Below are 121,299 nucleotides of genomic sequence, written 5' to 3' on the forward strand. Positions count from 1 at the left end.
ACCTAAGTATCTGCCGAGATAGGTATACTATATCTGTCCTACCGAGGGTTAAAATTCTTGAGCACGTTTATGATCGATACGGCAGTGGTAGGTAATTGTTTTTTGTAATGAAACTTTAAATTTTGTATCGAGACAACCATAATTGACCGAATTGTCCATTTATCATATTATTATGTTAGCGAAATTTACATGGGTTTGACGCAGCGCTCGAAATGGAAAATTTTACGAACCGGAGCGCTCGATAATTTTACGAAAATATCTACTACATTAATTGTAAATGTGATTTATATAAATAAGTGTGTTATTTTTTTAATTATATGAAATATCTAGTTTAGACGGTCAAATTAATATTTCCACGAGACGGAGCGATAATTGTATGGATTTTATGAACCGGAACGGCGCTCCGGTGCGTTCCGGTCCATTTCGAGCCCTGGTTTGACGCGTTCATAGTTTTTGTATTTCATAATGCAATTGGGGTCGTTCATTGGTCGTTTATCAATATTAAGTTGTATGCAGCCAATGATAAGCGTTTTCATCAGAGGAAGCGACAAAATTAGACTCCTTATTTTTCCAAATTTAATCATTTTAAGTTGTGTTTTTTTGGTTTCCCATTACCTAACCCCCATGCTTTGCTGCTCTACACTTATTTATTTTTTTATATTTCTTACATTATTGATGAATTGATGAAGTTCGGCGGAAATACTTTGCAATGAAAAACTAAGTAGGTACCCAGAGAGATGGAATTAAATAAGGGAGGCTTTCATCCAGCACTGGATCGACCAAGGTTGATGGGTTGGGTTCTAAATAATTATTATTGCATACATGAAAAAACCTAACTATTGCAGCTGCTTTGCTAAATTTTTAAATTTCCGAAAAACTTGTGCTCTGACATCGTTTAAAAACTCCTTGTAGGTACTTAATAGCTTAAATTGTTGTTTAATAATTTCTAAGGGGGTCAAATATTTCATATTAAATAGTAAATACAGTCATGCTTTTCCCTGTGGCCAGAAAATACGTATTTGCTGTTTTAGCTACCTACTCAACGTTACGGAATCGCCAGATAATAATTATTTATCCTAATCTATTATAATATTTTACATTGAGTGACAAAAAAAAAATCATTTCCTCATATATTTTTATTGTTTTAATTTTATATGGATATTTTTCGGGTTGAATGAACTGTGTTTTTGATACTTAATTTAATAACTTAAATCAAATAATTCCATAATAAATATAGATACATATTCGTGAACATCGTATGCATGTTAAAATTTTTTGTATTGTTTAAGGTACAATACGAAATAAAAATATTTAAATAAATCAATCAGAATCCAATCGGATAAATATATGAAAAATTTCCCTGCATATAACAATTTCTATAACATTGGAAACCTATTAGAATAAAGTATCCTACATATTGTCCACATGATGTAAATATTTTTTTTTTATAATATGTACCTACACTTCTGAGGTTGTTTAAAATGATTCATATTTAATAAAGAATGCTACATTTGTAAATCTTGCGTATTACATATTTTTTTAATTAATTTATTAAAAACCATGCCCTTGCTTTTTCGTATTCGATGGATTTTAATTTGATTAAAAAATAGTTTACCATAATCAAAATATTTCGAATTTACGAAAAATCAGAGCTAAAGCGGCATGTATTTTGTTTAAACCGAAGTATCTTCACTCATATTTCTATCCACTCTTAGTTGCATATTTTTATTCAAACTGCTAACGAAACCAATGGGAATTTGTTATTAGTTTGTCTATTATTTCATGTATTTTAATAATGTTTCCCACTCCAATTAGATTCATAGACGTTTAGTTATTTATATTTCTGTATAATTATTATTAATGTATTTTTTAGAAAACGATTTCGTAAACTAAAATGACTCTATATTTGTATGTTACCACTAATTGTTATAGCCGATAGCGTATTGGGCGAAGATGATGATTAAAAAAGTACATCATGTAAAACTAAAAGATATTTTTATGTTACAGATATTATTATATCTAATATCACACATTTTTGGAAAATTGTCGAGCGTTCCTGTTCGTGAAATTTTCCATTTCGAGCACTGGAATATATCAGAACACGATTCCAATGCATTCTTTTAATACTTTTAGCCTTCTTTAAGTAGAATTGAATTCATTTTCAGTTAATTCTGTTTTATATGAAAAGTTATTTCGGAAGAAATCCGTAATCCAATTCACTATTATTGGTTGCTAAGTGGGTGGTCCTAGCAACTAAATTTATAATATATACGTGCGTTACTATGGAAATCAAAATGACATTCCAGTATTCTATATTTGTTTGTTTGTTGCAAAATAGCAAAAAAATGATTTGTTGACAATTGCCTTATTTGTCCTAAATTACTAATACATAGAATTGTCAAGTGTATATGATTCAACAGAAAATTTAAAAATGTGGTATATAAAAAGTTCTTTTTATCTTGTAATTATTTTTCTAATTAGAGGAATAAGTTGACAATCTAATTATTATTGTCATATTGTTGTATAACTTGAAATCCTTTTTATTTATATCAATTTTTTTTATAAATTTATTTAGTTTATCTTTGACTTAAAATAAAAAATATTTTTCTTTTTTATGTTTTCAGATACATATTTGTCAATTAACACAGTTAAAATTGTAAATTATCAAAAAAATGTCTCAAATTGCAAGCTTCGTATTTTTCCGCTAGGCGCCTCCGGTAGGTAAAGACATCGCCTCAAGTTGAAACACAAAACTATAATTTTACTTGTCGTAACTGAATAGTTATAAAATACGAAACTATAATATGAGCCAAGGAGAAGTCGAGTGAGCCAACCGACATTTTTAAAAAAAATGAGTTAGGTGCGTTATGGTATTCTGCATGTCATAAACTATCATAAAAGTGAAGTGAGCTAAGTAAATATATACTGAAACAGTGTTTTAGTGTTAAAATAAAAATATTCATTAAGCTATCGTTGTTATGTTTTCGGCAACGGAAATCCTTACCAACGGGCTCCGATCCTTCTCGTGATCCAGTGGAAGGTTCATGTCAGTAATAAGACTCGATGGATGTTAATCTTCAGAGATGTTTATTCGTCAATACTCAATTTACAATTACATGGTGTATAAATGAAAGGGAAACAACTTGGTGAGCAGATCTGAATTATGTTTGAACAAGTTGAACGGTCCGAGTTGAATGAATCCAAGGATCATTTACAATAGTATTAATATGAAATAGTAAGTAAGTAATATTAGTGATGCTTAGTTCATGTACAAGGGTTTATATGTGTGTAGTAACACAGCTAGATAGGGTGGATAAATTGGGGTTGATCAATAATATAATATTGAGTAGGTACATCGTAATAGTCGAAATCACACCGATCGAATATTCTTAACAATAGTACATTATTAGTAACTTAGGGTGTCGATGAATTAAACAAAAGACAATTTATTGTCATTGGGGAGATATTATACAGAGGGGAGTTACAGATCCATAACATCGTATTATATTGTCAAATGGTGAAGTGAGCCAAGTCATTAGCTCGCTTCACCATTCTCACACACTGGTTAACGTGTTGTTATCCTATAGAACTGAACACGGCTAACACGCATGTTGCTATGGTAACATGCTCGTTAGTTTTGTTCACTTCTATGCATTCATGCAAGTTTCCACGTAATGGTTGTTATTTGAGGATTTTTGAATATATAAAGTGTATGTTAAAATTGCAATGAATTGTAATTTAGTTAAAACGAAATGCCAACTAGTTTATCGATAGAACATGAAATAAATAGTACTTTTTAATCTCAAATCGTATAGACTCGGCTTTCAGTGAACTTGAATCTTCTGCAAAGAATGCCTCATTCTGTAATTGACTTTAATAAATGCCCATTGTAACCTCGATTGTTATAGAAAAATATTATATTTGGGCGGCTTTAGAAAGTGTATACCTATTTTACAAATAGAAATAAACAATGAAATAAAATACAGCATAGGTTTGTTAAAAATGTGGTTGTTTAATAATACAACACAACTACAACATTTAAACTTTACAAATGGTACAAAAATGAAAATTAATGCAACGATGAAATAATATGTTTAATTGGCACGGTGTCACTCTGAGTCTAATAGTCTAATTGTTACTTAACTTTAATGTGGGTTGAATTCTGCATACTCTCAGCTTAGCTGAAAATTCTGATTTGCTAAACTTATCCCTTGTCCGAAAGGGATTCGTCAAAATGGCGTAGAACCTTAGATTAAAGATACATCTAGACGCCACCCATTGCATTGCTAAATGAAGCTGCGTGCCGTGCGTTTGGTTTATGGGCGAGCGAACGCATTCGTCTACAAATGTTCGAGACCATAGACCATTTCGCTAGTGCTCGCACTAGACGCTCAGAATTAAAGTATATTTTCCTATTTTTTTACGTTATATAGAATTTTTAAGCGGTCAAAATGCAACCATTAGGTAAAAATATCCATAATTTAAGTTATTTTAAAGAAACACGGTCACTTGATATTAAAATATATAATAATATACAAATAAATTATCACGAACATGTATCAACTTACCTATGAAACGTATTACCATATTCTTGCTTATCAGTACGGCTACCATATTTTAAGAGAACACACAGAACCATCTTTTCGACTTAATTAACTAAAAATCTTTACCACTGACTTTATGTTTAACACAAAAAATAGCAATTTTAGCAACACGAGCTCACAGGTTATAGACGCTGAATTAAGCAACAAGCCAAGATTTTCCGGCGACACCTTAGGAAACTGACTAACACATCTGTAGACCTTTTATCTTACTCTAGCGCGTGTCGCAGGGATTATAAAGGTGCCGAATACTTTCTCACTCGCACTTATGCATCGTTTTTGTTCAGGCCTGGCGTAGAACTGTTATTTACAATTATCCGGGAGACATCCGATCTGCTTCGATACTAATTACGGAGTGACATATTTCGTGGGCGGAAACAGTAGCTTGGTCCTGACCCTCTCCTCGTATAGATTATTTCATCATCCACTACAATCGGGAAGATTTCTCATTAGTTTATTTCTTATAACGGTTATTGTTTATGCACTGACTTATGACACTCATTATCAACAAGGATGGGTCGAATAATAATTATTATTATTAGTTTATTAATTAACGGTATTTATTAAAAAGTTGCGTTGAAGAAGATGTAGACATGTCACAATGAAATATAACATGACTAACTTATCTAAAAGTGAGCCAAGTACTATTATTATGTAGAGGTGAGCACGACTAATATAGGCTAAAGTGAGCCAAGTGACATTAATAAGTAAAGGTGAAGTAAATTCACCCCTTTTATTATCTTATTACAATCAATATTATCCATAAATACTTTTTTCTATTTGTTTTTATATCATCATCATCATCAGCCGGGCTCAATCCACTGCTGGATGAAGGCGTCCCCAAGCTTCTTCCAACTTTCTCGGTCCTGTGTCGTTCGCTGCCACGTATTTCCGCCGAACTTTACCAGTTCGTCAATCCAGCGGCTTTTAGGGCGACTCTGTAGCCATTTCGTGCCCCTTGGGTACCACTGGATGACGGCATTTGTCCAGCGTCCGTCCTTTCGGCGAGCAATGTGCCCCGCCCATCTCCATTTCAGCTGTTTGGCAACGTCTATTACATCGCGTACTCCTGTCTGCTTCCTAACCCATTCGTTTCTCTTAAGGTCCTTTCGCGTGATGCTCAACATTCACCTCTCCATGCCTCGCATTATGTATATATATTATGTAATAAACTTCCATTTAATATAAAAAAATGAATACAGCTACATACAAAAAATTATGTAAAAAGTTCATTAAACTAAAACCTTCAATAGGAAAGTTTCACCATTTTGTCACTTGGCCTACTTCACTTCTTGGGGGCTCATATTATCGTCCTGACAACAAACACTATATTAAATAGTTAGAAGTTCTCTTATATTTAATTGCTTGGCAAGTTAATTTCCCGTTAAATATAATATCTACCATTTACGATTTTATGGGTCGTCAGTTTTCCGCAGGTTGGCAGCACTGAAATTCCTGCCCTTAAAGCCGACACATTTTGGCGGGAGCGCTGAAAACATATTGCCAATTTTAATAGCAACTAGCTGGGCTACACATTGTTTGAATTTATGACGTGAGAAACAATTTAACCCTTGCTGTCTGCGCGGGTTTGTTTTTCTCGTTTTGGCGGTATTTTATATTTAAATTTGCGCTTGGTCGAATAAAAACTTCATAATATTTATCATTTTTGAAAACTTTTAATTTTCATATTACTTTATTTTGTGAAATTGAGGCGTATATCAGAAAGAAACTATTATATATAATATATATATATACTAATATTACTGTAGGTGACTAACATGTTTTAATTAGAGTACCACTTTCAAAGCATTTTTACAACGTTTTTATTAGGTCGTATTCTTATTTGTCCGGTGGTTGTTTATCCAGTACAAATCTTGCAATCGATTTTTAACTATTTTTCCAACTAGATAGACATATTTTGAAGCTTTTAGAATATATCAGAACACGATGCCAATGCATTCTTTTAATACCTTTAGCCATCTTTAAGTAGAATTGAATTCATTTTCAGTTAATTCTGTTTTGTATACAACGTTAGTTTTAGTTTAAGTTATTTCAGAAGAAATCCGTAATTCAATCCACTATTATTGGTTGCTAGGGGTCTGGGGTTCTAGCAACTAAATTATTAATATATACGTATGGAAATCAATATGAAATGTCATAATGACATTTCAGTATTATTTCTATCAAATACAATTTTTTTTGATCGTTTATGCTAGTCAAGTTAAGTTTATATGATTTAACAGAAAATTTAAAAACGTTGTATATAAAAAGTTATTTTTATAATTGTATTTATCATTTAACTTTTAATTTTCAAATTACTTTATTTTATGAATATTGGGACGTATATCAGAAAGAAGCTAATATATTACTGTAGGTGACTAAAATGTTTTAATTAGATAGCCACTTTCAAAGCATTTTTATATATTTTTAACAACTTTTAAAGCATTTCTTTTTACTTCTTCGTGGGTTCATTTACAATCCGTATATACTAGCAATATTAATTTTCATGTTCCCACCAATATCACTCGTAACTCTACGGTCTTCGTGATACCCCGTCGCAGGACGGATGTGATGTTTCATGATGCTGTGTATCGTGCGATTAACTTATTAGATGGCACCATAAAGGTTGATTTATTTTTTATTAACTATATCATGTTTGCAGACGTGTTAAATAGGTTAAATTTATAATTGTATTTATCATTTTACTTTAATATCTACATAAGCACATACATTTTGTTATATTGGTTGTTATTTGTAATTGAGTCATTTTTGTAATTTGTATTTATTATGTATTATGGCGCATTGGCCAATCGCTATAATGTCATAATACGGTTTTCTAAATAAATAAATAAATAAATAATGTTGCGAAAATAATGTCTTTACGCAAAATTATAACCGCTTTTTGCACTCTCCGAGATAATAGATAATCTGTACGGTTTTAGTCAATAGAACATGCATGCATGACTATCAATACGCTGAACACGACGTCCTCTTGGACTGCCTGCTGATGGGATCCGAACAAGTGGAACTGTTTACCAGGGTCCGTCCACACACAGGCCCAATTGATATCAACCGTGGCCAACTTTGAGGCATTTTAAAAGTTTCCTGCGTTGTATGGATGACGGAATAATTATTGCTATCTCTCGTTAGATTCATCATTTTCATCTCTTGACTCCTCTTTTTGAGCAGAGTTTCAGTACACATGTACAGAGGACGTTTCATATCACTAAAGATAAATGATGCCAGAGCAAGTCAAAATTATTTGTGTATTTTCTAAACTCTTTCTTTAAACACCAAGGTGCATGGTTGCTACATCAGTATCGTCCAGCTTCGTTTCGGGACAAGGAAGTATGGCATTAAAATCTTTTCAGTCTGACACATTTATATCGTCATGGAAGGAGACCGTGCACAAATTGCGACCGCATATACATGGCGGTTGGAAATGGGGTAACACAAATCATTGATTAAAATTTTATATTTTCTAAAATTCAGAGTTATTCATTACATAATTATTTACCAAAAAATGTTACTAAATATATACAATTATAATTCAATTAAACCCTGCAAAACCAAGCCATAATAAATAATATTCAAAAAATTCTCGTCTATCTATAAATATCTAAAATTATACAATTAAATCATGCATAACTTTGGATATTTTATAGATAGAAAAATATTTGTTATCTATTATAATTTGGTTTAGGCAGGGCTTAATGAATTGAAAAAACCAACAATACGCGTAATATGTATTCTTAATCCAACGAAAACAAATAAGTATGACTGAAAAAGTATGCACAATTTTGTCGTATCGCCCAAAGTATACCAAAACTATTATGGTTTTAATTTTAATAACTAACCAACATCCTCTGTAAATTGTAGTCTTATTTTAATAAAAACAAATACGTATGATTAGAAAAGTTTAATGTGCACTTTTTATGGTGGATCTTTACAGCCTACCTCCACCCTACGCTACTGCGATATCGTATCCATGTGGAAACGACCAAGAAGAAGAAGAGAAAGAAGATATAGTTTGGTGTATACTGGGTATAATTAATTAATTAACCTATGTTTAAGATTGTCGATCTGTTATGTCCCTCAGGAAGGAAGGCAAAGGAAACAGGTAGCTTGGGTTGACTGGAACCTGATGTGGTTTGATGGTGTTATCCATTATTCGTGTTTTTACCAAAGACTGGACTTCTGCGCAACTCCTGAGTAGTATTTACAGCAGCTGTTACGTTTAAAGACCGTCGTCTTGAAGGTAATTGTCAGGTGATTTACCTTTAAGGATGTATTTAGACTAGATGGCGATAAGATGATTGGGAAACAATAAGCTTTCACGAAAGTTAAAACATTAAAGTTTATTCAACGGAAATGCGAGTGCATAATATACAGCAGACAAGATTTAAAGATACAAATATTTAAAAATAATAGACGAAAGGCGCGAGGTGCGTGTCTCTTTTTATACATTTTTGGTGATATCATTCTAATTCTATCGTAGTATATTTTTGGGTTTTCAACGTGTGTCCTTCTTCTTTCTTTACTCGATAATGCCCTCTGCAACGAGCCTGAAACGTCGAGTAAAGAAGGAAGAAGGACACACGGTGAAAACACAAAAATCTACTACGATAAAAAACAACCGAGAAAGCCTCAATCATTTTATTTCGTTTATTGACGTCTTGTGTGCGATATTGTGCATAGCTCCATAGTCCAATGACCGTATGATGCCCCACACGTCTTGTCTTTATCAAGTTAGAATATTCTGTAGGTACTGCATCATATGATAATATGGCTATTGTTTATTAACCTTTATAAACTTGCAAAAGTTGATAGGTATAACATGCTCTGAAACTTGGGAGGTTGTATAACAGTTTAATGAGCCTATGTGTTGGCGAGACTCGTCGTGTAATCTGGTCAACATAAGGCAACTCCCTAAAATAAGGAGTTGTTGTGTATCTTTCTTTCTTTCTTTCGACCATGTCCGATCCAAATAGGATCATATGGGCCTCCACAGAGTGGAGGTTTTTATTGACAGATTTTGTTTTTACGAGAAATGGATGTCAGCCACTTGCTCAACCTATTAGGTCCATACTCTGTCTCATACACAAATTGAAAAATAATATGTGTACTTGTCAGACCCAGGATTCGAACCTGGGACCCTCAACGCAATAGGCCAACGCTTTAGCCGCGCGACCATCGTGGGTGTCGTGGGTTGTTTTGTATACTACGCTTTATTAAATGTTGTCTATTTTTTTAGTATATACAGACCTACAAACTTATCTGAACAATTGATGGAGGAGCCACTAGTGTGTAATCTCGTTTATCTTGGTATGCTATCAGACTGATGCTCCCATCCCGTAGCATATTTTAAACCTTTAAACGAATATCAGTTAGAAAAATCTGCCGAAACCACCAGAACATAATTACAAGATGAAAAGAACTTTTTATATACAACGTTTTTAAATTTTCTGTTGAATTATTATGCTCAATATGCTCAAACTTGTCCTTGATATGAAGTAAATGAAAAACAAACAAACAAAAAAATATAGCATACTGAAATGTCATTTTGACATTTCATTTCGATTTCCATAGTAACGCACGTATATATTGATAATTTATTTGCTAAGACTACCCCCTTAGCAACCAATTTTATAGTCTTTTACTTTTTACGGATTTTTCTGAAATAACTTTCCATACAAAACAGAATTAACTGAAAATGAATTCAATTCTGCTTAAAGTTCTGATATATTCTAAAAGTTTCAAATATCTAGCTAGTCGGGAAGTTAGTTAAAAATCGATTGCAAGATTTGTACTGGACAAACAACCACCGGACAAACAAGAATACGAGCTAATAAAAACGTTGTAAAAAATGAGGTCTCCTCACGCGTACAAACCTACAAACTTATCTATAGACTGGATGGGGGAGCCACTGTAGAAAACTACCCAATCAAAACTCGCAACTGGACAGAATCTGATATTCGAATGACGTTTTCAAAATGGCGTCCATATGGTAGTTCGTAGTTCCATTTTTGACCGTTCTTTAGATAAGTTTGTAGGGCTGTACATCTGAATTAAAAGTTATATAAAAAGATTAGGTAGTTAAGTTTCCTTTTATAGTATTCAGCTGTCACTGAGGCTATTAATAATATACGATATATGGTAGGCTATGTGAAAATTGTCCATAAGATGTCGGCATAATTTACGATTCTCAAAAGCAATTTCAACATTTTTATTAGCTATTAAACGGCTGATAAAATCCGTGTCCTCTTCCATTTCATATTATTTATGACGAAGGTTTCCTTGCAAGAAAAAAAGTCGCCATCGGCTTGACACGGAGCCAACTAGGTTATTCGATAATAATAACATAATTGGATAATGGGAATATGTCGCGAAAAGTATTAAAAATGCTACTGAAATCGGCCGGAATGTTAACGACGTATGGCATGGGCGTTTAAACGCCCCGGTTGTACACATTGGTAAATCACTAATGCTGAAATATTAAGACAACCTGATATGTACGAGGGTGATTTGATAATAAATAATTACTAGATAAAAAAAAACCTTTTATGTAAAATGTTTTTAAATTTTCTGTTGAATTATTATGCTCAATATGCTCAAACTTGTACTTGATATGAAATAAATAAAAAAACAAACAAATATAGAATACTGAAATGTCATTTTGACATTTCATTTTGATTTCCATAGTGACGCACGTATATATTAATAATTTAGTTGCTAGAACCACCTCCTTAGCAACCAATAATAGTCATTATATAAAACGTGTATCGGCATAATTATATTGAGGATTGTGAGATACAATCAAATATATATTTTACATAATATTACGGTAGTTATATATAGAAAATTATAAGGTTATGGTGATAAGAATGGGTCTTATGAAGTGTAAATATAAAGTATTATATTATTTATATAAAGGAATGCAATCGTTATTGCTAATATTAAAATTACGCGACAATATTATGTGACGACCTTACTAAAACCTTATTAATCCATAGTTCACCGTTCTCATTTTAGTTGACAGAAAGCTTTTATTTCTTTGACCAATGAATAATAATTGTCGTAAAGATAATTTGACAAAAGTTTTTGGGTTTCTAAGCCAGAATTTAATGCTTATATATTATTGTAACTTAATAAGAGTGTGTAAAGTATACGTTTTATAACTTTGCACTTTTTTCATTTACTTTTTCGGATTCTTCTGAAATAACTTTCCATACAAAACAGAATTAACTGAAAATGAATTTAATTCTGCTCAAAGATGGCTAAAAGTATTAAAAGAATGCATTGGCATCGTGTGCCGATTTATTCTAAAAGTTTCAAATGTCTAAGTAGTCGGAAAGTTAGTTAAAAATCGATTGCAAGATTAGTACTGGACAAACAAGAATACGAGCTAATAAAAACGTTCTAATAATATAAAACATAATATGGTTTATATTATTACAATGTAACAATTACAATAAGTTAACCGTCTGCGGGTCTATTCTATACACAAGGCTGCTTTTGGTCCGCTACGGCAGCTAAATAGGGTAGAAAAGTATCCAATTATTAACACTTATTGTAACAATTACAATAATTTAGATATAATTGTTATAATAAGTGCTATGATTTTACAGCACTTCTCTTGGCTGTAATAAATTTTAGACCGATATAGACAGTTTTGACAGTTCCGACGGCTAACTTATTGTAATTGTTACAATAAGTGTTAATAATTTGACGAGGAATGAGCTTAAGTTAATACTGAGGCTAAGAACAGGGCACACAATGGGCAAAAGATTTGATGTCCTCATGGGAAGAAGCGAATCGCAACTCTGCGATGAATGTCATGTTTTAGAGGACATTGTACTACAATGCCCTAAATATGAACTTCACAGAGTACAGCTGCGAATTGTGGATATCTATGAGAATGTCGACGAATTCGTTGAACAGGGTGTCCTGGCGGTGGGTAAGACGGAAGAGCTAGACAAAATTGTAAAGTTATTTAACAGAATTGGAATGAAAACCTGATCGGCGGATCCCCTTCTAGAAGAGAAGAGGCGATATGACAGCGAGTCGCAGTCAAAGCCTCGGTAAAATCCCAAAAAAAAAATTCGATACTTCCCTACTCTAATTAGCTGCCGTAGCGGACCGAAAGCAGGCTTGGGTATAGAATAGACCCGCACAAACCATCAGTCTCTCCAGATTATCCGATCAGATCCGTTATTACTCAAAACCATGACCAATATAGTTGAAAATTTCTGGTAGCAAGATAAAACTTTTCGAAAATAACGACTTCCAACAACGCATCGTGCGTTATGAATAAATAATGTAGTAGTCAGATAGCAACGGTGGAATGGTGTGGTCAAAGTTACGAGTAGAGGAGCGCCCGCCCATATCCCACTAGAGTATATCCCATTGATTTGAAAAATAATAATAAAACGATGAATAATTATATTCAAATAAAATCAGTATATTTTTTTATTTTGCATTTTTTTTGCAAATAAGTTTCTGGCGTTCGCTAGTTTTAAGTTTTAGTTTGCGTACTTCAGTGAAACGGCAAATAATTTTCAACAGTAGGTGCGACGAAATTTCTCACTAGTCGCCAATCGGAGACTGACAGTCGAGGTGTCCGCAAGTCGATTTGTCATGGCGTCGGATGAAAATATTCTTAAATCGTGTAAAGATGACTAAAAAAACTTTACGTATGTACTTAAAAAAGAAAACATGTCAATGAATATACTATTATTATTAGTAATATAACAATAAACATAACATTAATTGGACGCATGTTGGATTTTTATGACAAATTATATTTCGTTCGGCATGCGTCATTTGCACAATCCACGCATCGCCTAGCCACGACCTTTTTAGACCATGCCTCAACAGAAGTATAGCATTAAATGAAAATGTTTCATTAGCTAATTCGCAACTCTAAATTTAACTTCCGAAAAACGTAAATTTTATATAGTTTTAAATGATTATTGAAAGTGAAAATAATCAATAAATAGTATTAAATTGCAGTTTTCAAATTTTCTCGTAGATGCATTAGAATCAACCTTAAAATAATATATCGGTGGTCTATGTTAATACCCCGTATCTGATCCATGGCCCCCACATCTTGAAGCGGGCCCCAAGGCTAGGATCTTTGTCAGCCCCCCCCCCCAATCTATCGTCAAGGTTAAAGGCAATCTGATGCTCTACAGTAGTGTTTTCCAAATGGTAACATTAAGGGTACCTAGTTAGTATATTCTTAATACTTAGGTACATCGACTTGAATTATGGAGATATCAAGTACCTAATGACACAATTAAAAATTACATCACACAATTACATATTTTAAAATATAACTGTTATTAAAGGAAAATAGCCCCGCAGGCGACTTTTTTACTATTAGAGCAAATTTGTGATGTGTGTTTATCTCACTTATTTGTCGACTCGCCACGCCAGGCCCCCCATAAGCTCGGGCCCCAGACTAGAGCCCAGTCAGCCCCCCTTTGTGGGGGCCATGATCTGACCTATATGACATTACTTCTTGATGTACTAAAAACAACAAAAATACTGCCCATATACTGCGAAATTCCTGTAAGTATCTGTAGTTTTTTAACAAAAATGATACAGCCATTTTAGTAATTTCCCGTATCTGCACATTGCAGGAATAAATCTGTAATAGCCCGTATCATGTCTCTAAGCTGTCAAGCGTGTTGCATGACGTGTGTTGAATTCAGCTTCAAAATGTCACTTTCGAATTATTTAAAAGGTAAAACAGTAAGTAATATAACAATTTTAGATGTTTATCTTTATATAATTATATCACATTTTATTAGATGTTATCAGTTATGTGCTTTGCTTTACCACTTTTTACGTTACGGGCTATTGGCATGCTTATAACCTGTGTGTGCTATTAACAGTCAGATACGGGATAATAAATATTTAGTTTTTTAGCTTCTTGCACAATTTGTAAAAAGTCACTCACTGGATATCAACATTAGGCCATCGATATGTGTTTTTTTTTTTAAATAAATAAGGAGGGCGGCTTATATCCTTAGGGTGGATCTGAGTAGATAGATGGTTATGTTGAAAACAGTAACAACACTTGAGTTATTACTGGCTGTTTGCTACACAATGTTTTATATTTATGACGTAGTACAACGTAAACAATATGGCCAGTCATATGCAGCAATGCATCAGGTTGTTATCAAGAGAAAATTCTGTCAAGCGACCATTTTTAAAGCCGTATAAAATGAATTATTTTCTCTTTCTCTACAGCGCTACATCCCGGCGGTATTTGGTATCAGTCACCAGGGTCGTGCCAAGGGATTCAGCCGCCATCATGCAAAATCCTAAAATGTGATTCATACAATATAATCTTTAAAAAGATATAAGTATACTCCTTTATTAGTTCCATTTTCTTGTTCATTTAAAATTTACACATGCTGTCTTTTCCACTTTCTTGTTATATTAGTTGTTATTTGTAATTACGATATTTTTATATATTTGTATTTATTATGTATTATGGCGCATTGGCCAATAGCTGTAATGCCGTAATACTCTTTTTTTATAAATAAAATAAATAAATAAAATAACATTCATTAGCACTACGTACTCTAAATGGTTCACAAATACTTAGGCCCGTTTTAGACGGGACACCGGTGTCGCGCTCGATATAATATGGAGGCCTTTGTATTATGTTCATGAACGCCCCAGATCTAATTAGTCAACGCATAATTTCGCGTTATAAATAAGAACATAAAACTGGCTGCGGTAATAAAAACAAGTGTATCGGCTGCTTGAGAATATAGCGGCCGATGGAAAAGTGTACCGGACTCGCGTTGACTCTTTAGCTCTGGGGCGTTCATAAACATAATACAAAGGCCCCTTCGTTTGAATACAAAGGCCTCATTATTATATACGAGCGCGACACCAGTGTCCCATCTGAAACGGGCCTTATTAATCTAAAAGTGGGATAGCCACTTATAACATAGGCGGAATTTCATTCATTCATAGTCAACAATTGCCGCTTATTCGACGATTGCGTTTTGACTGTGATGCTTTATGGTATGTCATGGCACTTTAGAGCATTCGTATACTGAGCTTCGAGAGCAGGTATTTGCGACGAATACTGAGTGTGCGGTAGTAGTATAACTTTAGGTGTAACGAAAAGATAAAAGAATTGACCAAGTAGTCTATCATCGCACTGAGAGTGAAGTTTCAACCTGCCAACCAGATTCCGACGTCCTGGAAGGCCGCTAAATACTGCACATTGAAGTTAATGTCACCACCAAACCCCATCTGCCCCGCACCACACCCGGACTTAATCGGGCGTATCACGGGACCCTACGTTTGTTTGTGAAGCTTCATTTCTTTATGACTGGGAATGTCTCAGGATCAGTTACCCAAGACTAATGTGCTTTGACTGAATTTGCATGACTTTAAGTTAAGGTACTCAAGGAAGAGATGAGCACGTACAGGCAATATTAAGAGCATACATAAATGAAACGAAAATAATTTTCAACAGTAAGTGGGACCAAATTTTTCACTCGTCGCCAATCGGAGACCAACAGTCGAGGTGTAAGCACGTCAATTTATTTTGTGATGGCATCGGAGGAATATATTCTTAAATCGTGTAAAGATGACTAAAAAACGTTACCCATTTACTTGAAAAAGAAAACATGTCAATGAATATACCATCTCTGTTCTGGCAGAACACACTAACTGGAGAATACTAGTTTTGAGTAATTTGACTTTGAAGTTGTTAAAATGTTTGAAATAATGGTCTATCATGTGAGTTTATTAAGTAATCGTAAAAAGGATGACTTTAAAATAAAGACTGTTTATTTATTAAGAAGGTTTCCAGACGGTAAAGTTTGAAATAAGGAACATTTTGGTACTAACTCAATATGTCATTTTTTCGAATTAGTGTTTTCTGCCAGAACAGTGACGATACTATTATTATTAAATGGCTCATTCTGGTGCAAAGCCAATTAAATGTGATCAATGTAATTACTCATGTATAGGATCTAGCGATATGAAAAGACATAAAATGACTACTAATATAACAATAACATAACATTAAATGGACGCGTGTTGAATTTTTATGACAAGTTTTATTTCGTTCGGCTCGCGTCACTTGCACAATCCGCGCATCGTCTAGTCACGATCTTTTTAGACCATACCTCAACTGAAGTATAGCCTTAAAAATTATTACTTAAGTAAGAAATTAAAGCTAATACAAAACTACAGAATATTCTAAGTAAAGAGATCTTCACGTTGGAAGTATGACGCCGCAAATTTGTATCAATAAGTGTAAATATGAAAAGTATCAATAAATCCTTTCACTAAAACAGTATTCATCGAGAAGCAACCTCACAACACCAAAAACATTCTACTCCACTCTCCTGCGATCCCTTCCCATATTCGTCTGTAACCAAAAGGAATGCTTATTACTAAGTATATTCATAGTATTCTACTTCACGTCTTCCGCAAATGCTGTGACAAAAACAGGAAACAATTCTTTCAATCTTATAGTAATATACCTACGGTTTATAATATATAATATAATATATAACTAGCAAGTAGCAATATATGTTGTTATTATATGTTCGTGTTTATCATAAATTGTTGTGGGAAGGGTGATTTATCGTAGGCTTCCGGCTGCGGGGTGCGAGACCTTGAGCCAGAAGGGGTTGAAAGAAGTGAAATGCTGCGTTGTCAACATTTCAACAAGATTATACATCCAGGCGAGTCGTATTTGGCTGTCAACGCTGAAATAATGTAAGCCATCCCTTAACTACGGTTTGTTTGCAATAAGAACTGTAAATAACGCATAAAAAGTGTAGGATTCCCCCGCTATAATTAAGTAAATAATGTATACTAAAAGATGTTGAATAAAAACCTTATGCTATGTAAATGAAGGAACGTTCGTGATTTAGGTATATTACCAGGTTTTTCTTAGCTTGTATTCTTGTTTGTCCGGTGGTTGTATATCCAGTACAAATCTTGCAATCGATTTTTAACTAACTTCCTGACTAGCTAGACATTTGAAACTTTTAGAATATATCAGAACACGATGCCAATACATTTTTTTAATACGTTAAGCCATCTTTAAGTAGAATTGAATTCATTTTCAATTAATTCTGTCTTAATAACAGAGGTTTTTAAGCCACGAAGCCACGTGGATAACAACTTGGGGAATTCTGTACTTTTCACGTAATATCATAATATGGACGAAGTACTGTATCTTTCTGTACTAATGATTTTATTAAATGGAGTTAATTTTGTATTATAGGTTTATTTGTGATAGACTATATACTTGTGTTTTGAGTCTGGTGCTGTATGGAGTCTCAACATTATTCAATTCAACTGAGAGCAAAGTACAGGTAATCTAGCACTACGATCGGAACTCGCAATGTCTTGCCGCAGCTTGACTATTTATAGAGGCCAATGAAATGTTCTACGCTTCTACGGCCTACGCAAAATATGTAGAAGGTACTACATGTAAGTAATATTGCGTGCAAAAAATATGCAGGCGTTTATTTATTATTTAATACAATTTATCTTTACTAGGGGTCTTCCCATATTTATTTATAAAATAAACTATTTATTGTATTCAATGAATACTTCACAAGATTTGAGAATTTAATAATTATATAGGGAACTCGCAATGTCTCGCCTCAGCTTGGCTATTTATAGAGGCCAATTACATGGTCTACGCTTCTACGGCCTACGCAGATGTAGAAGCTACGATATGTAAGTAATATTGCGTGCAAAAATTAACAGGCGTTTATTTATTATTTAAGAATAATTATTAAGGCTACACCTCAGTTGAGGCATGGTCTAAAAATATCGTGACTAGGCGACGCGCGGATTGTGCAAATGACGCGTGCCGAACGAAATATAATTTGTCATATAAATCCAACATGCGTCCATTTAATGTTCTGTTTATTGTTCTATTAGTAACAATAATAACATATTCATCGACATGTTTTCTTTTTCAAGTAAATGGGTAACATTTTTTAGTCATCTTTACACGATTTAAGAATTAATATGCCCGTCTCCATCACGAAACAAATTGACGTGTGCACAGCTCGACTTTTGCTCTCCGATTGCCAGCGAGTCCAAATTTCTTCGCACCTATAGTTGAAAATTATATGTCGTTGCTCTTAAACTTTATTTGGGAGGGTACTTTATTTATGTAGACTGTAAATATTTCCTTACTACAATACTTACATAGTTTAATAATTATTTAGTGCTATAGTGCAACAACTTAACCTTAAAATTGCACGAATTACATTGGGTAAATATTCGAGTTACCGTATCCGACTGATCTTACATGAAGCCTGTTGTATTGTTTTCTCTCGCTCAGCGTCGCTCTGAATACGTCATATTTTCTGTCAATAATATCGAACTTCACGCTTATGTGGTATCTATATTGATATTGAATCAATTAATTTTTTAATTATATATTATATATGTTTTTCCCAGTCAGTCTGGTCGCAAGCCCGTCACATTATAAACGACATCTATGAGCATAAAAGCGGTTGTGAACTTGGCTAATTTGTCACGTGACGCGGAAGCAGTCATCCCATTGGTTCCGGGGCCGTGCATCCATTTCGTGTTTTCACTTCGCGTTTCTCTTTCACTGTGCGTTGTTTTGTTCGATGGCATATTATTATATTATTATATTATGGAATATCTACTTGCCAAAACCAGCACTGAGGAACTGACAACTTTTCAGCTTACCGTCGTACCGCTGTGCTGTGTTTAACATTGGGATCACAGACATCGATATAATAATTATACTTATTCAAGTAATAATGCAATGTCCATAAGAAAAGCTAAGTAAAGTACCACCCTTTAGTAGACGTAGAATGCCGACCCTTTTCATTTTAAGTTTCAAATTATCTGCAAATTTGTCAGGTGATACCTACTCACCTATGTTATATTTATTTTCAGCTGAAGCGTTGAAATTTCGCTGATTGGGCTTTAGAGCAACTTAAAACAGACCCATTATTTCAAGAAAAAATCATTTTCAGCGATTAGGTTAATTTTTTACCGTTTAATACGAATACGCTGATGAATGAATGGCCCTCAATGGTTTTCTAACTATCAAAACAATTTGAATGCATAAAATTTATGTGAATTCAGCTAAAAGCTTAGATTATAATATAATACAATACTGGGGTGTGGAGTACTGTCAAAAGTTGATAATTCTCGAAATCATGTTATAAATTATTAATAAAATTGCAATAGTATGAAGTTTGACATGCTCTCTAAAATCAGGCATAATCAATGACATTTTTAATGGACGACGCACTCAATACAGTATCTAGCAAGTAAATTCGCTCATTCGCATGTATAGGTAGGCGTCACGCAATTTCCAGTATGCGATATTACGCATCGGGAATTTATAGCAATATGACCTTTATTGTAATGGCGTTAGAGCAGTGTCTCTAATGTTTGAGCAAACCCGTTCGAACCGAACCATTCGGCAGACCCAACAAAAAGCATCCGGAATTTATAGCAATATCACCTTTATTGTAATGGCGTTAGAACAGATTATGCCATTCGGCAGACCCGATAATAAAGTGAGTGTCATTTTTTTTCCCAGATGATTCGTCCATATTAATGTCATTACCTTTTACTACACTGTTAAGCCTCTTTCCCTGATTACCTCGCATAAAATTAGATCAAATTAAATTATATTCACTTGTATTAATATATTATGTAGTGATAAAAAAATAAATACCTAGATAATAAATGTAAAAAAAATATATTTTTAGAATATATTACATCATTTTCATCCTAGATCCGGAGTGCAAAGTTATGGAGCATATACTCTACGTCATGTTATATATATATCGGATGACCTTGATTTTTTCTTCTAGCATACATATTATTTATATATTATACACACAATTATTTGTTAACTCTAAATATCTAAATTATCGACTTACCAACTTTTGGCAGCAACCCATATTAATTAATAAATCATTGATTCAACGTGATTAAAATTTTGAAAATATATATTATTTAAAATTAGTAAGTTGTAAAATATTAAAAAAATCGTGACCGATAAATATAAATGACTTTGGAAGTCACCTTCGGTTTAACGCTATTTAACTAACACACGGCCAAAACGAGATCCTCATCAATGGAACTCAGCTCGAACAGGTGAAAAGCTACATCTATCTGGGACAACAAGTGTCTATAGATGGATGTATATTTGATGAAATTGATCGCAGAGTAAAGCTAAGCTGGAGTGCTTTTGGCCGCCTGAATAATGTCTTCAAAAGTGACCTTCCACTGTGCCTAAAGCGCAAAGTGTTCAACCAGTGTGTGGTTCACGTGATCACACATGCGTGTGAAACATGGACCCTAAGTAAAAGAGAGATCCAGAAACTTAGAGTAGCATAACGTGGTATGGAGAGGTGCATCCTAGGCATAACACGAAAGGACAAAAAGAGAAATGAGTGGATAAGGAAGCAGACAAGGGTTTGCGATGTAATAGAGTTTAATAAAAGCCTTCAATGGAGATGGGCTGGACACATAGCTCGAAGAAGAGACAATCGTTGGACAAATCTAGTCATCCAGTGGTATCCAAGAAGTACAGAACGTCCGCAAGGGGATCTGGATCGATGAAATGATAAAGTTCTGCGGATGTACGTGGCAACGCAATGCACAGGACCGAGAGAAGTGAAAGCAGCTTGAAGAGGCCTTCATCCAGCAGTGGATAGATTCAGGTTGATGATGGACTAACAAACGAAGCTGGATTTTTTATGAATAAAATAGGAAAGTATTCACAAAATCAAGAATTATCCTTGAGCATTGCACTCTATTACATTAGGTATCAGATCTAGTGTATACGAGTGAAATACACTTTTTATGTTTTTTTGTAACAGTCATTTTCTATTGCCATCTATAAAAATATCTGGCTCTAATAAATATGTTTTATTTCTCGGATAAATCATTTGAATGGCAATAAAACGCTCGTTAAAAACTTACTCTCAGCAGGGGTCGCGAGGCAATAAAAATTTGCATTTATCAAAGTGATAGTGGAGGGGTGGGGGTTCATAAAATCCGTCGCCAAGTCTTATAATCAACTGAAATTAAATTTGGTTATACGTTGACGTTCGAATTAGAAAGAAGAATACAAAGTTCTTGGAATAAATACTGGAGCTTAAGGTGATACATCAGTGAAACGGCAGATAATTTTAAACTATAGGCGCGACGAAATTTTGGACTCGCTCGCATTCTGAGAGAGAACGTCGAGCTGGAAACACGTCACTTTGTTTCGTGATGGCGACGGGCGTATTAATTCTTAAATCGTATAAAGATGACTAAAAACGTTACCCATTTGCAAGAAAAAGAAAACATGTCAATGAATATGTTATTATTGTCACTAATAGAACAATAAACAGAACATTAACGCTTTCGCTGCTGAAGAGATAATGAGATTGTAATTGCCCCCTTTAAAATGCACGTTAATTACACCGATCGGCCGCCTGCTCATTACGCGCCGTCCAAAGTATTAAATGGACGCATATTGAATTTTTATGACAAATTATATTTCGTTCGGCTCGCGTCATTTGCACAATCCGCGCATCGCCTAATCACGATCTTTTTAGGCTATGCCTCAACTGAGGTATAGCCTTAATAATTATTCTTAAATTTAATAATAAATAAAACAAAGAAAACATGTCAATGAATATATTATTATTGTTACTAATAGAACAAAAAACAGAACATAAAATGGACGTATGTTGGATTTATATGACAAATTATATTTCGTTTGACATGCGTCATTTGCACCCGCGACCCGCAATCCGCGCATCGCCTAGCCACGATCTTTTTAGACCGTGCCTCAACCGAGGTACAACCTTAAAGGAAATATTTAAAGGCGATATGACAGCAACGATAAAAACTAGAGTGATGAACTCATGTCTCCTACCATGCTTAACCTATGCATGTCAGACCTGGAGATACTCTGGCATGGTAAAGCACAAAATCACCAGCTGCCAACGCGATATGGAACGCAGTATGCTAAATATCAACAAAAGACAAAAAATAAGACACACAAAAATAAGAAATATTTCAAAAGCCACAGACGCTCTAATCCATGCCCAAAAACTTAAATGGAAATGGGCGGGTCATGTAGCGCGACTACAAGATGAGAGATGGACAAAAATAATTACTTCATGGAACGGCACAAAAGGGAAACGCTATAGAGGAAGACCCCATGCGAGATGGCAAGACGACATCATAAAGACAGCGGCCCCAAATTGGCTACAAATAGCCAAAAGTCTAGTGGGACTCTTTGGAGGAGGCCTTCACCCGAAGAGGGGTTCTTACAAACCAAACAAACTAATTACATATCACTGTTTAATTTATAAATATTATCTAATAGTATTATTTACAAAATAAAAAATCTTAATATATATATGTATTATACAAAAATATATAGAATAATAATAATTAATATTATATAAACTAGAAAATAAGTAGATAATACACTCATAGATAGATATATATACATAATAGATGTATTTATAGGTTATATATGTATATATATAATGTGGCGAAGGGTGGAGGTAGGCTGTTAAGATCCGCCATAAATAGTGCACATTAAACTTTTTCAGACATACGTATATGTTTTCATTGAAATAAGACTACAATTTACAGAAAGTGTTGGTTAGTTTTTAAAATTCAATTAAACCCTGAGAAACCAAGCCATAATAGATAATAGTCAAAAAATACATGTCTATCTATAAAATATTTAAAATTATGCAATTAAATCATACATAACTTTGAATATTTTATAGATAGAATAATATTTTTTATTTATTATAGTTTGGTTCAGGCAGGGCTTAATGAATTAAAAAAAATGAACCAACAATATGTATAATATGTATCTTTAATCCAACGAAAACAAATAACTATGAATGAAAAAGTGTGCACAATTTTGTCGTATCGCCCAAATTAGGCCAAAACTATTATGGTTTCGTTTAGGCAGGGTTTAATTGATTTTTAAAAACTAACTAACACCATCTGTAAATTGTAGTCTTAGTTCAATAAAAACAAATACATATGACTAACAAAGTTTAGTGTGCACTATTTATAGCGAATCTTAACAGCCTACCTCCACCCTTCGCCACTGAATATATATTCATTAGATATAGTCAATTAACTGTCATTTACTTTTGTTTGTAAGAAATAAAAAGGCTTTTTTATTATTTATTTATATATGTTGACGTACATCTACGTTTATCTTTGTTGGACATGACGTGTCCAGCGAGACTGTATCACGGAATTGGAAATACTTTCAAAACTATTCAAGGTATCACCAGATCACAGACAACTATATTCACCCCAGGGCACGATGCTGCAAATTTTGGATCGTAGCGCTAGTTGTTGCTTATTCTTCGAATGCAATTTTTCAACTTCAATTTATTTTATTTTTTTAACATATTGTATACATTACAAATTATAAGTTTAAGACGTTCACAACATGACAGGAAACATTATAAAGAAAGAAAAGTAATGAAAGGGATAAAAATTAAAATATTAAAAGAGAACATAATATAAACATACAAAGCAAAAGCAGTGAAAATACAATTATACATATTATACCTATATAGAAGTACACCGAGTTTGCCATGGAGATCCTATTTAAAAAATATATAAAATAGCGTCCACTTCACCTTCACTCAAGTGGAATATATCAACACCCGAAGCAATTTGGTTCAACATAGTTATCGCCCTCCCAATTGGCATTACCAGTGGCAGGTTGGTTCTGCTTCTTGGGAGAATAAATAACTGATGCTCCCTATTTCTAAGATAGATATCAGGGACACACAGGTCAACACTGCCCAGAATGGTAAAGTTCTCATTTATACCTCGTATAAGTCTAAAAAAATACGAAGCTAAATGAAGATTTCTTCTAAATTGCAGACTGCAGTATGTAAGCATGCCTAAGAGAAAGTCAGTTGGATAAAGCCACGGATAGTATCCATACAACCTCAAGTAAAGGAGTCTCAAGAATTTCTTCTAAACCCTCTCGACGATAAGGCCACACTTCAACTGATACGGTGCCCAAACAATATACCCACTCTCAAGCCTGCTTCGAACTAAAGAATTAAACAAAAGTTTTGATAATATAGTAAACTGATTGGAGAAAATTATGATGGTTAATAATTAATTAAAATGGTAATATAATATTAATTAATTTGAACAAATTATTCAATCGAGAATCTTCATTTTCTTCTAACAACACAAATATAAACATTTCCAAACCAGCACTTGGTCTTAACCGAGCGTATCACGAGGCTCCACGTTTGGAGCAGTTGTTTACGCCTGTAAATGTCTCAGAAGCAGACGCTCAGTACTGTGATTGCCACGCACTCAAGTGTGCTTTGAGTGAATTTACTAAGACCCAATTCAAGTTTAACAATAACTAGCACTACCGTTGTAACTCGCTATTCAGTGCCGCAGCCTGACTATAGTCGGCCTTGCGCCTGGGCCGGTACTAGGGCGATTAGACTGATAGTGCCCAATCGGGCATCGCGATTTTAATTTTATATATATTTACTTTCTTTTTTTTCCGACCATGTCCGATCCTAATAGGATCATATTATGGGCCCCCACAGAGTAGAGGTTTGTATTAACAGATTTTGTTTTTATGATAGAAATGGATGCCACTTGCTCAACCTATTAGGTCTAATACCTAACTCTGAAAAACAATATATGTACTTGCCAGACCCATGATTCGAATCTGGGACGCACATATATGTTTATATTGAAGATTAAATATACGGATGGTATTTAAGAATGTGACATTATTTTATTGAAAAAATAAATTGTGGAAGACCCGTGGTACTCGTGTATTGGTGTAATTATCTGAGGCATCCAATGCTTCCTTCAATATACTCGTTAAATGACGGTGAAGTCTACAAGCCTACACGCGTCCGGTGCCTTGAGGTAACTCGAAATAACTACAATCACCGTCGACTGATGATCCGTAACTGCTAGTCGCCTGGGACCCGCCTTGCCACAATGCTGAGGATTTGAGGTAGGAGGGAAGAAAGGATGAAAGCGGCCATAATATTGGCACAACCAGAAATATTAGGTTACATGTAAATTGTACGTAAAACATTTCACCGTGGAACAGTTCGCCATGAGCTTTCTTATCGGAAAGATATGACCGAATACTATACGGTCTCCAATTAGATTCAATATGAACATTAATTAAATTTTGGCAAAATTCATGCATTCGAAAAATAAAACCTAACCTAACAAATAATCCAGTATATTGGCTATTTTCAAAATTTGTTTGCTACTAGCTTCCTGCAAAGTGTAAACCGACAAGATTCGTATTTTATTCAGACATGAATTACTTGTCAGTACTATACGACCCAAAGAGGTTGGGCGGTCTTTAATATGCGGCCATATTATATTTCCGACACAACATGTCACGGTGAAGTATGATACCGGGAACTACATACGTACAAGTTTCCGGACATGATTTAATCTCACGATGTGGTCAAAATATCTTTTAATCTGTCAAATTAATTTTTAATTAAATATATCTTTGACCAATACATAATATTTTCAATGCATTTACTAATATTAGAATAACGATGATTCCATTTTGATTTTTACAATGTTATTAAAAAAAAAAATTATTCTGTTTTCATTTCAATGGGTATTTTAAATCAATGTGATCTATTATAGTATCGACTGATCAAGTATTAATTGATAACCCAATGTAGGAAACAACTCATCTTGTTTTATTTATAAGCGGTTGGTAGCAACGTATGTGTGTCATACTTAACACCAAAATGCATTGTGGTCCATTTGTGTGTAGGTGCAGTTTTTGGATGTCAATATTGGCATCACTGTAGATTTATAAATACAAAATGGAGGGTTATGAGATGACAATCCTGCCGAAAGCGTTTTGAATTTATGTGTGATACGTCGAACTGCATACGTACAAGTTTCCGGACACTAAAATATTGAACTATGCGGTTTTTAGGTTGTCCCGCTTTTTGCTCCTAAATCCCGATTTCTTCTTCTTTGGCCATATCCGCCCCTTAACTGGAGCATATGGACACCACGCGGCAGTGGCGCACCCAGGGGGGGCAGGGGGCCTTGCCCCCCCCCCCCCTCAAAATATGAAAATCATCAGAATGATTTTACACATTGAAATAAACTATACCTTGGGCTTAGACAAACAACACGGCAAAAAATGATTTGTAATTCTCCAGCACCCTTTTTAGTAAAATTTCTTAGATTTTAATTTCTAACACAAAAATTTCGAAACACTAATGTCAGGTTTTTTTAGAAACCCGTTCCCTAATGAAATTCTCGGTGTCCACCCGAATTCCGTAGTGGTATAGGTCATGGCTGGGGAGGGTTGACAGGGCTCTAACCTGGGGGCCCGGGCTGTGGGGGGCCTGGCGTGTCGGGTTGACCAGATAAGTGAGATAAACACACATCATAAATTAGCTTTAATAGTAAAAAAAGTCGTGCGCTATTATACTTCATGACTATGAACATATTAATTTATATAATTGTCCAATATATTTTCTGATTATTATGTGTCGATACTCGACAGCTTTATTATTAAAGTAGATGTATTGAAAATCGCCAATAATTCACTGTATAAGTACCCTCAATTTGAACTAACACACAATTTAAAAAACGTTAATGTAGTATTTCACACTGCCTTTAATCTAAGCGGTGGATAGGGGGCCCGTCAAATACCCTAGCCCAGTGGTCGGCAAACTCATTAGTCAATAGAGCCAAATATCAACAGTACAACGATTGAGATTTCTTTTGAGAGCCAAATTTCTTAAACTTAAATTATATTCTTCTTCTCTTCTTTCACCCTGTCACGTCCCAACATTGGGGCATAGGGCAAGCACAAGTTGGCGCCACTTCCCTCGGTCCATCGCCAACTCCTGTGCCTCCCGCCATGTCAGACCTGCAGCACGTAGGTCGCTTTTGTAGCATCGCTGCAGGGTGAGGGAGGGCCGGCCACGGCGACGGAACCCTTGAGGCTATGCCACAAGGGTACGAAGTACCGCACTCTTTGGCGGCATCCGGAATACATGTCCCAGCCACGTAATTCGTCTCTTCGTGATAACTTCAATCACCGAAGGCTGCTGTGTCTGCTCACGAACTCGGGTGTTTGTAACGCGGTCGTACCAATGTACCCCTAAGATTCTGCGGAGACATCGATTCTCAAAGCTCAAAAGCCGAGACTAAATTATATACGTAGGTAGTAAGTAGGTACACTGCTAATTTACTTAATAAACTTTAGTTAAAGTTTTAAGTCCTAATTAAGTTATAGGTAGGTACACTGAATAAAACTGAATAGCATACGTAATAAATAATTAATAAAAATTAAATTGTCAGTCAGGTATCCATAAAATTGAATCATGACAATGACTGACAAACTCAATGTGAATAATGGCCTTGCATCTCATTGTAAAGTTTGGGTAAGTCAGGTTCGTATGTTGTTGATTTAATTTTAAGCACGATTCCAGTTTCTCATCAATAAATCAATTTCTTAATTTACCCTTGATTTCCTCTCTTGGAAATCTTTTTACTAACCACAAAACTTGCAATATTAACATTGTTGACAGATTTTATTCAGTACCTAATTAAATACAGAACTTTATTTTTATTGACTCTTCTCCTCAGCTGCTTTCTTCCTTGCATCATCGACAGAATATTTAGCGCAAAATTACGAGTTTTTAGTTGTATCTTTCTAAATTTCAATGCGCCAATTTTTGCCGACACATAAATACAGGTCGGTAAGCCATTTAAGTTTTGAATAAACGCGAAGTCTTGGTCTATTCAACATTACATTTACGGTTATCCTCTTCCATTTTCTTTGCTTCTTCTTTGTAGCCATGTCAAATATGGCAGAGAGCATCTGTGGCAGAGCCGCACTCAAGGGGCCAAAGAGCCGCAGTTTTCCGACCACTGCCCTAGCCTGAGGGCCCGTTTCAGGATGTGGGGGCCATGGTATAGGTACACCGAGTGCAATAAACAAAAGACCAATAAACGAGATATTAGGCTGTGTTGTATTGAGTAGGTTGTGTATAATTTAAATGCAATAATACTTTTTTGTCCATTTTCGATTAATATGTTGGAACCTTAATATTGAAAAACCGAAAATCTACGATAAACATTCGGCGAAAAGAACGAACTACGGTGGTGGTGTAAATCAAAAGAAATTTTTTTTCGGTGGAATTCGGCATACATATAGTAGCTCTCTAGACCAGTGTTCCCCAAACTTTCGACATCTGTGTACCCCTTCTATAATTTTCGTAACACTGAGTACTCCTCGTCAAAGAAAAATGCATATAAGTACTTTAATAACAATCAAAATATATTTATATATTCCTTTTGTAGTACATAAACAAAATAATAATAAACGAAAAATAAAATTCATTCATAATAAAATATAAATAAAAGTTATATTATTAAAAATAACATTCATTGGTTATCAATTTTAATCTGAGGTGCGGTTCCACACCCAAAAGGCTGTGCCTTTTTTTAACGTAATGTCTACAAATGCTGAAAAAGCAACTTCACGTAGATATGAAGTTGGAAAAGGCAAGATGTATTTCAGGAATGTCTCTGTTAAAACTGGATACACATGTTGCATTTGCAACCTAAATGATGTTTAAGTACACTCCTTATATTTATTTTGCAAGAATCCGTCTGAAGCTAATAATTCCAACAATTGCTCTTCTTCCGCATGCGATAAACCTTCTAGCATGGATATTGTATTAATGCTTGTTGCACCAGGCGTAGCCATAACCCGGTGCAGCGCATACCCCCACCAAACTCTTCCCGTACCCCAGGGGGTACGCGTACCACACTTTGGGAAACACTGCTCTAGACCAAGCGGGTAGCACAGCCGATATTATTTAAGTAATCTTTTAGCATACTAGGTACACATGTCTAGCATGGTCGCTGTTCACTTCCAATCCGCCAGTCGCTGATGAGACGCTCAACGGTTACCGCCACTATGCCTCCAATTTAATAAAAACTAGGAGAAACTGTACAAATATATCGCCGTGAATTGTGAAAATATGTAAAAATATTTATATGAAGAAGAAAAAGAGCCTATGGTACTAATTTACATTCTCCTCATTGGGCCCCCCCAATAATAAATCCTGGGTGCGCCACTGCCACGCGGCGCCTCCAAGAATCCCTGTCGCTCGCCAGTCTTCTTGCTTCGTTCCAGGTCAAACCAGCATCCCGTAGCTCCGCCGTATACACTCTGTAGATTATATTTAGCGCCCTTCCAGGTCGCCGGAATCCGGTTGGCTTGAAGAACAGGCAAGCCAGGTTAAAGTTCTCTTCTGGCATCCGCAGCACGTGGCCGAGCCAGGTCCAACGTCGCCTCTTCACTTTCAGCATGATGAGAGGCTGCTTGGTGCGTTCTCTTATCTCCTCGTTGTATCCCGATTTAGTAAAATATTTATCAGGCAACGCTGCACGCTCCCTTATTTAAAAATCAATAAAAACTTATTTTGGATTTTTTTTTTCGAAATAGATCCCCGTATCATTTTTCTGTATGCGCGAATGATCGTATTAGATTGCTCTAAATCGGGCTATCGTGCATCTCTCTGCACGGATTGCCTTCAATACAACGCAACAATTTTATTGTATCCTCTCGCATATCCTTTTACAATAACAAAATATATAGGTAGTATTCGGTTTGTCATCCGACTCTCTAGAAACGTGATTCGCATGAAAATTGGATACGTTGTGATATACTTTAACTATATATATTTTTACGAGCTGAATAAAACCTCCAAATGACATGTTTTGTTACTTTTGTAATTATTATAATCAGGGGCGCTGTGTTCCTATCTGTGTCGACGTGCAGCAGTGACGTACCGTGGGGTAGGCAGATTGAGCGTCGCTTTGGGGCGGCAGTTACTCGAAGGACGGCAAATCGATGAAAAATAGCTACCTAAATTTAGTAATAACGAAAATATCTTTCCATTAAAAATGCAGCTTACTGGTTGGAAACATAACGTATTAATTATTAACATAAAAGGTTTAACAGGACTGTAATTTTTTGTTGGGTTCACGATGTCTAGTTTACTTCCGTTGCCTTTCGGCGTCCTTGGTGACCAGAAACGACATGAGCAGATTTATGAATAATTACAGTCTATATTTTGTTAGTAATGTATCCATACAACACATTTCTTAGATATTGGAGTCATGGAAGGATGATAAAAAAATACTGTAAGTATTAAGAATGAGGCGGCATTTTGCCGCTGCCTAGGGGCGGCCTTCTGTCTCGGGACGTCACTGGCGTGCAGTGCACATTGGCGTCCAAATCATCGGGTGACTACAATTATTAGTAGTAGTTTAAATGCTAGAAGATAATAATATCAATATTTGGCCACGTATTGTTTTCGACATATACGTGGTGTACATGAGAACTCTGCCATTCTTTGTGGTGTGTGTCCCTGATAACTATCTTAGAAATCAGGAGTAGAGTAACCTACCATCGGTGATGCCAATTGGGAGGGCAATAACTCAGTTTAATCAAATCGCTGAGGATGAGTGTAGGAGTATTATACTCCTATATACTCGGATCGATTTTTGAAGCTATTCGGGAGTTATTTTAGGAACCGTCAACAATACGTATCGTACGGCCTTTATCAGTCACAGACCTTTTACACATTTTCTGGTATCCCCCAGGGCTCAAACTTAGCCGTCGCTGTTCTCGATTTTTATAAATGACATAGCATTGGTAATAAAAAATGCTATGTTTTTGTTGTTCGCTGATGACTTGAAACTATTTTTGGAAGTTGTCACCTTGGACGATTGTCGTCAGCTCCAACTTGATATAGATACTATATTAAATTGGGGCAGGCGTAACAAACTAGAATTCAATATTGATAAATGCAATCTTTTATCGTTTACCAGAGCCTCAAAAGTGTTGTTTTTGCAATACTCGATGAATGGCATAGTTCTGTCACGAATATCATCTGTAAGGGATCTTGGCATTACGTTTGAGAGTAAACTGACATTTATTAGCCATATAGTTACCATTTGTAACAAAGCGCTTAAAATGTTGGGCTTCGTCATGCGTACTTCCCGGGTCTTTTCAGATGTTACGGTATTAGAACTTTTATTTAATTCTTTAGTTCGAAGCAGACTTGAGAGTGGGTCTATTGTTTGGGCACCGCATCAGTTGAAGTATGGCCTTATGGTGGAGAGGGTACAGAAGAAATTCTTGAGACTCCTTTACTTGAGGTTGTATGGATACTATCCGTGGCTTTATCCAACTGACTTTCTCTTAGGCATGCTTACATACTGAAGTCTGCAACTTAGAAGAAATCTTTATTTAGCTACGTATTTTTTTCGACTTATACGAGGTATAAATGAGAACTCTGCCATTCTGGGCAGTGTTGACCTGTGTGTCCCTGATAACTATCTTAGAAATAGAGACCATCAGTTGTTTATTCTCCCAAGGTGCAGAACCAACCTGCCACTGGTAATGCTAATTGGGAGAGCGATAACTATGTTCAACGAAATTGCTTCGGGTGTTGATATATTCCACCTACGTGAGAATGAGTTTGTTGTGAGTGAGGATGTTGTTTTATAAATTCTTAAAATTGGGTCTGCTTAACTCATCCGGTGTATTTCCTTGTACCTATCTAATTTATCTACTGATATATCTCTTTTTTATGTAACACTGTTATATGTATATATCTTTGTTTCTAAATGTCATGTTGTGAACGTCTTAAGCTTATAATTTCTTATGTCCATAATATGTTAAAAAAAAAATTGAAAATAACGATTGAAAATAATAAGTGGGAGTTGTTTTATAAATTCTTAAAATAGGGTACACTTATTGTACGATAACATCTTCTTGGCTACGTGAAGGAAGGCGCTGTTGTCGACTAAATGGGAGGAGCTTGTTAGTTTATAATGGAAGTGCGGTTAAAAATGAGAGGAGCGTGTTAGTTCACAGTTTTAACACGTAGCCAAGAAGATGTTGTCATAGAGTAGCTCATTCGGTGTGCTTCCATGCTTTATAATTTTTGAACTTATTTACTTACTTTTTCTACTGTTTTTGTGATACTGCACAAATTTCTTTCTTCTTTACACTGTTTTAATACTATATCTTTGTTTTTTAAATGACATGTTGTGAACGTCATACATTTATAATTTATAATGTTCATTGTAATGTAAAAAAATAAATAAATTTGAATTTGAATAGTAAGTATATTCTTTTTCACTCATAAGCGAAGGATCTGGGGCTTTACATTTCTTCATTAATCTATTAATTATTCTAACTCACATTTGAAATATTTTAGAAGGGAATTTTTTGAAACAACCTATTTTAATTATTTATTATTTGTATATATTAATATATTAATAAGATAGGGTTTTTTACTGACACTTCAACCATTCATAATTAAATTTGTTTATTGTATTTTTGTGACCTCTGACTAGATAGGTAGGTAATGGAGCTTTTACCTACTTTATTGTATTGATTTAATATATTAGGTAGAGTTAAGAGTGTTCGTTGTCAGTGTGTGTTTGCAATTGGTGAGTGTACACGACGCCTGAAGATGCCAAAATGCGAAACCTGGGTCGCAAAAAACGACTTAAATGGAATAGTACAGAGCTTGAATTCATTAGAATTTAAATTCAAATTCGATAGTATTAATATTATACCTACATCATACTTTAGTACCTAGGACTATTGATGAAAAAGTTTATGCACACTCTCCTGTGCCCAATATTAACGTAAGTGTCAGAATGCTATGTACTCAGCAAACAAGATGACAGAAAAATGGATATCGTTGAGAAAAGAGTTTTGTGAAGAATCTTTGGAGCTATTCAAAAAAGTGGCATTTGGAGGTCAAGGTATAATCGTACATCGTTCTTACAAAGTTTACATATAAGTACCCCAAATTCTTGCATGGCCATGATGGCCCTTAATCCATTCAGACAGAATTATTTTTTCAGGATCACTTAAAAAGGCACACTGATTACTAAAATTGATATAACTCATGTATTATCCATTCAATTCAAATAAATCTTTTAAATATTTATAGGTTTTGAATTCTTCTATTAAGTATTTACATTTTAAGTAAACTTTGTGTATAAGTGGAATGAAAAAAACATGTCAAATATAGTTTTTTGGGTTTTTTTAGCCTTTTTTTATACAAAATGACATAGATAAAAGTCCATGATAGAAGTAAATAATAAAAGGAAGATATACTAAAACTGGAGCTGAATATAATACTCTTCAAGATATTTAGAAGATGGATGGCCATTTTATGTTTTTTACTGTCTCAAACACCTCATACCTAGCGAACTGATCATTATTTTGACAAATTTAAATAAAAATAGATTGTATAAATAAAATATTTCTAAAAAAATATATTGAACTGTATATAACTAACATCATAAAATGATAGCTACATATATTATTAAGTAATTTCATTTTAAAAAAATCAAAATATGATTTTTTTTTTTTTTGATTTTCATCATGTCCTGCATCCTGTAACACCGGCGCCAAATTGGCGCCGATAGGGCGCGATGGGTTAAGGATTCATCTTGTTCTCAATGAATCTCTACTAGTCTAGTAGAGAAAATATTCTTCATCGATTTTGATACTACAAAATTTCTTGTTTGTATCACAAAATGTAGTTAAACTAAATTTGTAAATAATTATTATTTCGTAGCTCCTTGTAGAACGTAGATGTTCTACGTTTGATACGCTACTGTTTGGAACCTACTTAGCTTACTGTCGTAACGTAGATTATAGAGACGTATCATGGAATTTTAATACTTACTATGGAGTTATAGACATTAGACACATGCCCTTGTCGAATTTCCTAGAACATTTATTTCAGATTTTCAGAGAATGAACCTATTCTGTTAAATAAAATTAGCCGATTTTTATAGATGACTGCCTAAATAAGTAGGTATTACAACTTAGTCACTTCACCCAGCCGCCATTCTCCAGTATCGTAGCAAGGAATGGGACAACTGGACGGCAGGACAATAATTGGACACCGCACTGTCGTAGACACATAAACAGAACGTAGACGATGAATTTTAATCAGTTTCTATCTACTACTTAGTAGTTTTAATTCATTTTATTCTTAACATAATGTTTTTTTATTGCGGATTGAGAATTACTATGGTTAAAGCTTTATATAAAAATAAAAAATAACTCTTTTTTCATTGGAACTTAAACATATCCACGATTAAATCATTTTTTACGTGGGCATATTTAAATTCTAACCAACTGTTTTATCATAATATAATAATTTAAATATAAATAATAATATTAAATATTGTTTTTAAAAGTACCTACGTATAAGTACCTAACGTCTAACTTTCGAATTGCGTGGCGTCCAGTTGTCTCGGTGCCAAATCGTCCTAGACCCATCGTAGCATAGGGCAAACACAAGGTCGTATCATTACATTCACTTCAGCGCTACATCCCACAGTTCTTCGATGACCGTATTCCACGAGGCTGTGCCACACAGTTGAAAAAAACTTTCTTCAATGCAGATAAAGTTTTATTTATTAAGAAAATCAAGCTGAAACTGTGTATATTAAATAAATACTTACTAATGTTTTTTATCCACGAAAATTCCAAAACTTAATTTTTCTAATACCTGGACATTTTTTTAGGAATAACGTATTTTCGCGATCTTTTTTTTTCTAAGTGCCTTTATGGATACCTCGCATTTACTATCGAGGTTTCTGGAAGGACTTTGGCACGCAAACTACTCTACTTGATGCTAGTCAAATGAAAATTGTGCCGACTGAGAAAGATGCCTTATTAAAAACAATTCGTTTACCCGTATCGGGTATTGCTAATTTGAATTCGGCCAGGGCCTATGAAACCACCTTGCAAAATCCCTGGAAAATTCTTTGTAGCACAAGGTGGTGGTGATTCTGATGAATATTTTGTTGTATTCATTGGGAATTGAGAACTGCGATTTATAGCCGAGTTTTCCCGTGGTAAAAGAAATGTCGCATAGGAATGATATTCTAAGCATATATTACAGTCATTATCTTATATGACTGCAACCACTGGATCTCATGAATCATCATTACATGTCACCGTTTGTTAATTTGATTCTTTTTATTACATCAATACAGAAATTAAAAAGTGCATCTCTTCCGGCCTCGTTTGCCATGGTCCCCCGGAAGGTCTCGAATGTCCGCATCTGCCATTTGTAATAAAAAGTTCAGGTTGTGCCGCTCCTTGCTAAAAATTGGACAATCGAGGAGTAAATGTAGGACGTCCTGGTCACTTCCATCGTCGCATGGGCACTTGCCGTCAGATGTTATTTTAAACCGGTGCAAGTTTGCTCGCATGCCTCCGTGACCTGTAAGGATCGGAGTCATCTCAAAACATAGCCCCTTATGCACCCTGACGTCTCGTGCTGCTGAAATAGAAGGTAAAAACTTTCGGGTCAACTCCCCTGTCGAGAAGTTCAGATATCGTGAGTTCCATTCGTTGTTCACCATATCTGAAATTGTAATTTTAAATTGAAATTTGAAACTTGGGTTCAGAGACACCATGCCGAGCCAATTTTTCGGCTCTTTCATTTCCCTCTATCCCAGTGTCCCCTTATCCACTTAAAGTGCACCTCAGGGTGGCGCCGTCTCAGTATTGCGGACTCGCTGTGAATAGAAAAGACAATCGGATTAGTAGACAAGGGATCTACAATTGCTTGGATTGAGCTTTTGGAGTCCGAATAAATAAATACAAACACCATGATTTTCGGTGAGCTTTCGTTGGATTTGATCTGAGCCTGCCTGATGATCCTATGGCATAGAGTTCGTCCTGTATTACCGTACAATAGCTGGCAAGGCGGTATTTACGAACCCAGTGACGTCCCTAGACAAAATGCCGCCCTATGTTCTAACTAGTGATATAAAGTCACCCGACGACATGACGTAATTTTGACGTCAGCCAATACACGCTCGAGGCAAGCCGTTCAACGCACACGGCTCACCATAGATATTATTATGCTGAAACACCTATTTGTGTATGGGGACAATGGATAACGCCACTATTTTAGCAGCGTTATTTTCTCGAATGCTATTATCACTCCGGTAATACGTCACAATGATGTCATATGACGTCGTGTCGACCGGGCAACTACAACTCGCAAGTTCTAACATAAGGCCCCTGGGCAACACCAAAATCTCACCCCATTTTTTTATACGGTATTTTATATCATCCGTGCACGGTGTCGTTTCTTGTCACCATGGACGTCGAAGGGCAACGGAAGTAAACTAGACATCGCGAACTCGACAAAAAAAATACAGTTACTAATTAATACATTTTGTTTCCAACCAGTGGGCTGAATTTATTAATGGAAAAATATTTTCGTTATTACTAAGTTTAGGTAGTTATTTCCATATATACCAAATGATTCTCCTCGATTTTCCGCCCTTCGAGAACTGCCGCCCCCAAGCGACGCTCTATCTGCCTACCCCCATGGGACGTCACTGTACGAACCGCTATCTCACCGCCATTAATGTATGCCACAAACCCTGCACCAGTACCGCCATCAATTTTGCTCCCATCCGTGAAAATTGACATGTGATTGCGCTCATTTCTTTCCAACGTTGCAGGATAAGAAACCAGGCCTTCTGACCTGCAAAGCCTTCTGATTGATATACATAATAAAGAACTATAAATAAGTATTTTGTGTCTGCGTTTGCATTAATTTGTACAATGGAAAAAGGGGTGAGGGTTGAAAATTAATAACAAATATTTTTTCTCTATTTTTTTATTTATATAGTTGAATATTTTTCAATAATATAGTATTTATTTTTGTCATAAATAATCAATATAAAAAGTACTTTGTTATAAGATCCAAAATTTTGTTGATTTAGAATATATTTCCAAACTTTTTCAATTTTTCATTGACGGCATTCTGAAATGATAAAATCTTTCACATAACAATATGACTTCGCTATTTCCTCATTTCTAACACATTTTATTAATATTTTCGTAATAATAATAATTCATAATTCTATAATATAGGGTAAGAGTAATTTGGTATAAGAATTATTGAATTCAGTGCCCAACGGGTGCTGTTCAAATTTGATCCAAAATATTCAAAACAACAAAAAAAATATTAAACAAATTCACAAAATTTGAGAAAAATTCTTTATATTGAACATACATAATTTGAAAACACCTCAGATATAATATTATATATCGACCAGAAAAAATCATTGAACAAAATAGGACACTCAACGGCACTTGAAACTGTATATACTGGATTTTTTTTTAAACCTTGCCCGATCCTAATGGGCCTCCACAGAGTGAAGGTTTGTATTAACAGATTTTTGTCTTAACAAGAAATGGATGTTGGCCACTTTCTCAACCTAACAGGTATATACTTTGGTTCCAAACACACATTGAAAAACAATGTGTGATTTTTTTTGTTACCAGACCCGGGATTTAAACCTATAAATGATATAAATTTATCACAATTAGTTCTTTTTGGATGTTAAGTGATGTTAGAATAGGCCTGCAAGCTGTAAAAACTGTTAGTTAATTTCATCAAATTAGATATTACGGCAGTGGCTTACTTGGCTAAGCACATTTGCACGAATCTAGTAGATATGTGTTCATGTCCCGTCGGTTGTCATATTTTTTTTAGTAGGTATTGTTTTCAAATTATGTATGTTTAAAATTATAGAAATTCATTACAACTACATACTACTTAAAATCTTCAATTAATATCATAAAATTGATTGTCAACATGGATAGATATCTGATACAAAGCAGTTGGAACTTCATTTCTTTTAAAGGTTCGGTTCCAGTATAAAATATTTCAAAAAGAAAGTGGTCTACACCATCATTGCAAATAATTATTCTTACCACTTGGATCATATGGACACAATAATTGTAAGTATTCAATCAGATTGTAGGTATACTTCATATATTATTATTTTTTTTAAATAAACATATTAGAAAATTGAAAAACAATAAAACATCCGGCAAACAGATATTTCAGAGGTTAAGATCCTAGGCTTTCGTTATGGTTCCATTTCCAGCTTTGGTCACATCATAATATGAAAATGATAAAAATATTCACCGCCTCAGTTCACTCATACGGAGTATAGAAGACTCACTTCTTGGCTGAGGAATCTGCGTCAGTGGGTCAACAATAGCACTTGAATAAGACGGAGATGTCAACAAAGAATGAATAATATTTTAGATCAAATTTGAACAGCCATTTTGTATTATATTGACGAGTACATTAAAATCTATTGTAACTAACGATGTTGTTTTAAATTCGAAACACTTGCAAACATTCGTAATTATTATATTACATATTGTGTTTTCGCTTTTGAATTCGTTTAAGATTACAATAGGGGAAAGTCGTGTATTTTGGACCATTTATTTGGAAAGAAAGCGTGCGATTATGGTAGTTACTATAAAAAATGTAGTCATTGCTTATTATATTTTGTTAAAAAAACTAAATTTGTTAAATATTAATTTTAATATGCTAGATGTAGACCGATGCAACACTTTTTAACACACATAGTTGATTAAGGCTATCTATCCTAGGGTCGTGACTAAGATAACACACTTGTACAAATAAATGAAATGAGGCAATTTGAAAAAAACTGCACCACAGTTTGTACGAAATTTTACTTAGGTAACAACAAGTACGAGTTGTGGAGCCAAGAATGATGATGGTCAAAGATCATCCATAAAATAATGATGTCACACGATTTTCGGTATGTTTTGTTCTTCCCCCCTTATTGTTACGAATTGTAACAAAATATTATACCCCCTGTCTTAATTACGTTACATTATTTAACCCACCCGCATTCATTAAAAAAATCAATGAAAGCATAATATTCTGACTGATTGTTTTGTGACATCCAATATCTTTGCATTATAATATGATCCATCCTTTTCTTAGAACGTGACATCATATCGACCATGTTTAGGAAAAAGGGCGTAACCCACACAAAACGTTTTTTGAATGATTTTGGTTCAATATTAATAAAAAATAGGCACAGACATTGGGTGCATGATGATTGATGATTTGGTGTAATATCTTTTCGATCTACTAATAATTAAAGAAGTTATTACAGAAAAATCATTAAAATTGAGGGTAAATGCTTTTTTCCTTAAATTAAAACATAATTAAAGCTCAATTTTAAAACCTGAATTTAGATAATAAATCGGCATTTGCGGCTTACTTCCTTTTTACAGAACGTGTATTTAATTGCATACATTGTGAATATCTAATAAAAGCACTTTTCGAAAAATCGAGGGTTACGTCCTTTTTCCTAAACACAGTCGATATTATATGGATGACCCCCAATGGTGTCAAATTGTTGTTTTTATCACGATGCTAGGATAGGTACTCTCAATAATCATATTATGCAGAAAATATATTTCGTTGTTATTCGTAATGGCATAATTCATATCTATCAGTTTACTAACAATATAAAAAGTGCTAATTAATACCTCGGCGTAAACTTCCACTGAGGCCTTACGCTTATGATAGGTTAGGTCATGTTAGTTACAGCACCCTCCCCTAGGGTTAACCACCGACAACACATCATTAAGTTACAATAGTATTTTAGATGAACTCACCAGAGACAACATTTATATAATGCATATTATAATAAAACGCACAAGTTTGCCTAAAAATAACTACAGTCCAATAGATTATATTATTAATATGATTAATTGATTCTATGGAGAAGATTTTTGTATCTAAATAGAAATGTAGTCAACATTCATTGAGTATTTATTGCTCTGCGAGAAAGTTAAGGTAACTGTTTGACCACCGCAATAGAAACAGTATTGAATAGAGGTGAGTTGCGAAATATCCACAGTTATGCCGTTCTGTCACTGTTGTCTGTATCAGATGCGGTACCCAAACGGATAGCGTAGGGTGGAGGTAGGCTGTTAAGATCCGCCATAAATAGTGCACATTAAACTTTGTTAGTCATACGTATTTGTTTTTATTGAACTAAGACTACTTTTTACAGATGGTGTTGGTTAGTTTTTAAAAATCATTTAAGCCCTGCATAAACCAAATCATAATAGTTTTGGTATACTTTGGGTGATACGACAAAATTGTGCATACTTTTTCATTCGTACTTATTTATTTTCGTTAGATTAAGAATACATAATTACACATATTGTGGGTTCATTTTTTTTAATTCATTAAGCCCTGCCTAAACCAAACTACGATATATAAAAAATATTATTCTATCTATAAAATATCCAAAGTTATGTATCATTTAATTGCATAATTTTAGATTTGTTATAGATGAACGAGTATTTTTTGACTATTATCTATTATGACTTAGTTTTCGCAGGGTTTAATTGAATTTTAAAAACTAACCAACACCATCTGTAAAGTGTAGTCTTATTTCAATGAAAATAAATACATATAACTGATTTTAGTGTGCTCTAATTATGGCGGATCTTAATAGCCTACCTCCACCCATCACCACTGACGGATAATTATAATCTTCAAATAACACACTCGATTTACTATGATTAAGGTGAAGAGTAAAGACCGTTTTACACATTCATGTTATCATTCAGTGATTCAGATGTCTAACTTTCAAACTTTACTAACTTTTTCTCGTATCACCACAACTTATCCGTACAATACTGATTTAACAGAGTGAGACCATCACTCTCGTGATGCAGTGTGAGAGCCGGCTTACAGTCACTTTTTCATACATTTTGTGTTCTTATTGTTTACATCATTTTTATGTTTTGTATTGTTTTTTTGTCATACAAGACGAAACCATCAAATCAATTGATAGTATTGAAAGCATGGCCCCCACAAAGAGGGGGCTGACAGGACTCTAGCCTGGGGGCCCTGGCTCAGGAAGGGCTCGGTGTGGCGAATCGACCAGATAAGTGATTTAAACACACATCACAAATTCTTTCGAATAGTAAAAAATATTTTACGGCGCTATTTATCTTCGATATTAGTATTATTTAAAATTATGTGGTTGTACGATACAATGTTTAATTGTGAATCGATACTCGATAACTCCATAATACAAATAGATGAATTCAAATATACAAAAAACACTAAATATAGGTACACATTAATTTTACCGCGTACACCATTTGGAAAACGCTAATGTAGAGCATCACACTGCCTTTATCTTTAGCGATAGGTAGGGGGTCCATCAAAGATCCTAGCATGGGGGCCCGCTTCAGGATGTGGGGGCCATGATTGAAAGAGATTTATATAAAAAAGTCAAAAATATGCACCAAAATTTACATTTTCCCTCTAACTACGTTTTTTTGTCAGTCTCTTCAAAAACGGAAAATCAGGGTTTCACTGTAGTAAAATCGAAATGTCCTCATATATATACAAATAATATAATATTCGTACAATAATTATCATGTCACCCATCTTTCTTGTAGCAATAAATAGACAATGAACAGTTATTTCGAATAATTTTACAGGAATTAAGTTTTTATTACGTTGATTTCTAATTGACTGACAGACACACACATTTTCAACATACATTTTTTTTTATGCCAAAAATGTAGCAAAACTATGTACAGGCGTTATCTTAAATATTCTCGTTGACTTTCACGTCAAGTCTTTTCTATTCACGCGTGAATGACGTTCAACAGGTCTTTTATGATTGAGTAAAACAATATTGAGTTTTAGACACTTTTGACACATGCTATTTTGGCTTAACACTTTGCACATTCAATCCTATTTCTCAGCATTACATTATTTTATATTTCTAAATAAACACATGTCATTGACTCTATTAGGGGTCGTCCATAAATGATGTCAAATTTTTAACTCTCCCCAATTCGTTAAAAATAAATCAATTGAAAATTAATGATTACGGCATACTGTTCTCATGAATGAAAAAATCAGTTTATATTTTATTGGTTTTGTGACGTCACATTTCCAACAACCCTTCCCCTATCTCCTACGTTGAAAATCATTTATTATTTAGACCAGTATTTCTCAACGTTTTGCGGACTGCTACCACAGAAAAAAATATACTATTTATATAGTAACATATAATAACGTCTGATCACGGTTGATTTCCTCACGTAAAACCATTAATTTATTTTAAGATCAAAATCACACCCATATGTATTTCATTCAAGTATTATTTCATTGATAATAAGAAACATTGTGTGATGAATTCTGTATTGATGTAAGAAATCTAATACTTATGAATGTTTAGACATATTTTTTTTAAACCCCTTACTGCCAACTATACCTATTTAATTAGGTACGGTACACACCTGCTGCATTGGTTGTTAGATTAAGTCCCATTCGATAAATCTAGAAATTTTCTGAAATGTCTGTTTCTGAAGTTATTTCAAAATATATATGGCGTCATCCATAAAATGTCAAACACTTTTCAATAATTTTTTTAAAATCCCCCTTAATGTTACAAAATTACAAACTCATTGTCACATTTTACAAAAAAATGTTAAACTACAAATTTCAGTATACTGTTCTCACAGAATGTTCTATGATTGTTGGGTTGTGATGTCACATGTTCAAAAATCATCACAATATACCAGACCGCCCGCCCCCTTAGGATTTGACGTCATATATGGACCCCTATGTTCAAAAAAGATCATTTTTTGTGTTAAAATATTAGATTAAAATTCTCAATCAAATTTAGTACCATGGTAAAAATAATGCTGAAGACTCGTAGCTATTCCTTGTATTCTCTGTTAACTGGGTCGTCACCGAGTATGGTATCTTTTTTATCATTTTATTATGTTTCGTGTTCGATACAGTCCACTATAAAGGACAAAATGGCAGTGTATTGTTGTTTAATGAATCAAAGCCTTTAAAATTCAAGCTTCATTCGAAATTTCATAAAAAGGGGGATAAGATAGGTCTACACGTGGTGATAACCCAATCACCAAAAAATCGACTCTGTTCTGGAAGAACACATTAACTGGAGAATACTAGTTTTGAATAGTTTGACTTTGAAGTTGTTAAAAAGTTTGAAATAATGGTCTATCATGTGAGTTTATTAAGTAATCGTAGAAAGGATGACTTTAAAATAAAGACTGTTTATTTATTAAGAAGGTTTCCAGACGGTAAAGTTTGAAATAAGGAACATTTTGGTACTAACTCAATATGTAATTTTTTCGAATTAGTGTCTTCTGCCAGAACAGTAACGAAATATGACAAAGAAGATACTATACATGGTGATAAATCAATCACCAGAGAATATGACATAACAACTAATGTTTAAGTCATTAATGTGTAAGTGGTTAAACGTATTAATACAATTTATTTCTAAAACCAAGGCCAAAAATGACAATAATTATTACATTTGCATTACAAGATCATATTTTATTTATGTGCTTAACAGGTTTAAAAATTCAGATACATTCAAATGAAGTTATATGTATATTAGAATAATGAATATATCTATTTTCTGAAGTATTTCATTATACATAAAAAGATAATTATATAGAATTTATGTAACACCAAATCACTAGATACACTTATTAATATGTTTTATGTGTATATAAAAAAAATAGTGTAATGGTGATTAAATTCAAAATGCTTTCGGCAGGATTGTCATCTCATAACCCTCCATTTTGTATTTATAAATCTACAGTGATGCCAATATTGACATTCAAAAACTGCACCTACACACAAATAGACCACAATGCATTTTGGTATTAAGTATGACACACATACGTTGCTACCAACCGCTTATAAATAAAACAAGATGAGTTGTTTCCTACATTGGGTTAACAATTAATACTTGATCAGTCAAATTTACAAAAATTTTCAGTCGATACTATAATAGATCAAAATGATTTAAAATATTGAAATGAAAACGGAATAAAAGAAAAATATTTATTAACATTTCAAAAATCAAAATGGAATCATCGTTATTTTAATATTAGTAAATGCATTGAAAATATTATGTATTGGTCAAAGCTAAATTTAAATAAAAATTAATTAGACAGATTAAAAAATAATTTGACCGAAAACTTGTACGTATGCAGATCGCCGTATCACACTTCACCGTGAAATGTTGTATCGAAAATATTTGGCCCTATATTAAAGACCGTCCAACCCCTTTAAGTCACATAGTACTGACATAAATTCCAGTCTAAATAAAACACGGTTTTTGTCGGTTTACACTTTACAGGAAGCCAGCAGAGAACAAATTTTGAAAATAGCCGATATACTGGATTATTTGTTAGGTTAGGTTAGGTATTCATTCTTGAATTCATGAATTTTGCCAAAATAAGCCATGAAAATTGAATTAATGTTAATAGTGAATCTAATAAAATATACGGTCATCTCTTTCCGATAGAAAGCTCACGGCAAACTGTGCTCCAGTGAAATGTTTTACGTACAATTTACATGTAACCGAGATTTAAACTAACAAATTTAGTCAGAATTCTAATAACCCATTTGCACTTGGTAAGCATGTATTATGGATTAACTTGTAAAAAAAACACGGATATAATTTATTATAGAAAAAAGATAAACTATAGAATATACCCATCTATATAATTTATTAATATAATCCTCGTAATACGTTATAATGCTCTTCTTGATTAAAAATTAATTTAAATTAGAACTTATAAATTAATAATCTTAAAATAAAAATATTGCTAACGCCAAAAACAAGGCAAAGTATTGATTACCACAAAATAATAATTCCTATAATATATGCATTAATATGATAACTTATTCATGTATCATTTTGTGAAGGTGAAATCACGAAAAGTATTTAAAAAAAAAACACACTGGCCATAAAATTAAAAAGAAAAAAAAAACACAATGGCCTAATAATATGGCAAGACATTTTTGACAAAATATAATTATAATAATAATCACTATGCATAACTTTATACAACACATTTATGGTATGTGTGTATTTTTTTTTTTTTGATGTAGATTAAAATTAAAAAATAATAAAAATTGCACACAGCTTTGCAACAGACATTTTAACGAGTACTCGAGTGTGAAAGCAGACGCATCGTGTCCTCGGTTGCTTGCTTGAGATAAATGGAGTATGCGACACTCACTGTGGTACACGCACAACCCTACAGTTTTCCGTCGTCCGTCGCTTACAGTGTAACGATACTACGCGCTGCATGTCTGAGACTACGACACTAATATTGTCAGTCTCTGTAAACTCACACAAGTGCGTGGCATCCTCTCCTGAGATATTCCCAGGCGTAAACAACTGCTGATGCTTCACATCCAAACGCAGGGCTTCGTGATACGCTCGATTAAGACCGAGTGTGGTGCGGGACGAGTTGGTTTGAAGGGAACTGTTAGGTAGTTACATATTTTCTTTTCATTTGCAGATATCGGAAGCTATATATGAGAATTGGCTATAAACCATTCTCTAAATTCCGACTCAACTACAAAAGTAGTCATGCGAAATGAGCGGTTAAATGTAAACCTTGCATCAAGTCGTGACTCGTTCTGATTGATAAGTCATTTGAGTCAGGTTACAGTTACTTCCCCACCCCTTGCCATAAACTGAGTCACCGTGAATGAAATTATTGTTCCTCCTTTTCACCTTACCTATCTCCATCTCCCAGTCCACTAAAGCATTTATATAACTCAATCTATTTGCAGATCATTTATAGAGAACGTTGATTGAAAGAATGTCGCAGTTGATCAGTCCACTTTCTTTTACAAGATGGTGTATGACTGATTCATGGGCAACCTCTGACTCACATGTTTCAAGTCAGTCAGTCGAATATGAACGACTCATGTCTATTGACAAGCCTCTAATTAAAACCCTGTTGCAAAGCTATATGTATCTAATTAATTCATAATGATATTGGATTTGGAATTGTTTGTTATACATATATATGTGTATATATATACAATAAAAAGGTATGTAAGCAATGATACATAAAGTGGCTTATCTTCAGGCATCTAATACTGAATAATATAAGTATACACATTTGAATACAGTTTTGTGTCTTTTAAATATACATAAAAATAATTAGACAGTGCTAAGCCAAAGGGGCATTAATAACCATTCTTTATAATTTTATAAGAAAACCATTTGAAAAAATATCGGTGTGTGTACTTGTGTACGCGCGTTAGAAGTTATACTTCTTTAGCGTAATAAAACAAAAACAAAACTTGTGATAAACTAGATTTTTTGACTAGCTCTTAATTATCTTGTTAAATTACACACTCAAGAAAAAGGACCGCTTATTGGAACGCCGTTGGTTTATTTCTATACACTTTAACTTATATTATATAATGGTTTCTTGTTGTTTTTATTTTTAAAGTACCAACTGTCACTGTGACGTTTAATCGTTTGTTTACGTAAGGAATTGCAAATGGCCGACAATAATAAATTCGCTGCCTAGGCAACGGAACCATTGTAAACTATAATATTATACTGTATAATCATCATGATTGCAGTATCATACTGTGGCGTAAAGATAGTGCGTTCGGCTGATAACGAACAATCGGTGGTTCGAATCCAATCGAGTGCGTTTTTTTTCGTGTGAAAAAATAAATTATGTGTTACATGTCACATGCCAAAAATACACTCTGATCTGATTTCTCAAACGCGCCAAAAGAAGTACAACTTCACAAAAGAATTTTATTGTTTAAATGTGTCAAAAAATCTAGTCTACTGTAACTTCGTTATGTAAATAAATTTAACTGATGCAATTTTGACATGCTGAACGTGATTAATTTTTGCCGTAAGGTCCCAAACGCCCTTTTGGCGTGGCACTCATAAATATTTGCAATCGTAAAATAATATTGGACTATCTGTCCTATAAATATATATGTATTGCAACCATTGACATAACACCAGAAAAATCTGCAATAAACACGATTACATACACATATAATTTTACAATAACATTTGACCCACACCTGTAGATACGTTGGCAGAATAAATGCAGATTTTTAACATAGGTAAAGTAAATTATTAACAACATCCGTTTGTATGTATTTGAATGAATTAAATTTGCATGAGACAGACAAAGATGTCTATAGATAATGTTGTATTGAAGGACCCTTTTTTTTTAACACGCCATTAGTTAGTCAATGATTGCATTACTTCAAATATAATAATAAGCTGCTCATTGGTTGTTAATTAACTTAACTTGTCAAGTTAACTAAAAACATGTTAACTAAACACAAATTAAGTTGTTAGTATGTCAATAGGTTAGTGCTAGATAATATTGTGTCCATTTTTTACTGAATTTCGTCCACATTATAGGTACATTAATTCTGTTATATTGTATTCCCAAATAGGGTAGGTATTTGAGACAATACTGTCTCATTCAAATACATAATACTATGTCCATTGGCTTTTTAATCGATTACAATCTTAAATGATAGTTTTTCCAATAACATACTTACACAAAACTGGACACACAATATCAATGCACTAATCTATTGAAATTGGTTTTAATACGTGATCTTTTGATTAAGTTTTCTCTGTACAAAATAATATTGACTTAATAAAAATGTACATACTACTACTTTAATATAGCGAACACTAACATTTTACAACTGCTGTACTTATACCAAGGCCATCTATAGTCAGGCCGTGGCACGAACTTGCGAGTTCTAATCGTAGCGTTAGTTATTGCTTATATGTCTAATAGAATGCGATCACCTGTTGGCAATAAATAAAGATGTTCGATTGCTTATTTAGTGCGTACTAATGAATGTATTAACATTTAATTTCAGCATAAAATAATTATTTTCAACAAATATTTCATCATTTTCGAACAAGAAATTCTTATCCACTTGTTAAAACTGTGAACTGACAATCCCCTCCAGTGCAGCTAATCGCACTTCCATTTTTAAGTGATGAAAGCCCCCAAATTTCATTTTACACTGCTGTGGTGTACGGATCTATCAATTTACGTAATTTGAAGCTTTTTATAATAAAAATATGTCTAAAACAATCAGGAGTGACGTTAGAATTATTATTAGTAAACTTTTCGTTTATTGCGAAGAAGAAAAAGAGTCGCATCTAAAAGGAGAGCCGATATTTAAACACGTCACTAGCACGCGTTGCCGCAATGACAGGTACGTCACTGATAATTCTTTTATATGCGACTACAGCGACTTCTTGTTATCGCCGATCACTTGTTATCGGACAGTAGTAGATTAGTATTAACTAATACTACAATCGAAGTTCACAATTTTGACTATAGATGGCTTTGTCATCAACATAACATTTTTAAGTGAGTTTTGCAATATAAAAGCGGGTACAAAGTTATTCTTGCAATTATATTTAAATTTCACATGGTTTGGCACATAAATACATAAATCTGTATAAATTGGAAACGGTACGTAATAAAAAATTACGATATTATTCAAGTAAATGCAAAAAAATTGAGCAAATTATGGTTGAACGGAAACTTTAACTGAATAATTAGTGTATTAATAGATTTAAACATCGAGAAGATACAATAATTTCCTGGGTTAAGCATTATTCATTCATTCTATTTGAGTCCTGAAGAAATACTCCTTTTACTGTTTCTCTATAATACATTATTGCTTAAAACAGTGATACACACGGGATATCCTGAGAGACACTTTCGGCTCAATTCATTCAAAAAACTGCTACGATTCATAAATTATTCTGGTTGATAAAAACAAAAATATTGTACACAGGCATTCTGGCAATATGTCTTGTATGACATTTCTATTGAAATTGATATTTTCTGGAACTCACGGCTGTACTTGGTTAAAACCAAATGCCGTCTTGCATTCTGACGATCCTGCTTTAGGGTAGCAAGTCATGAAGGCTCAGAGTAACCATATACTGAACTTCGAAAACAGATGATTACGAAGAATACTGGGTGTGCGCCGACATGAGTTTAGGATTAACGAGTAAGAGAGTGAACTAAACAGCCTCTCATCACGCTGGGAGCGAAAAGGTGACATTGGACTATGTGCTGTAGTCGGCTGAAGAGACTTTCAACCTGGCTTGTTTGTTTTTGAAAAATCACCTTTTAGCTTCATATTAAAAAACAAATACTTCGTTCGGTTTTTTGGCACTCCTGTATAGTTGGTTATTTGCAGATAAGACATATTGCCAAAAATTCACGCAATACCTTGTATGCGACATGTTTACATTCCAAAAACCAACATGTCATCATTAGACTTCCAGTTTGAATTCTAAAGCATTAAGTAATGTGTTAAATGAATATCAACTGAATTTTATAGATAAAATTGACTGACAAATTGCGGTTGATTCGAGTTTGTATGCGTGAGGTCACTTAGGTTTTCATATACCGTTATTTCACAAAGGTGCTGAATTCATACTTTCCTCAGAGGGACATATCGATGGCCTAATGTTAATATCCTGTAAACGACTTTTTACGAATCGTGCAGGAAGCTAAAAAAAACTAAATATTTAATATCCCGTATCCGACTGTTAATAGTTCACACATGTTGTAACTACATAGCATGTCAATAACCCGTAACATAAAAAGTGGTAAAGCAAAGCACATAACGGCTAATATAATAACATCCAATAAAATGTGACATATATATAAAGATAAACATCCAAATTTGTTATATTACTTACTGTTTTACCTTTTAAATAATTCGAAAGTGACATTTTAAAGCTGAATTCAACGCACGTCATGCAACACGCTTGACAGCTTAGGCCTTAGCGATAGCGCTCATAGAACGCGTCGAGCGGGCGAAGTCGGCGAATGCAGCGTTTATTCATAACCATAATCACACGTCTCTTCCCGCGCATTACCCTTCACCTATGTAATAAGCGGCCCAAGCAGCACAAAATAATTATTTTTACAGCGTCTCTCATAACAAAGCAATAAAAATATTATATTATTTCGGGGCTTGTAATTAATATTTACGACGACATTATTCAACCAGCGAAATATAGGACACGGAACAAAGAGTTCCCTGTTATTAAATAATTGCTTTTCGCCCGTCGATCGACGACGCCTCAAGCAGCGTGATTTTGGTAGCCGTGTTCAATGAATGGACTTCTTTGTATTTTCATTAAATCGTATCGCCGAGAAGCGAAAAACGGTGACTCATGCGGCAGGCGAGGCGCAAGGCATCGTCAAATCCAGTGGGCGCTGGCGTATTTGATTACGTTGTATTTTTGATGATTTACGCGCCACTTGTAGAAATTTTGCGCGAGCGCCGCACTCGCTGCGTCAATGGGCTTTATGCCTTAGAGGCAAGATACGGGCTATTACAGGTTTATTCCTGCAATGTTCAGATATGGGAAATTACTAAAATGGCTGTATCATTTTTGTTAAAATAACTACTGATACAGGAATTTCGCAGTCAATGGGCAGTATTCCTGTTTTGTTTTTAGTACATCAAAAAGTTATTTCCGTCAAATATGTCAGATACGGGGTGTTAACATTAGACCATCGATATTATATCAGCTATACTTTTGCATGTTTAAACTATATAGACGTTATCAGCTCACTTATTTTAGATGCATGACGCAGTCCAATTGTTACATTATTGTTATATACCAATTCATGATGTTGTTACAAATTTACACCATAATAACAATACAACTTAAAACGCACTAAAACATATTATTTTGAGCAACTTTTACAGTGCAAAATTTCATACATCTACAAATTACATAATATGAATGTTTACTGTACCTATTTGTATAATATATAATAAAAAACGATATAAATATATTTTTACAAATCGTTTCCGGCTGTTATAAATGAAGATTTAAACCAATAACGGGAATATTTATTTGTTATGTTCGATGATCAGAAGCTTTTAAATGAAATCAAAGATGGCATCTCGAGTAATAGATTCAATAATTTTCACATAAATTAATATTGTAATTACTATATTAATCACAAGATAAAATCAGAGGTTAAGTAGAAAATCTACTGCATAACTATTGATATTTTTAATTAGTACAGATTATGTTGTGTTTTCAATGTTATGTTATATCTAAAACGTTTCTATACAACTAAATCATACATAATTAAGCCGTTTTCGATCAGCATGATAGCACCAACGGTAATTTAAAGAATATGGGCGGTGTGAATAGTCTTATAGACTAAGTGTACGTCCTGAGTGGCAGCGTTCGGCGCAGCGTTGAGCGTTTTGCGCAACTCAAACGTATAACCATGTGTGACAATGTTCGTAGACAATATCTTTTTTTGGTTATACATTTATACGGTTATACGTGAGTTGCGCAAAACGCTCAACGCTGCGCCGAACGCTGGCACTGAGGCCTCACACTAAATGCATTACTTGTGAAAATTATTATTAAATTTTATTTCCCATCCCAAGTAACGCATAAACCCAGTTATTTACGTAAATATGACTATTCTGAGTGAGGACCCTCAACTAAAATTAAATACATAAGATATACCACCATATTATTATCATCGAATGAGATTTAAATTTGATTTAAATAAGATTTAAATGAGATTTAAATTACATTTAAAATAGATTTAGATGAGAGTTAAATTACATTCAAATTCTATTTATATTGTATTTAAAGGTTTATGTTGCATAAACACGATATACACACTGAATGATTTGTTGTCTCAAACACAATCTGTATCTATGGCAACCAAACATTGTTGCTCATTTGCTGTTTCACATTGCCGCATACACACCATAAATTACCGTCGGTGCTACTATATAAAACAATGGTGAAGACTCGATACTAAACGATTATTTAACGTTAACTATTTTCAAAAAAAAAAAAAAAATTTAATACGAGAATTGTTTTGACATAATAGAATGCAATCGCTACGGATAGGGCAAATCATTTTAATCTGTAAGTAATGAAATTACTACGCGAGAAACTAGCGACGTCTTTAAATAGTATGAAATTAATCGTTCTGTAATCGTAACCAATTGTATAAAGATTATTATCGCCCCACTTTGGAGAAAATATAAGATTGATTGATTTCAGTATAAAAAAAAATTATTTAAAACACTAAATAATAAACATATATTTTGGATAAGCCACAACAAATTGCCGGACGTTACTTGGCGTTATTACTACTACAGTAGGTATATTATAACACGTTATAATCGTTTACCTCCGTCCATGAAGCAGTCTTCGCCACCGATATGAAAATATTACAGCATACACATGACAATTTGAAAATGGTAGATTGTTCAATTTAATGGCGCTGCGTTGCGATTGACATGAGTTTGAAGTGCTAGCTATGCCGTCCATGAAGACGATTTCACCCTGTGATTAAAGATAACGCTGAAGAGAAGTGCTGCGAGGGAGCGGTAGAGGTCTTATCTGATCATCTCGAGGTATTTGTGCTTGTGTTTGGTGAGCATGTCGGTGACAGTCACCAACTTCTTGATAGCCGGCTGCGATTTTGCGAGCACCTGCAGCTCTGACAGGTGCGACACGCAAATGTGGTGCAAGGTGGCCAGGTCTTTTCCTTGAGTAAATAAAAATAACACATGAAATTCACAGAGATCATATTATATAAATTAGTGGCGAAGAGTGGAGGTTGGCTGCTAAGACCCGACATAAATAGTGCACACTAAGCTTTCTCAGTCATAGGTATTTGTTTTCATTGAACTAAGACTGTATTTGTGTAGATAGTATTTGTATAAAAATTTAATTAACCCTGCCTAATCCAAGCCATAGTAGATAATAGTCAAAAAATATTTGTTTATCTATAAAATATCTAAAATTATGTACGGTTTAAGATATTATATAGATAGAAGAATATTTTTAATAGATTATGGTTTGGTTAGGCCATCTCTAATATGTATTCTTAATTCAACGAAAAGTATGACTGAAAAAGTGTGCACTATTTTATCGGATGGCTCATAGCATACCCAAACTATTATGGTTTGGTTTAGGCAAGGTTTATTTGAATTTTAAAAACTAACCAGGAACACTGCAAATTATATTCAAAGTTCAATGAAAACAAATACAGTAAAACCTCGTTAATAAGAACACGGATAATTCGAAACTCATTTTCATATAAAACCATACCTTTAATTCGAATTTCGTAATTCGAAATTATTCCAGAGTCCTGGCATATAAAAATATTCAATAAATCGTAATAAAGCACACTATTTTATGAGCCAGTCATTGAAAATTGTGACCAGACTTTTCTTAAAACATTAAAAATTACTTATTTTATGAAGGTAATAAAAATAATCCTGACATTTCATGACCCATTAACACACACGGAACCGGAAATTTGGTAGGCACATCTAATATCTTCCAACATCTTTAAATTTTAATATTTTCCCCCAAACATTTCATAATTATTCGTAATTCGAATTTTTTTTCGATTTTCGGCCGCGTGTAATTCGTATTAACGAGGTTTTACTGTATAAAGATAAACATCCAAATTTGTTATATTACTTACTGTTTTACCCTTTAAACAATTCGAAAGTGACATTTTGAAGCTGAATTCAACGCACGTCATGCAACACGCTTGACAGCTTAAAGGCAAGATACAGGTTTATTCCTGCAATGTTCAGATACGGGAAATTAGTAAAATGGCTGTCATTTTTGTTAAAATAACTACTGATACAGGAATTTCGCAGTCAATGAGCAGTATTCCTGTTTTGTTTTTAGTACATAAAAAAGTCATTTTCGTCATATATGTCAGATACGGGGTATTAACATTAGACCATCGATACCATCAGTTGTTTATTCTCCCAAGGTGCAGAACCAACCTGCCACTGGTAATGCCAATTGGGAGAGTGATAACTATGTTCAACGAAATTGCTTCGGGTGTTGATATATTCCACCTACGTGAGAATGAGTTTAGGTGGATGTTGTTTTATAAATTCTTAAAATAGGGTCTGCTTAACTCATCCGGTGTACTTCCTTGTACCTATCTAATTCATCTACTGATATATCTCTTTTTTTATGTAATACTGTTATATTTATATATCTTTGTTTCTAAATGTCATGTTGTGAACGTCTTAAACTTATAATTTGTAATGTCCACAATATGTTAAAAAAATAAATGAATTGAATTGAATTGATATTATATCAGCTATACTTTTGGATGTTTAAACTATATAGCCGTTATCAGCTCATTTATTTTAGATGCATGACGCAGTCCTGGCATATAAAAATATTCAATAAATCGTAATAAAATACACTACATATTTCATGAGCCAGTCATTGAAAATTGTGACAGACTTTTCTTAAAACATCATAAATTACTTATTTTAAGAGGGTAATAAAAATAACCCTGACATTTCATGACCATTAACACACACGGAACCGAAAATTTGGTAGGCACATCTATGATCGTAAACAATATTAATGAAAATCGAACAAAAAAAAAAAATTCAAAATTTTAATATTTTTCCCCCATACATTTCATAATTCGTAATTCCAATTTTTTTCCGATTTTCGGTCCCGTGGAATTTCGTATTAACGAGGTTTTACTGTATGTATCACTAAGAAAGTTTGTTGCGCACTATTTATATCAGATCTTAATAGCCCAATGATCATCAATTTCGCAAGAGCATCAGAAAAGATTGTGGATTAATGGTGAAAACAATGTCTATTTTGAAACATGGTAAAAGATAATCAAATTCAATCAAATTTTATTTATTTTACCAATAGTGCACTTTACAAATTATTAATTCGGCGAAATTATTATTAAGGCGTTCGCAACATGACATTTAAAAACAAACAAACAAAACAGTATATATCGTGGGTATACTGCGAATAAGCATTAAGTCAAAAATACTAGTTTTGACATAATCGATTTTGAAAGTTTGGACGGTCTTAACTTATTTTATATAATATAAAAGGCAAATTCCTTTCTGCGATATTGCTTTGAGTATGACTTAGTGCAGTTTCGCTGAATAGATGTATGTCTTTTTGACTTATAACATATATTATCTTCGCCAGTTTTATAGATATGACTGTGTGTGTTTTTGTAGACTATAGAGCGTACTCTTAATAAGATTACTTCATCATAAAACAGCAAAATTTTGACTTAGTGCTTTTTCGCAGAATACCCACGATATAATATTAAAAAAAAAAAAGTTGCAGTATTAAGTTATTATATTTATAACAGTAGAAAGAATGACTACAAAAATTATAAATTAGATACAAGGAAGTACACCGAATGAGCTAAGTAGACCCTATTTTAAGAATTTATAAAACAACGCCCACCTATAATAATCATCCTCACATATGGTGGAATATGTCAACATCCAAAGCGATTTGGTTGAACAGAGTTACAGCCCTCCCAATCGGCATTACCAATGGCAGGTTAATTCTGCACCTTGGGAGAACAAACAACTGATGCTCCCGATTTCTAAGATAGTCATCAGGGACACACAGGTCAACGCTACAAAGAATGGCAGAATTCTCATTTACACCATGTATGATAATACATACCTGTATCAACATTAGCGGTGCTGGTCGATGGGGGAAGGAAGGTGTTTATTCCAGGGTCTCCGACTGCACTCAGCTGGTCCAGAAAAACCACCATTCGCTCTTTGTTCTTCAGGATAAAAGGATTCACAACCTCCATATAAGGCTCCTGAAACAATAAAAGACATTTAAATCTACACTAAATCTACATTCACGATGGCTGAGCGGTAACGTGTCGGTTTATAATGTCGTGTGTCCCGGGATCTAATCTTGGATCTGGAAAATTGAGTCTAGGACGATTCGGCGCCAGGACAACTGGGCGCCATGCAATCGAATGAAATTAGATAATAAATAGACGTTCGTGAATTATAGGTACTTTTAAAGATATATATTTAATATTATTATTCATATTTAAATTATTATATTAATATTTAACACTTGGTGAGAGTTTAAATATGCAAACGTAAATAATGATTTAACTGTGCATAATGTTTAAGTTGCTACGAGAAGAGAGTTCTTTTATATTTATATGAAGCGTCAGACATAATAATTCTCTATCGGCAATAAAAAACAAGAGCAAATGAATTAAAACTACCAAGTAGTAGATAGAAACTTATAAAAATTCCTCGTCTACTTTTTGTATAAAATCGTAACGAACATCTATTTATTTCATCCAACAGTGCGGCGCCCAATCGTCCTGGTGCCCAGTTGTCTCATTCCCAGAAAATTCACATGCTGTTTTTCAATGTGTGTTTGGACCCAGAATATGGACCAAATAAACTGAGCAAGAGGGTAATATCCATTTAATAAACTATTTCTTTTATTCAACGAATAACTCAAAAGATTTGAAAATGTAACATTCTATATATTGAACATGCATAATTTGAAAACATCTCATATACCCACTATGCCTACAGCCAACATTGAAACGCAATTTTATAAGCATTTAAAGTAAGAATTACTAGCTAAAATCATTGTAATTAAGAAGGATGCCCGTAGCTTAATTGAAAAAGCATCGTCGATGTCGTATTTTTTTGTAAAAAAAGATTTTTTCTAGTGGGTATATGCATGAGATGTTTTCAAATTATGTATATTTAATATCCATATCTTGTAAAAATAGAAATCTCTGAATACAACCTCCACCTTGTGGAGGATCATATTGTAATTCTTTTAGGATCGAACAGTGATGTAATGTAAAGAATATTACAGGTAATTATATGAAAATTGTAAGAAAATGTTTGTACGAATACAATATGGCCGAAAACATTTGTACCCTTTACTGATGGCATAGGAAAAATTCAACGACAAGTAATTTGTACGAATACATACTGTTACCAGACAAAAAAAGAGAAGGCCCCGGCGCGACAGTTTCAAATTCTAGATCAGCAATTTAACAAAAAAATATATCCAGCTTCCCTGTAGATTGTTTAGAATCTCTGACTTACACGAAAATATTACAAATAACATTTCGTAAACGGTCATTCAGAAAAGATGCATTTTTTTTACCTGGTCCGAAGATAGAAGCGGCCCGTCCCAAAATTTCTGTCCCGTTACTCAGTGACCTGTCCCTTTCTCTTTCCCTCCGTAGAATAGACCCGCGAAAATTAAAAGATGCTTTTGCAAAGTAAAACCAGTTCGAAGCTACCTACGATCGTGGTGACACACAAGTTCTTTTACCGGCGTGAGGCCGCGTGCCCGCAGGCGATGTCCCTTGACACAAACATACCGCGCTTTTCTCGATGTCGCGAATCAGTGAATCTCTTTTCCCATCATTGTGTTAATAATAATTCGTGTAACCACCCTTAAAACGAATCCCGTACCCGATAAAGTGTTTCGGTGTTAATCCCGGCAAAAATGCCTAAATATACTGACCCGCCTCAGTGTTTGCTTCGAATAAATTGAAAGTGTTGCGGCGATGGCCGGTAATAATAACGTGTCTTCTCTGTTGTAATCTACAATGTAACCTATAATGTAATATCCGTCGATGTCTGTATAATTCAGTGTAAATAAATTTCGCCCGCGCAGGGCTGTTAAATAAAAAAAATTAAGATGTGTTTTATATAAATTAAACCCCGCGATGTCACGCATCTCCCAATCAAAAATAATACTGAAGAAGATTCAACCATCGACATACATGTGAGTTCCATCCCTCTTCTTCTTCCCCGTATTAATACCTACATAACAATGACAATGGGCCGGGCATATCCTGTTATAGTTTTTTGTTCAGCAGATAAGTAATCAAATCGACCAAATCTTACCTTCCCGCCAAATTCCACTAGGTTGGCTAGGTTCTGCAAGCACTTGGCCACCATGACGAGGGAACGGGTGGCCGAGGTGGGCGGCGGTTCTGACACCAGACCCCAAGAGCGTGGAGCCAATAGCGCTGGACACACCAGCCGCAAGAATATAAAACCTGCAACACAATATATGTATATAAAAAATTAATACTATAGAACGAGGGAGGGTACTTGATGGAATCTGAAATTTAATTCTAATTGGTTTAAATTATGTACTACTCCATTTGAGTAATTTTTTGCGACCAGGGATTCGCATTTCTACTATGGGAAAGGCGAAATCCGGGTCGCATAAAATTACTCAAATGGAATAGTATAAAACTGATATCAATTAGAATAATATAAATGTACATCATGCACTTATTGTGAAATTAAATTCATATTTAATTGTCAGTTCATAGCTTGTAAATCCCATTTTGGTCAAAAATAAGACTTGTATTGAATACGCTAGTAATATCGAATATCAACCTATGTGTATGATTCTTACATCCAGTTATTTCTAAAATCCATCCACAAAAACCTCCGAAATCTTGTCCATAAAACTAAATATTTTTTGAATTTCAAACTTTTACTGTCGACTAAAAAAAATGTTTGGATTTGTGAGGTTTGCATTTATAAGATGACAATATGGTCAGAGCCAGACATGGTTAAAAAAATCATTATCCGCCGATGAGTAAATGTTTTATGTTTTACCAGAGACAACACGTGTCCTCACGAAACGTTCATTGGGCCACTTGGCCACCACAGCCTTCTGTAAGCAGCCACAAAGGTAGCGAACTGGCCTCGGACAGGCGTCAGGGGATGTAAATATCGACAGAGTTATCTGGAAACAATACAAAATACGGAAACATTAAAAGAACTAGTGAAGTGCAAGTAAATTCAACTATAATTATTGTCTATTCCATTGTTTTGAAATAGTTAAAATCAAATTAAGTAGTTGATTTCTTCATTCTGCAAATTATTTCATGAAGATGAAATCGCAGGTTATCGCTACATTGATTGGCGGCTGCTCCCTTAGGTCAATTGGTCAATGACCCTCCAAAAATAAATATCTTACAATCTATGTAGGTTATAATCTAAGATGTAGGTACAATGTCTTATAATTATCGGCTAACTCGTCAACTCGGGACGCACGCTAACCGTGTATATTAAATTTAAACAGAAGGAATCACGATCGGTCGCTGTATAGTGTATACCTCGGGTCATTTCAGAATCTGCCGGGATAAAATATTTATAAATATTTCTCTTTCTCTCTCATTTTTCATGTCAGACGAAGAGAAGCACAAAGCCTTTTTCTTTTTTTTCATATTATTTTGTCGCCGCATTAGGCGTCATTTAGGTCATTGCCAAAAAAGAAAGAGATGTATATTTTCAATGTGTTAAAATGAAACAGGTATAAAATGTCGTACTGATAGCCTCGCGATCTCAGCGAGCGTGTTTTGTTTTGGTAAACCTTTTTATACTTATTTGTTATCGCTTCCTATTGGTGTCTGAAATTTTCATATGCAATTTTAATGTTTGTATGCAGTTTAGTTTAAATCCAACCTTAGAGTAATATGCATCAACTGCATTCATTGTGTTAAACCATTGTATACAAGTTATCGATTAAAATGTCATCTGCTATATTAATCATAAAATTTACCTTCTAATAAAATCAGTGGAAATATAAAAAGTGTTTTATATATATAAATGATCCTGCCGTTCCATAACAGTACACAACACTTTTTCTGACAGTGACAGTTAAATGAAAAATGAAGCTAAAAAGCTACGGTGTTTTTATTAAATGTGTTTGATTGTTCAATGTGAAATGGACATTTTTTTGAAGGGTAAGTAGGTACATATCTACAACAATTTCTAGCACTTCTTTTATAATGTATAAAAACCCAATTTGCAATACGTTTTTTCAGTATACAACGAAAAGCCAAGTTCAAATAATATAATTACTTATTTAAAAATGACCCACAAAATTTTCAAGCCCAGGGCAGCCAATGGCTACATTGCTAGAAAAATTGATTACCTGATCCAAAACAAGGAGTAGAAACTCAGCATTATTGCAAGCATCGTCAGGATCATCCATCTTGGTGGGGTTCAACTCGGCCGACTGTTTGCTCTCCATCAACTTTTGAACTGTCTCTGAGACGGCAGCCTGTCAATAACATACAAGATTCTTAATTATTGTGGCAACCATAAACAATTGAAAACCATAACACACAAATCATAGGATGGACAGATTTGGGAAATGCGAATATGGAACATGTCCGGTGGTAAACGTATTTACAGCAATAAACCCTTATCATACCGGACCCGTAAATTTCCGTGATTAATGTTTAACCCAATTTTGATTAGCTCTTGTACTGTTCTGCACCCCTCCCAGTCTTTTTTGTTTCCTGTACCAAACATCAAAACTTACTTACAATGCAGCACATTTATGGTAGGTATAGATCCACCTGTATAAGTAAAGTGAGGGCGCCACATGCTAATATTTGATATACAATATAATACTTTTTATATAGTGATGAGCTTAGTTCTAAATTCGAACACCGGACAATTAATGATAGTACATATATCTATACCACAAAATGTAGTTTAAATGCCTGAGACCAGTAATAGATTATAAAAGATCTTTGACAAACATGATTTATGAAATGTTTCATAGCATTTATTTATGAACATTCTTTTATAAAAACACGACAGCATATTACACTGTTTAAATAATAGAAAACATATGTATGTATATTTGTTTGTATGTCTATGATTATTACATAGCATTTCATATATTTTATCAATATTCTTATTGGTTAGTTTATTGCTATTTTCCATTTACAAACGAGCTGCCACAACAGTGACCCAGTATTGCCGTGATTACTGAAATTTCATTAGATCTACTGATATTTAATAACGGTCACATTTGCGTAATTTTTTTATAAGAATGAATGTACTAGTACAGTGGTTCTTAACCTGGGTTCGATCGAACCCCAGAGGTTAGGTGAGTCAGTCTCAGGGGTTCGGCGGAAGTCAAGACACACACCCGACTCATATTTCGTGATGACACGTCCCGCTTGGCCATCGTTGGCTGCAGGTGATCACGCAACATTGCTTGGCCTATCTGTGCTACAGGGAATTTGGTGCGCTCAGTAGTCGACTTGTGACTGTCGTGATGGTACGTCGTGTGAGCCGGGTTCAACAGCAACTCTTCAGAACAACAACACTTTCAACGTTTTGGTGTCAACAAATGGTAACATACCCTGTTATTGCTAAGAAAGCTCTGGAGATTTTCATACCTTTTGTTACAACATATCTTTGCGAGCAATCCTTTTCGAGGATGCTGGACATAAAAACGAAGAAAAGGAACAGACTTTGTTGCGAAAATAACATGAGAGTGGCACTTGCCCAGGTGAAGCCGCGCATTTCTGAACAGGTCTCTGAAAGGCAACAACAGAAGTCACACTGATTTGCAGTAAATATTCATTATTATGTTTTTGTTTTTGTGTGAAAATCATGTTTTAATGGTTTTGTTCTTTGAACACAGTGATGTTGATGCATTGTTCATTTTGTGCACCAGTAAAATATATACCTATGTTTTGAATTTGAAAAAAATCATATTTTTTTTTCCATTTAAGAGGCTTTGGTGAATGCGCATATGAAACTGGTGGGGGTCAGTACCTCCAACAAGGTTAAGAACCACTGTACTAGTGAGATTATAACGATAGCACGCTTCGAAGGCCACTAATCTATTTTTCGTCAAGTAAAATCGCACTATATATAATGACATTGTAAAATATTTTATAAAATATTCTTTATAAAAGATATTTGTCAAAGATCATTGATAGTGTAATACTGTTTCAATCCTTTTATCATCACAGTTAATCTGTCGACCGGCATGTTATCAAGAATCAACTATTTATTATGTAGTTTGACAAAAGAAGATAGCAAACAAGTTGTTTTATTTCACACACCTGTAAGAAGTTATGACACTCGGCTTTCATATAAATATCCATAAGAGTTGTGCACAAAGAAGTAGCTCTGAACAGCGTCGGAGTGTCTGCTTCTCTCGCCACTTCAGCTTGAAGAAGTTCCCTCAACAGCTCCGGAGCTCGCTTCTCTTGACGGAACACCCTCAGAAGACCTAATCGCAAAATTGCAACAAATGTTATATGACGTTTACAAAGCAAAAACCTTCCGATAAGTTAGCAATTCTATATTTGCGGGAATTAACGCTTTTGTATTTCAAGCAAATGAATAGTTCACATGTTAATTTCTTTTTCGCATCGTGCTGCATTTCTATATTAATATAATATGCCAAATTTTCTCAGCCAATTAACTACAGTATATATAATATGTTTGAATTGATTTGAATTGGTGAGGTGGAGGAGATAGAAGGTCGTTGTTGCGTGGATATTTGGAGTAAAGTTTATTGATCGTTACAAGAACAAACTGAATACAATAAGGATGATAACGTGAGATTATAATAGCGGGTAATGAGGCTCTGGTAAGATCGATGCGATCAAGAGATTAATTATATTAATGAACAGAGAGACTTGATTCGAGTGGAGGGATGGTTAACTATGTCGGGTGAAGAACTCGTGACAATAGTAGTGCGTCTCGTGAGGGACTCGATGAGTTGAGTGAGGATTCATGCATTGTCCTTCCAATTTGTACAAATACTTAGACTGAAAAGGTATGCACTATTTGGTAGTATCGCCCATAGCATACTTAAACTACAGTCGAACTTGGTTATTACGAGGAAGATGGGACCGACTGAATTTGCTCGTTATAAGCGTTACTCGTTATATCAGAGAATAGGTATTTTTAAATGAGCAATCACATTACACAAAAAGTCGAAAATAAAAAATCTGAAAACCGTTGTAAAAATCCTCGAAACAAGCACGGCATTCATAAATACAAAAGAAGTTGTTTATTGTAATGAAAGCTGGTAGGTACCTACGGACTTCACAAACCTTGGATTTTTCAACCATATGCGTGGATTACTTTTTGATTATTGTAGGCGAAACACCAATTAGGTAAGTACTTACACTTAACTACACTTAACTAGTGTCATAAACGTAATCCGAACCTGGCGGCATCCTGTCCGATCGGATTTTATTGCTTGGGGTCGAAATGTTTTTAAACGATCGACACATTAACAGTATTTTAGCTCAGTATATCCGATAAGTTGCTAATATAACAGTGAATAAATGTATGGAGAAAATCATAAAACAAAATGTTTCCTCATTACATCTAAGATCTCGCTATGTCTGAGATCGTAATAACCGAGTTCGACTGTATTATGGTTTGGATTAGGTAGGGTTTAATTGAATTTTAAAAACTAACTAGCACCATCTGTAAATTGTATTCTTGGCTCAATGAAAACAAAGTACAAGAATGAATGATAAAACAAGTATGACTAAGTTTAGTGTTTACTATTTATGTCGGATCCTAACACCCTACCTCCACCCTTCGCCACTGCCTAATAATGATTTCAAGAATACGTGGAGATAGTGTAGCTTATTGCAATGTACAATGTGACAGATTTCGATTGAGTGAATCTCTACCATGTCATTTCAGAACAGTTAATACAGGCACCTGACAAGACTGTAATACCATTCTTGGAATGTCCATATGCGGTAATGCTACAGAATAATCGAATGACTAGGAAAGAAGCAAGAAGGCTGGTGAGCGGCAGATATCCTCAACCGCCATGTGGTAGACATATTATGCTATACTTAGGGCGTAAATATAACAATTATTATATTATTCAATTGGTAGATATACAAAAAAAGTGAGGTTACCTGTAGCCAATGGCATTCGATCGGCATGACAGAGATCGGCTAGCGCCCTCACAGCTAATAGTCCTGGCTCAAGAATCAACTGCTGCAAGGGGCTGTACTCTTCACTCGGCATCACCAAATCATGCATATACCTGAGAAGAATGATAGAATAATATAAAAAAATATGAAAGATAAAATTAGACCAAGGATTGAACCTTGAGGCACACCAATAAACAAACCAGCAGAAAACAGAAAAAAGACTTAATACAATTAATTATTTACCTGGTTCTGAGTCTTATAGAACCCCATTCTCCGATTGGTGTAATTCCTGAAAGAGGATACCATTCTTCTACTTCTTCTCCGTTTGCTAGGGTCGAAAGGTCTACCGTAAGCTCAGCCATCTGTTAAATGAAAATCATAAATTCATTGCATGACTTTTTTTCAGATCTTGGAAAAGTTTAAGAGTAATAATATTGATTAAGATTAGGTATAAATAGATCTGGACCTATCTAGTAAACAATATAAATCTCTAAAATAATGTTTTTAATACCTCTGAATCCTTTCCTCTTTTTCCTTTATTGTGTACGGTGAGTGTGAAAGAGACCACATCAGGAGGAACGTCACTATAAAAAAAATAACATACATAAATTGATGCCATTAGTTCCAAAATCAGTAACCTCCATTTTTACTTTTTTCGTTAATTCTGATTATGTAAGTTCTTTTCCATCGTATGCAAATTCATATAATATGAAATATCTCACCTAACCTAACCTAAGGTTAATTGCATAGTCGTTTTTATTCATCGGCCGCCATTTTTAAATAATTTACAACTAACTTTAAACTAGATTTTTTTATTAATATTAATGATATTAAAAACATTTTATTTCGCTATTCGCTTTTTACAATTGTTTACCAGTAGATTTGCAAAGAGATACATAATATTCTATTTACAGTCTTAATAATGTTCTTGACAGTTTTTTGCAATTATCTCAAAGTGGCGGATTAGGAGGTTACCGACTTTGAAACCAACAGTTTCAATTACAAATTACATATCATTAATGGTGTTAATAAAAATTATCGGAGGATTAGTGAATAAATCCGTATATGGCGTGAATATGTTGATAAATCAAAAAACATCAATTCTCAGGGCAGCTATTTGTACGTTTGGCTTTCTGTGGTAAATCAGATTAGATATAATATGTTTTTGGATGTTTTTAAATTTTAGTAAAATGTTTGTAAGTTCTCGACAAACTAAAATTTAAAACATTTCTGATTTACCACAGAAAGCCAACCTTACAAATACCTGATGTTTTTAGACTTATCAATATATTCACACCATACACAGAAATATTGTATGTATTAATTAATATAAAACACAATACAGGAAAACCTCGTTAATACGAATTCCATGGGACCGAAAATCAAAAAAAAATTCGAATTACGAATTATGAAATGTATGGGGGGAAAATACAATTTTTTTTTTTGATTTTCATTAATTTCGTTTCCGATCATAGATGTGCCTACCAAATTGGGTCATAAAATGTCAGGATTATTTTTATTACCTTCATAAAATAAGCAATTTATGATGTTTTAAAAAAAGTCTGTCACAATTTTCAATGACTGGCTCATGAAATAGTGTACATTATTACGATTTATTGAATATTTTTATATGCCAGGACACTGAAATAATTTCGAATTACGAAATTCGAATTAAAGGTATGGTTTTATATGAAAATAATGTTCAAGGGACTTTTTTTTTCGCGAAAATTTTGAATTATCAGTGTTCTTACTAACGAGGTTTTACTGTATGTACTGCTTATTACTATAATGGGAAAGTTATCTTTACTGATTTTGGTAACATTTTATGTGCAACCTTTTAAAATTATTTGGTCAAATAAAAACATTGTTCAATTATATGTGGAACAATGATCCCTGTAAGGTGTCCGCCTGTGCGTACAAAATGTGTCCGCACACATGTTTTCATCCTCCGCACGTCCTCACACAAAAATATTGTAAAAGAAAGTTTCCTTTGCCAGATTTTAGTTTTGTTCGAATGCACGAAACCATCACATGCACAATTCAACTCATTTCTCGGAAGGTGAAGGTCGAGTGCAACTAACACGAGCAGGCAAGTGAAATTTTAAGTCGAACGGGATCAACATATTGGTCCCGTTGTATCGCGTGCGAAAATATACAAAAAGAAGATACGTATTTTAGTGTTTATCAATAACCACCTATGTGCCGGGTCCTCTACATTTCTTAGTTTTAGACATGTTTCAACTTACAAGAAACATTATCAGTAGTCTCACGGTAGTTGAGTTTATTGTGACACCAACCCTAGTTACGCCACTGCTCAGATGCCTTGATGATCCGTACACACAATAGAAAAATTAGAGGGAACGTTGATGTGGAGTAGATCAGTTCACCACCAATCTTATATTTGACCAGTCATAAGCCATTTTTAAGTTTTGAAGATGTTACAAACACGATTTCAATCTTGAGTTATTTCCGATTCATCGTTATGGCATCCGCCGAGAAAAAACCTACAGTAACTGCCCAAATAAAAACAAAGTTACCAAATAACTGTGAAAGTCTCGTAACGTCGTCTAGCAATGATATAATCTCCATCAGCAGTGAAAAGATACTTACTCCAAGACAAATTCTTCATCCCAGAGCGGATCGGGTCCAGTCTTGAGCCTTGTGCGAGCGACTTTGACCTGATTGAGTTGAAGAGAGCAGTATGGCTGCGGCACAAGTTTGTACGGCAGACGATGGGCATCCATTACGTGCAGGGTGAGGCACCGCAGTGATCTAAGTCGAGGGACCTGAAATAACAAACAAATTATAGATATATCGTCAACATGAAGACTTGGAGCCCAAACTATCAGATTAAGATCAGAACTAAGGTGGCAAGAAGTACTTGTGAAAATTTAAACATCTCTTCTGCTGTCGAGACAGCTCTGGGCACTCAATAGAGGGCAATCAGGTGCTACATCAGTAGCGAAGGGTGGAGGTAGGCTGTTAAGACCCGCCATAAATAGTGCATATCAAACTTTGTTATTCATATGTATTTGTTTTTATTGTACTAAGACTACAATTTACAGATGGTGTTGGTTTTCAAAAATCAATTAAACCCTGCCTAAACCAAACCATAATAGTCTTGGTAAACATTGGGCGATATGACAAAATTGTGCACACTTTTTCATTCATACTTATTTGTTTACGTTGGATTAATACATATTACACATATTGTTCATTCATTTTTTTAAATTCATTAAGCCATGCCTAAAACCAAACTGTAATAGATAAAAAATATTATTTTATCTATAAAATATCCAAAGTTATGTATGATTGTTATGTATGTAGTTGCATAATTTTAGATATTTTATAGATAGATGATTATTTCTTGACTATTATTTATTATGCCTTGGTTTCGCAGGGTTTAATTGATTTTTAAAAACTAACCAACACCATCTGTAAATTGCAGTGACACATGTGACTGACAAAGTTTAGTATGCACTATTTATGGTTGATCTTAACAGCCTACCTCCACCTTTCGCGACTGTGCTACATCATAACTGACCTATGGAGTCGTAGTCTGGACGTAAGGAACGGACAATAAACTTATTTTTAAGAGAAGATATTTCTTTACTGCCTCGCAAACGCCACAAATAAATTTAGATAGTTTTTACAAATTGCATCAGTTACCTTGCATTGAGCTCTAGAGAGCTGGGGTACGCAGAGAGGTTTGAGGGCGTTGACCCACTCCTGGCAGGAGTCGGTGGTCGGAGCAGAGAGATAAGACACGGTAGACAAGCATGGAAGAGCACGCTCGACGATCTGCAGGCAGTTTGGTCGCTCCCATAACGAATCGTGGACCTGCAAGACGCAAAACAATAAACATCAATTGATTCAGATATAGAGACAAAAGGGCAGTGCGTCTCTTGGCCTCCAATATATTGTGAGTTCTACGATATGAATATCAATTCAATCACACGAATAACTTATTACTATCTAGGAATCGCATTTGAAATCTAATTGGGAACGGTTTCGGAGATGGAGTCAGATTTTCTAAATGACTGTGACCTGATTTATTCTACGAGGGTGGGTCAATAATTCCTTAGAAAAAAGCATTAAAACAGTTTTTATTTTTGTATTTTTTTTTATTTCTCAACATAATCTCCTTGGAGCTCAATACACTTGGTTAGACGTTTCTCAATATTTTTTAAACCGTCAGAAAAATAAGTTTTCGGAAGGTCCTCAAAATAAGCATTTGTCCGATCGATGACTTCTTCATTTGAAAAAAAACGTTGTCCACTTAGCCATTTTTTTAAGTTTGGGAAAAGGAAAAAGTCACTGGGGGCTAAATCTGGCGAATACGGTGGGTGGTCGACCAATTCGAACTTCAATTCTTCAATTTTAGCCATTGATCGTAAACATGTGTGAACACGGGCATTGTCCTGATGAAAGAGGATTTTTTTCCTGTTTAAATGAGGCCGTTTTTCTTCAATTTCGTTTTTTAGCTGGTCCAATAAAGATGCATAATAATCCCCTGTTATTGTTTTTCCTTTTTCCAAATAGTCAACGAAAATAATTTCACGTGCATCCCAAAATACAGTAGCCATAACCTTACCAGCTGATTTTACGGTTTTCGCCTTCTTTGGACATGGTTTGACTTCGCAATCCACTGCTTTGACTGTTCTTTCGTCTCGGGAGTATAGTGGTGTATCCATGTTTCATCTACAGTCACAAAGCGACGAAAAAATTTATCCGGATTGCGTTGCATGAGCGACAACAGGGCTTTAGAGGCCACCACCCTATTGCGTTTATTGTTGACTGTGAGCAAACGCGGCACCCATCTTGCAGAAATATTTTTCATGCCCAATTTGTCATGTAAAATAGAAATGACGCTACCTTTTGAGATCCCTGTAACCTCAATTATCTCACTCAACTTTAATCTTCGGTCACTTAACACCATATCGTGGATTTTATTGATCATTTCTGGTGTAGTCACCTCTACAGGACGTCCTGAGCGTGGTTCATCCTTTGTTGATGTACGACCACGTTTAAATTCATTTAACCAGTTATAAATAGTTGCAAGTGAAGGAGCAGATATGCCGTGAACTAAATCCAACTCATTTTTTATTTCCTTTGCTGTTAACCCTTTTATATTAAAATGTTTAATAACAGCTCTAAACTCAATTTTCTCCATTTTCCATTTTTCCATTTTCCACAAGCAAAATTTTTTTTTAAATGTACGAGAAACACACAACAACCCGACCAATCTGATTGAAACTTCGCAGCATACTGAATTGGTAGTGCCGCTGCATGAAAACAAACCGCTTACAGTACTAGTCGCGCCACTTGTCGGCTTTTCTAAGGACTTATTGACCCACCCTCGTATCAACTGTGTAAGTTTAAACATCATCTTCTTGAAGACAAAAAAAAATGTTAAACTGTTTCGCAGTACCAGCGCATCTATTCTATACACAAGACTGCTATCGGCCACTATCGGCGGCTATCGAGGGTAGTTTATCATATTTATGTATTGAGGTATTATAATTGTTTGCATTTGGGCACCTGAATATGTAGTATCTTTAAAAGTGATCTCCCAAAGCGCCTAAGCCAGCTCATACATCTAATCTCGTCTGCGGCAAAGCCATAAATCAAACTTGTAGGAATGTCGCATGCATGTTGCATATTCGACCATGCACATAAGTGCTTAGCGAAAGAAACGCGCGTAACCTCTCGAAACATCAAAGTCGTAAAAGGCCATTGCACAAAAATGCCATCAGACGCCGAAACAGCGATTATTATATATTGGTAACCGCAAAAATTTAAGTAGAAGGTGAATTGGGTTCATCCGTCAATTAGGCACATCTCCTAGAATAGTCATATTATATACATAGGTATTTCTTGAATGAAGTAAATGTTATTGCACTCTTCTGCCATTTTGGATGTGGATAAGTAGGAGATACGGCGACTAACGAGCTTGATGTTTAGAGAGGATAGCGTATGCACATGTGTAACTGCAACACGAAGGGAATCGCGTAAAATTTGTTGCTAGGGACACAAGCTGCTTTTTTAAACTAAAATGTTTCATTCCAGCAGTGTGCGAAGGTTCATAAGATAGCGTGTGTTTTGTGAATAACTATTACGTCACATCGACGTATTTGACATGTTGCAGATGAGATGAGTTTAGATGTGTGAGCTGGCTTAAGCATAAACCCCTATATCAGGGGCGGGCAAACTTTTTGGATGGAGGGCCAAATTCAAGAATTCAAAATGAGCGGCGGGCCGCAAGTAAAATACCATTTTTAGATATACACTATTTATTATCACGAAAAATAAACATTACAAAAAAATTAATGAGAAGTATGAAAGTGTTGTACATTTTTTCAAATTCAGGTGTTAATTTTGTGGTTGATATTTTCAAAACTGCTTGTAAATGGGCATCGGAGATATTTGATCGCAAGGAATTTTTATTGAGGTTCATGATCGAAAATGTTTGTTCACATATATAGGTTGATCCAAAAACAACGAACATTTTTCTTGCATGATCTTTAAGTTGTTCGAATTTGTCTGAATTAAGGGCATTGTAAAATTTGAATATATCTTCACGACAATGCAATTCTCTTAAATCAGTGTCACACTGCAGACCAATAATCTCAAGTTGTAGCTCTGTCAGTACACTATCAATATCTATTGAAAATGGATCGCGTACTGTTGCTAAACTTCTCAATTTTTCGGAAGTCACCAAATCTTTGTAAAAAATCGTCATTCAGAGCTTTAATAATTTTACCATATTCTTCAAATTTATATTCTGGTATATTCAGCAACTTCAAAGTTGGAAAGTGGCCCACGTTCTTATTCGATATTTGTCGAAGGAACAACTTGAGTTTTAATTGAAATCCATTCAAACTCTTCACCATATCGTGGGCATATATTTTTTTTCCTTGCAACGCAGAGTTAAAAGTATTTAAATGGGTCACGATGTTCAACATAGAAAATAGTGGTTACATAGTGTGAGACGAGACGTAAGGAAGACATACTGAGATAATACATTAACGAAACAACAAATTCTTCAAATTTTAATCTATTGTGAATATTTTTTAAAAAATATATAAAAAAGTTATTCGTAATCAGAAGTACAATTAATGATGGCGGGCCGCAAAAAAATACCCAGCGGGCCACATGCGGCCCGCAGTTTGCCCTCCCCTGCCCTATATGCTACTGGTGCTCATGTATGCATGTGAAACATGGACGCTTAATGTAAGAGAAATCTGAAAATTACAAGTAGCACAATGTGACATGGAAAGGTGCATGTCGAGCATAACACTAAAAAACCACAAAAAAATGGATAGGTTGTCAAACGTACGCGCACAATGTGATAATGGTCACCAAACTGATGAAATGTCACTCGGTGAGTGAACGACTGCTGAACAAATGAGACCTCCCCTGCAACAACACTGTATATCGATTTTGGGCAGTTCCGAGTTATGAATGCCACAGTGTTGTACATCTCCTTGGGCATCGAATGATGTATTTATTGAACAACCATATACATGAATTAAAAACATTATTTAAATCAATTTTTAAGTTGCCGTTTTTTTTCCATAGTAAGAAATGATATACAAGGTTTTGACCACTGGGGTGATTGATATACAGTGTTATTGCAGGGATATATTTCTTTTTTGTATGTAGACCACTAAAAATAATCTAAATATAAAATAAAAATGTTATTTTGCATTTCTTCTTTTTGCTTCAAAATGTTTTTTTCATTTTCCCAACATTTGTTAAAATCGATATACAGTGTTGTTGCAGTGGAGGTCTCAAATGCAAACATATGCTCTAAAACCCACTGGATCGACAAAATTATCAAGTTCGGCAGATTGGCAGCAAAGAACTAGGGACTGAAAAGAGTGGAAGGAACTATGGGAGGCCTTCATCCGGCAATGGTTCAACCCCGGATGATGATAACTGACAAAAATTAAATTTTAATTCAGGTGTACTGAAACTTTGTACTTCTACATAAAGATCAGTTTTATCTACCTGGGTTTCGTCTGTCAGCATCTTCAGGCTTAATATATATATAAGTACTTATGTAACTGAATGAAAAAAAATATGTTGAATTCAATTTTTATATAGAAACTAAGTGATCATAAAAATATATATAATTACTTTGGGTATATCTTAGTAAAATTTTATATAACATGATCATACCTGATAAAGATAAGCGCACGACAGATCAATCAGTCCTTTGGGCTTGGTCCTCTTGGGCGTATCATAGAAGTAGAGATGCGTGTCGGTGCCCTCCACCTGCAGCACAAAGTAGAGAAGCTTCCACTTCTTGGCCGTCTTGTCGGACTTCTTGTGCAGGTAGCCCTGATACTTGATGCCCTTCATCTTCTTTAACCCGATCTGGTCGCGGCACTCCCGCAGCGTGGCGTAGATCTTTTCGGCCGCGGCTCCTGACGCCGACATCTGAGTCGTGTGATTCTCCGCCTGATGTCCTTCCGTCACCAGCTGGAATCAAACGGCACGATTAAAAAATGTGGCATTCACGATTCCAGAAAACCATAAATAATAGATTTTGGTAATCGTGGCAGACGATCAGGCCAGACGCAATCTACCAATGTAATTTAAACGTAATACTAGTACATATTTGTATTCAATAATAATCTCATTCTTGACCAAAATGAGATTTAAAAGATAGACAAACAATATATTTCGCTTTGGAGTAAAAATGGTAATTTTCCTTTTACTATCACCAGTTAAGTTATGGTGTTTTACGTTGCCACCTCTAGTCAGATAACATTTAGGCATCAGAAAATATTTACCGGCTGCACCAGAGTGTGTCCCTCCACGATCTGCTCTTTACGGTACCGATTGATGACAGCGTCCAGGCACTCAAACGTCCTTCCGCCCATGAGGTACCGCACCCCCTTCTTCTCGATGCGGAACCGCTGGATCTGATTGTTGATGTGAAAGAACAGGGAGTAGTCACCGGGAGAATTATCGGATGGCCTCACCAGAAAACTACCAGGCCCGGCTATAAAAAAACACAATACCAATATAATCATTATCAGCATGATCTTTTGAACGATGAGCAAATGAAAACATTGTTTCGTGAATGCCCTCGATTGTGTTGTTGAATAAAATGGTGACTTCTCCGTCGACAGGCTGCATAACAAATCATCTGGCAATGGTTTGAAAATCGATGACAATAGTTTTGTCCATTATCACCTACCCCTACCCAGAATTCCCCCTGATTAACGATGGGAAAAACATTCAGTGTGTTAAGGCTATACCTCTCAGTTGAGGTACGATCTAAAAAGATCGTGGCTAGGCGATGCGCGGATTGCGGGTGCAAATAACGCATGCCAAACGAAATATAATTTGTCATATAAATCCAACATGCGTCCATTTAATGTTCTGTTTATTGTTCTATTAGTAACAATAATAATATATTCATTAACATGTTTTCTTTTTCAAGTAATTGGGTAATGTTTTTAGTCATCTTTACACGATTTAAGGGCGGATGTGCTCAGCGTGGGTCAAAATGAAGCTTTTTTTCTATTTTCAAAGCATGATCCTGGACATACTTTAAACGTTGTAGATAAACTATTTATATAATTTTGTAGCATTATTATCCTTTATAGTTATTTTAAACATTTGATGACTGCATAAAGTATTTTTGTTACATAAAATAGTATTCTTTTAAACCTCTCGCTCTAATGTTTTAGAATAAAGTCATATTTCGGTACATAACTGTGCAGTGGTGTTAAGATTTGTTACATTTATTATTTTTTAAACGCATTTATAAAACCATCGGTATAATTTATGTCGACATTATTATAGTGAAATATTTACGATAAAAAATTATATTGATAATCTCTGTGATCCCAAATTTGACAAGAATTAGGCATTTTATTATTCAAAAAATGGGCAAGATTAACACATTTGAAGATAATTCTAAGGATACTCATTATAAGCTATGTCTTTGACCATTCAAGTGTGATAAACATCCTACGAATAATAATTGCTTTATAATAATTATTGACCTAAGAATAAGGTAGTGTTATTTTGAAATATGCCATTTCTTTTGGCATTCCCCAGTGATTAAGCTACAACATCTGGCCGTAGCCATAAATTGACAAACAATAATTGAAGTAGGGAGTAAAATGATGTTAACGCGTGTGTTTGAACATGTACCTAACCGAAAATTTTAATTTTTTTTTTAAACGGTTAGCTTAGCTTTAGCTTATAATGAGTATCTTTAGAATTATCTTCAAATGTGTTAATCTTGCCCATTTTTTGAATAATAAAATGCCTAATTCTTGTCAAATTTGGGATCACAGAGATGATCAATATAATTTTTTATGGTAAATATTTCACTATAATAATGTCGACATAAATTATACCGATGGTTTTATAAATGCGTTTAAAAAATAATAAATGTAACAAATCTTAACACCACTGCACAGTTATGTACTGAAATACTCGGCACCCGCAAAAGTTCTTGAGATGATCATGCATAACATGATTTATCCAAAAATTGAGTCATTTATAATGAATGAGCAGCATGGATTTAGAGTTGGCCGATCAACGGAAACTAACCTGATGGTATTTGTAGATTATGTGTCGTCAGCACTAGATAGAGGCCATCAGGTTGACTGTTCCTACAATGACTTCTCAAAAGCGTTTGACAGAGTCGATCACGACATCCTGTTGGAAAAACTCCAACTAATTGGATTGTCCGATCGTTTTCTGAAGTTATTCGGGAGCTATTTTAGGAATCGTCAACAATACGTATCGTATGGCGTCTATCAGTCACAGATGTTCAATACATTTTCTGTTGTCCCTCAGGGCTCAAACTTGGGGACATAGCAATGGTCATTAAAAACGCTATGTTTTTGTTGTTCGCTGATGACCTGAAACTCTTCATGGAAGTTGTCACCTTGGACGATTGTCGTCAACTCCAACTTGATATAGACAATATATTAGATTGGGGCAGGCGTAACAAACTGGACTTCAATATTGAAAAATGCAATATTTTATCATTTACCAGAGCCTCGCGAGTATTATTTTTCCAATATTCGATGAATGGCAGAGTTCTTTCGCGAATACCATCTGTAAGGGATCTTGGCATTACGTTTGACAGTAAGCTGTCATTTAGTGGTCATATAGCTATCATTTGGAAAAAGGCGCTACAAATGTTGGGCTTCGTCTTGCGTACTTCCCGGGTCTTTTCGGATGTTACTGTATTAAAAATTCTTTATAATTCCTTAGTGAGAAGCCGGCTTGAGAGTGGGTCGATTGTTTGGGCCCCGCATCAGTTGAAATATGACCTTATGGTGGAGCGAGTTCAAAAGAAATTTTTGAGACTCCTTTATTTGAGGTTATATGGATACTATCCGTGGCTTTATCCAACTGACTTTCTCTTAGGTATGCTAACATACTGTAGTTTAAGTGCTAGAAGATATCAATATTTGGCCACGTATTTTTTTCGACTAATACGTGGTGTGAATGAGAACTCTGCCATTCTTGGTAATATTGACTTGTGTGTCCCTGATAACTATCTTAGAAATCGGGAGCATCAGTTGTTTGTTCTCCCGAGGAGCAGAACTAACCTGCCATTGGTGATGCCAATTGGTAGAGCAATAACTCTGTTCAACCAAATTGCTTCGGATGTTGATATATTCCATCTACGTGAGAATGAGTATAGGCGGACGTTATTTTATAAATTCTTAAAATAGGGTCTGCTTAACTCATCCGGTGTACTTCCTTGTACCTATATACTTCATATATTTTGTATTTACACATTTATACTATAGAATAACTTAATATTGCATAATTACAATATTACATAATACTTTTTTAATAATATTTATTTGTTTCTAAATGTCATGTTGTGAACGTCTTAAACTTATAATTTGTAATGTCCACAATATGTAAAATAAATTAAAATTGAAATTGAAATTGAAATTGAAAATTGAAATTGACTATATTCTAAGACATTAGAGCGAGAGGTTTAAAAGAATACTATTTTATGTAACAAAAATACTTTATGCAGTCATCAAATGTTTAAAATAACTATAAAGGATAAAAAGGCTTCAAAATTATATAAATAGATTATCTACAACGTTTAAGGTATGTCCAGGATCATGCTTTGGAAATAGAACAAAAGCTTCATTTTGACCTACGCCGAGCATGTCTCCCCTTAAGAATTAATACCCCCGTCGCCATCACGAAACAAATTGACATGTTCCCAGCTCGACGTTCTCTCTCCGAATGCCAGCGAGTCCAAAATTTCGTCGATTATCTACAACGTTTAAGGTATGTCCAGGATCATGCTTTGGAAATAGAACAAAAGCTTCATTTTGACCTACGCCGAGCATGTCTCCCCTTAAGAATTAATACCCCCGTCGCCATCACGAAACAAATTGACATGTTCCCAGCTCGACGTTCTCTCTCCGAATGCCAGCGAGTCCAAAATTTCGTCGCGCCTATAGTTGAAAATTATTTGTCGTTTCACTGATGTATCGTCTTAATGTTTTCATAACAAGTGTCGATAGCTTTAAATAGTATGGAAAATGGCACTTCGCCAAGAAAGCTCGCCATCCGAATGGGAATAACTGGAGTAACAATCAACCTTCATGCGAAATATCTGAGCTCACAGTGGTAATCCGTTAAAACCAACCGCTGCCTCTTCGAAACTTGCATACTGATGCTTCAAATACATTATCATCACGTTATGTGCTGTCACAATAAGCTTCTGCTACAGGGAAAAAATGAGTAATGTCATTTTTCTTTGTATTTAAAATGTTATCAGACTGATACTCCCATCCTGTAGCAAATTTTGGACCTTTAAATGAACATTGTCAGTTAGCAAATTACGCCGAAATCGCCAGAACAACAATGAGGTTACCTCATGCGTATCGCGGTACATCATGAACCGCACTAGTCAGTGAACGTTTTTTTCTATTATCTGCAGGCTTACACATTTTCGACTCGCGTTGTTCTTTGTTTTTAGTGGTTTTCTCTATGGATTTTCTATAAAATTATTATCTATGTCTGCTGTTTAGGTCTATTATCTATGGTCGCCTGGCTGGCTTCTGTTCAAAATATTATCTATGGATGCAATATCACAGTTCTTTTAATGTAAACACACGTAGAAACTGTTAAAATTAATTGAAATTAGCATGAATAATGGATGATAATTGAAAATACTAATACATTAGAATTGGCACTCTCTATCATTGAATTTGTAGAGATAGTTATCATTCAAAATATTGTGCGGAATAACGAAACCATAGACTAAATTTGTCACCGTGACAGCACATAACGTGATGATAATGTATTTGAAACATGATGGCGCCTCTTTACAGTGGGTAGTCATGCACCTCACAAAGATCATTATGAGTAGTTTAGAGTTAGAACTCAAGAGTTATAAAAGATAATTTAATTTATGAAAAGGAGAATATGTAAACCTTTAACAAGCATATCGACAGCTTCACTCTTGGTGCAGTTGGGATGGAACCAGGAAAAGACAGTGTTAGGATCGATGGCAGCATCCAAGTCTTCCACCAGCTCTCGGAAGATCATTCCTTGTTCGCCAGTCCTGGAAAAATCATTTATAATATAGAATGACATTCAATAGTTCTACAGTACACTCTCAGTAATCCGCTTCTCGATTATCCGACAACTACTATAATTTTTTTTTCTAGTTGAAAGCACAATATCAAGCTCTATAATTCGCCGGTATTCGATTGTCAAATTCAGTAGTCCGCCGGGTACAAGTATACAACGCAGAGACGGGTTTATTTTGGAAACTTCTCCTTCGTAAAACGTACGTTCATCGCGAAAAAAGTAATGTACCTGCCACTAGGCAGGCACTTCTTTCTATGCCGAATTATATGAATGTTATCTTTTCTTAAATAAATTTTAAAAAAACTGTTTTACTTTCACATTATTATCTATATACAATATTATTTAATCCTTAAATCCTATGTATTTCCAAAATTGAACATACACACTATTAACACTAAATGTCTTAAATAGTATAAATCAGCGGTGCCCAACCTGTACGTACCGTACATACTTGCGTACCGTTTTAATGTGGCTCACGGCTCGCGTAGTCAGATTATGTATTAAGCGCGCAGTGTATGTCAAAAATCGGCAAAATTTCTACTCACTGTGGCAATACCTCGTCGGCAATCACCACTGGCGAAAAGGCAAGAGTAATAGTATATTAGTCTACGGGCGAGACGAAGCGCGTTCTGACACAAGTGTCAGTTTGACAATTATATTTATCATATAGTTACCCTAATAATTATGTCAGAATATGAGCCAGAAAAAAAGGACATACACTTACAATTTTCAAGAAGATTGGGAAAAGAAATATTTTTTTATTTATTTTAAGAAAAAATGTATTTGTTTGATTTGAGGTTCAACAGTTGCTATATTGCAAAAAGTGCAACGTAGAATGACATTTTACAACGGTTCATAAAAAATATGGTGCTGAATATCCTATTAACAGCAGTTTGAGAAAATCTAAAGTGAAAGAATTGAAAACCACATTAGCTGCACATATCGCACCCTCGCAACTAAACCGCCACAAGTCCAAATTTACATGTTTTGAATTAATTACTACGTTTCATTGTCTATCGTTCATAGTATATGTACCGAAAATTTCATATCTCTAAGTCATCAAATTCAAGTCAAAACTTCATTCAATATCTAAACATATTTCAAAAACACAGTACAAAAATTCAAAAGGTAAAAACTTCAAAGCTGATTTTCTCTGTTTGACGTTTTTTGGACTGTGGCAGTTTAGTTGCGAGGGTGCTATATACTTACAATGCACAAAAAACCCTTTGACGACGGCAACATAATTAAAGACGCAATGCTTGCTGCATCAGGAACATTATTTCAAGAATTTAAAAATTAGAAGGAAAATAATTTAAAAAAGGCTGATTTAAAAAAAAAAAGGTCATCATCCTATGTGTGGCTCGCCTAAAATTTTTAAATTCTTAATTTGCTCGAGATAGACTAAAGGTTGGGCACCACTGGTATAAATTATACTAGACAGTTTTGACCGATTTAATCAACGCTATTTGTATATATGTTATGCCGAATGTGCGAAATTGACTATTACATGAAATGGGCAAAATTTTGCCAAAATCATGAAAAATGCAAGCCCGTTGCCTTATTCATGAATTAAACAAAATATCTGCTGAGTGCGTGAATTCAGCAGTAATTTTTCTGCCTAGTTCATGCATTGGTCAAATTAGATAGTAGCGCTACGGTGGTGTTTTTTGCAATTAAACCAAATGTGTCAAATGCTCATGCATTGGTCAAAATAGATGATCACGCTCCGGTGGTGTTTTTCGCAACTAATTAAAACTAACCAAAATGTGTCAAATGTCATTGATTATATAAAAATATACCAATCAATAACTACAATGACGTTCATATCTATTTACTATGCCCAAAAAAATCTAGAACTATAATATGATAACGGAAGAATTTTATTAAAAGGTATTTTCGCGATTTGATTCGTGCTTGGGTATCAGGCAATGGTCGATTGTTTGTTTGTGATAGTATGATTTGATAGTTTGTTGACACTTGTTAGCTAACCTCAAAATGGACATTCAGAATTACAAAACCTAGCCTAACCTAATAATAATGATATTATATTATGTCCAATTATAACTAATAAAACCATCCGTATTAAATTTACTTTTTCTACTGTCATGTTAACAGTTTAAGAATTCCATACCCAGGCGAATTCACGCACTCAGCAGATAATTTACCTAATTCATGAATAAGGCAACGGGCTTGACTATTACATGAATTAGCCAAAATTTTGCCCATTTCATGTAATAGTCAATTTCGCACATTCGGCATAACATATATAAAAAAAAATAATATTAACTATCGAAAAAAACGCCAATCCCGAAATCCTGGGATCAAAATTTTGGCTCAGGATTGGATTCCCTAGCGATGACAGTAAATTTTCCGTAAACAGTCAGAAAACCATCCACAATGCTTGACTTATTGATTACATACCTGTGAGCCGTAACCCAAAGCCATCCATCCCCCATGTCATTGTGACAAAAGAATATATCTCCTTTTTGAAATGTCAACTCGTCGGTGTCCGGCATTTTGGTGTACGGAAGAATTGCAACCACTCTCTGCAATATAAAAATAAACTTATCATTACTCAGTTTTACCAATTTGGAAGAGAGCTTTTTTCGATACGGTTCATCATCTTGTGGGTCTTGGCCACCTCCAGGAAATGTAAGACGATCCCATATGTGAACTGGTTACATGTAAATTGTACGTAAAACATTTCACCGTGGCACAGTTCGCCGTGAGCTTTCTTATCGGAAAGAGATGACCATATACTATATGGTCTCTAATATTATTAGATTCAATATGAACATTAATTTAATTTTCATAGCTATTTTCGGCAAAATTCATCAATTAAAGAACGAAAACCTAACCTAACCTAACAAATAATCCAGTATTTCAGCTGTTTTCAAAATTTGTTTGCTGCTGGCTTCCTGTAAAGTGTAAACCGACGAGAACCGTGTCTTATTTGGACATGAATTTTATGTCAGTACTATACGATTCAAAGCAGTTGGACACTCTTTAATATACGGCCATATATTTCCGATACATCATTTCACGGTGAAGTGTAATGCGGCGAACCGCATGCGTACAAGTTTCCGGACACGATGTTAACAACCAGCTCCCTTCATTGACTTAGCTTCTAGGATGCCGAGTTTCTACATATTTCGAATTCCACCAACCAGTGTCTTGGAAAGTCGGCAGCATAACTTTGAAGGACGCTCGTCATTCGTTACGCAACGGTACAATCATGACGTAGCAAATGGCAGAAGAAGAGGAGCAACCCTGTCAGTGTATGTCTCATGACCTTGCTTTTTTCTTATGTTCTTTTCAAGAACCTCTCAAGTGATTTAAATATCTTCCATCATAGATACATGGCGTGTCAACAGAGCCGTTCCACTGTCACATGTTGAATAATAAAGAGAAAACAAATAAAGCGTTGTATGCATGAGTTATCATATGGACATTATATCTTTAATGAAGGATTTCTGAAGTTCAAAATTAACATAATTCAAGTAAATTGTTTTTTTTTTTTTTTTTGACCATGTCCGATCCTAACAGGATCATATGGGCCTCCACAGAGTAGAGGTTTGTATTAACAGATTTTGTTTTTTACGAGAAATGGATGTCAGCCACTTGCTCAACCTATTAGGTCCATACCCTGACTCACACACAAACTGAAAAACAATAAGTGTACTTGCCAGACCCAGGATTCGAACCTGAGACCCACAGCGTGATAGTCCAACGCTTATGCCGCGCGGCCACCGTGGGTGCATTATATTACGCATATGTTTTTACGATGATTTTTTTTCATTCATATTTCCAATTAAAGCCTCTGCTCAAAATACAGCTGTTTAGAGTAATTGATTAATTACCTTTTTGTCATTGACAGGCTCCGGCGGAGGCACTGGTTCCAGGAGACGCTCCCTCTTCAGCAGATCGGAGCAATGACTGTAGAAACCGACCAGGTCACTCAACGAATCAAACTGACGGCCGCCTATGTAGTAGTCTCCACACACCGCTGTTATTCTGTTGGATATCATTTTAGATTACAGTTGTATCGGGCCAACGCAATATTAATTTGAAATAAATCATTGTAGGAACCATAACGCCCCATATAAATTCACGTCATCAATGTCTTTGAATTAGTTTCATATGTACCTGAAATGATTGATGCCGGTGCGTCCCAAATAACTCAAAACATATGAGCCTGGTTTTCTGTCACTTTCGCGAACTGTAAAGACAAATAAAAAAAACATTCATTTAGAAATAACATAATTTTCTAGAACCTCAGAAACATACATAGAAACAAACATAAACCTTGTGAATATTCAATATTGAATAAAAAAATAAAACATTCATTTAATTTAAAAATAGATATAAAATACACATTGACAGAATACATTGTCGACTGACTGAAAAGTTCCAAGTTAGAACCTCAACAATTTTACGGGATCCAGTGAAATAAGGGTTCCTATTCGAAAATAATAATGCAGTTCTAAGAGTTACAAGGTTCAATCCCCGTTCCATTAACAACAGCTCTGTTTCTAATAATACTTTGTAGGTAATTGAAAACAGCTGTCAAAAAACATGATATTAACTAAAAAAATTTGCATTTAATTAAAAATGCGAGTGTTTTTATCTGTTTGTTACGTTATAACTGAAAAACTAGTAGACCGATATTGATGAAACTTGCGCAGATAGTAGAGCAACTAACAGCCAATTCAGTAGATTCATTTTTTACATTGCTCCAAATGTGGGTTACTGATAAAACTAACTTAATATAAAAAAATAAAAAAGAACTTTAATTTTTAAAGATGCTATCAATTTGAAACCATCACCAATAGATTCCAGATATGTCAGATTTGGTTTCCAGATAGAAATGAAAAAAAAACATATGTGTTGTCATATAATGTTTGAGGCTTTCACGGTTGTTTTTTATCGTAGTAGATTTAAAAAGATTTTAAAAGATTTAAAAAACGTCATGGGCACTATCAGCAAAATCCAAAATTCGAGCCGGTATCCCTGGTCGTAACGATTGACAGATTACTCTGAGCAACGTTTGCTCTTAGCTAATCGGATTCCTTTTGACATTCTTAGAGCAATGTTTACATTCACATACCTACACTACATTTTCATTATAAAACATATTGTCACTGTTCTGGCAGAAGACACTAATTCGAAAAAATTACATATTGAGTTAGTTATACCAAAATGTTCCTTATTTCAAACTTTACCGTCTGGAAACCTTCTTAATAAATAAACAGTCTTTATTTTAAAATCATCCTTTTTACGATTACTTAATAAACTCACATGATAGACCATTTCAAACATTTTAACAACTTCAAAGTCAAATTACTCAAAACTAGTATTCTCCAGTTAGTGTGTTCTGCCAGAACAGAGACGATATTATTCTATGATTATATGATAGTTTATATTATATCACCGTGATGTTGCATATCATTTAAGAATTCGACTCATCCAATCGGCTGAAACCCGTGGTATTGCCACCTGTTAAAATGACTCTCAGCAATGCACATGCATCATCTCTTGATAATGGCCTCTGCAACGAGCCCGAAACGTCGAGTAAAGAAGGAAGAAGGACACACGGTGGAAACCCAAAAATCTACTACGATATGTGTTGTCAATTTACTTTTCGAAATAATTGACTCAATAAATACCAGAAGAGAAACAAGAGATGTAAAAAAAAAACATAGACAAAACCACACACCTGTCAAATTAATATTAAATACCATAAATCACACCCGAACAATGCTGGGTACTTCCCATATTGTAATAAACGTATTCAATTTACAGCGAATAAAACAATGATATCAAGATTTCATTAGAGATGTTACTGTATATTAAAAATTTATTATTCCTCAATAAAAAAAACTGAGAGAAAAAATTTAAAATTTTTTGATTGGCTAATAAATCAAAAGATCATTAAGTACTGAATTAAAAATGAATTACTACTGGATGATTTAAAAAAAAATCATTATACATCTCCGGTTGAAGCGTTCAGATACCTTCTAGAGGTGCGAATCCACACAACATTCACTATAATAGAGACTATAATTCCCACGATCCAAATAAACGCAATACATTAAAGTATTACCAGTCTATTGTGTTAAAAGAAAGTGTGTAGAAAAATTTTGCAAGCCAGATGTTGTTCAATAATAAATATTATATAGATATTTGCCATCAAAAAAACTCTCCATATAAATCTGTTTCACTCATATGGCGGCAGGGTATATGTGACAGCATAGTGATATTCAAACAAAACAACAGTCACAGACGCTAAATCAAATTGGCAAGACAACAACACTTGAGAAACACCAGCAGAGCCTTAGTCATTGGCAGCGTGTTTTCATCAGCTCAGTGGATGGCAGAAAGTCTCCCAAGAAAAGCATACAGAATGCAAGTATCAAAAACATTATCAGCGAGTTTTCACACTCAAATAAAGAAGAGAGACATAATCCCCACTAATACATGTTAGCAGGCTCTCACATCTAAACTCGCCTCGTCTGCCGCACAGCCATAAATCAAAAGGTACAGTTCGGTTATGAGGAATACAGCGGCAAACACATTTTGAAAATAGCCGATATACTGGATTATTTGTTAGGTTAACCTAACCAATCCTAACCTAACCTAAACTAACAAATAATCCAGAATATAGGGTATTTTCAAAATGTGTTTTCCGCTGTATTCCTCATAACCGAACTGTACCAATCAAACCTTCTAAGAACGTCGATCCGGTGTTGCATATGAAGACCGCGCACATCTACCAAGCGACAGTCGCACGTAACCAACCCTCGTATAGATATTTGGATACGGAGATCGGCAAGCCGGTATAGCAATCACCATTTCGTAGGTGTTCAAATGCGTTCTGGCGTCTTCGACTCGCAGACCGAGAAGCATGCAACTTGTCGATTGCGATAGAAGATTTTTTAATTCGCATTCGACCAATCTACGGAGCTCCATTTGGCAACGTGTGTTTTGTGAATAACGATGACGTCACGTTGCAGAGTGAGAGCCGGCTTAGGCACACATCGGGCATGTCTCTACCATTGGGTCTATCACCAGATGGTAGCCGCCGGTCACAAATAAATTTGACAGGCTACCTCTTGGAGTCGGTACATTTTGGCGAACATAAATGATTTCACTGTTGCAGTGTGGACAGGCTATATAACCCTAAGCGAGCACGCCTCGTGCATGACGTGGCGTGCTTGATACTGTCCGACAACAAGATCTCGTCGATAACCGGTAGTCGCTGCAGTCGCATATAGAAGACTTCTCAGTGACGTACCTGTCATGGCGGCAACGTGTGTTTAAATAATGTATCGGCTCTCTTTTTAGATGTGACTCCTTTTCTTCTTCCCAATAAACCAAAAGTTTACTAATAATAATTTTAATATCACTCCTGACTGTTTTATGTCTATTTTTATTTAAAAAAAACCATCAAATTACGTAAATTGATAGATCCGTACACCACGGAAGTATAAAATGAAATGATAAATTTAGGGGCGTTCCTCATTTGAAACAGAAGTACGATTAACTGCACAGGAGGGGTTTATTAGTTCACAGTTTTAACACGTAGACAAGAAGTTCTTATTCGACAATAGTCATTCATTCGTTCATTCATACATTCTGCAACTGCCGTTAATCGTAGGTGTGTACGAGGCATTAGTTACCGTGTCCTACCTGATATCTCCTTTGATGGAATTATATTTGATAATACCGGCAGCCAAGATGTTGTGGGGTAGAGGAGAGCGTATGAGAATATATGTATTAAAATGTTTACTTTAAAAATAACAGTCTTTTAAGTAAAAGTTCCTGTGTATTGCAAAACAATCACAATGATTGAAAATCAATTCAGGGACCCTGGGTTACTGTGCTAGATAATTGAGGAGATTAGGGGTCAAAGAATCAATGAATTTGGTGAAAATACGTGGCAGTGAGCGATCATGGACAAACTTGGGGAGATCTTTACCCAGCTGTGAATCGATTCAGGCTACTAATGACTGTAATTTTACTGTGTATTCAATTTTAAAAAAATACTTTACACCAAAATAAGAATCATTGAAATGCATAAACGTTGTATCAGGATGAGATATTTTCTTAGATAAGCAACAAAGGGAAGCTTCCAGTCAGGATGTTTCATAAGCTAGATAAAATTATATCATAAAATGCATAAAATAATGTTTAATATTAACAATTAGCTAACCAGTCAATGAATTTGGTGAGTGGCTTCCAAGATAAAAAAAAAACAGAAATATCTTTCTGTTAATAATAATATAATTGAATGAAATTAAATAAATTATTTCAAATATTTTTAGCGCAGAGAAGAAATTAAATAAAATTGTTTTAAAATTTTGTGAATACTCTGTAAAAATAGTGTTTTTTTTAATGGTTATTCATATTATACTATCCGACAACAAGAAATCGACGATAATAGGAAGTCACTGCAGTCGCATACAGAAGACTTCTCAGAAACGTACCTGTCATAGGCCATTGGCAACGCGTTCTAGAACCGTGTTTAAATAATGTATCAGCTCTCTTTTTAGGTGCGACTCCTTTTCTTTTTCGCAATAAACCAAAAATTTACTACTTAATAATAATTATAACATCACTCCTGATCATTTTAGACATATTTTTATTATAAAAAGCTTCAAATTACGTAAATTGATATATCCGTACACCACGGGAGCAGCATAAAATGAAATGATAAATTTGGAGGCGTTCTTCATTTGAAAACGGAAATGCGATTAGCTTTACTGGAGGGGATTGTTAGTTTACAGTTTTAACATGTGGACAGGAAAATTTTGTTCGACAGTAGAAGAAATATTTAAATCTATAAAATTATTACTTAGGAAATATACAGTGATTTTTTCTTACTCTACAGTTCTGGACCGCATTATTATGAAGAAAGAAATAATATTTAATAGTGATATTTATTTGTAAAATAATAAAATCTTCCGTACTAAGCACAGAGGCCGTATCTGCATTTTAGGCAAGTGGGAGATCTGAGCTTTCATATTATTTTACTTTTCCTGCTAATACTGGGGAACTTTTTATTTATTTTATTTGCCTATAATAGTTAATTTTGGTTTAAGATTTGTTTACATACCTTGAAAATTTGATTTATGTTATTATTATTATTATTATTATGTATTGATATTAGCCATATATATGTCAGATACGGCTAATATGCCTTAGTAAATGATAGTTACAACCAAATCGCTTAGTATTTATCGAGTTTATTTTTCAAACTCCGTAGATACGGCTATTAAAACCCTTGATTTCTCCGTAACTATAGCAGTTACGGCTTGGATTTATTCACCGATCTTATACAAAAACTCTGCAGAATCCAAATATCTAAAAACATGAAAATACCTAAATACGTCAGTTACGGCCTCTGTGCTTAGTACGGCAGTATTATAAGTCCCATTTATCTCATTTGCATCTTCAGGCACAATCACTGTGCGCACTCATCAATGTGTACTTAAATGCCCACTGAATGAATACAGTTAATTCTCCTTCGAATCATGATATGTCACACATATGAACCCAGCAACCTCATTACCAACAAAAAATAAAAGATTTTAATGGGTGATTCGTAAAATGGCTCACCTAAATAGCTTCCCATCTTCGCAGCCCCCCACAATCGGTCCTCCGCCGTATAGCGATCCAAACGGCCGTGGTACCATTCTGTCTCCGGGGGTGCCAACACTGCTTGCCTCTCTCCTGTCGACATGATAATGAACATTACAAACAACACACACAAATGCTTACGAATCGATTCGAGTGGGACAGTTTATCACTGGAAATTGTTGACATAACCAATTAATTATCTATAGAACAAAATAAAGTATTATAATAAACAATAAAGCTTGGCAGTATGCACTACGTGTCATACAATGTGTAATTAAATAAATATGATTTTTAAATTATTTCTTTAACTGGTAATTCCTGGTGGAAAGGCATTCTATTAGATACTTAAAATAAAATACAGTAAATAATATGCACGTAGAAGTGGCAAGGAGGTAGGTGGTTAAGATCTGATATATTTTTTTATTTATTTTTTAGAATTATTAATAACCATGTCCTTGCTTTTTCGTACAAGGTGGTTGTTAGTAATTTTGAACAATCACAAACACCCAGGCTTTGAGAAAAACACATAAATGTTTTTGGCATGACCGGGAATCGAACCCAGAACTCTCGGGTGGAAGGACAACGCCTTACCCACTGCACCACGAGAGCCGCCTAAGATCTGATATAAATAGTGTACAACTTTGTCAGACATACATAATATTTGTTTTCATTGAATTACCAATACAAATTGCCGATAGTGACGGTTAGTTTTAAAAATTCAATTAAACCCTGCGTGAACCGAGCCATAATAAATAATTAATTAGTAATTAATATTCTATTATAATAAAATGGTGGCTCGCATTCTGGTTTGAAGTCTGTTGGTTCGTTTACATAACCCAAGAACGCATTTCTCAGTGTTTTACATTGATTATTCATTATTAAAAAATAATGGTCACTGTATTGCTTTTGGTTGCTTACATAATTTCTTTTTTTTTAACCATGTCCGATCCTAAGAAGATCATATGAGCCTCCACAGGGTGGAGGTTTGTATTGAAAGATTTTTGTTTTATACGAGAAATGAATGTTAGCCACTTGCTCAGTTTATTAGGTCCATACTCTGGGTCCAAACACACATTGAAAAAGAACATTTGAATTTTCCAGATCCAGGATTCAAGCCCGGAACCCACGACATTCGTCGCTTAAGCTGCTCGGCCATCGTGGAATAAAATTACGAGGAAGAATCTTTCCGAAGATATTTATGTCTAAAATGTAAATACAATCGTCTGCTTTGATACGGCAATATCTAAGATACATCATCATTATCATAAGTGGCCCAACAACCGAATGTAGGTCCTAGCCTCCTCCTAGAATTTCCTCCATCTCCTTCTATCCTGGACTAATATTTTCCAGGTGTCTGTGCTGGCTGCTCTAATATCTTTGATGACACTATCCATCCACCGGCATCTGAGCCTGCCAGTCGACCTCCGACCGTTGAGCCCTTCAGAGTCTAGCAAGTTTAATGAATTTGAGATACATTTTCCTTGTAAGAAATTGTAAAGCTCCAGGTTATGCCGAAAACGCCATTCTTATCCTTCTAGTATCGGCCCATATATCCTATGCAGCACCTTCTTCTCGAATATATTGAGCGCACTCTCATTGGCCTTGGTGAGAGTCCTACACTTTGACATGTAGATCAGTATGGGTTAGTTCAACATTTTGTACATCAGAATTTTTGTATGAAGGGAGAGGATGTGAGACATTAGCTGATTTTGTAGACCAAAGTAGTACCTGTTCGCCATTAAAACTCTCTGTTTTATTTCCTCAGTCGGTACCTAATGACATTCTTGTTGGTTACCAGGAAACCAAGGTACACAAAAACATGAGATTCATATGGCAAATTGATATTAATATATAACCATTTGGTTATAGTGCCACAGATGACTGCATGACGATTTATCTTTTTTTTTTGGTGGAAACACTTTATCCCATGTACACAATTAGGTATATTAAATACCGTTTTCTGTCAGCGCAGATGCTTTTCGATCCAATAATAGTTGTTAATTTAAAGTTTGATATTTTCACAAATTTCGATGCATCATTATCACACACTAAGATTATATTAGGGTATTGTTGTTTTTATTTAAGTAATAAAACGCAATTTTTTATAGTACTTATTCCACTTTTAATTAATATATTAGGACCGGTTTCGTCCGCCTCAGTGGGACATTTTCAACTGAATACATTTTTTTAAAACAATATTTATCAAACAAAATTCAAAGCGATAGAAATAATATAACAATAGGTACATAATAATTATCCGTCCAATAATACCTTCCCAATAACAGACTAATTTAAAACTAATGAGGTTGGACATTAATATTTCATACTACGTCAGGAGCATTAAACAAATTATTTAAAATATTAACAAACCACAAAATATGAAACAATCTACACTTACAATAACATTAATATCAACAAATAATTATGATTAGTCAAAATTTACAATAAAAATCAGATTTTCGATTCAATAATTGTTAAATTAAAATTTGAAATTTTCATTAATTTTGATGCATCATTATCACAAACTAAGATTATATTAGGTTGGGGTAGGCTAGGTTAGGTTTGGTTTGGTATAAAAAGAAAGTTATAAAATCTCATGCCGGCATCTGCAGCATATTTCCACAGAAGTACACTAACCCATAGTTGTATAAAAGCTCTTATCTCCACAAAGGTATATATTTACTTAAGTAAACATCTTTGGTGTTCACTAACCATTAGTCCCGGGTCCATCAACCTCATCCAGTTCCAAGTCTGCAGCAAGATCCACCAGGTCGCCGGCGCCGCCGTCTTCGGACCCAGTGGAAGGCGAGCCCAGCTTGTCTTTGAACATATTCAAAGCGGCGCCTATCGCGCCTCCCCCAATCGCGGCGCCGCCCATGGGCCTGATCAAGTCAGCCATCATTCAGAGCAAGTAAACAATCTTTCGAAGATAAACAACCGCGCCGCACTAGCTTCGATATCAGCCCGTCGTCATATCAGCATTCACACATTCGCGAAATTTACAAACTGGTCAAGAATAATAATATTTCACCTCAACGAGACGACACTGCTCTGTTGTTGTTCTCACTTATTACCGCGACAAAACAGTCGACGATTGGTCGGAACGGAGTGTTTGTAATGCAAACAAAACATCATGAACTCATTAACTGAATTTGTTTACTTTATAGGAGACGTGAAAGTTTTTCACGGACTTACTGGTCTCGAATAACCAGCCAAATTTATATGAAAATGACATGCGGGGGTGATTATTGACGTTTCTCTGAAACCAAACCATAGACATCTTCCTGCAATAATAATAATATTCATCATAAACTATTTTGATCCTCATTCCTTGATTTTCTAAAAAAAAAATGTTTTTCTCCTATATTTTAAGATTCTATTTTTTAATAAATTAAATTGTTGTTAATATAATTTAATATTCAATATAAGCGAAATTTCTTATAATATTATTCTTGCATCAATATTTTTTACTACTACTTTTTATAATAAAAATGAATTTAAACATGAGCCAACACCGCGACTGCACATTGTCGGCGAATGGCGATAGACGTCAAAGTTCAAAATATTATTTTCTTCTAGTGTTTGTTTACCATTGTCATAATGACGATTTTTGCATCATTGGAATCTTCCATCAATAAAAGTTTCAAATCTGCCAAGATTGAAACACGGTAACTATAACTATTTATGTAATTTTCGTGTAACATATTACTGTAAACTGCTCATCAATAATTTTGTTACATTTACTTACCTACTTATTTGAAAATAGACGTATAGACGTCTAGACGTCGGTGTAAGTACTTCTTCCTGGGAATTTATGTACCTACAGCTATGCTCAATACCTGCTGGTCATGAGCCATTACGATCAATATTGAACATTGAAAAAATATGACAGAGTAAGCTAACATAGGTTGAATGATATTGGTTACTGCTAGCTGTCAAACTTTTTTGCTCCATGTAAAGACAATAATTACATTTTGAATATTTATAATAGATTTAAGATTCATTAAATATATATTTTTAGCAGAAAAATATGTTCCACAAAATATTTACTTAACCAAGTAGCCTTTTTTTATAAATGAATTGTTATAAAGTCTTCCACAAAGAATTCTTTAAAGCCTCGATAACATTGAGCTACTCTACAAGCTGCTTGTTGGCGAATTTACAATCTGCTTGTAAACTCGCCCAGTGTCATCATCCAGCAAGTAAACAATCTTCCGAGAAAAGTTGAAAACCGGTCCACTTTACACGCTAAACGCTGGCGTGTGGGCCTACTGCGTCTGCTCAGTAAAGTGATAGTAGCGACTTCCTGGTAAAAAACGAACTACTCAATACGTCCTGTCAAAATAGTACCAAAAATGACGGTTTCAACTCGCTAGCTTGTTGGCTTCTGAGCGAGTGGAAAGTTTTGTGTATCGTCATCACAAGCGCACTAGCTGTCTCGCCCACTTCTAAATTCGCCAACAAGCAGCTTGTAAAGTAGCTCAATGTCATTGAGGCTTTAACTGCTCTATTTTTGTCAGTGGTGAATTTAGATAGTTACATGGAGGCCCGAGACTGACTAGTCAACCCCTTAGCCGGCTCTCACATCTAAACTCGCCTCGTCTGCAACGTGTCGAATACGTCGATGTGACGTCATCGTTATTCCCAAAACACACACGTTGGGAATTAATGCCGCTCCGCAGATTGGTCGAATGCGATTTTTTAATTTGAAAAAAACATCTACTGTTGCAATCAACTAGTTACACGCTTCTCGGGCTGCGAGTCGAAGACGCCCGAACGTATACGAACACCGACGAATTGGTTATTCCTATACCGGCTCACCGATCGCCGCATCCAAATATCTATACGTTTCGAGAGGTTACATGCGACTGTCACTAGGAACACCGGATCAACGTTCCTAAAAGGTTTGGTTTATGGCTGTGCGGCAGACGAGGCGAGCTTCGGTGTGTGAGCCGGCTTAGGGTCAAAGAAACTTATCTCAATGTTTAGAGTTACATATCGTCTATGTAAGTATAATACCGCGGAAGAACCATTTGTCAAAATGTTCAGGAGGGACAAAAATTTAATACATATTATAAACTCAAAACTTCATCATTATTAGCCTGGATCAATCGTATGCCTTATGAAGGCCTCTATAAGCTGATTCCATCCCTCCCGGTCATGTGCGTTGTATTACCACACACCCATAGAACTTAAATACTTTGTTGATCCAGTGGCCTTTTGGATGTTTTCTACCTCTTGGATGACTAGATTTGCTTCTTCTTCGAGCTTAAGATTTCTAACAAACTCTCTTCCATCGTATACCCGTGTATGTTCCCTTATGGAATTACTTCATCTCATTAATATACCTTTACTGTCCAATTTCAGTCCAAAAGCTGGCCATGGTCTTTGGATAATCGTGCTGATTCCATTGTGCCTGTGCACGTCGGTATGGCGATTTCGTGTGGGAGAAATCTACAGGGACACAGCCATATGTTCCGTCGGCCTTGGCTTGGCGTCCATATTCTACATCTTCTCTGTCTCCAAGTCTAAATATGACGTCACGTCGTTTCACGGTTGCATCGTGCCGACCATCGTAACGTCAGTGCTGCAAATTATTATTTCGCAAAATGGTAAGCAGAATTTTTACTTCAAAGACAATACATCCAATAGTTTCTTTAATGGTGTTTAACTGTGAATTCTTGGTGGAAAGATAATGTATTAATTAAAAGAAGTTAGTTTTAATTCATAGTGCAGTTTATTTGTAAAAAAAAAATTCCAAGTGCATTTTTGAAATTGGTTAATTCTGCTCGATAGTTAAATTTTTCTCATTCCTGAATAATTTGTGTGCAAATGGTGGAGTTAGCTGGTTTGCAGAAAGCAGTCGACATTGTGTTTTATTTTAATCAATACAACATCCAATAACTTTGTGTGTACAAATCTTCCCATTAAACTGCCAACAGCCTTTTCGCTTGCTTTCCATATACCCAAAGGATGAAATTCTGAATTTAATTATTATTTATTCAAGATAATACATAACTTGGAAAAGCCTCTTTAAAAATCTTGGACCCAGTGAAATTCGGATGTGTCTTTCACTACCGGGATTTTCTAGATTTTCTCTAATACGTATGTTTCAACCTACAATCTGTGGCCGCCTCTGGTGGGTACGCTCAGCCACCAGTGGTCACGTCTGTAAAACGCCTTAGTCAATTATAACTTCTTAAAGTGATGACATGAGGCTGTTAGTTTCAAAGTCGGTAAACTCCATTTTTACTTTTTTTATATATTTCTTGATTTTGACTCTCTGACTCTTAAGTATTTTGCAATCGTATGTATATTTATAAAATATTAAATCCAGGTACATTTCAGATTAAGTCATAAATCGCTACTTTTCAGGACAGCCAAAAAAAGATCAATTTTTAGACCATTTTGTATGGGAACTCCAATGTTTCTGTAGTAATTCAAAGGTGTTGATTTGACTTGATCCTTGATTCTTTTGATCCTTTTTGACCCTTGTTGATCCTTTTTCTCATATGTGCATAAATATTATGGGTATTATGTTTCATTTGCCATCTTAAACTTATTTTTTAAGTTTTAAGATTTATCGCCCTCTTACTTTTGCCCACAGATATGTTACCTAGTTAAACATAATTAAAACTGACATAGATTTCAAACTTGTTTGTACTTTAACATGATTTTTCATTAAATTTAATAACGTTAATGGCATTTTATTTCGGTATTCGCTTTTTCTAATTGTTTACGAGGTAGATACGTAATATGTTTGCAAAAAGAATCAAATCAAATCAAATCAAATTTATTTATTTTACATATAATGAACATAACAAATTATAAATTCAAAGCGTTCACGACATGACATAAAATAAGTGTTAATAATAAAAAAAAAAATTAAAATACAGAGAAAAAGTAATAAAATAAGAAAATAAATTAAATAAGTAACAAAATAAAAGTAGATGGAAGCACACAGAGTGAACTTCGATAAACCCTATCTTAAAAACTTATAAAACAACGTCCACCTAAATTCACCCTCACGTAAGTGGAATATATCAATATCCGAAGCGATTTCATTAAGCATGGTTACTGCCCTCCCAATTGGCATTACTAATGGCAGGTTAGTTCTGCACCGTGGGAGAACAAACAACGCATGCCCTCGATTCCTAAGGTAATTATCAGAGACACACAAGCCAATACCACCAAGAATGGCAGAGTTCACATTTACGCCGCGTATAAGTCTGAAAAAATATGTAGCTAAATAAAGATCCCTTCTAAATTTTAAGCTACAGTATGTAAGCATCCCTAAGAGAAAATCAGTCGGATAGAGCCACGGATAATATCCATACAACCGAAAGTAAAGGAGTCGTAAAAATTTCTTTTGGACTCTCTCCACCATAAGGCCGTACTTCAACTGATGCGGGGCCCAAACGATAGACCCACTCTCAAGTCTGCTTCTAACTAAGGAGTTATAGAGAATTTTTAATACCGTAACATCCGAAAAGACCCGGGAAGTACGCAAGACAAAGCCCAACATCTTTAGCGCCTTTTTACAAATGGTATCTATATGACCACTAAACGTCAGTTTACCGTCAAATGTAATTCCAAGATCTCTTACAGATGCTATTCGCGAGAGAACTCTGCCATGCATCGAGTACTGGAAAAACAATACTCGTGAGGCTTTAGTAAACGATAAAACATTGCATTTATCAATATTGAAGTCCAGTTTGTTACGCCTGCCCCAATCTAATATATTATCTATATCAAGTTGAAGTTGACGACAATCGTCCAAGGTGACAACTTCCATGAAGAGTTTCAAGTCGTCAGCAAACAACAAAAACATAGCACTTTTAATTACCAATGCTATGTCATTTATAAAAATCGTGAACAGCAATGGCCCTAAGTTTGAGCCCTGGGGGACACCAGAAAATGTGTAAAAGGTCTGTGACTGATAAAGGCCGTACGAAACGTATTGTTGACGGTTCCTAAAATAACTCCCGAATAGCTTTAGAAATCGATCCGACAATCCAATAAGTTGGAGTTTTTCCATTAGAATATCGTGATCGACTCTGTCAAATGCCTTCGAGAAATCATTGTAAGAACAGTCAACCTGGCTGCCTCTATCTAGTACTGACGACACATAATCAGTGAATACCATCAGGTTGGTTTCCGTTGATCGGCCTGCTCTAAATCCATGCTGTTCATTCATTATAAATGACTCAATTTTTGGAGAAATCATGCTGTGCATGATCATCTCCAGAACTTTTGCTGGTGTAGAGAGAACAGCTACCGGCCTGTAGTTTTCTACTGACGACTCTGTACCACTCTTATGAATTGGAGTCACCTTCGACATCTTCCATAATTCCGGAAAGATACCTGTCTCCATTGTAAGATTATATATATATGCAAGTGGGCCTTTGACAAAATCAACACACCCTTTTAAAAAAAATGTAGGGACGTTATCCGGTCCCAAAGAGCGCGTATTCTTAAGTTTTTTAATAAATCGAAACACGTCACCTTCATCAATTGGGAAGATGTCAACGGATTGGGCACCGCACGATCGTTTTCTTGACGTTGAGGCGACATCCAGATTCGGAATACTACTTGCGTAGACGGACCTGAAATGACCAGCAAATGCTTCTGCCATTCCATGTCCAGTCACCTCTTCGCCCTTCCAAGTCATCGAATTGGCAAATCCACCATCCTTTCTTAATGATTTTATATAATCCCAAAACGATTTAGGATTTTCGCGAATGCAATCCCTTACCGATTCCATATATGTTCGATAGGCCAGCCGAACAGCTTGTCTCACTCTCATACGATAAAGGCCAAACATTTCATAGTCATGCTGACCATGCTTAGCCTTCCAAGCTGTATGATAGTAGTGTTTGACTCTAATGTCTCTAATAATTTCCCGTGAAAACCACTTCGGATATCGTCTTCCACCTCGACATAGTGACTTCCTTGAAAAACATTTATTAAACACATTATATACAACATTATAAAAGTATTGTACCGCCTCATTCACATCAAAAATCTCACGCAACTCACTCCAATCTACTTCACTCATTAAAGAGTAAAGCAGCTTGAAATTTCCACCATCAAACTTCCATCCCCCACACCAGTTAGCTCCGTGTGAGGGAATTTCCGTTCGCAGCGGGCGAATCGTATGAAATACGTGTAAAAAAACCAATGTAGGGTGGTACACATCCTCTCGTATCAAAGGTAATGTACATCTCGAAATTGATAAAATAGCGTTACTGAAAATCCTATCCAGAAGTCCACCTTTAGAGTTAAGAATATCATTGTACTGGGAAAATCCAAAAACAGCACACAGAAATTCCAGTTCACTCTTGACCCTTTCACCGCTGCGCGCTGAGTTTAGGTTAAAATCTCCCATCACAATAACCCTCTTATCCCCAAATACGACGTTACTAGATAACATTTTTTCAACAAAAAGTTTATACGCCTCCACTTCACTTGCTGGAGGAAAATACACGACACAAACGTAGACAGTTTCTCCGTTACAGGTTAGTTTAACCCAAAGGTCCTCGTTAGAAGTCTCCAAAATACGAAAACGTTCGGCCTGCAACCCTTCCATATTTCTAACTCCCAGGAGGCAGCCTCCTCCCTGCCTGAGGCCTGTTCCGGAGTCTCGATCCCTTCTAAAGACAGCATAATCACTACCAAAATATTCACGACTGAAAACACTGCCATTAAACCACGTTTCAGTTAACGCTATGACGTCATAGTCGTCAGCTAACACGCCGTTCAAAAAATCCACAGATTTTGTCTTCAAGCCGCGAACATTCTGATAGTAAAAAAACAGTTTATCTGAACGGTGACTGTTCCGAAGTCAGCTAACCGGCAACCGTGGAGTTTCCACTCTCGACACCCATTCTTTTATGAATGAATGACGTGGCCAGTTATCCGCCTTCAAAACAGTGTCCGTGACATCAGAAGGGATACCTACCTTGAAGGATGCATAGTCCCCCCTTGATTTGATTTTCACGACTGTGAAATCAGCGGTACATAACTTATTTAAATAGGTTAAAACATCAGCCGTTGTTGTATCTCTGTGAAGCGGGCAGATGTGATACTGCTTCACAACAGTTTTTGTTCGTCCAGCGAGGTTTCCCCGAACCGCAACACGCCGCTTCCGTGCGACGGTGGCCCATCCATCAACAATCCTAGGCGTAGGTAAATCTTCAGCTGGTTTCGGTTGTGAGGCCTCAGGTGACGATGAGGAGTCCTCTTCTGGGGCGACTGCTGGGATAACCCCGAGTGCAGGATAATTTTCTTTTCCAGGACGCAATTGTTCTAACGCGGCATTTTTTGAATTTGCATCGATTTGTTGTTTCGTCGATGCTCGGCGCTTACTTTGCGCTCGCGTTTCAACAGTCGTTTTCGAACTTGCTGTACTAATTGGTTTCACCGTATTATCACTAATTACGGCGGACGTAATTGCTGGCGAAGTACACACTGTATTTACTCTATTTGAGTCACTGGGAGTTGATTTATTTAATTTAAATGAATTTATTTTGAGGAATTCCTCAATTCCCTCCACTTTATTCATAAGTTTTTCTATGAGGGCACTTTGTTTGATTATAATATTCGTTAATTCAGTAATTTCAGCCATTTTGTTTCAAAGAAATAATAAAACAAAACAAAAATTTTGTGAGACAACACTATGTATGTGTTAACTGCGCGGCGAGTTAGAGTTAGAGTTAGAGAAGATATTCTATTCGCAGTCCTAATTAATGTGTTTTTTTGCGATTATATCAAAGTAGCGGAATATGTAGGTTACCAACTTTGAAACTAGTAGCCTCACATATTGAGTTTGGTTTGCTACTTGTCAGAAATAAATTTCTTTCGATTTAGGTACATTAGTCACGACAGTGTTTTCCGTGGTGAGTGGGATGGCGTCATGCTACGCATTCCAGGAGACAATGATGAGAGTACTGAAGCACTGCCCGAAAAGTTTCACCCTCGGGGAGGCACTCCTGGTGGTTCAGGCGATGGTCCTGTTCCTCTACTCGGCGATCCTGAACATCCAATACTCCTTTATGGTGTCGCCGGAAAATGAAATCGAAATCATCACTTTGATCCTTCAGGTATGTATTTTTTATACACTATCACTGTGTACACTTAAAACTCTGCACTTTGACCAACGTCAAAACCACGAAAGTCACTTTTGAGAGCCACAATGAATAGTCTGAAATTAAAATAATAATAGTCCACCTTAGAAGAGGGCAAGTAAAGGAGAACACTCAGGTTTCGTCAATATGATGTCAGGTCCTGAGGAGAGGGAGAAATTTTGATTTGCAGTCGAACTTGGTTATTACGAGGAAGATGGGACCAACTGAATTTCTCGTTATAAGCGTTACTCGTTATATCAGAGAATAGGTATTTTTAAATGAGCGGTCAAATAACACAAAAAGTCGCAATTCAAATAAAAACACACAATTAGATTTCCGGTTATCGCCTAGATCTTCTTGCCAGACAGTATACACACGCGCACTCAGGTTTTGGGTCGGAACCTGGATATCATGGTAAGGAGAATGTATCTGTAAAAGTGCAGTATTCCTCAGTTGAAACGACGAGAAACTGTAAGTAGTAGGCCGCGTAAATGTGGAAATCAGTGTCACCTGCTACATTTTGTTACCTCGCCCCATCTTGCCGCCTATAAAATCATGTTACAGATATTTCTTCAAAATAAAAATGCAGAAATAAAAAATATTATTTATATGGTAACATAATATGTTATGTAAACTCGCCCAGTGTCATCATCGAACAAGCTAACAAGCAGATTGTAAACAATCTATCCGAGAAGAGTTGAAAGCCGGGTTACGTTACACGCTGGCGTGTGGGCCGATCTGCGTCTGCGCAGTAGAGCGATAGTGGCGAACCAGCCGGTAAAAAAACGAACTACTCAATACGTCCTGATTCGATCCCGTCGATTATCGTTTTTAAGTACTTTCCCGTGGAGATACAAGTTTGCCGTTTTTACACAACAAAGCTAGTGAGGTACATATTATTGTGTTTACATTAAAATCTCAATTTCGCCAAAATGGTTGATTCGCCCTTTTTACAAAACACCAACGATATAATAACGTCTGATCGTGGTTGATTTTGTCTAATAATTTATTTTAAGAACAAAAACACAATGCACAAACACTTCCAGGTGCACGGGTATTGAAGATATTATTGGAATTTTCAGCATATGCATTTGGACACCAAAAATTCACAAACCACCGGTTGAGAAACACTGCTCTAAACCATTTATCTGTGTGCGCGCCTGCGAGCATTGCTTGGTGTAACTGTTCTTGATATTACGCGCCTAACTAAATAATTGGTTGACCTAAACGGGCCAAATATAATTTCATTTATTCAAAATTCCCGCACTTTCAGGACATAATTTAAAAATATACCAAACGAGGCGTTAGCCGTCCTGTCACTAGATTGCACTAGTACAAAGTACCTGCAGTAGTAACCTTTTTTGAAAAAATGGCAGTTGAGAAGGGCCAGGCTAGAGATGTAAATTCATGTTCAAACAACATGCTATTTGTAACCAGGCGGCGATGCGCTTGTCGCCCATTCAATAGCGATATAACTTGTAATATTATACCCAAATTTAACTTACTTGCCTTGAAGAATAAAAATGTCTCCACGTGTTAAATGCAGTGTTTAAATACATCAAACCCACCCTCTCCAAGAAATCTCGCTCGATCGTATGCTGTAATAAGTTGACCTAATACCTCCCTTCTTCTTCTTCTTTCACCCTGTCACGACCCAGCATTGGGGCGTAGGGCAAGCACAAGTTCGCGCCACTTCCATCGATCCATCGCCAACTTTTGCACCTCCCGCACATTCCAGTGGGTCTATTCTATGCTTATCGACCGCTAAAGTGATAAAGTGAAAAATATTATCAAACTTAGGGTAGGTTTGTATCAAAATATTAGCACTTATTGTAACAATTACACGAAGCCGGTTTTTATTGTTGCAATAAGTGCTATATTTTAACAGCACCTATCTTGCTGCTGTTAAAATATCGCACTTATTGCAACAATAAAAACCGGCTTCGTGTAATTGTTACAATAAGTGCTAATATTTTGATACAAACCTACCCTAAGTTTGATACTATTTATCAATTTAGTGTTCGATAAGTATAGAATAGACCCACTGAACTGCAGCGCGTAGATCGCATTTGTAGCACCGCTGCAGGGTGAAGGAGGGCCGGCCACGTCGACGGAACCCTTGAGGCTGCGCCACAAGAGTATGAAGTGTCGCACTCTTTGGCGGCATTACACTATCTAATCAGTCAATCAATCCATCAATTTTTATTTATTTTACATATTGTGAACATTACAAATTTATTACATTATACGTTCTCAATATGACATTTAGAAACTATAATGTAGGTATTTTATAGCACATTGATCACTGTCTAGGTGTGTATTGTTATTTTAATCATGTCCAACAGCCAGCCTTCACCGCTGTCAGGCTATTGTATATATGTATTGTCTTGTTCAATCAATAAATATAATTGATTAAATTGTCTTTCCTTTTCTGTCTCTCCCAGGTTGGTATGATGGCTGTTTTCTATGTGGTCACAACATTTTGTTGCCTGGCGCCCGCTGTTGACTTGATTACATTTTGCATTGTGGTTTTGGTGCATGTCCTTGGAATGCTGGGAACACTGCATCTGCTCATCGGGCAAAGTCCTTTGCCGTGGCTGATCAATTTTCTCTTCGACAGCTGGTCACGGGTAAGGAATTGTGTTCATTTAACAACATGGATTCAAAGAAGTCGACATTATGTTTAACTAACTACTAACATTGCATCGTTGACGATAATACGACTTTGCTATTACAGATAATAATGATAGGCTACTGGGTGTCAGCATCGATTCTATGCGTGTACGCGGTGGCCATCCAGACTTCCTCGAATCAGAAAGCCTCCACATCCTGCCGGAAGATTTTCCACGTGTTGGCAGTACTGGTTTTCATTCCGGGGATCATTATCGACTACTCGTTGATTTATTTGGCTACCGGCATAGCGTTTGCTGCACTCATAGCTTTGGAGGTTGGTAATATGTGAAACTCAATTATAAAATTTTTGTTTGGGGCGCATCTCACTGCCGATATTGGTAGGGTCACTATAAAAGGGGCGCCACATGGCCCAAACTATATTTTTTTATGAACGACTAAAGAGATTTCCGGGCCATCTATGTTAGAAAAATAGTTGGCACAAGAAGTGGGACTATATAACCCAGTGGCGAAGGCTCCATACTAAGCGATTATTTAAAGCTTACCTTCTATTTTCAAGTATTTAATTTAAATAAATAAATATCTATATTGTAGGTTATAATAAAAATATTGATTATCATCTATCGTCGTTATTTATAAATAGAGCGTTTACTTTAGTCAAGTTTTGAATCAAAAATAAATGACGGAACGTCACAACATGAGTGCTATTTTTTGAATTATTTCAACGATAATCCAAGCCGAATTTTCTACCGCAATTCAGTTGCCAACTTCATGCATGTCTGCGTTTTTGTTCCCAACTCGGAAGCGTAAACAGGATAAGCTTATGCGCTATGTTGATTTGTTTATTGTCTATGCTTATCTTTAAAAGCAAATAATAAATAATAAGGATGATTAAAAAAAATAATAACTATTGTGTTTGATCACATATAATTTATAAATTGTTATTAAAAATAAATATTGCATTAATTTGCGATTATTATTTAGGTTACTTCAGTCATAGACAAACATAACATGCTATTCACAGTTCATGTCATTTTGACATTTCAAAGCGGTGATAAAGGTTTATTTTATAATACAAAATTCAGTGTGTTACTGTGTTTTGAATGTGGATAAATTATCTCATATTGTACCGAAATCATTCGCCAGTGCTTTAAATATATAAGTATTTATTAAATTGTATAGTGCCCCGATAGAAAATGTGCGAACGATTGCATTTAAAAGAAATCATTCCCGAGATTGACGTTTCTTCAAAAATTTTAAATTATCAAAGCTTGACCTTCCAAGGGTTCATTTAGATTTGAATTACAGCAAAAAAACTTATTTTAGACATTTTCACAACAATTTATATGATAAATATTTGTTTTTTGGCAGTTATACATTAAACAAACTTTTTTGTTGGCGATGCGTATTGTTTGGTAAAGAAAAGTATGCGTGGAATTCTACTGCCATAAGTGATTTAAATAATTTGAAAAATTCAGCGGTGAAACCTATGACCAGTGTGTCGTTGTCATTAGTGTGCAACTATTCATCAGTAGTAATATCGTAAGTATTATCTTCTTATTTCCCGTAAGTTACCTGACAAGTGTGCTCTTTTTCTCTGATCTCCACAGCTTACCTCTTTCCAAAAGTCACCCTTCGCCACTGATATAACCTCCCTCAGTTTATCCAAGACTTTTTGCATAAACTGCATTCAAACCAGGGTAACCAAAATCGACGACAATAATACTCCGATGGTATCATAAATTGCGAGTGTGGTACTGAGGAAACCACAGAATGCATAATGGCCTGTCTGCTTGCTACGGCCACCTGCTCCACAAACAACGTGTTGCTAATCAATGATACGTTTAGTTTAGCAACATCTCTCATATGAACATATCAGAAAAAGATTTTTTTAAACTAATTATGCATTCTCTTTACCTACTGCAATTTGGTTGATAGATGGGTTACATATAAATTTTACGTAAAACATTTCGCTGTGGCACATTTCGCCGTGAGCTTTCTATCGGAAAGAGATAACTGTATACTATACGGTCTCCAATTTTATTAGATTCAATATTAACACATTTCGCGCGGGCTTCCGTACAAAGGCACAGATACACGCAGCGGGCGAAAACCAGCAGAAATTGAAAATCTTCAAACTATCAGTTATTTTTTAATGAAATTTCGAATTCACACTCATTATATATTGCTCCCCAGTGCTGTGTTTCTTTTTAGAACAAATTGTTTAAAATAACATAAGTACATGGTGCTAATCACATATTTACAGGAAGGTTTCGTAAAAAAATATTCCATTCACTATAAATAAATTCCCTCAAAAAAATTATTATTCTAATATTTGGATAAAGTATGATACTTATGAAAACACTCACCCCGTGTAGGGGGACATCACAAAATGTACACATACCAGTCAAACTTTTCTTTTTGTGCACCGAACATACTCGACACTGTCTTTGTGGGTATTTTTTTTTACCACCGGTAACAATTTTTATCATTCAATGCTTCTTCATATCGAGTGATAACCTCCCAGGATGATCACTTTTAAGCACTCTTCTCGGTAATCGTTATGTAGATGGCCCCGCTTCTTCCAAAATTGCGTCGGTTTCGACGATATGGTCGGCTGTCCAAAATTTGCTTATACTACTAAAAACTGTTTGTAAGTTAGTCTTTTGGTCGGATTTAATCGGTCGTCTTTTCACTCGCTCACAAAGGATATTATTATAGTTGAGAAAGAGACATATGTATTTATCACACATAAAAATATTCATGTTCGCGTAGAAATACCATTCCCGCTCAAAATGGGTTAATATTAATTCAAGCTTCATTGCTGATTTTGACAAAATTCATGAATACAAGAATGAAAACCTAACCTAACCTAACAAATAATCCAGTATATCGGTTATTTTCAAAATTTATTTGCAGCTGACTTCCTGTAAAGTGTAAACCGACAAGAACCGTGTTTTATTTAGACATGAATTTTATGCCAGTACTATACAACCCAAAAAGCTTGGACGGTCTTTAATATACGGCCATATATTTGCGATAAACATTTCACGGTGAATTGTGATACTGCGAACTGCATACGTACAAGTTTCCGGGCACGATGGTACTAAAAGAAGAAAAGTACACTGGTATATATCATCAAAATGTTATGGTGGTCATGCACCCACTGTAGAGTAGTGGCAGAGTTTCCACCATTGAAGCTGTATTGGGCCAAAGGTTGACAACTTTGCCAATTGACAAGTACCAAAAAATATTTTGTTTTTACAGACCGTGCGGATACTGAAACTCGGAGTGTTTTCTGACGTGCTAAATGATGCCTTCAACGTTTTCTCGGACGAAAAGGTAATTTAAGCGAATCATATTAATATATTATGTTTATTTATTGAGTCTAAAGTCTAAGCAGTGTGTAATTTAATTTTAAAAACCAATCAATTCCATCTGCAATTTGTATTCTTAAATTCAATGAAAACAAATAAATATGACTAACAAAGTGTAATGTGTTCTATTTATGTTGAATCTCCACAGCCTACCTCCACTTTTCGCCACTGCCATCTATATAGAGGAGGTTTCCTTCAACATCGAAACACAGTGAACCTTTAAATCTCCATTGGTTAAATATATTTCTAGCAACGTTGCTCACTTTGAAAATATTGCCAACATAAGAAAATTGAACCTAAAAAAATTTTCCTTCACAGGATGCAGGTGGATTGTCTTTGACTCCTCTCTATCTCTTGGCTGGAATGTCTTGCCCAATATGGCTGGAGTCTCAGGCGTACTTTTCTTCATTTGCGGGAGTTCTTTCCGTTGGGATTGGAGATACAGTGGCCAGTTTTGTCGGCAGCAGGTTCGGCGGAACCAAATGGCCAGGTTGATGAAATTTTTTATTGAACTAGGAGTTTTTACAAACACTGAAAATATTAAAAAAATATTTTTATACTTGCTCCTTTGCTTAGTTTTTTAAGTTTTTACCTTCTTTTATTATAATATTTTATTATATAAACGAGAATTAACTATAATTCATTGTCTGTGTACACTTACCAGGGTCACAAAACACTACTCAAATGGAATAATACAAAACTTAAATCAATTAGAATTTAATCCGTAATTTTTAAATGGTTTCACAGGTTCGAATAAGTCATACGAAGGAACGCTGGGAAACATTTCCGCACAGTTATTCATCATCTACATGCTGACCAATCTCGGTGAGAAGCAAGTTTCGTTAATTTTATCATGACAGTTATTTTTCCTAATTTATTTAAACCGACTTTATCAAAGACCAAATCGATTCAGGGCAGAAACAAAAAAATTAGGGATGGAAACTGCAGATAAATTGAAGGCAGAATTTTTAAAAAAAGTTCTCATAATTAATATTAATACTTTCGACCGAAGGTACTTGATGGAATTTGAATTTAAATTCTAATGGATTCAAGCTCTGTACTATTCCATTTAAGTCTTTTTTTGCATATATATATATATATATATTATATTAGGTGAGTTATATATTATATTAAGCGAGTTTATATGTATAATTTTGTTTTTGTAAAAAATAATGTTTTAAAAGTAGGTACCTTGTAAGAGTATTATTAAAGACTAATATCTCATAGTTAACTCAATTAATTATTTTTTCTTAGAATTGACAATTTACACCTCTTGAGTGTAGTATTTTTATTGTTATAAAGAATTTTGACCTATTATTAGGTTTGACGATTTATTATAATAATATGCTGTCCAGTGTATTGTTAGGTTTTTTACTTCAGCTATTCATAATTTGTTTATTGTATTTTTTGTTGTCATTTCTGACTAAATAGGTAGGTAATGGAGTTTTTACCTACTTTATTGTATCGATTTACTATATAAGGTAGAGTTAAGGGTATTCGTTGTCAGTGTGTATTTGCCTTTGGTGAGTGTACACGACGCCTGAAGATGCCGAAAGGCGAAACCCGGGTCGCAAAAAACGACTTAAATGAAATAGTACAGAGCTTGAATCCATTAGAACTCATAATTAATATTATCTTCCTCATGCTAGACTTACAATAAAAAAATCTTAACAAATCTTGAGAATCCTGAGAAATTAATATACCAATCTAAAATTCTCAAGAATACAATGGAAAATGGTGTAAATATAGAAAAAGTTAAAATATCACCACCTCTATTCCTTTCCAGTAAACTGTATACATGGGTAGGTTGTGGAGATGCAGCACAAATAGTGCTCACTATACTAACCATCACCATCTACACTATGTTTTCTTATAGCCCGTTTATGCGTACATGAATTTACTGGTGGCAGTACCTATGTATTATCGCTACCATAACAATAAAATGCAAATGTAAACACGTATATCATGCAAGTTGCAAAACTGCATGCATGGATCAAAAAAGTTTCGAGGCTTCTGAATTTTCACTGAATAGTTACAACTTGCATGACATACGAGTATGTGCATGTGCAGTAAAACGATAGTGGCGAACATGCCAGAAAAAATACAAACTACACCATGCAGAGCATTTTCACCAAATTTCACAGCCTGTTGAATATCACCACAAAATGACAACAAGGCATCTCTCTTACACTTGAAGAATGAGATTGGTGAGACTGAGACGCAATAGTTTAATTTACACACTATCGCTGGTGGTAAATCCATGCACGTGGTCAGGTACTATTAGTTCAATGAAAGCGAATAAGTGCCTATGTCAGACAAAGTTTAGTGTGCATTATTTATGTAGGATCTCCACAGCCTACCTCCACCCTTCGCGACCGCTATGTTTACATTATATAACACTGCAGATCTATTCCAACTACATACACATAACACCACAACACCTTTACGTTATTTTTCTTAATCCGAAATAACAACATTGTGTTACGCATGTATTCTGTGTGCAAGATGGTTATCTAAAATAATTAAGGTGTTTTTAAACAATCAGTTTTGCTATCGAATCAGTCTCCGTTTGCGTCGAGCTGTCCGTTAAACTGACGTGTAAATGCAAAACAGAAATCAAAATGGAGACAAGATGGGATGGATTTTCTATCAATTATCGTATCCGTTTTTAGAGTTGCCAGTTAAATTGACGTGTAAATTAGTGTGTTGCCATATTTTTAATATTACATTTCTAATTTGTACTGAAATATTATAATTTCTTTATATATAGGTACTGCATTACACCAACCAATATGTTTAGAAAGTAATTATAAAAATGACATTCATTTTTAGTGGATGAAAAATATGTAAACATACACCGCCGATTCCGAACTGATCTGGCAACTGAAACCTTGAGTAAACGTACAACTGGTCGTCTAAATTCACCGCCGTTTCAAAACGCACCAAAACGGAAACCTCGACTCAATGACATTAATATGGACGAAGCATCTAGAAAATAAAATGACACTCACTTTGTGTCGGGTCTGCCGGATGGCGAAATTCATATTTTAATATCGGTATCCTACGCTCAAATGAACATTCTGCTTGCAAGCGGTCTGGCGACACCGCTGGGTCTGCCCATACAAAATTTCTGACTGTCAGGTTTCGACTCCACCGTTATTATCGTGTTACAAAATGCCAATGTGCCTAGTTAAAAATTGTAAAAAAATCTACTAAACACTCCAAGAAAGATGGGATATCACTTTGCATGTATTAGTATTATTTATTATTTATAAAATGCCATTTTAAGATATTGATGAATGTTTATTCAATGCAATTGAATGACAGGAACCATTGGACAGTCAGTCGCCTGTGATTCGCTGAGCTCACTTGCGTCTAATCTCCGAGAAGTCGTAAGTAACCGAGAATCTGTTTCTAACGCAATGAGTCATGACACTAATACGCCATTACAATAAAGATTATTTTACTATAAATTCTCGAAGCTTGTATCGCATAATGGAAACGGATACATCAATGGTCACGTGACATCTACCTATACATCTGTGAATGACTTTCATGCACAATTTCTCGTGCTCGCCGGGTATGAAGTGAGTCGTCCATTTAATATGTCATTGCCTCGACTGAACGGACAACAGAACTGACGTTTGAAAGGACCTTTAATATTATGCTATATGGCATTAAGCTAATTTTTGAGTTGGTATTCATGTTTCACCATTCGTGCGAACTCGACTTTTTGCAGGAATCCTACACATAGACAGCTATGGACACTTCATCGGGCTGATAGCTGTCTTCGTGAACTCGATCGTCGAAGCCACCACCGATCAAGTCGACAATCTAACCCTGCCTCTGTTAACTCACATCATATTAATTTTGGCCTAAGCTACTCATCCACTTGTTAACTAATATCACTTATTTATTCGCCAAACATTATTTAATATGCGTGAGAATATGTATACGGTAAAAGGCAGTCCTCTATTATTGTACTCGTATGACTTCATGTGGTCTTTCTTAGTGCGGACAATCACGAAAATTTGTCAAATGTGGCAATTTATGTATCTTTGGCAACGAAGAGCAGATTTTAAACAACTTTTTTGCTTTGAGTAACTATGATAAATACCTTAAAGGTTCAAATACATTATGATGTACGTCGCGTACTGTCACAGTGGCAAATTTAGTCTATGGGTTTGTCATTCCGCAGAATGTTTGTAACGATTAACATCTCTATAAATTCAATGATGGAGAGTGCCAACTCTAATGCATTAGTATTTTGAATTATTATTCATTATTTATGCTAATTTCAATTAATTTTAATAGTTTCTACGTGTGCGTACGTTAAAATGACTTGCGATATTGCATCCATAGATAATAATTTTAAGAGAACCCAACCTGCAGACAATAGACAACATTATTATAGAAAATACATAGTGCCAACCACTAAAAATAAAAAACACATCATTTTGACATGAGTCGAAAATGTGTAGGCATGTAGAAAATTATCAAAAACGTTCATTGAGTGATGCGAGTGTTGATGCAGCGCGGTACGCGTGAGATGACCTCATTGTTGTTCTGGTGATTTTGGCACATTTTGCTAACTGACAATGTTCATTTAAAGGTTCGAAATTTGCTACGGGATGGGTGCATCAGTCTGATGACATTTTAAATACTAAAAAAACGACATTACACACGTCTTTTCCCGTAGCGGCAGCTTACTGTGACAGCACATAATGTGATCATAATATATTTGAACTTTAAATGACGTATTGTGTGATTGAAAGTAGTACCAGTGCAGGCTTATTGGCTCATGCATTTGATTGTAATTGTAATGGTATAATTACCGTATGCGACTTACTCTACGCTTACACTCAAAAAAGAAAACATCACATGACTATTTCTCCTAGTATGAAAATAATAAACATTGTTAACTTGAAATTTAGCAGGTACTAGAAAAATGTATATTTAAGCCGGTCTCACATCTAATCTCGCCTCGTCCGCAACGTGTCGAATACGTCGATGTGACGTCATCGTTATTCACAAAACACACGTTGCCAAATGGAGCTCTGCAGATTGCTCGAATGCGACTTTTTGTCTGCTATCATCAAATCGCATGCTTCTCGGGATGCGAGTCGAAGATGTCAAAACGCATACGAACACCTACAAATTGGTCATTCCTATACTGGCTCGCTGATCGCCGCATCCAAATATCTATACATTTTGAAAGGTTACATGCGACTATCGTTAGGTAGATTTGTGGAGTCTTCATATGCAACACTGGATCAACGATCCTAGAAGGTTTGATTTATGGCTGTGCGGCAGACGAGACGAGTTTAGATGTGTGAGTCGGCTAAGTGTCTATCTGGGTTATGTTAGTTTGGTCATAACTCAAAAACTATTACAACAATATTGATGACATTTGCATAGCTTATAGACTACTATTTGCACCGATTTAGTAGAGTTTTATCTTCTTCTGGTGCTCCAAACATGGGATCCCCGTAAACCATGTAAACTAACATTCTCAATAATGATACTATCAATCTGATATAGTCGGTTTCCAGATATAAATGCAAAACAAAAAATGTGGTCGTCGTTGATTTACTTTTCGAGATAGTAATTGACTTTGAACATTCAATATTTTAATTGTGTGGCTCCATTAAACTGTGACTGATACTACCGAACACAATAATTAATGACACCATTTCTTCATCTTAATTATCTAATAATGGTATTTATCTATATACAATCCAAGTCTATCTTTTACATTCCATTTTTAAGACTGTCAAAAATACCTAAATGTTTCTCAAAAATTATGTAATTACTTTCAATTGTAGAGGCTGTTTTCATAAGGTTCGCCACACATTACGATGGCAAAAGGCAACCATGAATCGCAGAAAGGGCTGGCTAATTTTTGCAATTTGTGGTTGCAGCTAAACGTCGTAATGGGCGACGAGTCAAAATATAGCCATTGGCGACACTGTCAAAATTATGTAGGTGATCTGTGATATTTTTATTGTACAATATTATTTTATTTATTGTTTATGAATTGTTTCGACCAATTAAAACCATCATTCATATTATATGTAATCATTATTTTGAATGCAGTGTTGCCTAGTAACCAAGTATAAAATTCTAATTACAGTACACTCTAAGTAATCCGCCGCTCGATTATGCGACAACTATTACAATCCGCCGTTATTTTTACTAGTTGAAAGCACAAAACCATGCTCTATAATTTGCCGGTATTCGATTGTCAATTTCAGTAGTCCGTCGCGTGCAAGTATACAACGCAGATGAGACAGATTTATTTTGAAGACTTCTCCTTCGTAAAACGTAGGTTCATCGCGAAGAAAGTAATGTACCAGGGAGGAAAGTGCCCATGACCGCATCACCATTATGCCGTGCTCCAATGCAACCGGGATACACAAACTGAAGCTTTTGGTCATAGGGAAAGCCAGGAATCCTAAGCCATTCAAGAATATCTGCCTCACCGAACAACTGGTTGTGTCAAGTGATTTACTGTTTAATATTTAGTTAATAAACTTAGTTTATAAGTATGCATAATTTAGTAAATACTTCTTAATTTCTCAAAGAGAAAAACTATTTTTACGAAATACCTGTTTTAATTTTTACCATATTATTTTGTATGTATGCACTATAATCCACCGCTTTCACTAATTGGTCTGGTTTTTGGGGTTGCGGATTACTGAGAGAGTACTGTAACTATATGTAAAAATAAATATTATTTATTATATAATATCTCTTGTCAAAGTAAATGCCAAATTAATTATTACGTTCTATGGAATTTTCAGGGTATATAACTATTTTTCTAAATATTTGAAATTCAGAGTAAATAAAAAACTTTAACATTGTCTCTTTGTAAAGCAGACTAAGACTTCTATGCAGTCATATTTATGAAAATATGTGGGCTTTTGCGTTATGCGTTACTTGCTTTTCCCTCTACCGCCCGCCACTTCTCCACACCCGTTAAGCAGGTGTATACCATGAATGTTAGGCGATCTTCTTTGTTCTGCTAAGAGTGTCCCAGGAGCAACTTCCCAAGACCTGCGTGCACTAAAGTGTGCGTGATTCTTCTGATATAATATATTAAGGTCAATCAATGGTAAAAGCCCTTCTCGCTCGCCGTAAAATGCTGCAAACTTTTTGAAACCTTTCTCTCGTTGATACAAAGTTGCAATTACTGACCACATTGGGTCCATTTTGAAAAAATATCCATATTATTTTTTTATTGATTTTTAAGGCGGCGGATGGAACGGGATTACCGAAATCTAGCAAGCATCACTTACTTCCACATTTACAGCGTGGTAATCGCGGAATACCACACTTTTACGGATACATTCCATTATACCTAGACACTCCGCTATAAATAGCTGGCCTGCAGGTATATTTAAGGGTGTTTAGCTACAAGCTAATGAGTGTCTCATCCACAAATGGTTATCGAATGCACTTCGCTTCACGGTCATAATTATTATTAGGACCGTTAGTATCCGTTTGTGTCATCCGTGCTGTCTTGTCTTTAAGACATACCGCATCTGAATAATAAAGCAAACATTGGATGCCCAATTGAGAATATTAGGTCATGACGAAGAAGAAGAAAAAGAAATATTCCATTCACTTAAATAATTTGATTTTTTCCCGTTCCTGGGGGGGGGTGGGATCCGAAAATCACCCCCTTGTGTGCGCGCCTGCTGCCCATGATCCTGTAAAAAAAAATCAAAATGACATTTTTTGATCAGGCCAAATTGTCAGCATGAATCATCGAGACTGTTCGTGTAACATGAATGCACTGACATGCATAATAATTCTACTATCTCTAGTCTATGAATACTTTCTTCTGGTTCTGCTGAGCTGGTTTTTGTAGAAAGTGTTCCGAAATGGACTCCATCAGTCACTATTATCAAAAGAATATTTCAAATATCCCTAGTTTAAGAATTATAATATGGTGTATTCATTATACCTAATTGTTGATTGATATAATTTTTATTTTGTTGTCTATTGCACAATGTTTTTTCGCAATTATTATATTATAATTTTACATAATATTTATGTTACACACGAAAATGATGGCTAATTTTGACATAGCTGAAAGTACCAAATAACTGAGAAATTCACTGGAGATATCTTTTAGAGAGCAAGTCCTTCGCTTTTGTTTCTCTTAGAACGGAAACATTCATCTTTTTTACCGTCTACAGACTTCATAACATACGTCTCCAGCAACACTATAACCAAAAATAAAGAATACCAGAGTTTTCAGCAGGCGAACTTTGATCTGGTTTCCCATTTCATTGAAGCCTATCATTTCTCTTTTCGCATTGCTCATTTTGCAATTCGCATCCTCCGATGTTTGTAATGCAACAAACCCAAGGTAATCAAAATTATCAGCAATCTTCACTCCTAATCTCTTGTGACAATGCCCAGCCATCTCAGCTTCGGCCGTCCAGAGATGTGTACATAGCCTGCCTTGCCCGTAACTTTTCCGGCATTCTATGCACACACATGACTGATCCAGCGCAGTCTGCATTTTTATATGCTACGTGATCCTATAGATATTATGCTAAAAGTATAACTTTGATTATCCTATATCGACAATTTTTGACATATCAATATATTCACGCATGCACGAATGAACATTATCATATACAGTGAGTTCTCGACTTACGACCACCTTGACTTATGACCATTCGCACTTACAACAAACAAAAAAATGATGCAATTGATTGCGTCATCTATAATTTTTTAAACAATGTGCAGTTAGTCACCCTTTGCGTGCGCTTCTGGACGGTGGTTACTCATCTAATGAGACTTTCACGGTTGTTTTTTATTGTAATAGATTTTAGGGTTTCCTCATATCTTGATAATGGCCTCTGCAACGAGCCCGAAACGTCGAGGAAAGAAAGAAAAAGTACACACGGTGGAAATCCAAAAATCTATTATGGTGGTTAATCACATTTTAAGTTTGGAGATAGATCTTCGAAAGTACGCAGCCTCATTCAGCACGCACTCACCTGTTATAATGAAATTCGATCTATGACCATTTCGAATTGCGACCTAGGTGGGGGAACAGAACCCCGTCGTAAGTCGAGAACTCACTACACATAATTTAAAACACCTCAGTAGGGATTGCAATACCGAATAAAAATACTAATATTATTGCTGGTATTCTTGAAATATATGGAAAAAAAACAGAAGTAATTATATTTTATAGCATATGCTATTTCTGGTCTCCAAGGGCGTTGAAGGTCAATGGAAGTAAACCAAACATCGCATAACCCGACAAAAAATACAGCCATGTTGAACCTTTTACGTTAATTAATGCATTTTGTTTCCACTTTCAAAATGGAATATATTGGTATTATCTTATTTTTAAAACCGCTATTGCAATCTCTAATCCCCAATGTTGGTACGGAGCGAGACTTAAATCTGCATCCATTGGATTCAGGTCAACGTGTTTTACCAATAATTATTAAACGATCCATGCCATACATATTCAGGACGAAAATGCGAGTTTGAATCCCGTCCATACCATTATTTGATTATGTAGAGATGTTCCAAATTATGTATATTATTCGATAACAAATGTTATATTCTTAATTCTTATGATTTATACGTTGGATTAAAAAAAAGTTGAATCAAAAGATATCATATAATTAAATGTGGATAATCAATCGTACATGGTTTATTAAAAATTGCTTTGTAATCTTTTTATAATTAATTTTGTACATTTGACATTCATAATGAATGATTGTCTCGTAGTGTAAATTAGCAATAATTATTTAGTTAATGCTTTTTTCTGAAAAACATATATTTTTAATTGTACGCCCCCAATATTCTTTATTTGAGATAAAATTATATAGATTTGTTGTTTATTTTTTATTATGAATGTTAATTATTTTTTAAGAATCGTTTTTATCCCAGTTTTTATGTTTAAGGAATATAATTATGTAATAATATTTTTAATTATACATACATATTCAGAATATTTGGTGTTTTAGGATCGATCACAGGGGCCTAACTACAAAAATGCATTTTTTTTAGTCAGCCCTTATTTCGATAATGCCGTAACTCAGAAAATGATATATAGACAGCGCCTGTTTTTCGGCAAAATGAAAGTGTGTTTCTTGCGTATAACGCACACTAGATCCTTGATTTTATTATTATCAACTTAACTATGAAATGTTATACCATCGTGTTGCTTCTCAGTACGGCTACCAAATTTAAACAGAACATAGTTAACCATATGTTCTACTAAAATAATTACCACTTACTTTATATTTAACACAAAAACAATAAGTTTCAGCAACGCGTGCTCGCCATTTTTAAATGAATGTAATTAGTCAAAAAAAATATTTAATTTAGCCGTAGAAATTCTATCGTAGTGTAACGCATAGAGCGGAGATATAGGCATGCCGAATGCTTACTCACTCGCACGTATGGTTCGTTTTTGTTCAGACCTTGTGCCGTAATCATATTTATTGATAATACAAAGCTCTATGTTCTACGCCATATATCCGTTCATAAGATATAGTTGAGTAAAGTGTGCTATATTTAATAAAATCTTTATTTGCATTTATCTCAAAACTGTGGGATTGTAGATAGGCCCCTGTGATCCTAAAGCCCCATTATTATGTATACGATATCAATTAATTTAAAAAAATATCAGATAAAGACGGGTACACAGATAATGTTGATAATTTGTGACAAAAATGTGCCCTTGATCATCCAAACTTATTTTAAATATTAATTTTCCAAGACAATGCCAATTGAAGGTTTGTTTTGATTATATTAATCAATGTGACATATCTAAGGTCTATTTTATTAACTTACCATAAAGGTGTTGCTCTGCGAAATTGAGCACATCTGTGAAAAACGTGTTCTAAAATTCTAAAAGAAAATCTTTCTAAAAAATAACCGATTATATTCTCAACTGTTATTTCTTATACATATATATTTGGCAAATAACTTATGGATATTATAACTATGATGTTTATGTTGTCCAACAAACCAAAACCCATCTTAGCTATTATCTTTTATGTATATATACACACTTTCATTGTTATAAGCATGAGTTTTACCAAAAGAATAATTAATGTAACATCTGCCATTATTAGTTAGCTGATTTATTAAAACATTCATATAACATCTTAGGATTATAAGCTATGATACATTATTAAATACTATTTATGTTTCACGATTAGTACAGAATAATAAACCAGTATCAGCTGATTTATTAAAATAGCCATGTAACTTATAATTAGCTATGTTTTATAATTAAATATTAATGTATGTTTCATAATCCATTATTAATACCCCATACATATGTCATAATGTGAGCCGTCTTTTTTAATTGAGTCCGCGTAATATGGTCAAAATGTAACAAAAAATGTGTACGTATTATGTAAAATTTCACACAAAATGTAATGATTTATATCTTTGAAAATGAATCAAAAAAAATGATTAAAACACAGAATCATTTGATTAAAATAATACAATTAATATATGCTGATATCTCCAATTTTATTATGCTTACCTATATTTAGGGTACACAGCAAAAACAGGCTCATCACATTCTTTTCATTTTTGAGATTTAAATGCCAATTTGTTCAACAGAGGAAGTGCTCGAGAAAGGTATCATTAATACTACCAAAATCGATTGAATTCTTTCATAAATGAAGGGAGAAGAAAGTGTAGTCAAGGCAAAAATCAATTCATTGTATATTAGGAAACTGCACAAAAACGTAGGATATGTTTTTATTACTTTTTTTTCACTTTTATTACATTATATTACAAAATAAGTGAGAAATCAATATATAAATTCTTTTACTTATTATTTAACCCATTTTCCAACCAATAATGATTTCATTCTTTTTTCTTTCCTGCACAAATACCATTTGGTCGATAAGCCTGTTTTTGCCATGTACCCTTCTTTTATCTCAGTTAAGGATTGATCATCTTATAATAATTACAAGATAAAAAGAACTTTTTATATACAATGTTTTTAAATTTTCTGTTGAATTATTATGCTCAATATACTCAAACTTGTACTTGATATGAAGTAAATAAAAAACAAACAAACAAATATAGAATACTGAAATGTCATTTTGACTTTTCATTTTGATTTCCATAGTAACGCACGCATATATTAATAATTTAGTTGCTTGGACCACCCCCTTAGCAACCAATAAGTCTTTTACTTTTTACGGATTTTTCTGAAATAACTTTTCATACAAAACAGAATTAACTGAAAATAATATCAATTCTGCTTAAAGATGGCTAAAAGTATTAAAAGAATGCATTGGCATCGTGTTCTGATATATTCTAAAAGTTTCAAATGTCTAGCTAGTCGGGAAGTTAGTTATAAATCGATTCCAAGATTTGTACTGGACAAACAACCACCGGACAAACAAGAATGAGCTAATAAAAACGTAAAAATGGGCATATTGTTTTAGTTTTAAAATACGATATACTGGACAAAAGAAACTGACATTAAAACAAACCATTTACCTTAAATATTGGATTGTGTACAATTGTGAAAAGGGACGCCTCATAATATGTAATAGAAGTATAAGTAAAATTCCATGTCATTAGGTTTTGTGAACTCTTTCAGTATATATATTAAAACTGTAGCAACTTACATTATAATCCGTTCACTTCAATACAATAATGTTTAATTATCGCCTGATAAGTACAATATCTTTAGATTCACCCGACAACATTGATGATATCCAGACGATTGACCACGCGGATGAGCTACGATATTTCCAAATAATTGTTATTGGAACTAACAAACTTTCCAATATCAGAACTTTAAATTCACGACAGACTCACCATGGTCTGCCTATGCCAAGCTCATATTATAAGATGATAACCTAGAACAACTCACACTATTCGGTCAGATCCTGCGTGAATGCCGAGAGGAATGAAGACTTCTCAACGACCAAATTATCTGGGTTACAGTCATCAATTCTGACGACAAAGCAGTATGAGGTTGTTGTGGACTTTTTATTTTATACATTCCTAAATAATGCAGCAAATCCATAAAGTAATCCCGAAACCACAAAAAATTCTGAAATTGAATTATATTTTTAATTAATTACTTTTTTTATTCAACGAATAATTCACAAGATTTAAGAATGTATGAAAACTAGAGTTTTCAAAAATTATGTATGTTCAATAATTAGAATGTTACATTCTTAAATCTTGTGAATTATTCGTTGAATAAAAAATGTGATTAATTAAAAATTATTAGCTAGTTCAAGGAAGCTACAATATTAAAATATCTGTGAGTAATCCGTGGCGTTGGTTAGTAATTAAAGTAATACCTACTTTGATTTAAAATACAAAAGTCGATAGCCAATATTAGTTCAATTTAGAAAGCGCTTCAGAGAGTATTATAAGAGCCATTAGTTAAAATTTGTCATAATTAAGTATGGTACCTTTAGCATAGTGGTCTATGTGCGTGGACGCGAAACCCGAGAGATGCTGGTTCGATTCCTTTTTTCTATTGGTTATAATATATTTTCTCAGAAGTGTTTTCAAAAATTTTGTATGTTCATTTAACTATATATTAATTTTTTGTCTGTAACCAAAGTAAATTAATGTCCGCGGTGGTCAATCGTCTTCTTTCAATCAGTGCTTGTAAACCATTTCCACAACCTTCAAAATATTATACAAAATAAATCAGTGTTATATAAATGTCTACTTATAATCACAATGTCCATTTACCGTTTAATATTGTCAATTTGTGGTGAGATATCTTCCGTACCGTAATTTATTGTAATTGAATCATTGAGTTATAAAATGTACTACATTAATCGAACTGGCTGTTTTGTGGCAGGACTCCTATCAGGGGTTACTCTGAAGATACTGAGGTAGCCCCGATGTTATTGATATCTGTTCTGGAAGGTTGCGTTCAGTGTGCGTGATATGGTACTTCAGGTTGTGAGGAATGATGCACAGTGGTTGCATTTCTTGGTTTTGTATTGTAGATAATAATATGGATACACACGGCAATATACAGGACTTTCACATTAGTTTTTATGTTGAGTTGAGATTTTTACATTGTAATTTGGAATTTGATTTTTTAGGTTGAACGTTATGCGGAGTTGGGCGCATAATTTGACTAAACCGTTGAAGAGCCGGAACGCAACTAATTTATTGTCTGTCATTTCCTGTCCGTATTATTATCTATGCTATATAAATGAGCATAGATAATAATGCGTCAGTTGTAGGGTTGAGTAAACCTCTACACTACAATCAGAATAGTTTTCAAACAAAATTTTTGTTAATTCTGTAATGTTTCGGGTCACGAACCACCAATTTTCAGAAGATTCAGTTAAATCATTCTCACGGTGGGTGTTCATGACAGAATCAATAGAATAACCATTAAAATGGGAAGTCTACCACGTAAACACCAATTCAATTACTGTAGATTTATCATCTAAGTATTAAACGTGTTCAGTTCACTGCAATTTTGAGATTACATCTATAAGCGGGCTCGCACATTGAAAACTCCAACTCGCAACTACAACTCATTAACTCTATCACGTGTTGTATGTTGCATTGATTATCAGTGTGCAGACTGCCCCTTATAAAATTTCTCAATAAAATTAATTGTAAAACATTCTGTACGAGTATATAATATATGTTTATGTCTATTTTATAGATTGTTGTCTATTTACTGGACATCTTATGCATTTTTTAACTACAAATTATGATTTGACGAACTGTAATTTTACAAAAAAATGTATTCAAATATTAGAACATGACATTCTGATTACATAATATATTGTAAGACTAAATGTTTTAGTTTTTACAATCGGTTTATATTATTATTATATCATTCAGGAGAAACCTGCAATGTTCTGTAAATTATGTTAATTTTCTATGGTTGGTTACATTTTAAAAAGATTATTTCGGTTTTATAAAAGTTTATTTATTATAAAATTATATAGAAATATTTAATTATCTATCTATGACATACATGTATACATAATTATTATGTGTAATTGAACCATAAACAAAAAAATTTGAAAGAAGGCCTTTTTTATTAACCATCTACCAACTTACAACTAAAGAGTACATGCATGGTACAAGACATTGTACCTACCAAAGATGTTGAAAAAACTTCATACGTCTTCTACTATGGATATTTAAGTTGTGATGATATTGAGATGCACATCGCGTACTGTCACGGTGACATATTTAGTCTATGGTTTCGTCATTTTGCAGAATATTTTGAATGATCGCCAACTCTGTAAATTCAATGATGGAGAGTACCAACTCTGTATAAGTATTTTTAATTATTATTCGTTCTAATTTCAATTAACTTTAAGTTTCTACGTGTGCATACGTCAAAATTACTTGTGATATATCCATAGGTAATATTTTGAACAGAATTCAACCTGCAGACCATAGATAATAGACAACATTCTTATAGAAATTATATAGTGCCGACCGCTAAAAACATAAAACACACGATTTTGACATGAATCAAAAATGTGTAGGCATGTAGAAATTGATAAAAACATTCATCGAGTCATGCGGGTGTCGATGCAGTGCAATACGCGTGAGGTGACCTCATTCTAATTCTGGTGATTTCGGCAGATTTTGCTAACTGACAATGTTCGTTTAAAGGTTCAATATGTGCTATAGGATAGGAGCATCACTCTTAACATTTTAAACACCAAGAAAAATGATATTACACACTTTTTTCCCGTGGCAGCAGCTTACTGTGACATCATGTGATAGTACGCAACATGCTTCATAATGTATTTGGCGCTTTATTTGCACAATTTGCAGGGCCGCCTTCTGGCATAAAAATGCATCATGGAAAGATACTCCCTTGTCTATTTGATGTAGACAGCCAAAAGCAATATATTGATATTTATGACGTAACCTTGATTTCGGCCACTATATTCAGGACATGCATAAATAGAATGCGTGTCTGGAATTCATTTCAATGATGTAATGCTGAGTTTCCCAAACTAAGTTCTTCGAAAACCTGGAATAGTTTTATAAGTTACAACGGCTCCAAAGAATTCAAACATGTTTGACTTCATATTGACAGGCGAAGCAGGATTTTCTTATTATGCCGCAACAAAGTCAAAGTCCAGAAACAGGCTCAACGCGACACCTGATATACGAATTCAACTTTCTAATGTTGTGCCTGATATCAAGAAGATTTGCAATTCAAGGACCCAAAATCATCGAAGTCATTAAGAACTTCATTCGCTTATATTTTTATGTGTTGTTTTAAAAATAATTACTAAATATTTTTTGTTTTTTCTCATTTTTTTAAATTCTATTGATTAGTTATTATTTATGTACCCTACAAAATAAACAAGGAGTTCCATTAAAATTTTAGGATTTGTGAAGTTTGGGAAACCCTGAATGAATTCGGGGGCTTAGGGTGACAAGGGCGAAACTACAAAACAATGGTTTTGAGATAAACACAAAAACAGTCTTCTTTTAAGTAATTTTCTTCCTAAGACATTATTTTTATCAGTAAAAACTAGAGTTGAGAGTGTAAGGTTTTGCCTTTATAATGATTTTATTTGTAATGATGTAATAAAAGCGATTTTCGGAGCCAGTTCAATGCTTAACTCAAAACCGTGGTTATTGTAGTTTCGCCCTTGTCACCCTAAGCCCCCGAATTTATGTAGGTAGTGTCATCAAATACATCCTTCCCCCCCAAAGGATGCCCCAAATCACGCATCAAGACTCCATATCAAATCAGTAATTTAAAAACATCAAAACCTCACAAGGAGGCCCCGACCAAAGGTTTGGCTTTCCTGACTTATAAGATAGTAATATTACTG

The 121,299-nt window shown here is 34.8% G+C and overlaps 2 protein-coding genes across 3 annotated transcripts; one reads left to right on the forward strand and one right to left on the reverse strand.

The window, feature by feature from the left end:
* Positions 1 to 51,797: 51,797 nt before the first annotated feature.
* On the reverse strand, positions 51,798 to 90,597 carry vap (RAS p21 protein activator vap). Its single transcript, XM_085945935.1, has 19 exons — positions 90,049 to 90,597; positions 87,316 to 87,429; positions 81,844 to 81,916; positions 81,558 to 81,711; positions 80,119 to 80,243; positions 77,538 to 77,668; positions 72,885 to 73,096; positions 72,268 to 72,570; positions 67,753 to 67,923; positions 66,694 to 66,869; positions 64,595 to 64,667; positions 64,327 to 64,445; positions 64,066 to 64,196; positions 62,233 to 62,402; positions 60,294 to 60,422; positions 58,970 to 59,099; positions 58,241 to 58,395; positions 56,007 to 56,151; positions 51,798 to 53,052 (listed from the first exon to the last, which is right to left on the reverse strand). Exons 1-19 carry the CDS (start codon positions 90,236 to 90,238, stop codon positions 52,901 to 52,903), a joined length of 2,853 nt encoding a protein of 950 aa, XP_085802061.1. The 5' UTR covers positions 90,239 to 90,597; the 3' UTR covers positions 51,798 to 52,900.
* A 238-nt stretch (positions 90,598 to 90,835) lies between these two features.
* Positions 90,836 to 110,245, forward strand: Dolk (Dolichol kinase). 2 transcript variants are annotated; one of them, XM_085945861.1, is made up of 10 exons: positions 90,836 to 91,004; positions 92,704 to 92,948; positions 98,206 to 98,438; positions 100,907 to 101,092; positions 101,200 to 101,409; positions 104,361 to 104,435; positions 104,789 to 104,960; positions 105,218 to 105,295; positions 107,798 to 107,862; positions 108,210 to 108,357. In XM_085945861.1, exons 1-10 carry the CDS (start codon positions 90,937 to 90,939, stop codon positions 108,222 to 108,224), a joined length of 1,347 nt encoding a protein of 448 aa, XP_085801987.1. In that variant the 5' UTR covers positions 90,836 to 90,936; the 3' UTR covers positions 108,225 to 108,357. The 2 variants fall into 2 exon arrangements, with proteins under 2 accessions (XP_085801987.1, XP_085801986.1); XM_085945860.1 differs by lacking the exon at positions 107,798 to 107,862 and having other exon boundaries at positions 108,210 to 110,245.
* The last annotated feature ends 11,054 nt before the right edge of the window (positions 110,246 to 121,299 follow it).

The sequence above is a fragment of the Rhyacophila brunnea genome, unplaced genomic scaffold, assembly GCF_057557595.1.
Source record: "Rhyacophila brunnea isolate RB1 unplaced genomic scaffold, BYU_Rbru_1.0 scaffold_19, whole genome shotgun sequence".
In the NCBI taxonomy this organism is placed as follows: domain Eukaryota; kingdom Metazoa; phylum Arthropoda; class Insecta; order Trichoptera; family Rhyacophilidae; genus Rhyacophila; species Rhyacophila brunnea.

Excerpts from the sequence above, each read along its gene's own strand:
- vap (XM_085945935.1), bottom strand. The coding sequence starts at position 90,238 with ATGATGGCTGACTTGATCAGGCCCATGGGCGGCGCCGCGATTGGGGGA. Across the intron at positions 60,423-62,232 it reads AGTGTCATAACTTCTTACAG|GCTGCCGTCTCAGAGACAGT; the intron begins GTGTGTGAAATA and ends TGTTATTGACAG. Across the intron at positions 59,100-60,293 it reads TACTCCTTGTTTTGGATCAG|ATAACTCTGTCGATATTTAC; the intron begins GTAATCAATTTT and ends TATTGTTTCCAG.
- Dolk (XM_085945860.1), top strand. The coding sequence starts at position 90,937 with ATGACGATTTTTGCATCATTGGAATCTTCCATCAATAAAAGTTTCAAA. Across the intron at positions 92,949-98,205 it reads AATTATTATTTCGCAAAATG|GTACATTAGTCACGACAGTG; the intron begins GTAAGCAGAATT and ends CTTTCGATTTAG. Across the intron at positions 105,296-108,209 it reads CTACATGCTGACCAATCTCG|GAATCCTACACATAGACAGC; the intron begins GTGAGAAGCAAG and ends GACTTTTTGCAG.